Source organism: Terrapene carolina, unplaced genomic scaffold, assembly GCF_002925995.2.
Source record: "Terrapene carolina triunguis isolate 2854851 unplaced genomic scaffold, T_m_triunguis-2.0 Scaffold58, whole genome shotgun sequence".
NCBI classification, from domain to species: domain Eukaryota; kingdom Metazoa; phylum Chordata; order Testudines; family Emydidae; genus Terrapene; species Terrapene triunguis.
In genome coordinates, this window is record NW_020664409.1 from 63,762,318 (window position 1) to 63,885,076 (window position 122,759).

At 41.8% G+C, this 122,759-nt stretch overlaps 1 protein-coding gene and 1 pseudogene across 1 annotated transcript; both read left to right on the plus strand.

Moving 5' to 3' along the window:
• The first annotated feature begins 58,308 nt into the window (after positions 1-58,308).
• Positions 58,309-58,435, plus strand: LOC112112918 (annotated as a pseudogene).
• Positions 58,436-62,137: 3,702 nt separating this feature from the next.
• Positions 62,138-120,020, plus strand: STMN2 (stathmin 2). The gene is made up of 5 exons (XM_026659005.2): positions 62,138-62,315; positions 96,494-96,589; positions 98,121-98,293; positions 114,861-115,052; positions 119,849-120,020. Exons 1-5 carry the CDS (start codon positions 62,297-62,299, stop codon positions 119,906-119,908), a joined length of 540 nt encoding a protein of 179 aa, XP_026514790.1. The 5' UTR covers positions 62,138-62,296; the 3' UTR covers positions 119,909-120,020.
• The last annotated feature ends 2,739 nt before the right edge of the window (positions 120,021-122,759 follow it).

Below are 122,759 nucleotides of genomic sequence, written 5' to 3' on the forward strand. Positions count from 1 at the left end.
CTCAATCTCTACCCTGACCTGGCAATTATGTTGGCTCATAGACAATGAAACCTACAACTAGATAAAAAGCTGAAAGGCTCTATTGGTGTTGGGGGAGTCAGGAGATGGCTGTCTTCACACACGCGCCCTGACAGTGTATAACAGATGTAGCTCACAGTTGGAGACTGAGTCATTCCAAGAAAAAATCCAGACAGTTCCAAGCAAAATGAAAATATGAGTGGCCTACCCTGCGTTGTTTACAAAAGACTCACGGCAGGACGATTTTTAAGTTCAAATACTAAAGAGGACAGTTAGAGAGCTAATAACAGCTACAATAAACAGTATCCATCAGTTTAATGTTATGTTTAACAAATCAAAAAATCATGTTTGGACAACATCAGCCAGTCACTAATTGATCTAGATAGAAATTTACCCTAAAACAAGTATACTCACCATGTGACATCTCATCAGATGCAGAAGGATATTGGGATGCAAAGTAGCGCACCCACCCAGATCAGTAATGACAATCTGCTGGAAATGTGCTCCTGGGTGAATCACCACCAGCTGACATTCACAGGATTATATTATCAATGCAGCTCTAATGAGAAGAATGATTTCGCAAATGGAAACCCAAAGTAAGACATAGAGTCTTGCTGAGGGAATTGTTTAGCTTTGGGATATTTTCCAGTCTAATATTCCACTTACAAGTAGCTATCACTGTTGATTCACAGCTTCATAGATTCCAAGAACAAGAAAGGATCATTTTGATCCCCTAATCTGACCTCTTGTATAACACAGGCCATAGAACTTCCCCCAAATCATTCCTGTTTGAACCAGTGCATATCTTTTTAAAAAATCTGTGAATAGCTCTATTTCTGGGAAAGACTTCATAGCACCATATGTTGAGAATTTCCCGTTTCTGGCACTATAATTTAATTCTCTTAAGTCCTAGCTTTTTCCAGAGACTGCATTTCTGAGAAAGATGATAACAAATATGTTCTTTCCCTCTTAGATTCACAAAGGTACCAATATCCACATACCTTCCATATTCAGTTATCAGTGGGTAACACCTGTTTGTAAGCGGTCAGATACATAGCGCAAAATCTTTAACAACAGTATGATATCACACAGGATCACCAAAAATCACCCATTAGCTTAGCAGGATGCACACTACCTATCTCTAACCAAAGCCAACCATCCTTTCAACATAACAATATTGCTTTTCAGTTTGTCAAAAAAATTCTGACCTAAACAACCATCCGGGAAAGTTCACTAGATCCACTGAAATTGCTGTACTCAGTCAGGCTCCTGGACAGAATTAACCAAATAAATATTTATTCAAATGTTGTGTTAACTAAGTAAGGACAGTGCAGACCACTGAAAAGTAGCAGAGTCTCATAGGCTAGAGGAGCGAGATTGTGTGGGATCTTGTATTTGATATCTGAGTTATGTTATTAATAAATTTATAGGATATTCTTTGTATTATTGTTTGTGTTATCATTGTTCTGGGTTCCCCGGTCATGGACCATGACCTTAATGTGCTACAAACACAGAACAAAAAAATAGATTATACGATTCTTGAGGCAGGAGGAACTAAGTATAAGGTTAAATAACTAAGTAAATTGCTTTCTGGAATCAATGTGACAATTTGTGAAAATGGGGCTGCATTCATTTTTATGCTGTGGCTCCACTTTGGCCTCAGTTCAGCAAAACACTTAAGCATATCCTTAAACATCCTACGTAAAGTTAAGTACATGTTAAGCACTTTGCTGGATCAAGGCCTTTAGGGCTCCAAAGGAACCATACTGCTAGAGGCCATAAGACCTCACTATAGATCCCCATGTGACTCTTACACATTTTGGAAAGTGGAGTAGAGTGTTTGGGAGAACCCCATCCTTCCAATGGAAGAGTTCAGAGAAAGGGAAACTCTTCCCACAAAGGGAAATTCATGGAGTTTTCCTCTTTTTCTTGGTCCATTCCTGTGGGTTTCTCCAGGGCTTAGTAGTGGTAAGTTGTCCTGGGAATTGTGAGATAATATAATCATTTTTTTTAAATTAAAAACTAATTTCACATCATGTCAGTTTTCCTTCCTCACACCATGTTATCATGACTACTCATGAAGTTCAGGCAGGCTACCAACTCAGCAATTCTTAGCTTCCACAAACACTTCTCTGCTACAAGTATTCTGAGGCTTGGTCTACACTAAAAAATTAGGTCATCTTAATTATTTCATTCAGGGGTATGAAAATTCCACATCCCTGAACAGTGTAGTTAAGCTGACCTAAGTCCCCACATAGATAGCACTAGGTCGTCGGAAGAATTCTCTGTCGACCTAGCTACTGCCTCTCAGGGAGGTGGATTACCTATGCTGATGGAAGAACCCTTCCTGCTGGAGTAGGTAGTGTCTACACTGAAGTGCTACAGTGGTGCAAGTGCTGTGCTGCAGATGTGCCACTATAGCATTTCAGGTGCAGACAGGCCCTGTTATTATGTTACACCGTGATTTTTTTTTTTTTTGATAGAATGCAGGAGCACTTGAAATGGACCTTGAAAGATCAGGTTGGTGGTGAATGTTGGTAGAATGGGTCAAGGATCTGCCAGTGCTACAATGGGAGCACTGCATACATTTTCCTAATGTTAAGTGAAGATGACTAATGGAACATGCAAGCCTTATGTCTTCATTGGGGCTTTGTCATCTTTTCTGATTTATTAGTCTTTCTGGTGTTTTTTCTTTTTTGTCCACAGTTGTACTTCCTTCATTATTTAGTCCAGAATTATAAGCCCTTCTCCAGATTTGGGAGTTTATTTTATGTTTTCTTTCTTAATGCAAGATATTAATGTGATTAAAATCACTCATATGTAAAGCAATCACAGGAATTTCTTTGGAGGGCTACTAACAGCATTTCTGATTCTCACCGCTGTCAGGAACTTCAGCTTCTTTTTCATTTTCCTTTCAAGAGTCTTGCATAATAAAAAAAACGCGCAGATCATAAGTGCCTAGAGAAACAGAGGTTATTCGGTCAAAGCTTTGTAAATTTTTGCCTACTTGGAGAATTATGGTAGTTATTATTTTAGTATTTGCCTGTATTTCAGAGAGATTAAACAAATCTCAGTGGGCCCAATCCTGGAAGGTCCTGAGTAGTAGGAACAGCCCTATAGAGCCTGATTCAGCGTAATTGAAGCCAATGTGAGTTTTACCATTTACTCCAGTAGATGCAAGATCAGGATCTTGATTTGGAGGTTAAGTTCATTCCAAATGAACATGCAGGAATTAAGATGCTTATCCAAATTACTGTGACCTATTTTTCCAGATAATTAGGCTATAGATCTCAGAAAACTCCCTTTCTCATGCATTTGCCATGTTGTCTGCTTTTAGATGAGCTAGAAATAATGTTGGAAGTGCCTTTTTTATGCCATTTTGGTCATTTTACTTCTGGTTCTAACTGAAGGCAGAAAATGCATGTGTATGCAATTTTAAAGAGAGAGATTTGGGAACTTATTGGAAATCAGAAAAGGCTGGAGGTCAGTTTGGTTGAAGTTTTGAATGAAGTCTCAGACAATTCTGATTTTATTAGAACCAGTTCATTCCTACCTGTGCTTACGCTCCAGTTTTTATTAGCTTGGTCCCCTTTCTAATGACCAGCACTGAACGTCATCCTGCATGCGGATCACCCAACAGGGTTCTTCTGTTGCCCCATATCACCGCCAGAACTGAAGACGTTGCCAGACACCTTCTGCCCTTCGTTACATGGTGCAACTCCATAGTCTTCAGATTCTCCTGTGATACCTGTGTAACCCAATTAGCCTTCACTCTATGTTAGGTACTTATTGAGCCCCGTGATTTGAGTGCTTCACAGACTTTAATTTGTTTATCCTCCCAATACCATGTGAGCTAGAGAAGTACTCACCAACTTTCTTCTTTGAGGATGGTTACAAAATTAACCAAAGACAGAATTTGGCCTGAGGCATCTGTATTAGCAAAATGATGTGAGAGAAGGAAAGAATACAGTTGACCCCCAGGGTATGTCTATACAGCAATTAAGCACCCATGGCTGGCTCAGGTCAGCTGACTCGGGCTCATGGGGCTCGAACTGCGGGGCTGTAAAACTGCTGTGTAGTCAAGCTAGGGCTGGAGCCTGAGCTCTGGGATCTCACAAGGGGGGAGGGTCCCTGAGCCTGAACCTCTCCACAGCAATTTTTAGCCCTGCAGCTAAGCCCCATGAGCCAAAGTCAGCTGACCTGGGCCAGCCACAGCTATGTAGTGTGTCTTTCATTCCTATGTAGATGTACCCTCAACGCCCAGGGTAATTTTGCAGAATGGACTTATGGGAAAACCATCCCTTTCTTTGTAAAGTGAGCACATCTGCTGAGAGACATAAGAAACAGGGATTTAGCTGAATCACATTTGAATTTCTCCAGTCTACACCTCTATGTCCCCATCTGTGAACTGAGGATAAGAATACTTCCCTGCCGCACAGGTCTAGGGTCAGACTCAATGAATGGATCTTTGTAAAGCTTTGAGATCCTCAGATAAAATCAAATTGATCCTCCTCATGTTTTGTGTTTCACCCTGAACTAGTTAATAGTAAGCTTATTGTGAGGTTCTTCAAAGGTTCTTCAAATACGAATTTAGCTTCTAATTATCTTAAATAATCTTTCTGTCACTTAATATACTCCAAATAAATTAAGGTACTAATTCAGTAAACTGATGAGTAAGCTGTGCATGCTTAATATAGCTTATATTTTTTTACTGAATTTTTAGTCTATTATTCAGACAATATTGGATTAAAGTTTAATCCTTTTCCAGCTGTTAATTAGCTGCTTCAATAGGGAAAAGTCATGTGACTCAGAAACATGTGAATTTGACCCACTCTTTCAGCCCATGTCTCTAAGCCCTTAATTTTTAGTTCCACATCATCTCTTTTGAGAGATTCTATCCCATCAGTAGCTTTCTCAGCAACCTCAGTCTTGCTTTGCAGAGCCCCTTAAGGATGTACACTATCCACCCAACGCCCAAAACTTGAGAGCTCAAGCTGCAATATCCACATGGCTATTTTTAGCATGCAAGCTGGAGCCCCACTACAGCGAGTCTGTCTACTCAGGCTGGGAGGCTTGTTCCCAGCTGCACTCTGGACATGCCCTTAATATACAGCAGAGTAACAGGGGTCCAATTCTCTGTTGCTCTGCACCTGTTGTAGTCATTAACACCAGTATAAAGTGTAAAGGGGGTGCAAAAACACTACTAGATCAGAACAGTGGTGTTTTCTGCTGCTTTGCACTAGCATAAATGACTATACAAGCAGGGCATTTGAGAATGAGACCTTGTCTGCACTACAGAATTTTGCCAAAGCAAGTTAGGCTGACGGTATAATTACATCACTTGTGCATGTTCACACAGTGCTCCTTCTGTAGGCAGAGCGCGTGAACGTTTGGTACTCTAGCATCGACAGGGAAAGCAGTGCACTGTTGGTAGCTATCCCACTGTGTTACTCGCCACCTTCTGCAGCTAGGAGTTTTGGGAAGGCAGAGTAGATCGCAGTGCATCAGGGGTGCATGCTCAACATCCCATGATGCAGTTTTTTCCATCCCATCATTCCAGGGGGTTCCGACTGCATTCTGCTGCATTTTTCAACGGCCCCTGTTTACTGTGTGCCTGCCCTCTCTGTCTGAAAGGACCGGATCCTGCATTGCTCTCCACTGTTGTGGTCACTGTTATGAACACATCATGGCTGGTCATGCAATATATCATGAGCACCCAATCTGAACAGGAATCAGAGGTGTCTGACCTGCTGTGTCATGGCTCATGAAGACTTACACAGGAAACCTGGATAGCGGCAAGGAGCTCTTCAATAATAGGCTAAGCAGGTGCAGAATGATCGTAAAATATGTCTTTGGCAGATTAAAAGCATGCTGGTGCTGTCTTTATGGCAGTGTAGTGGGGCGGACTGCCCCATTCCCTGAGAGTGTGGGCTGTGGCAGGCCAGTGCGCCTGCGCAGACAGGGAGCCAATTAGAGAAGGGCTTATTGGGAGCCAATCAGGGCCCAGGTTGGAGGCAGCCAATCAGGACCAGGCTCAGCCCTATAAAAAGGCTGCTCAGGGAAAGAGCACTCAGTCTGTCCCAGGCCTTCGAGAGGGGAAGGTCTGTCTCCAGAGCTGGGAGACTGGCACCACAGACAGCGCAGTGCTGGCCAGGCTCAGGGAGCAGAAGGGAGCTCTAGACTGGTGTCTGTCAGACTGCAGGCCCTGAGGGGAAGGGCCTAGCGGGTGTGAGGGGCCAAAGGGGAAGCGGCCCAGGGACGTGGACAGACAGAGGGAGAGAAGGAGGGCAGGACGGCTGCCACTAGAGGGTCCCTGGGTTAGGACCCAGAGTAGTGGGCGGGCCTGGGTCCCCCCCTTCCCTCTTGCCTTACACCCAGCTGCACCAACCCCCTGCCAAGAGGGGTGTGACTTTGGAGGTGCAGTTGCCCACATTGGCCGGGGCGTCGAGAGACAGCTGATCAACCCCCCCCCCCCGGAGGGGGGTGCGGATGGACTAAGGGGCACTGCCAGAGGGCAGTGGTCCGGAAGAGGACGCCGCCGAGCAGGGAGCAATGCGGGTCCACACGCCAAGCGAGGGCGACACGATGGATGGGACACCACCGGGAGAGGGTGCTCCACTGGACTGAAGCTGATATCTCACTCCTGAGGGTAAGCAAGGATGCAAGGGTGCATCTTCTGCATGTGTGTGGCTTCAGAAAGGGTCCCTATGCTGCTCGCCTGTGTGCTGCTTTGGTCCCTGCACAAGTAATTGCTGATTGGCACAGGAAATTTCTACAACGAGGGAAGGAACAAAGCAGCTCTGCCAAGGAACCTTCGGCAGAGGATTGGCGAGTACCTCCAGGAAAGCTTCCTAGTCTTGTACATTTCTATCCCTTCATCCACTTCTAGCATATACAAAGCAAAGGACAGCTCTACTTCATATAACCAAGCAGCATCAACTCAAAAAGATCACTTTCCAGAGCTCTCCTCTCCTGCAGCATGCACATCAGAGACAGACAGCTTGGAATGGCTAGACCCCTCTGGAGTGGAAAAGAGGTCCTGGCTTGCCACGCCACTGGACGATCCTGCTGTGTGCTCCACATCATTCTCAACTTGACCTCCTCATTAACAACTTCATCCTCGGGGTTGATTACGCTGTCCGCTGTCTCCAGTCCCGCCAAAGTATTCATGGGGCTCTTGGCAGTGGAGGTAGGGTAGCCGCCAAGGATGGCATCCATCCCTTGCCTTCTGGTATGTCTGTCTCAGCTCCTTTATCTTGACATGGCACTGATGCATGTCCTGTTTGTAGCCCTTATCCAACATGCCACAAGAAATCTGACCAAAGTTCCTACAGCTGCAGTGGAGCTGGGATTGCACAGACTCCTCTCCCAACAGTGTCAGCAAATCCAACAACTGTGCTCTGAGCGGGAGGGTATTTGCTGTGTGGAGCCACCATGGTCAGCTGGGAAGATGTGATGTGAGCTGTCCATGCCGAGCAAACAGGAAGTAGAATTTCAAAAATTCCCAGGCCTTTAAAGAGGGAGGGGCGTATGCCTGTGTACCCGGATGCAGGGCAGTGGAGTTCAAACTGCTGACCAGAGCAGTCCAGATAGGCTTGTGGGACACCTCCTGGAGGCCATTTACAGTGACATAACCAAGCACGGTTTATACACTTTGACAATCTAGCTTTGCGCAAAAAGCTCTATGCCTCTCGTCAAGGGGGTTTTATTTGTGAGCAAAGCAGGAGAGTTTTGTCGGCGGAAGGAGCATTGTAGTATGTACACCTCCACTGTTTTGTCAAAAAAAGCTGACTTTTGTCGACAAAACTCTGTAGTATAGACAAGGCTTTATGCTCCAAAGGTGAAATCTTGGCTCCATTTAAGTCAATTGCAAAACTCTCACTGGCTTCAACAGGATTAGGGTTACCATATTTCAGGTTCCCAAAAAGAGGACAACACCAGGGAGCAGAGGGCTGGAGAGGGGTACAGTTGAGGGTGTTGGAGATGGTACCTGTGTTGGGGATACTCACTGGAGGTGAGGGACAGTGTCGCTCCCTGTCATGGTGCCAGGGCAGCTGGGGCAAGTCCTGGATGCAGCGTCAGCCCATCAGCCAGTACCTTGCTGCGGGACCCCCTCCCCAGGGCTGTGAGCCAGGGCCAGGGCCTGGGGGGGAGGGATCCGGCAGCCATGGGAATGGACCAATCAGCTGCGGATGCAGGGGAGGGACCAATCAGGAAGCGGACCAAATGGGGCTCTTTCTGAGCTGCAATGTCTGCCCTGCAGGCCATTTCCTGTTATTTGAAAAATCCGCCCAGACAGAAGATGGAGACTCAAACAAGAGGCAATGTTTGGGAAAACCTAGACATGTGGTAACCCTAAACAGGATCAGTGTTTCACCCCAAGTGTGTAGTGCTAAGATTTGCACTATATATCCTCTCAGTGCTGCATCCTCCATTACAAGTGATAGATCTGAGTGTGCCAAGAGAAATGGCAATCACAAAGGTTAAAACAGTCTCTTGCAATCAAATTTCAAACCCATTACATTATCTAACGTTGAATTCAATTACTGTGTAAAAAACTGAAATTCCAAAGCATCCTACAGAAATTCTACATGAGCCATTTTAATAGAAATTTGATCCATTAATTTTCAGAGGGGTCTAAAACACAAGCTGTTATTGTAAAATCTGTTATCTGTCAAGAAGCACTGAGGAAGGGAGAGCACAGGTGAGATGGACAATATCGGTAATTAGGAAATGGATCAGATAGCAAATGGATCACAAATTAAAAACCATGAGAAATGTTGGCCAGACTATCCTGCAAAGAGACTGCTCAGAGAGCAGGATTATCTCTAATGAGATTATTCACTTGTGAATTTATGCTATGAAGGTTAGACCTGAAAGACAATTTTAAAAATAATATAATAAAGGTTAAATTACAGAGATGGGTCTCCTCTCTCTACTTGCTTTTCAGATATTGTAGAGATCAAGAGGGGGTTGGTAAGAATGTGTTCGTACAAAACAACTGCATCAGAATTCAAAGCACAGTAAAACCTCAGAGTTATGAACACCAGAGTTACGAACTGACTGTCAACCACACACTTCATTTGGAACTGGAAGTACGCAATCAGGCAGCAGCAGAGACAAATAAAAAAAGCAAATACAGTACAGTACTGAGTTAAATGTAAAATACTAAAAATAAAGAGACAGCTTTAAAAAAAAGATTTGACAAGGTAAGGAAACTGTTTCTGTGCTTGTTTCATTTAAATTAAGATGATTAAAAGCAGCATTTTTCTTCTGCATAGTAAAGTTTGAAAGCTGTATTAAGTCAATGTTCAGTTGTAAACTTTTGAAAGAACAACCATGACATTTTGTTCAGAGTTACAAACATTTCAGTTATGAACAACCTCCACTCCTGAGGTGTTCAAACTCTGAGGCTGTACTGTAAACCTACAATTATTTCAAATTTATTATCTTTCTGTTTTCTGAAGATAATTTTTAAAGGCTTCCTACCCATCTATGGATGATTTTTTGTGGGATTCACAAGATGACATGAGGTTAGGCTGCAGTTGACAATATTACTAGTTGATCAAACAAAGTGACTCTAGTACAATATATTGATCTGATGCATGTAATCTAAATTACTTCCTTTATTCATTTAGGCCCCAGTTTGGCAAGTTTCTTAAGAACATGCCTAAATTTAAGCATCTGAGTAGTTCTGCTGCAGCAATGTGCAGAAGGTGTAGCAATCATTTCAAGGTTTAATATACAGCACTCGTGAGAACTTTGGTTTTATATGGCAGGAGAATGCTAGTTCCTCCGAATCAGAAGTAGGTCTTGGACAATAGGTGTCTCGAAGGACTGGCAGCCAATAGTCTAGGGTTTCTCAACCAGCAGGTCGTGACCACCAAGGAGGGCATGAAAGGCAATCAGGAGAATGAGAGGGAGGTCATAAAGCATTGAAAATGTTATAACCTAAAGCAAAGAAAATTCCACTGCCCACACTCTCTTACTCTTCAAGGTCAATTGTTATAATTGATATAATTTTTACTCTTACTTTATAGTTAATGTAAGCGGGGGAGGTCACAAAACATTTTGACTTTGAATAAAAGGTGGCCAACCTGAAAAGGTTGAGAAATACTGTTCTACCCAGTGTCAGGCGTCAGTGTAAGTTGATGGTCTCACTAAGAACTACCTAGCAAGTCATTATGTAGAATAATTTTTGTATAGCTTGGCATCTGTGTTCTTTCATGAACAGAGAGGCTGAGAGAGGCTGAATAACATCTTACGATCAACCCACAGCAGCAAGTGTCTTTACGGTATTTTTAAATATAAGAACTATTCCAAATTAAATATCGTCACTTCAATAAACACAAATCTTAGTTATAAATCAATTTAGGACCTGATTTTCAAAGTACCCACACCTCTTATTGACTTTTGTGTTCATTTACTTTTACTGTTAAGGTGGACTACCATAAGTAGATTTGTCTATTTAAGTGGTAAATGTCCAGTTTTCAATGATGCTGTATAGATATCGCCTACTTAATCCTCACAACATTTCTAAGAGAGAAAAGTCAAGTGATTTACCCAAGACCACATAGAGATGCGGTGGCAGAACCAGGATTAGAAGACAGGACCTCTCTCTTCCAACCTTGTACTCATTTCTCCAACCACAGAGCAGGCCAGCGCTCTGCTGCCTTCTTCCAGCTAACTGTTAGTGACCCTCATGGGGCAAACTACTCACAGTTTGAGACCTGGCACGCTACTTTATAATGGAAACATTATTCTTAGGTGAAACTGTTCAACACACTTTCACTCTGTGCTTATTCACCGCTACCCATTTTTTTACATTAATCTATAGAAAAAGACGTGCAATTAAGATGTATTATTTGGCTGATTTGTCTCTGTTCTGAGAGCCAAATCTTGCCTCCTTCTACAGGTATGTAAAGCTCTAAACACAACAGAAATGCTATGGTTCTACTGGAGGGGAGGGCAGAGTTCAGAGAAGTAGTGCAGGGGAACTCCACACTCACTGGAGCAGCACGAATGGGAATTTAAGGGGTGAAACAAAGAGGGGCTGGGTGGGGTCAGTGGGTTTGCTGAGATGGGAAGTATCAGTATTCCATCATGAGGGAAGGGATGAGCAGTCATCACATCTGCTACTTCTTATAGGCTGTACTACACATCTGAAGTAACTGCTGGTGGCCCATGCTCCAACGAGGGGTGGTCAGGCATATTCTAGACCCCATGGAGCTACCATGCTCACAGCCTGTTTATTCTAGTTCTAGGACTTATGTGGCTGGGCCATGGACCAGGTGAGACAGGTCTGTATCTCAGTGAGGGCCATGTGGCTCTGATTCTTGGGTTTTTTGATCAGCCCTAGCATTTGAAGTTTCTGAATGGTAAATCACTCCCTATTGGTGAGGGAGTAGAGACGAGCAGTGAGGCTTAGTATGTAAGTCAGTTGTCAGGTGAACTCATGAGCAGCAAACAGGAGCAGCAAACTGGGGGGTTTCAGAGAGAGTTCAGATAGAAAGAGAGCATCACACATACCCTATGTACCATTCTATACTTAATACAATGATGGAACAGGTTTGTGTCCTACAACATATTTCCCATGTTTTCGTTCCTAATGGAAGTCAGAAGGGATTTCCTCTGTATGAAGTGCAAGCTGGTAGCTATGCTGGAAGAAAAGATTCATGGTCTGGAAGGCCAAGTGCAGATACCTCAGAGAATCAGAGAGGCTGAGGGGTTCTTGGACCACCAGATTTGGGAAGCATCACCCTCCCAGATTCAAGAAAGAAAGGAAGGAACTGGCCAGCAAGAGACAAAAGAGAGTGGAAACAGAGAGGAGACCTGGCAAAACATGTTTGGAATTTCTAAAAATGATATATGACAATTTTTCTAACTCAAAAGGTGCCGCAACCAACATGGGGGAACGCTATGTTAGACCTCATCTTGAAAGATGAAGAGAAATTGATCATCTTTATATATGTTAGTGGTTGCTTAAGTGCATGTGTGATGGGAACCCCGAGGTGCAACCTGGACTGTGGGACCACTGATCCCTCTACCTCACCAACTTGGGGTATCCTTCTCACTCTGTGATGCTGTTGCCAAGCTACAAACTCTGATGGGTGCTGCACTTACATAGCTATTCACACCCAACTGAGTTACATGAACGCTTTTCCAGCCACTCATGAACCAATAATAGAGAGGCTCCAGCTCCCCACCCTTGCACCCTAGAACTGTACTGTCTTGCCATGGTCAGAAGCCTGACAAATGTAAGTTCATTACTCACACCGCCCCTCTCTCATTGTGGAGAGGACACACACTAGCCTTTGTAAACTGAGCTGAAATTTCCCAAGCACTTCAACCAAAACACAGTGTTTTAGGTAAAATATAAAACGTATTTATTATCTACAGAAAGATAGATTATAAGTGATTATAAGTAACAAGCATAGAGATCAAATTTGGTTACCTAAGAAACAAAAATAAATTCACAGTCTGAGTTCTATAAACTAAACAGGATTTGAATCAAGCAGTGTCTCACCCTGACAGATGGTTTAGTTCCTCAATACACAGGCTGGGACTCTCCACCCTTCCCAGTTCAAAGTTTTTGTCCTTCAGATGTTTCTTTCGGGTGTTGAGTTGGGGAGCAGGGAAAGAGGCCAAATCATGATGTCACTTCCCATCTTTTATAGTTTCTTCCAGCTTCCTGGAAAAATATTTTGCTATAACATGGGTCAAGCAGTCTCCATTGTATATGTGCTTCCTCTGAAAATTCTCCATTGTATATTGTTCTGGGATAGTGGATCATTTCCTTGATGGGTCTTGATGAGCCATTAATGCTGTCTGGCTACTCCATTGTTGTACCCAAAAGGCTGGTTGTGGGTGTTCCCAACCTCGCAACATATTTCAGTAACACACACATAGCAAAACTTTATAACTTTGAATACAATGATAGCACATATAATCCAACAGGCTATTAATGTTCAACAGATCAAGACTTTTAAAATAATACCTCACAAGGCATACTTTGTACAAAACATATCATCATTATATGATTGTGGTGAATAGACTCATAGACTCATAGACTTTAAGGTCAGAAGGGACCAATATGGTCATCTAGTCTGACCCCCCGCATGATGCAGGCCACAAAAGCTGACCCCCCCACTTTCCCTTAACTCTGCTGTTGAAGTCTCCAGATCGTGATCTAAAGACTTCAAGTCGCAGAGAATCTTCCAGCTTGCGACCCCTGCCCTATGCTGCGGAGGAAGGCGAAAAACCTCCAGGGCCACTGCCAATCTACCCTGGAGGAAAATTCCTTCCCGACCCCAAATATGGCGATCAGCAGAACCCCAAGCATACAGGCAAGATTCTCTAGCCAGACCCTCATTTTACCAGCGATGGCCGTTATTGCCTAATTGATTAGAATCACGTAATCCCATCAAACCATTCCCTCCATAATATGGAGATTCCAGGGTGCCTAGAGGTAGAGAGTGCCACAGCATGTAATCATGACTTGATTACATTTGTTGTGTGCAAATAGAATAAGGTACAAACCAGTAATACTTATAGTTGCTGCTTTAAAAGGGCCAATTTTACAAAGCTGAAAACAACTATGAAAAAAAACATAGCTGATAGCAATGAATATAAATTATAAACTGAGAATCATAGTAAATTGATAAGGGAAACAAAAGGACACAAGGAGAACTCAATGGTCAGTGAAGTTAAAGAAAATTAGAGGAGGTTTGATAAGTATATTAGAAACAAGATTATTTTGTTCCTATTTAAATAAGTGCAGCACCCATCAGAGTTTGTAGTTTGGCAACAGCATCACAAAATTATTTTGTTCCTCTTCAAAGAAGAAACTTGAGAATAATTAAAGGACTGGAAGACATGCCGCATAGTAAAAGACTCAAGGAGCTCAATGTATTTAGCTTATCAAAGATAAGGTTAAATGGTTACTTGATCACAGTCTATAAGTACATACATGGGGAACACAAATTTAATAAGAGAGGGCTCTTCAATCTAGCAAACAAAGGTATAACAAGATTGAATGGCTGGAAGTTGAAAGTAGACAAATTCAAATTCAAAATCAGGTGTAAATTTTAAACATTGGGGGTAATTAGCCATTGGAATAATTTACCAGAGGTTGTGATTGATTCTCCATCACTATACATTTTAAAATCAAGATTAGATGTTTTTCTAAAAGATATGCTCTAGTTCAAACAAGAATGAATTCAGGGATTATCCTGTGGCCTGTGTTACATGGGAGATCAGACTAGATGATGACAGTAGGTCCCTTCTGACCTTATAATCTATGAAAGGGTGGTTAGGGTTTGTCCCTAACACACTGTGCCAAAGTTTGTGCAAGGGCTTGCAGGATATCATTGTAGACAACTACAAAGATGAGTTCAATTGATTTAAATTTCATTTCTATTATATTACACCACAAATGAGGAAATAGATTTCCCTTTCAATAAGCTCTTTAGAATAGTTGTTATACTCAGGAAACCCAAACGCATTATAAAAAGACTTCTTGAATTTCTTGGAAACTGTACAAAAAATGGCACTCAGGCATGTTTTTAAAGAGCACAAGTGCAACCAGCCCACACTCCTGAGCTAAATTGGAGTAATTGACATCTTACAAAACTGTCACACACTTACCTTTTGATTAAAACATAATAGCCGTGATTTTTCCCAAACTAAGAATGAATGAAGACCTGAACCAAGGAGATGGTTGGCATTTCCTGTGGCATTCTGGAGTACCCACAATCCCCAATGATATTAGCAATTGCTGAGGACACACAGCACCTAGCAGCTGGGAGAAAGTCAGCATGCCGCAGGATCAGGTCCTAAATGCAGCACTACGAAAGCAGTAAATGTCAGATACTGACTGAAACTCTCTCTGATTCAGCAGAGCTATATGTATGAATTTATACCACCATCCACATCAAAAAGGAAGAAAAAGAGAATAGGGAAACAAAACTTCTCTGTAGGCCCTTGAAAATCTTTCAAAGCAGGCTTGAAAGTAATCTTCAAAGCCTTTTGTGAGGATTACTTTATAAAGTCAACAAAGTTGAAATAATGGACACTGTGCTGTCAGATTAACAGAAAAGTCTAAGTACACCAGTGGAATAATGAAAAAATAAGACTAGAATCTGACTGAAAGAAGTCCCAATACATGCCTTCTTACACAACCGTTTAACACAGATCCCACTGGCAATGGTAAACTTTGGAGTCCCTCCTTTCCTTTGTTACCTCTCTAACACTTCTTTTGTTTTGTAGCAACAACGTTGTTATTATTCAAGATAATCTGTATGGCACTATAAATTTACTCTGCAGTTTGCAGTCATAGATACAGGCACATTCCTTGCCTCAAAGTAGAGCTGAGAAAATCACTGATTTTTCAGTTCCGTGGCCGAACTGAAAAATCTGAAAAAAAATCAGTTCACTTTGAACTGAAACTGAATTATTTGTTGGTGGTGTTTTTCTTGCCAAAATGAAAACCTGAAAAAAATGTTGTCAGATCAAACCAAATGTTACAAAAAAAGTCATTTCAAATCAACTTTTCAAAAATGTTGTTTTGAAGCAAAATGTTGAAATGTTTCAATTCAATATATGTTCATTTTGATAATACCAGAGGGAAAAAAATCAATGTTTCCAGCCACAACTACTTGCCGACTTTGACCTGAATTAGTGCAGTGTTTCAGTGCCCCCCAATTCCCAAAATGCATATTTTGAGAAATTTACTATTTGTCAAAAAAAAAAAAAAACCCAGCTCTACCTCAAAGATCTTATAGTTTAAGGACCACAAACATGAGCAGTTAGTCTCTAAGGTGCCACAAGTACTCCTGTTCTTTTTGCAGATACAGACTAACACGGCTGCTACTCTGAAACCAAACATGAGCAAGGACATCCCTATGTGCACAGTGGAGACAATGGACCAGCTGCTTTGAAAACATGGCTGTGAATAGGAGGGTGCAGGATGAGGGTAGACACAGTGAGAGAAGACAGTGCTAAAAGACCTTGGAATGCAGGCAAAACTCCGGGGCAAGGTATACTTACCGGAGAAGAAAAGGGGATAATTTACCAAGAGTTTAGTAATTGTCAGGGCTTCAGTGAAAGCCAAAGTTTAACCATAAAAAGCCCTTAAAATTTCTACAAAACACCAGATAAAAGGGGTCTGTTTTAAAGAGACTGTAATTGTTCAAAGAAAAAAAAAATAGGCTAATGGGATTAATTCTAAACCCAGCAGTCCAGAGGTGAGTCCCAGTAGAATTCAAAAGGAAAGCAATCATGTCAGACTAAAGGCAACTTGTAGGGAGAAATTAATCTCCTAGGTCCCATCAAGCCAATTGAGGACTAATGCACATCTCTTATTTCTGTCAATACTTTAACAAATCAATCATTGTTATTATGTTATTTTTTTAGAGGAAGGTTGAGCATTCGGACAGAGGAAGAATTTGCCATTTTTCTACTGTGTGATTACTCCTGTGATGAGTGGAAAAACTGTTGCCTCTAAATTTGGTTTATAATGTTGCAATTTGTGACTATACTGTTCACTAGACAATTTTTAGCTGTTGGATTTTATGTACCTGACCAAAATTTAAAAATCAGTTCAGCGAGCCTCAGTCTATATTTATTTATTAAGGACTCTATTCAGCAAGGTACTGAAGCACGTGTGTAACACTGACTGACATAAATGCAACAACTCACGTGCTTCAAGTTATGTACAGGCTTATGTATCTTGCTATATCAGGACCTTACTCATTGTTAATTAGAATTAACTGTGGCTCCTATGTTACTGTCTCAGGTAAAAATGCAGAAGGGAAAACACTAGTAAAAACCCCTGTTGTGTTCCATTTCTCCCAACCCACACTACACATTATGGACACAGTCTGAAAAAAATCACAGAAGAGAGTAATCTATAAAAAAAACCCAGTCCCAACTCCATGACTCTATAGCAAGGCATGAGGATGGTCTCACCACTCATCCCTCCTGCCTTAAATTCCCCATCTTCTTGCCCCATTTTCAGACATTTTGAGGTGTTAGGAGTTAAGTATCAGGAATCAGGGGCCAAGGAACAGATCTTCTCAGATACCTGTCATTTGATGATGTCCTATAATGGACACTGTAGTGATAGATGTGCCATTGACTACTTAACTATTATTCAGTAATTATTCTGTATTTTTTCAGTCTAAGTCATATTGGACTAGTTTGTTGATCTAAACAGCATCAATTAATCTGTTTTTTTCTGTGTCCCCTTCCCCCCAGCATTTTTCTTTTAAACAGAGAGGACATTGATGGATGGGAAAATAGCCACACAGCTGTCTTTTCCCCGGCAGCATTTTGCACTGTTTTGTTCCTTTGCATGCTATGAAGTAGGAGGGGAAACATGTAGTCCTGTATCAACATCCTTAAAACAATAGGGGATCTGGATAGGCCTAAAAGTGAACATGTCTTAATGAGAGTGGCCTTTCCGAGGAAATGGAGGAAGTAAAATGAGAAAAGGAGCAGGATATGAAAAAGAGGACCAGTAAAAAAAATACATTCATGAAGTGTACATAATATTTTAACCTCTTTTCATATCTAAAACTAAAAATTCCAGAGCATGATATTAAAAAAAATAATGCTGACCGAGCGTGTTGGTTGGATGTACATTTCAAATTATTACAATGTACTAATTCATTTATGGGGAGATATACCTCAGTATGTCAAATAATGTATTCAAGCATAACATAAATAAACGCTCAGACTTTGGCTGAATCCTGCAGTGCAACCTGGAGTATATTACTACGTACGACGACACCAATAGTGTCTGTGTTACACGTTTTGCAACAAAATAGTGTAATGAATTGTAGGACACTTAGGACTCCTGGGCTGTTACTGTGCTGCATTCGACAGTCACTTGTAACTTCCTGGTGACAGGAGGAATAGACTCAATCTCCCCCTGCCATCTGAGCTACAAAAGAATCCGCTTTATCTCTTTACACTAGGGGATATGATATGAAAGATAATGGAGCAAATAATTAATCAATCAATTGGCAAACACCTAGAAGTTAATAAGGCGATGAGTAAGAGTCAGCATGGATTTGTCAAAAACAAATCGTGTCAAACCAACCTAATAGCTTTCTTTGACAGGGTAACTAGCCTTTTGGCTATTGAGGAAGTGGTAGATGTGGCATAGCTTGACTTTAGTAAGGCTTTTGATACTGTCTCACATGACCTTCTCATAAAAAAACTAGGGAAATAAAACCTAGATGGAGCTACTATAAGGTGGGTGCATAACAGTTTGGAAAACCATTCGCAGAGAGTAGTTATCAGTGGTTCACAGTCAAACTGGAAGGGCATATCAAGTGGAGACCCACAGGGATCGGTCCTGGGTCTGGTTCTGTTCAATATCTTCATCAATGATTTGGATAATGGCATAGAGAGTACACTTATAGAGTTTGTGATTGATAACAATCTGGGAAGGGTTGGAGGATAGGATTAAAATTAAAAATGATCTGGACAAACTGGAGAAATGATCTGAAGTAAATAGGATGAAATTCAATAAGGACAAATGCAAAGTACTCCATTTAGGAAGGAACAATCAATTGCACATATACAAAATGGGAAATGACTGCCTAGAAAGGAGTACTGTGGAAAGGGATCTGGGGGTCACAGTGGATCACAATCTAAATATGAGTCAACAGTGTAACACTGTTGCAAAAAAAAAAAAGCAAACATCATTCTGGGATGTATTAGCAGGAGTGCTGCAAGCAAGACACAAGAAGTAATTCTTCCGTTCTACTCCACGTTGATACTACCTCAAGTGGAGTATTGCGTCCAGTACTGGATGCCACATTTCAGGAAAGATCTGGACAAACTGGAGAAAGTCTGGAGGAGAATAACAAAAATGATTAAAGGTCTAGAAAACATGACCTATGAGTATCTGGGTTTGTTTAGTCTGGAGACGAGAAGACTCAGGGCTGGTCTACAGTACCGTGGTAAATTGATCTAACTTATGCAACTTCAGTTACGTTGAATAACGTAACTGAAGTCGATGTAGTTAGATCCACTTACCGCGGTGGCTACACTGTGCTGTGTCAACAGGAGAGCATCTACCGTCGACTTCCCTTATGCTTCTGGGGGAGGTGGAGTACACAAATTGATGGTAGAATGCTCTCCCATCGATTTAGCATGTCTTCACCAGACCCGCTAAATCGACACTCAATCGCAGCAATGCCGATCTACCGGTAAGTGTAGACATGCCCTGACAGGGGGCATGATAACAGTTTTCAAGTACATAATAGGTTGTTACAAGGAGGAGAGTGAAGAATTATTCTCTTTAACCTCTGAGACTAGGACAAGAAGCAATGGGTTTACATTGCAGCAAGAGAGGTTTAGGTTGGACATTAGGAAAAACTTCCTAACTGTCAGGGTGGCTAAGCACTCGAACACATTGCCTAGGGAGGTTGGGGAATCTCCATCACTGGAGATTTTTAAGAGCAGGTTAGACAAACACCTGTCAGGGATGGTCTATATCAGTGGTTCTCAAACCACAGCCCACAGGCTGCTTGCGGCCCAATCAGCAAACAGCTGCAGCCTATGTGACATCCTCAGGGCCATATAGGTAGTGTATATATATATTGTGTGGATGCAGCCCACATAACACATAGAGAGCTACATATGCAACCCACAATGGTAAATGGGTTGAGAACCACTGGTCTAGATAATACATAGTCCTGCTTTGAGTGCAGGAGACTGGACTAGAAGACCTCTCAAGGTCCCTTCCAGTCCTACGATTCTATGATACACACTTTTTAAGTTCTGATTCCATTTAATAGAGGGCAACAGACACTCCATTACAATAGATTAACCATGACTAATTATTAAATATTATTTGCATTGTGGTAGTGCCAAGAAGCAAACACAGAACAAAAAGATGGTCTCTACCACACAAACCTTGCAATATTTAATCATAAAAACACAGTCCCTGATCTAAAGGGCTTATATCAAGATAATAGGGGGATGAGACAAACAGAAAAGGAGAAGAGAGAGGATGATGAGGTAGCAGTGAAACAAGTAAGCTTTGTACAATAAGCATCAGTTATTGCTCACCAACCCAAGGAGGATATAGAACTAATGCCCTACTGTATGATTATTTTGCCCAAGTGAAATATCCCCTCATTGAGTTACAAAAATGAGCAAGGCTACCAATATACAAATCAGTGCACATAATATTATCGTGATTTTGCATTTAAAATAGTCACGTTGGTGTATTTGTTTTAATTAATGGGCCCAGTCCCTGTACCAGTTCATGTTTTCACCATTTGTTGTTACTTCAGGATATTTACATAATGGTTTGCTTGAGTTGTACGTATTACAGTAGCAGCAGTAGTGCTGTATGCCATGGTAACAGAAGCACAATTACTTTTGTGACCCTTGACAGCACTGCAACAATCACAGGAGAAGCATCATGCCAGAATGGAGAAGAATCAACGTCTTTGTGAATGATGTGAGCAGATTTACTGTCAATCTATAGGAGAAAATGTGGAGAATTATGGTATAAATATACAGTGTGCTTTTCTGTCTTAAATTCAGAAGCATCAGAGATTAACCATAAATTGTAGTAGGTATTTAGAACATGTGAAAACACTGAATTCAGGACATTGGCAATATGAAAATAGATATTTTTGGCATTACACAGTATACAGAGCTGCTACCCTAGCAGAACTGTACTATAAAATGTATCACAAAGGCAGCTTGCTGAGTGCCTCTTGAGAAGTGTTAAGTGACCTCAACTATCATTGAGTCAACGAGAGCAGGATTGACTTCTAAACACCCGATCCTGCAAGATGCTGATCACTCTCAACTTCCATTGAAGTTACTCTAACACTCACCTCCCAGACCATTGCAGTCTCCTTGCAGTCCCAGGTTGCTCCTGTTAAATCTAAGACTCATATCAGTGACAAACTCACTGGATTCACTTTGTAGAAGTTCCTATGAGCATTTTCCTTGGCCCAGTCCACCTGGGTTTTCAAATGGACCCAAAATCTCAAAATGAAACTCAGTGGAAATCATTGAATTTCTCCCAGGTCTGCATTAAAACCAAGCAAAGCTGTGACTTTCTTGTGACTCAATGCAAGACCATAAATCAGCCCAGGTGGGCATCACAAAAAGTTCACAAATTCAGGCAATCCTTTCAGTGGATTTGTCCAAATTTCAAGTTAGGCATGTTCCAATATGCTTCTGGAAATTAATGTGAACATTTCACAGCGCTAATATATATCACAGTGGTCTAACTCAAGACTAAAAGTACCATAGTCAAATTAAAATCTTTGGTCTAAAACTATGGTAGGTAGTAATCACAGCTGTTATATGAGGCCTTGCAGCTCACTCTAACAAAGAGGCTGATGAGGGCTTTGAGAAGGAAATGCTAAGTCATTGGTGGAACTTCTGAGCATGGCAATTAATTACTCACAATTCAATAAACTGAGGAGGGAACACTGCAGGCTGTGAGTGCTGGGCCCGGCATACCTCATGAGACATTGAGCAGCCAGCTATGAGGAATGCTGTTGTCTCAGAACCCCCAAACACATTTCCAAGTCAGTGTTGGCCCTCGAGGTTCTTCAAAGTTCATCTCAGAAGCACACTTAAGTCAGCCACTACCTCTGCTTAGCAACAGGAATCAATTAAAATCCTAACTATGGTCACTACTCACATCATTTACAATGAGTGAATTGAATTGTGTCCTGGTCACTCCCTATTTCTGCCCCCCATCAGACCGACTGTCACACGCTCACTAATGTTCATTTCAGTGCGGAGGGAGAGGATTGCTCACATTGCTGATTTCTTTGCAGTGTGCAGACGCCTGGCTCCACATGTGTTCAGCACTAAGACTGTGGCTCTCTGCACTTATTTCAGTGGCACCCTGCAGGATCGACCCCTTGCATGGGGCCCTTTACTGTCATTGTGAATAAGGCTCTACAACCAGCCCCACTAGCCTTGGAGTGAGGTGCTATTTGACATGAGTAAGGCCAGCAGAATCAGGAACCCCATCCTACTCCCTTTGAAGACAATGAATTCAGTGGGAGCAAGACCGGGCTTCCACAGAGTAATATTAAAATCAAATTAGATGAGAAAAAATACTAATATGAGAAAATACATTGACATGTAGCTCTACATTAGCCTCTATATAACTGTAATGTTACAACGGAGACTATTATTCAAATATGGTTTCACCATAAAAACGATTGTTTTAAGTTGTGTCTTGGGTTTTGACATTTGATAACAATGTGATATATTTTATTACATGTGTTTTTTATCAGGTGTTAATCTGCAAAACCCCAGGAATGCAATATAATACAATAAAACTTTTGACTTGAGGTATTAATTAGGTGATTAAACTGTCATGCAAGATAAGTTTATCATTTGTAAACTGTTAGTCCAATCCTAACAATTTGTAATTAGAGCAAATCATAAAATAAAAGACTTGCTTCACAAAAAATACCACTAAGCTTTTGCACGAGGCCCAAGAAGCCATGGAAAACTGATTTATCACAGCTTCTACACCCATGACTAGGCTCTGCATTGCAGCAGACTTTTAGTGAGTCAAGCCAAACCTCATAATAACTAAGATCCTCTGTGAAAGACCTATGTTTGCTCTGTTTATGTGAAGGGACACTGACATTATACTCTCATGTATAAACAGAGGGAGAACACAACGTTCTTTTAAAAATTTACCACCAAGTAGTAAAATGCTGCTGGGCCTAATCCAACACACTCTTAAGTCAAATAGGAAGATTCCCTCTAGTTTCAGTGGTCACTGGATTGGGCCTTAAATTGGAGTGGGTCCATTAATTTTACCCAGTTTTTATAAAAGGGTTGGAAATGCAGAGTTGGAAGTGACCTTGAGAGATCATCTAGTCCAGCCCCCTGCACTGAGGCAGGACCAAGTATATCTAGAACATCCCTGTCAGTTGTGTGTCTAACCTTTTCCTATAAACCTCCAGTAACAGGGATTCCACAGTCTCCATTGGCAACCTATTCCAGTACTTAACTATCCTTATAGTTAGAACGTTTTTCCTAATAGCTAACCTAAATCTCCCTTGCATTGGATTAAGCTGATTACTTCTTGTCCTATCAATCACCATTTTCTTTAGAACATATTTGAAGACTTATCAGGTCCTGCCTCACTCTTCTTTTCTCAAGACTAAACATGCCCAGTTTTTTTAACCTTTCCTCATGGGTTTAGTTTTCTAAACCTTTTATCATTTTTGTTGCTCTCCCCTGGACTCTTCCATTTGTCCACATCTTTCTTAAAGTGTGGCACCTCAAACTGGACACAATACTCCAGCTGAGGCCTCACCAATAACGAGGAGAGCGGAACAATTACCTCCCCTGTTTTATGGTGTACAGAGTCGAACCTTGCACAAAAAAAACCTCTCCCCATCTCTCAGAAAAGATTTATAACAGATGCAGTAGTGAGATCTCATAGATTCATAGAGTCTAAGCACCAGAAGGGACCACTGGCTCATCTGTATATCACAGGCCTTTACAGTTCACTAAGTTACCCCTGTATTGAGCCCTGTAATTTTTGTTTGACTGAAGCATATATTGTGTTTGGCTAAGCATCTTCCAGAAAGGCATCCAGTCTTGATCCAAAGACACCAAGAGATGGAAAAATCCACCACTTCCCTTTGTTACAATAATCAATCATCCTCTCTTTAAAAATTTGTGCCTAATTTCTCATTTTAATTTTTCTGGCTTCAGCGTCCAGCCATTCGTTCTTGTTATGTCTCTCTCTGCTAGAACACTTTAGTACCTGGTATTTGCTCCCCAGGAAGGTATTTATGCACTGTAATCAAGTCACATCTCAATCTTCTTTTTGATAAGCTAAACAGATTAAACTCTTTAAGTTGCTCACTGAGAGCATTTTCTCCAGCCCTCAGATCATTTTTGTGGTTCTTTTCTGCACCTTCTCTAATTGTTCAACATGCTTTTTTTAAATATGGACAACAATTCTGTGAGCATAGTCTGTCCATCCAGCATAAATGATTTTATGGAACATTATAGAAAGTTTGCTGCTTCCAGTCCAATGTGTTTCACGAATACCAAGAATGTCTATGGAAAAGGATGTAGCTCTAGTTTCTAGTTCATCAATTAACATTCTGGAATTCATATAGCGTTCTCATACTCCGTGTTCCAAGGTGCCTTCTTGTTTTGGTGCTAAACAATCTGTTATTTCCTAGCCAACTTTTTTCAGCAGCTGAAGTTCCCAGATGGCTGGCATGGACATTTTTAAGCTGGGTATCATCCAATCCAGAATGGATATTATTTTAATTTTGGGGTTTAACCTGGCAGTAAGATTAGCTAGCAGGAAATACACTCACGCTTTGCAACCCAGAACACCATCAGTGGCTGCTTTGCCCCTCTTTTAGACCTAGAAGATACAACAATAGAACAAGTCTGGGCAGAGTTAATAGACATCATTAATGCCTCAAGCAAGGAGGTTATAGGGATGAGATCATATCCACAAAGGAAAGACTGAGTGACACCAGAGATTGAAGAAAAAAAGGAAGTGAATCAAGAACATCTGAAAGCTGAGAACTGCCCTGAGCAGAAAAAGAAATACAGACAACTCAACAAGGAACTAAAAAGATTGGTTACAAAGACTAAGCAAGACAGGCTGAAGAGAGAAGGCAAAGCACTTGAACAACACTTTCAAAACAAGTAACGTGAGAGGGCTTTTTCAGAAAGTCAGATTACTATCAAAGAATTTAACACCAGTAACAAGACAGCTACGCGATGCTCAAGGGAACCATATAGCAGATAAAGATCAAAAGCATAAAGGATGGGATGAATATTTTTATTGTCTATTGAACAGGAATAGTCAAGTTGACTCAGCTGTCCTTGAAAATATTAACTGAAAAGTCAACCACAAAAAGAAGAAAAACACATAATGGGGGGCAGAAATTGAAGCTGCAATGAGGTCCCTGAAAAACAAGGCACCTGGCCCAGATGTTATGCTGACTGAAGTGTTAAAACAGAGTGCAAGAGGCATGGTCATGCTCCTTTAAAAACTATTTAACCTCATTTGGATGAAGGGTGAAGTCCCTGCAGACTGGCAATGCTCATTCATTGTACCACTCTTTAAGAAAGGTGACTTGACAGATTGTGACAACTACATAGGAATGAGGCTAATAAACATTCCTAGCGAGGTATTCTGCAGAGTGATTCTCACCCGAATGAAAAGAGTAGAGTCACAAGCTGGCTTTAGGCCTGGACATTCCACCATAGATAAAATATTTGCTTTTCATCAGATCTGAGAGAGACAAAGTTCTACAAACTCCTGTTATGCACTTTGTTGACTTTAAGAAAGCATTGGACTCTTATAACAGAGAGGCCTTGTGAAAAGTTCTCAAGTAGTATTGTTTTAGTAACAAGTTGGTTCAAATACTGCAGAGTCTCTATAGGATAGCTTGACGTGGAGTACGAGTCAGTGCTGAGTTGACAGAGTGGTTTGAAGTGAAAACTGGAGTCAAAAAGGGGTGCATACTCAGTCCAATACTTTTTGCTTTATATTTAGAAAACATCTGGTCTGACTCCCTTAGTAACATTGACAGAGGCTGTATGATACTGGGGCAAATTATGAATTACCTTGAGTTGGCAGATGATATCATAATAATAATGTCTATGAAGGAATGCAACCAAGAAGCAGCAACTAACCTGTACACAACAGCCAGAGAATGGGGATTAAAAATAAATGAGCAAACGACCAAACTAATCAAGAGACAGGCTAAACTAGTCATTAACAATGTAGACAGCGAACAAGTAGACAGTTTCTGCTACTTGGCCTCCATCATAACATATATGACAAGCACTACGAAGATGACATCAACATGCAGATAGCTACTGCCAGCAGAATGTTCACATGCCTGAATAAAAACATTTGGAACCTTAAATCAGTGTCTACGACAGCTAAAACCAGATTATATACAACACTCATTGTACCCACATTACTTTATGGGTACTGACAAAGCATCTGGAGCAAAAGCTGCACATTTTAAATGAGGCACCTGTTCTATATCCTAGGCGTCATAAGGCTAGATAGAAGAAGAAACGACAACATCCATAGAAAACTGAAAGTTCAGTGTGTGACCATAGTCAGCAAAAGGCACCTACTATAAGTCATGTAAAAGGCACCTACTACAAGTCATGTTGCTAGAATGGCTCCATACCAATTGCCTAAAAATGTTCTCTATGGAAGAGTGCATGGTGAGAGAGACCATGCACATCCAAGAAGACAGTTGTATAACACAGCATATAATATCCAAGCAACCCCATCAGGATGAAATGGCAGTTCCAAACAGACGTGGATAGAATCTGCTCATAACTTTAGCCCTACCCAACCTTGGCATTGGAAAAAGTAGATGATGATTGAAGGTGTAGTAAACATGACATTCAACAGTAAGTTTTTAATCAATTCATAGATAGATATTAAGTCCAGTAAGGATCATCTAGTCATTATTTATCATGCCATCAATTTTTGTGTCATCTGTGCATTTTACCAACAACGATTTTATATTTTCTTCCATATAATTGGATATTGGATAGCATTGGTCCCAGAACAACTCCCTGTGGGACCCCCCGAGGAACACCCCACCACTGGATGATGATACCTCATTTACAATTACTATCTGAGATCTTTCGGCTAACCAGGTTTTTTATTCATTTAATATGGACTGAACTGATTTAGTATAGTGCTAATTTTGTTTAATCAAAATGTCATTTGGGTCTAAGTCAAATTACAGCCTTACAGAAGTCTAAGTAATAATATTATGTCAGCACAGTTGCTTTTGTCAACCAAATTTGTAATTTCACCAAAAAATGATATCCAGTTGGTCTAATAAGACTTATTCTCCTTAAAACCATGTTGACTGGCACTAATTATGCCATTTGCATCCTTTAATTACTAACTGATTACATCCCATGTCAACCTTTCCATGATTTTGCCCAGGGTCTAATTCTCAAAATTCAACAAATACCACAATTCACAATGGGTCTCCCAGATATTAGTATGGCTCAGTGAAGTACTCTTACATAGAAAAAATGATATTAAACCCAATCTCAGGACCCAATCCTGCAATCCTTACTCTGACTAATATATTTTACAGGTGGAAGAATTTGAATGGTCTGATAAGAATTCTGAGCGGTGACTGAAATGCAGAATAATTCACTGCTCAGAAAGTACATCTCATTACTTAGAAGTAATCATTTCAAAGTAAATACAGCACTTTTGGAGAGCATAGAATATACTACACATTTCAGTTCAGTAATATATTTTAAATAGCATTATTAAATAGTGGTAGTGCATTCTAAAATGATAATTGTGTCAGATCAATGTCTGCAAAGTTTCACTAGGTGTGAATTATTACAACACATGCTCTGTTTTGTCTTTGTCCTTAAATATATTGTCCTTATACCAATGAAATAATACAGTTTATGCGGTCTACAAGGCAATTCTGAGAGCTAAGGATTTTGTTTGTGTCATTTATGTTATACAGAAGGGAGAGATTATCATGTAAAATTAAATTTACAGTAAACTCAAATATTATAATTATCTGAATACTTCAAGTATAATGAAAAGCTCTGTTGCTATAGTAATACTAACCACTTTAATGCATTAATTGCCTTTCTCTCAAGGGTATGGAAGGTTAATTACATTTGTCTCAATATTACAGATAGGGAAACTGAGGCCAGGAGATTAAATGACTATCCTAAGGCCATAGTCTAACAGTCAGCATGTAGCATGCATTAATTCCTGGCTCTCACCTCTCTCAACTAAAACTCTGTATTTCTGGAATTTTCTTGTTCAATAACTAGGGCCCTACCAAATTCATGGCCATGAAAAATACATCACGGACCGTGAAATCTGGTCTCCCCCCGTGAAATCTGGTCTTTTGTGTGCTTTTACCCTATACGATACAGATTTCACGGGGAAGACCAGTGTTTCTCAAATTGGGGGTCCTTACCAGGGGGGGTGTCACAAGGTTATTTTAGGGGGGACACAGTATTGCCACCCTTACTTCTGCGCTGCCTTCAGAGCTGGGTGGCTGGAGAGTGGTGGTTGTTGGCCAGGTGCCCAGCTCTGAAGGCAGCGCCCCGCCAGCAACAGCATAGAAGTAAGGGTGGCAATACCATACCACTCCATCCTTACTTCTGCACTACTGCCTTCAGAGCTGGGCAGCCGGAGAGTGGCAGCGGCTGACTGAGGGCCCAGTTCTGCAGGCAGCAGCACAGAAGTAACATACCATGCCATCCTTACTTCTATCTGCTGCTGTCAGCGGCTCTGCCTTCAGAGCTGGGATCCCAGCAGCGCAGAACTAAGGGTAGCAGTACCACAACCTTCCCCCCCTACAATAACTTTGCAAACCACCCCCAACTCATTTTTGGTCAGAACCCCTATAATTACAACACCATGAAATTTCAGATTTAAATATCTGAAATCATGAAATTTATGATTTTTAAAATCCTATGACCGTGAAATTGACCAAAATGGACCGTGAATTTGGTAGGGCCCTAACAACAGCCTCCAGTCCTCTAATTCAAAAACCCATATACTAAAAAATCCCCAACCAGGAGTGGTCAGTTCAGGCATGTAAGTCAGTTCAGTCATGAACTGTAAGTTCAGTCATGGCCCTGGTCATGGTCAGTGGCCAACATCTGGCACTGGCCACTGCCAGATAGAATACTGCATTAGATAACACACTGGTCTAATCAATTTCTATGTTCCTGAGTGACCTATTTCACATGCAAAATGCAACTGGCATGCAGGGTGGAAGAAAGGTAAAACGCTGGGGGTGAAATCCTTGTTCCATTGAAGTCCCATTGGGTATGTCTACACTACAGGATTAATCCGAATTTAGATAATTCGAATTTGGGAAACAGGTTGTATAAATTCGATTGTGCGCGGCCACACTAAGCACATTAATTTGGTTTTTAACCACATTAATTCGGTGGTGTGCGGCCACACTACCCCATTTATTTTAATCACATTAATTCGGTGGTGTGCGGCCACACTAACCCTAATTCGAATTAACAAAATCGATTTTGACGCTACTCCGTTCGTCGAGGTGGAGTACAGAAATCGATTTAAAGCGCCCTTTAATTCGAATTAACTGGCTCTGTAGTGTGGACGGGTGAAGGGTTAATTCGGATTAACGCAGCTAAATCCGAATTAAAGTCGTAGTGTAGACCAGGCCATTGAGAGGGGAGTAGCGACCTCTGTATATAGTATTAGGGAGACTGACACTGGAATACTGTTTACAGTTCTGGTGTCCACATTTTTAAAAGGATGTTGAAAAACTGAAGAGTGTGCAGAAAAGAGCCACATAAATGATTCAAGGGCTTCAGAACATACCTTACAGTGAGAGATTTAGATGGCTCAATTTGCTTAGTTTATCAAAAAGAAGGTTGAGAGGTGACTTGATTACAGGGTATAAATACCTTTACAGAGAATAGCAGATACTAATCGGCTCTTTAGTCTAGCAGAGAAAGGCATAACAAGAACCAATGGCTGGAAGCTGAAGCCAAACAAAAGTGATGCATTTTCAATGTATTGATGTTTTCCACCTATTGATGTTTTCAAATCAAGATTGGATGCCTTTCTGGAAGATATGCTTTAGCCAAACGCAAGTTATTCGGCTCCATACAGGAGTCAGACTAGATGATCTAATGGTTCCTTCAGGTCTCAAACTCTTCAAATCTATGATCTTCAGTGGGGCCAGGATTTCACCAAGGGAGAATTACAGTTGTCTGAATGAATCTCTTGTGTCAAAAATCGAATGCTGAACAGGCCTATCAGCTCAGCCAGGTACCTAATTAATGATGCATATGATAAGCAAGCCCACAAGAACAACATCATTAAGGGCTGGAACTCAATCCATCCCAGTCTACTGACTCTAGACTGATAGTCTACCAAGGTCATTATGGCACAAATTGACAGAAGCAAGGAATTTTACAGTTGTCTTCCTGAAACTCTTATTGTTATATTTGCAGTGTACTCCCCATATTACATGATCCCATTTAAGCAGCGCCGTATTATTGCCTAGGCCGACAAGGCCTAGGCCTAGGGCGGCAAATTTTCAGGGGCGGAAGCTCCCCTCCGCGCCCCGCCCCCCCGCTCCAGCTCACCTCCGCCTCCTCTGCAAGCTTGCTGTGGCGTCCTGTTTCTCTCCCCTCCCAGCGCGTGCGCCGCGAAACAGCTGTTTCGCGGGGCAGGGACGGAGGGGGGAAGAGGGGGAACGCCAAGCGCTGGGGGAAGAGGCGGGGCCAGGGGCGGGGATTTGGGGAAGGGATCCAATAGGGGAAGGGAGGGGGCGGAGTTGGGGTGGGGACTTTGGGGAGGGGGTTGGAATGGGGGCGCGAAAAGGGTGGAGTCGGGGCGGGGCCAGGGCGGCAATTATTTCCCGGCCTAGGGGCGGCAAAATTATTAATCCGCCACTGCATTTAAGATATGGTGGGCTGCAATATCTTAATGCAACTGCACCAGTTGAGATGAGGTTACAGTCTTAGTTTCCTTGTCTACATTTTGAGACAGCACCAAAACGTTACTTAAATTTTATTTTATGTGTTAAGACCCATGTTGATTGAAAAGGGCCTTGGGAGTATACGATTGTGACAGAATGTACCCCGTGTCCACACCCTGCACACTATTGTAATAGTCTTGGTACAAAGTATGCCTCATGAGATATCATCTGAAAACTCATAATTTGCTGGTCATTATTGTCCTGGTAAAATATGTGTGGCAACACTGTATATGAAATTATAAGATTTCCCTGACTGATGTTATTAACACATGTTCCAAACCACAGCCCTACCCAAGCAGAAGTTGGCAACCAGGTCTGTCCTAAACAAAGGAATGTGTACTCTGCTTAACTTGCATTTAAGCACTAAACAGAGTCATCAAGCCAGACACAAAGGGAGACAAAGGAAGCTCAAACAGGTGAGAAAAAAGCAGCAAGGAACATCCTTCCACATAGACTTTTTGTCTCCTGGTACCCAGCTGGAAATGTTTTTCAAAAGGGGGACTGAAACTGTCAAAAGCAGAGGCAAACACACCAAGACACCCCTTCTCTCTCTCCCTGCCCTTGCATTCACAGCACTTGTAGCAACAAAGGACCCATTGGTTGGATTCTAGGAGAAGGGGTCCTGACCTAAGAAGTTTGGTCAGTAAGACTGCTAACAGCATGTGGTGAGAAACCTTTGTTTTGAATTTATCATAGTTAGGGCTTCATGACTTCCGCAGTGGCCAGTGTGGCTGATCCCAGGGCCGCCCAAGCAGCTGGCCCTGGGGCCAGCTGCTCAAGTGGCCCAGGGGATCAGCCACACTGGCCACTGCTCGGGCAGCCCTGGGCAGCTGGCCCTGGGAACCACCTGAGCAGTGGTCCCAGGGGCGGCCGGAGCAACTGCTGCTCAGCAGCCCCCAGCGGCTGGTGCCACTGGCCCCACCTTCCCCCTCCCGGGGCAGGCCCCCCCCAGCCCGGCTCCCCCCCCCCCCCCCCCAACACCCCCCGCAGCAATCCCAGGGGGTGGCCGGAGCAACTGCTGCTCGGTGGCCCCCGGCAGCTGGTGCTGCTGGCTCTGGGCCCCCGCCCCAGCAGTGCCCCCCTAGATTTAGTCAGGGGTATTTATAGTATAAGTCATGGACAGGTCACAAGCCGTGAATTTTTGTTTATTGCCCGTGACCTGCCCAGGACTTTTACTAAAAATATCCATCACTAAATCGTAGCCTTAAACATACTTTGTTAAGTTAGGCACATAAGAACATAAGAACATAAGAACGCCCGTACTGGTTCAGACCAAAGGTCCATCTAGCCCAGTATCCTGTCTACCGACAGTGGCCAATGCCAGGTGCCCCAGAGGGAGTGGACCAACAGGCAATGATCAAGTGATCTCTCTCCTGCCATCCATCTCCATCCTCTGACAAACAGAGGCTAGGCACACCATTCCTTACCCGTCCTGGCTAATAGCCATTAATGGACTTACCCACCATGAATTTATCCAGTTCTCTTTTAAATGCTGTTATAGTCCTAGCCTTCACAACCTCCTCAGGTAAGGAGTTTCACAAGTTGACTGTGCGCTTTGTGAAGAAGAACTTCCTTGTATTTGTTTTAAACCTGCTGCCTATTAATTTCATTTGATGACCCCTAGTTCTTGTATTATGGGAATAAGTAAATAACTTTTCCTTATCCACTTTCTCCACATCACTCATGATTTTATAGACCTCTATCATATCCTCCCTTAGTCTCCTCTTTTCCAAGCTGAAGAGTCCTAGCCTCTTTAATCTCTCCTCATATGGGACCCGTTCCAAACCCCTAATCATTTTAGTTGCCCTTTTCTGAACCTTTTCTAGTGCCAGTATATCTTTTTTGAGACGAGGAGACTACATCTGTACACAGTATTCAAGATGTGGGCATACCATCGATTTATATAAGGGCAATAATATATTCTCAGTCTTATTCTCTATCCCCTTTTTAATGATCCCTAACATCCTGTTTGCTTTTTTGACCGCCTCTGCACACTGCGCGGACATCTTCAGAGAACTATCCACGATGACTCCAAGACCTTTTTCCTGACTTGTTGTAGCTAAATTAGCCCCCATCATATTGTATGTATAGTTGGGGTTATTTTTTCCAATGTGCATTACTTTACATTTATCCACATTAAATTTCATTTGCCATTTTGTTGCCCAATCACTTAGTTTTGTGAGATCTTTTTAAAGTTCATCACAGTCTGCTTTGGTCTTAACTATCTTGAGCAGTTTCGTATCATCTGCAAACTTTGCCACCTCACTGTTTACCCCTTTCTCCAGATCATTTATAAATAAGTTGAATAGGATTGGTCCGAGCACTGACCCTTGGGGAACACCACTAGTTACCCCTCTCCATTCTGAGAATTTACCATTAATTCCTACCCTTTGTTCCCGGTCTTTTAACCAGTTCTCAATCCATGAAAGGACCTTCTCTTTTATCCCATGACAACTTAATTTACATAAGAGCCTTTGCTGAGGGACCTTGTCAAAGGCTTTCTGGAAATCTAAGTACACTATGTCCACTGGATCCCCCTTGTCCACATGTTTGTTGACCCCTTCAAAGAACTCTAATAGATTAGTAAGACACGATTTCCCTTTACAGAAACCATGTTGACTATTGCTCAACAGTTTATGTTTTTCTATGTGTCTGACAATTTTATTCTTAACTATTGTTTCGACTGATTTGCCCGGTACCGACGTTAGACTTACCGGTCTGTAATTGCCGGGATCACCTCTAGAGCCCTTTTTAAATATTGGTGTTACATTAGCTAACTTCCAGTCATTGGGTACAGAAGCCGATTTAAAGGACAGGTTATTTGCACTCAGAGAAAAAAGTTTCAGAATTCAAAATAAAAATCCATGCCTACCCAACCACGCTCAGTCAATGAATTGCCAAGATCTCCAAGCACATCATCATCTTACAGGTTTGTTACAAGCACCATGGAGTAGGTATTTGAGGAAGGCAGCTTTTGCCCTTTATACTTTCAGACTAAAGTCAGAATGCTTACATGATTAGAATCTAATATTATTTCACTGAATATAAAATCAGAAGTTGAACAGGAATTTTTTAGCATCAGAAAAAGATAAAAGTGAGTTACTGCTTTAATTGGCTTATTGAATTAGCTCTCATGAATAATAGTTCATAGTCTTTTCAAGTTCTGTGGTATAATAAGACTCTCTTTTGCTTCTTTTTCTGATGATTTACTGGAGCAGGTTCATTCCTTCTGGCCATAGTGATTACACTGATATTCCAGACTTTAATTCTAGATTTCAAAAAGGATGCAGCCATGCAGTAGAGAAAAGTGTACATTATAAACTGATGGTAACACTGGTCATTCTGGCCACTTCTCCATGGTGGAAAGATTCCATTATGATTCCATTATGCACAGGGAGATAAAAGCAGAATTTGGGGCGAGCACCCATTGTACGGCATGGAGCACAGCTCCATGAGGGAATCATACAGAGCTGCATGCAGAGAATGTTGAGAAATGGGCACAAGGCAGTCAAATAAAGGGCAACATGTGGCTACTGCAGGGTCAGAGCTTCACTAGCAGACATGGGGTGGCTCCTTCACAGCTCCACCAACTGGGGAGATAGGATGTCTTCCTCCCAGCCCTACACAGATAAAACCAGCACACAGTCCACTCCTTGGCACCTAGTGCAAGCGATAGAGCATTCAAATTAATTTTTTAATTTTTTTTTAAATAATGGCGATATCCTATCTCCTAGAACTGGAAGGGACCTTGAAAGCTCATTGAGTCCAGCCCCCTGCCTTCACTAGCAGGGCCAAGTACTGATTTTGCCCCAGATCCCTAAGTGGCCCCCTCAAGGATTGAACTCACAACCCTGGGTTTAACAGGCCAATGCTCAAACCACTGAGCTAAAAGGCAATTACTTTTTATTTTGAACAATTATTTGTCAAAATGCAATAAGCCAATTGCTTTATTTCAGCAATGCTTTGCATATACCTTTCAGGCCAATGACTCCTTGGCACAAATTGCATTCATTTGATCAAACAAATTAGAACAACTTGCTCATTTGCACAGAGATGGAATGTTCCCCCAGTAGATATAATTCAGAAATAACATAGTGCTCCAGGGTTTAAGAGAAGAGCTCAATCATATTGTTACAGCTTCAACAATAAGAATGTGCCTGTTTCTTCCCACAGCCAGCTTCTGGAGATCTCCAAAGTCTATGACTGAAGGAGCCCAATTTCTGTGTGACCCTCTTATGTGCAAGACAGGCCTGGTTGGAATGTGAGACTGGAGTGTTATATTGCCTTCAATGGGCTTTGAGTCAGGCCTTTAGTGCATTAAATTGAGCTAGCTCTGCCTACTCTTAGTGTTAGAGACCATCATGCTGACATGGTCATCAGCTTCCTGTCCATGTGACCCTCATTTGGGAGTGTATTACTGAAGGAAATGGGAAAGGAGAGAGGAGATTAAGGGACAAGGAGAATAAATAGGGAGTGCCCCAAAATACAAAATCTGGCACTTATGGTCTACATCGCCTCTTCCCAGTTTAAATCTGTGTGAAGAGAAGGAAATCTCTATGAGGTTTCCCTCACAGAGGTTCCCCTCCACATTGTTCCACCAGGGACTGGAGTTACCTGTTATGGAACAGGCCATTGGATCCTGCCCCAATGGCTGCTGGTCCTCATGGATCGGCACGGATAGTGGGGAATCAATGGTAAACCTGTGACCTTCACAGCTGGCATATGCCCTACACCTCACCCCATTAGAGCAGCAATACTAGGCATTCTCCTTGGCCACAGCAACCCCAATACTACCTCCCTTAAAGGAGAATGCCTACCATGCATGAGGCTTAGCGGGAAGGTAATACAGTCCCAGGATAGTTTGTAATATTTTTTCCTTGTAAATTTGGGTGATATAAAGGCCCATCCATCCCGCAACCCAACCACAGGACCCTAAAGCAGCTTCACCACCAGCTTCCATGGCCACTAATCAAGTGTATTAAATGCATTAGAAGAGCATTTGTCAGGAGTAGTGTAAAGACTCTCTCTGGTCACATCCTGTTAAACAGAGAGATCAGATGCTTATATTAGTGTATAATGTTTCTCTAAACAAAAGCTCACTGTTGTGATGATTATTGTTTTGTCTCTCATATTTGCATGACAAGGATTTGTAAACCCATTAAAACATCTCAAATAAATAAATAGTTTTTTAAAAGAGCATTGTTAAGGTTGCAAAGTCAAGCACTCAAAAGTTAGGAATAGCCAGAATTAAGGTTGACCTTAATTCAGCCCCTTTGTGTGTATTCAGCCCCTTTATTCAATATCTGGCCCTATGCTTTATTTACTGCACACTATTCAAACCCTGATCTGAAGACAGAAGTAATAATTTTCTCCTGGATTTATCTGTGGCAGTCATCACTATAGCATTCACGAGATTCACAAACATTAATTTATTTTCACAACACTCCTGTGAAAGAGGGGTATTATCTCCATTTTACACATGGGGAGCTGAAGAACAGCAAAATTAAGGTCAAAAGTCTTCACTAGTTCTGGATGCCCAATTCGAGACACCTGGAACCTGATTTTTCAGATTACTTAGCATTAGATAGCACTTTCTATCTTTAACATATAGCATCCCTTGATTTCACTTGCAGTTGTGAGATCTCAGCATTTCTGCAAATCAGTCTCCAGGGTGTCAAGATGGGATCCAAAAAATGAGGCGCATACAGCTAATGGCCATTTCTGAAAAGTTTGGTGTAACTGATTTGCCTACCATAGCACAGAAACTCTGTGGCAAAGGCAGGGATAGAATCCAGCTTTCTGAGGTGGCATTCAACTGCCTTAACTAGGACATCACACTTTTTTCTTCCTGAAATCCACTGTCTCATTCACTAAACACCTTCTACTTCTTCAACAAATGCTTCAGAGTTCCACAAACAACAACGACATTTACTACACAACCCTAATTCTACCCCAAGATGGTCCATCTGGGGCACTGAATGAAACAGGTGTAGGTTATGCTAGTAGTAACCATACAAAAATAGAGGATTTACTTAGACCTCTATTTTGTCCTTTTCACAAGAATAAAAAGGACAAAAGAGCATTCCTCCTGAGGATTTACTTAAATAAGACTGAATTCCAAAATGTCTGACTAAAGCAAAGAAATTAGCCCTCAGTAAAACATTGCAATCAAATTAGGAGATTAAGGGTCAATCCAAAACCCAGTGAAGTCAGTGAGAGTCTTTCAATGGGCTTTGAATCCTGCTTTACTAGTGGTTTAACAACAAAACGTCAACATTCCAGCCTGTGACGTTAACGCCAAGTGGGACAGCTCATGGTGACACCTTCTGGGGCTGGCTCATCTAATTATCTTCTAGATATAACAGGATGGTTTTTTGATTCCCTATGGCCAGTCAAGTGGGTGATTTAAGAATTGGAGTGATGCTAGTACGAATATAAAAGCACACAACCATTTCATTGCTGTAGTGTTGCATAAGTAAATGAAAGGAGCACATGATGATATTTCAAAAGTCAAACTGTGATCATGGTTCACTTATAACACAGTGTTACGCATGTATTCCTATTCTTTCTCCAACCTTAGATAGAGCTAATAGCATGCAACTGAGATTTTTACCTCACTGTGTTTGTTACTTGGACAGTAAGGGTTGATTTATAAGGAAAGATGAAAAGAAATTATATATGGAGTTAACAATTAGCCCATTTTATTTTATTTATTTATAAAATGGATTCTTCTCTTTTCTTGGTTTTTATGTCTATATTATAGGCAGGGCTGGTAAAACAACCTGTTATTAAGGTTGCCTCATACTTTCTATAATAAGACCCTGTTTCCAGTTGCTTATGACTTTAGCCAACTTAGCTGTTTTGACTGAAATATTTTATAAAAATTCAGACTGAGGAAGACACCTAGCTTGGAAAATTTCAGCCCAAATGTTTGAGCCATTTCTGAGAACAAGTCTGGGGAAAAAACACATTGTTTTGCTCCTCTTAAAAAATTCTGGCATCCTTTACTTACTTTGAAAATCTCTGTCAGCCCCATGCTTTGGAAGAGGAACTTGAAATAGGCACGGGGTGGTCTTTGTGTCATGACTACCCATTGTCATTCCTGTGAAAATCTGCCCAAATGTGGTCAAGTTATAAACCTTTGAGAAATCACAGTTCATACTTGCCCAGTAGTCAATACTTAGATTTTAGTATCTAAATTCCCCCAAGATTTCATTGGCAAGGGGCATGCTCCAGCCTGGGGCTAAAGGGGTGAAGTTGGACTTCGGGCTGCTGTGGGCTGTGTCAGGGCCAGGCACCTGAACTGACAGCAGGAACTTGTCTCTTCTGTGTTCTCAATGACCCCCCACCCCTCCGCTGGGGGCAGGAGGTGAAACAAATCTGTAAGGAGCTTGAGTGTATGGGGAGTGTGACATTTTGCTCAGGACACCCAGAACTGTAAGCCACAGCGTTACCCCTCTGCCTCAGCAAGTGAGAGCTTTGGTGCTCCTACACTGTCGCTTCCTGACACTCCAGCTTATCTGCCTTGCCAGCAAACACCTCAAGACTCTGCCAGTCTAAACCTTGCCTTGCAGGTTAACAATCAGACGTCTCTCTGCAGTGTCCAGTCCCTCTCACTGGACACTCACAGAAATTATTACATTTGCTGCCTCCAAAGAGAGAGGGCACACACCAGACTGCTAGTCTAGCTGAAGACTCACACTTACTTCAATATAACAGCACTGAGATGGTTTATGTAAAACTAAGATTAAGTTCATTAACAAAGAACAGAGATGTAAGTGATACTAAGCAAGAGAAAAAGAGACAGGTATGGTTATAAACAAAACAAAATAAACATGTTTTCTAGTGACTAAAACTTGATGTGAGCAAGTTACAATCTTTGGCTAAGCAGGTCTCTTACCTACATCAAGTTACTGTCATTTCTAGACCTCCAGGCTAGAGGATCCAACTTTCACAGTGTCAGAGGGTGCTGTATCTTATGTTCCCAAGGTGGCAGATAAATCTTTTGGCTACCTTTATATTACCCAAAGTCAATTGTCTCTTCCTCAAGAGCCACGAAGACTTCCTGAGGTGCAGATTCTGATCCCCTTTGAGCTCACTAAGCTCCTTCCTCCATTGCCTGTTAGCTTGATTGTTTTGTTTTCCTTATATATAAAACTGTGTTTCCATTGTCCTCTGCTTGTAATCAAGCCAGTCAGACAGGGGAATCAACATTCCTGTGTCTAGGGCAGGCTCAATGTATGCACTCCCACCCAAACTTATTTTAAGACCATATTTCCAGCACACACACATATAACTCTTTGTACACAACCTGTACTTACATCATGCAATGATTTTCAGGACCAGTATGTCACCAGTTTACATATGATACCTTACAAAATGCTATTTAGATACATATTATGACAACCGTGTGTTGAGAGTAGTGAGTGTGTCAGGCCTGATATGAGCTACAGTATAGTGGGCCCTCTGCCAGTGCACATTGAGAGGGTCACAAAGAGAACTGGGACTGGCTGGGCACAGAAACTGGGAACAAGGACCTGGGCCCAGGGAATAGCTGGACAAGGAGACTAAGACTGGAAGTGGAGGAGAGAGAGGAACTTGCCGGACAAGGATACTGGGATTGGGATTAGAATCCTGAGGAGTGGAGACTGGGACTGGCTAGGTGAAGGGAATATGACTGGGACAAGGAGCCATGGATGGGGAAGAGACAGGACTGGGATAGGTTGTGGGGAACAGGGCAGAAGGCGTCAAGAGTGGAGGCAATGGGCAGAAGAGTCTGTGCCCACTGGAACATACTCCTCTTCAGAGCCTGGAATGGAACTCGAGATTCCTGCATCTCACCATTCTTCTGGTATCAGTAGATATCTGTGAAACCACTAGCAAGGTATCCCATCCCTCTCTATCACTGGTCCATACAGATGATGACAAACTACTATTCTTATCAGTTACTCCATTACCTCAAGTGGCAGAGGTCTGTGCAGTGGATTTAAAGGTTCCAGTCCTGCAGATGCCCCAGGTGTGGGTGTCAGTTTTCTTTTTTTTTAAAGCTAAGAAAATACATATAAAAAACAACAGCTAAAGAACATTATTAAGGTTACAAAATCAAGCACTCAAAAGTCAGGAAATGCCAGAATTCAGATTGCCTGCCTGGCCTTGCTTTTGGAGAGAGCAAATTCATCAGCAGAGTAGCTACCTTACAGGTCTGGCCACTTCACATCATATCTCTTCTAGGTCTAACTGAGCTGAGTTGAGTTTGTTGAGCTAAGTGGCAATGTAGGTTTTTGTAACAGCTTTGTTTTTATTTTTTATTTTTAACAGGAATGGGTCATTAGCCCACTCCCACCCCTACCAGGAGGACTGGTGGACTGCCTTTAGTCTGGCTCCTACACTTTGACATGTCTGGTATGCATGGTCCTAATATTTATACTCCAGTAAGCATAGCTCTCAGGATCAGAACAGCACACAAGCTTTCCCACCACATAAATGCACAGTCCATGGGGAAGGATAAATGAATGAATTTGCTCTCTCCTAAATCCATAACTAAAATTGATATGTGGAACGTGCGGACACTACATGAGTCTGGTAAAATGACCCAAGTAACAAAAGAAATGGACAGATATAAACTAGATACACTAGGCCTACATGCAGTAAGATGAGTAACAACAGGACAACTAATTTTGTCAGCTGGATATATCCTATTATATTCTGGGCTAACAAATGCCAGTGATGTACACAGAAATGGTGTGGGCACAGCTTAAAAGTTTGATAGGATGGGCACCAGTTTTGGAATGGATTATAATGGCATGATTTACATCAAAGTTCCAGAAAGTGTCCATTATTCAGTGCTATGCTCTAACAAATCAATCTCACCAAGAGGAAAAAGAAAACTATGAACAGCTACAGAGAATAGTAGACAGGTTCCAAAAAGGGATGTCCTCCTAGTAGCTGCAGACATGAATTCTAAAGTATGAAGCATTCGCACTGGCAGGGAAATAATAATGGGGAAACAAGGCCTCAGTAAAATGAATGAAAATGGTGAAATGTTTACTGATTTTTGTGGAATCAATGACCTAGTCATTGGAGGAACTATTTTCCCTCACCATACTATTCACCAGATAACTTGGAGGTCACCAGATCACAGAACTGGGAACCAAATTTATCATGTTACAATTTGGCACAACTGGAGAAGAACTTTAGAGGATGTAAGAAGCAGAAATGGGGTAGATGTGGGAATGGCCCATGAATTAGTGGTGTCTTAAGTGAGAATAAAAATAAGAACAAAAAAGAGAACTAAACAACAGAGATGCCCACGTTATATTATCATCAAGCTAAAACAGATGACAACACAACAAGAGTTTAGAATTGCCCAAACGGATACTAGGCACTTGAAGATGTAGAAAACGGACCTGTAGAAGGCAAATGGAAATGTGTAAAGGAAATTTTAATAAAACCTGCAAAGAAATGCTGGGATTCGGGAAAAAACACACAATGAATGGTTGTCTGAGGATACATGGCAGAAAATAGAAGATGTCAAATTAACTCTGTCCAGAACAAGAACAGTGATTTGAGGAGGATTATGCCACAAAGAACAAGAAGATCAAAAAAAGTGAAAGGAAAGGCAAACAAGATTCTATAGACAAAATGGCAAAAGATGCACAGAGCTCTGCAGCACAAAATGGCATGAAGACACTATACAACATCACTAGATAGTTGTCAGGAAAAAGAACAAACACAAGCTAACCAGTCCATGACAATGAGGGTAATTTAACAGCAAAGACAACAGAACAAACAAATATATGAGGTAATATTTAAGTCAGCTTCTGAGCCAGTGGACAACACTCCAGACATAGAGGAAGAAGAATATCTGGATGTTGAATTAGGACCTATCACTAGAGTAGAAGTAGAGAGGGCAGTAAATTGGTTAAAAATGGGAAAGGCACCAAGTCCAGACTAAATCCCAATGGAGGACTTTAAGGCAGACTCATACAATATTATAGGCATTTTGGTAGGCCTCTTACAAAAGTTATGGGAAGAAGAAAGTATTAAAAGAGTGGGGAAATGGTCATATACTGAAGCTGCCAAACAAAGGACACTAAAGAGACAAGGTGGGTGAGGTAATATCTTTTATTGGACCAATTTATGTTGGTGAGAGAGACAAGCAGTCAGTGAAAAAACTGGGAAGTCAATTGCTGTCCATTCCAAGTAAAATACTTATACTCATTATCCTAGACAAACTAAAGAAAGCAGTAGATTTAAGCTAAAACAAGAACAGGCAGAGTTCAGACAGGAGAAATCATGCATAGATCTAATAGTAAACCTAAATGTCATCATAGAACTGTCAATCAAATTTTAATCACCACTGTACATAAATTTCATAGATTTAAAAAAAGCCTTTCACACAGTGACTAGAAAAGTCTTATTAGAGAGGCGGGTGAGATAATATATTTTATTAGACCAACAATAGTGTGTCTCTAATATCCTGGGACCAACACAGCTACAAGAACACTGCAAAGAACAGTCTTCTGGAAGTTGCTATACCACTATGGAATCCCCCAGAAATTTATTAATATTATTCAAAGCTTCTATAAAAATATAACATGCCAAGTAATACATAACAGTGAACTGACTAAGCCATTCAAGGAACCTACTGGCATCAGACAAGGATGTCTTAAGTCATCCATAAATTCTTACTGGTAATGGATTGGGTAATAAGAAAGATCACACAACAGCCATATACAATGGACTTCCACACAAAAGCTAAAAGATCTCAACTTGTCAGACATCAACCAGCTGTCCCATACCCATACAGATATGCAAGCTAAAATAAATGATCTCCAGAACTAGGTACAGTTAGTAGGGATGAAAATCAACACTGAAAAAACTAAAACCACGAGAATCAGCACACAATGAGAAACATCAATAATACTTTCTGGAATTGACATAGAACAGCTCCAACACTTCCTATATCTTGGCAGCATCATGAGCAAAACAAGTGGAACAGTCAAAGACAGTGAGTCAGAACACTGAAAGCCAGACATGCCTTTGCAACCCTAAAGCCAATTTGGAGAAACAGAAACCTTGCTCTCCAAACTAAACTTCGAATATTTAACACCATTGTAAAGTTAGTCTTACTATATGGTACTGAAACTTGGAGATTTATAAAGACCTTATTATCCAAACTCCATTTTATTTTTTAATAAACAGCTGCTTTAAACAAATCCTCAGCATCAGGTGGCCAGAAAAAAATTACCAATGAAAAGCTTGGCGGAGGATGAAACAGAAACACATAGGACAGGAAATTTTGGAATGAAAATGGAGATGGCTAGGACACACATGCAAGAAAGAATTGAATGATATAACAAGCCAGATGTTGGATTGGAATCCCTGAGGCCTGGTCTACACTACGAGTTTAGGTCGACTTTAGCAGCGTTAAACCGAATTAAGCCTGGACACGTCCACACGACGAAGCCCTTTTTTTCGACTTAAAGGGCCCTTTAAACCGGTTTCTTTACTCCACCTCCGACAAGGGGATTAGCGCTAAAATCGGCCTTTGCGGGTCGGATTTGGGGTAGTGTGGACGGAATTCGATGTTATTGGCCTCCGGGAGCTATCCCACAGTGCTTCATTATGACCGTTCTGGACAGTGCTCTCAACTCAGATGCACTGACCAGGTAGACAGGAAAAGCCCCACGAACTTTTGAATTTCATTTCCTGTTTGCCCAGCATGGAGAGCACAGGTGACCACGCAGAGCTCATCAGCACAGGTAACCATGATGGAGTCCCAGGATCGCAAAAGAGCTCCAGCATGGACCGAACGAGAGGTACGGGATCTGCTCGCCATATGGGGAATCAGTGCTAGCTGAACTCCGTAGCAGTAAACGAAATGGCAAAATATTAGAAAAAGTCTCAAAGGCCATGAAGGATAGAGGCCATAACAGGGACGCACAGCAGTGCCGCGTGAAAATTAAGGAGCTAAGGCAAGCCTACCACAAAGCCAGAGAGGCAAACGGAAGGTCTGGGGCAGAGCCGCAAACATGCCGCTTCTACGCAGAGCTGCATGCCATTCTAGGGGGTGCAGCCACCACTACCCCAACCGTGTGCTTTGACTCCATCAATGGAGAATCATGCAACAGGGAAGCGGGTTCGGGGTACGCGGAAGATGATGATGATGAAGACAATGAAGATAGCTCACAGCAAGGAAGCAGAGAAACCGGTTTCCCCAACAGCCAGGATATGTTTATCACCCTGGACCTGGAACCAGTAACCCCCGAACTCACCCAAGGCGTGCTCCCAGACCCTGAGGGCACACAAGGGACCTCTGGTGAGTGTACCTTTGTAAATATTACACATGGTTTAAAAGCAAGCATGTTTAATGATTAATGATTAATTTGCCCGGGCAATCGCGGCCAGTACAGCTACTAGTAAAGTCTGTTAACATGTATGGGGATGGAGCGGAAATCCTCCAGGGATATCTCCAGAAATCTCTCCTTCATGTACTCCCAAAGCCTTTGCAAAATGTTTCTGGGGAGGGCTGCCTTATCCCGTCCGCCATGGTAGGACACTTTACCATGCCAGGCCAGTAGCACGTAGTCTGGAATCATTGCATAACAAAGCACGGCAGCGTATGGTCCCGGTGTTTGCTGGCATGCAGACAACAGCCATTCCTTATCTCTCTTTGTTATCCTCAGGAGAGTGATATCATTCACAGTCACCTGGTTGAAATGGGGTGATTTTATTAAGGGGACAGTCAGAGGTGGCCGTTCCTGCTCGGCTGAACAGAAATGTTCCCCGCTGTTAGCCACGCGGTGGGGGGGAGGGGTGAAGTGATCATCCCAGAGAATTGGGTGTGTGTGGGGGGGTGTAGTTGGGTTTGTGCTGCATGTTAACCCGGAAACCCCAGCCCCTCCTTTTACATTGCAAACCCATTTTAAATGGCCAACCCAACGGGTCCTTGGTATGGGAAATAAGGGCGCTGCTGTTTGAAACCATTCTCACATGTTATGAAGGTTAAAAAAGCCAAAAGACTGTGGCTTACCATGGATGCCTGCAAGCCGGATTCTGTTGCCTGGCACTGCGTGAGTGATCTCTCACACCAAACCGGCAGGCCCTCAATATAAGAAGAAAAATGCGACCTTGTAACGAAAGCACATGTGCTGTGTAATGTGAACAGCAAAATTTAACGTGAAAGAGTGTACCCATTGTTCTCTAAAATGTGTCTTTTTTAACCACCTCTCCCTTCTCCTCCACCAGCTGCAAATGTTTCTCCTTCGCAGAGGCTAGTGAAGATTAGAAGGAGAAAACGGCGGACTCGGGATGATATGTTCTCGGAGCTCCAGATTTCCTCCCACGCTGACAGAGCACAGCAGAATGCGTGGAGGCAGTCAATGTCAGAGTGCAAAAAAGCACAATATGAACGAGAGGAGAGGTGGCGGGCTGAAGAGAGCAAGTGGCGGGCTGAAGAGGATAGGTGGTGTCAGCTTGCTGACAGAAGGCAAGAGTCGATGCTCCGGCTGCTGGAGCATCAAACTGAAATGCTCCAGCGTATGGTTGAGCTGCAGGAAAGGCAGCAGGAGCAGAGACCACCGCTACAGCCCCTGTGTAACCAACAGCCCTCCTCCCCAAGTTCCATAGCCTCCTCACCCAGATGCCCAAGAACTCCACCCCAGATGATTGCCCAAGCATCAGAAGGCTGGCCTTCAATAAGAGTTAAAGTTTTAAAGTTTTAAAGTTTTAAACTGCAGTGTGTCCTTGTCCTTCCCTCCTCCCCCACCCCACCCGGCGCTTCCTTCCTCCCCCACCCCTCCCAGGCTACCTTGGCAGTTATCCCCTTAGTTGTGTGATGAATTAATAAAGAATGCATGAATGTGAAGTAACAATGACTTTATTGCCTCTGCAAGCGGTGCTCGAAGGGGGGTGGGGAGGGTGGTTAGCTTACAGGGAAGTAGAGTGAACCGGGTGGGGGGGTTTCACACCGTAGCCTGGCCAGTCACAAAACTCGTTTTCAAAGCTTCTCTGATGCGCACCGCATCCTGCTGTACTCTTCTAACTGCACTGGTGTCTGGCTGCATGTAATCAGCGGCCAGGCGATTTGCCTCAACCTCCCACTCTGCCATAAATGTCTCCCCCTTACTCTCACAGATATTGTGGAGCGCACAGCAAGCAGCAATAACAATTGGAATATTGGCTTCGCTGAGGTCTATCCGAGTCAGTAAACTGCGCCAGCGCGCTTTTAAACATCCAAATGCACATTCCATCACCATTCGGCACTTGCTCAGCCTATAGTTGAACAGGTCCTGACTCCTGTCCAGGCTGCCTGTGTATGGCTTCATGAGCCATGGCACTAAGGGGTAGGCTGGGTCCCCAAGGATAACCATAGGCATTTCAACATCCCCAACGGTTATTTTCTGGTCTGGGAAGAAAGTCCCTTCCTCCAGCTTTTGAAACAGACCAGAGTTCCTGAAGACGCGAGCATCATTTACCTTTCCCGGCCATCCCACGTTGATGTTAGTGAAACGTCCCTTGTGATCCACCAGGGCTTGCAGCAGCATTGAAAAGTACCCCTTGCGGTTTATGTACTCGGTGGCTTGGTGCTCCGGTGACAAGATAGGGATATGGGTTCCGTCTATCGCCTCACCACAGTTTGGGAATCCCATTGCAGCAAAGCCATCCACTATGACCTGCACGTTTCCCAGAGTCACTACCCTTGATATCAGCAGGTCTTTGATTGCATTGGCTACTTGGATCACAGCAGCCCCCACAGTAGATTTGCCCACTCCAAATTGATTCCCGACTGACCGGTAGCTGTCTGGCGTTGCAAGCTTCCACAGGGCTATCGCCACTCGCTTCTCAACTGTGAGGGCTGCTCTCATCCTGGTATTCTGGCGCTTCAGGGCAGGGGAAAGCAAGTCACAAAGTTCCATGAAAGTGCCCTTACGCATGCGAAAGTTTCGCAGCCACTGGGAATCGTCCCACACCTGCAACACGATGCGGTCCCACCAGTCTGTGCTTGTTTCCCGGGCCCAGAATCGGCGTTCCACGCCATGAACCTCCCCCAGTAACACCATGATTTGAACATTGCTGGGGCCTGTACTTTGTGAGAGGTCTATGTCCATGTCAATTTCCTCATCACTCTCGTCACCGCGATGCAATCGCTGCAATCGCCTCCTCACCTGGTTTTGCTTTGGCATGTTCTGCCTCTGCATATACTCCAGGACAATGCGCGTGGTGTTCATAGTGCTCATAATTGCCGCGGTGATCTAAGCAGGCTCCATGATCCCAGTGCTATGGCGTCTGGGCTGAAAAAAGGCGCGAAACTATTGTCTGACGGAAGGAGGGAGGGAGGTAGGGAGGGGCGAGTGACGACATGGCTTACAGGTACAGGGAATTAAAATCAACAAAGGTGGCTGTGCATCAGGGAGAAACACAAACAACTGTCACACAGAATGCCCCCCCCAAAGATTGAACTCAAAACCCTGGGTTTAGCAGGCCGTTGATTTCACGGAGGGATGGGGAAGCAAATGAATACAGAACAAATCTGGTCCATCTATTTTTTACATCTTAAGCTGGCAGCAGACGGTGCAGCATGACTGATAGCCATCGGCATCTTCTGGGTGCTTGGCAGAAAATGATGTACTACGACTGCTAGCCATCATCGTCAAGACGGTTCAATAGGCCAGGAGACAAAACATGTCTGCCCAGGTGCCTCTGATTGAACTCACTGAGGAATACGACGATGACGGATACCAGTCGTAATACACCATCCACTGCCAAAAGGCAAGGAGCTGCTGCTGTGTAGCAATGCAGTACCACGTCTGCCGGCACCCAGATGACATATGGTAACGGTGAGCTGAGCTGAGCGGGCTCCATGCTTGCCGTGGTATGTTGTCTGCACAGGTAACCCAGGTAAAAAGGCGCAAATCGATTGTCTGCCATTGCTCTGATGGAGCGGGAGGGGCCTGACGACATGTACCCAGAACCCCCCGCGACACTGTTTTTGCATCATCAGGCATTGGGAGCTCAACCCAGAATTCCAATGGGCGGCAGAGACTGCGGGAACTGTGGGATAGCTACCCACAGTGCAACGCTCCGGAAGTCGACACTAGCCTCGGTACTGTGGACGTGGTCCGCCAAGTTAATGCACTTAGAGCATTTTATGTGGGGACACACACAATCGACTGTATAAAACCGATTTCTATAAAACCGGCTTCTATAAATTCAACCTAATTTCGTAGTGTAGACGTACCCTGAGAGTTGGGATGAGACCCCTTTAGAAAGCAGTAATTTATGTGAAAGACTAATCCCATGAGAAAAGAAAGAAATCGTGGCTGTGTTACAAAGTTAATAAAAAGGGTGTTGTTTAGCAAACATGGTCTAACTCAAGAGTGAAAACATTACATTAAGGCACACCCAGTAACTAGTAGAGCTTATAGGACAACAGGGACCATGAGAGAACAGATCACTGGGGAGATGCAAAGCATGCTAGACATGGGAATCATAGCAGTCTCACATGGCCCCGGGCTTCCCCAGTTGTCCTAGTCCCAAAGAAAGACTTTACAATAAGGCATTGTGTGGATTATAGAAAATGTAGTGTGGTTACAGTCCCAGAGACTTACCCTCTGCATTGTGTGGATGATATGTTAGCTCGGCTATGTATATCTAACTACCTTAGATTTAACCAAGGCATACTGGCAAATTCCCTTGGATACTGAATCACAGATAAAGTCTACATTCATTACTGATTTTGGACTCTCTGAATTTAAGTACGACCCCTCTGATTAATTAATGCAGGAGCCATGTTCCAGAGGCTCGTTAATCGGGTATTACATGGATCCCAGGACTTTGCTCTCAGCTACATAGATGATATTGCTGTATTTAGCAATACATGGGAGGAATATGAAGCACATATTGGTAAGGGACTGAAAAGCCTCAGGGAGACAGGCCTCCCAGTCAAGGTGTCAAAGCGTACAGTGGGGGCAGTGAAGATCCCTTACCAGAGTCACTGGGTGGGTGGAGGCCAAGTCCACCCAGATTCCCTGAAAGTGGAAGCTATTTTGAATGGGCCTGTTCCTAAAACTACAAAACATGTCCAACTTCATAGGTTTGGCTAACTACTATAGCAAATTTGTGGGAGGTTTCAGTGACATCTATCACAAGTTTATGCCAGAAAACAAAACCAGAAAAAGAGTTTTGGTCAGATGGCTATCAAAAGGGTGATGACACAATGAAGCAAATTTTAAACTCTCATAAGTCTTTTATGTGCTAACCAAAATCCTTTTTACATTGTGTATTGCTATATTTAATGCCCTGTGCAAACTAAAATGTTAATTGTCCTTCAATTGAACCTAATGGGTGAAGGAAAATTGAAATCAGTAATGGAATGTGTGTAACCTTTTAACCCTGCTTTTTACTCTGACTTTATTAATATAGTCCAAGTGTCCAGGGAAGAGACCCCTCCAACTAATGAAAAATATCTATACATGTATGTTATAAACAAAACTGGGTGATTGACAAGGGATACTTGTTATTACAGATGGGTTCTGTAAAGGATGAAATAATGACTCATTGAAAGATATTTTAACTCATTAAGAACTGTCAGTTGCCACAGTTAGTAATAAAGACTAGATTAGAGATTCCTTTTTGCTTATCAGTCAGGTAAACTGAGGACCACAAAAGAAATTCTATTAATAATTAGGAAAAACTGAACACTTGGTAAAATTACGGGAAAGTATTTTTCTCTCCAAAAAGGAGGTTCTTCAAGAAAAGATATATGGGAATTGGGAAAAGTATAGAAAAGGGCAACAAAAATGATTAGGGGTATGGAACAGTTTCCATATGAGGAGAGATTAATAAGACTGGGACTTTTCAGCATGGAAAAGAGACGACTAAGGGGGGGATATGATAGAGGTCTATGAAATCATGACTGGTGTGGAAAAAGTAAATAAGGAAGTGTTATTTACTCCTTCTCATAACACAAGAACTACAGGATCACCAAATGAAATTAATAGGCAGCAGGTTTAAAACAAACAAAAGAGAGTATTTCTTCACACAATTCACAGTCAACCTGTGGAATTCTTTGCCAGAGGATGTTGTGAAGGCCAAGGCTATAATAGGGTTCAAAAAAGAACTAGATAAGTTCATGGAGGATAGGTCTAGCAATGGCTATTAGCCAGGAAGGGCAGGGATGCAAAAGCATGCTCTGAAGCATCCCTAGTCTCTGTTTCCCTGAAGCTGGGAATGGGCAATGGGATGGATCACTTCATGATTACCTGTTCTTTTCATTCCCTCTGAAGCGGCTGGCATTGGCCACTGTCAGAAGATCGGATACTGGGCAGTTGGACCATTGGTCTGACCCAGTATGGCCGTTCTTATGTTCTTATATTCTTTGTCTCGCATGCTATAAAAGGACAGGAGAGTTTGTAAATTATTTTGGGGAGTGCAGGCTTCCAGCATCCTGCCAGTTACAGAGAAGAGATACAGAGCCCAACTCTTTACCTTACACGAAAGGTGATAATGTATCTATTCTTTCTGTATTCTGTATACTGCTACATTAATCTCTGACTGATAATCTTTGATTAAATAATTCCATTCGAGTTTGTTATTTGACAATCTCAAATCATTATTAAATTTGAACAAGTGACAACACTGAGACAAATTGAAATTGAAAAGTACATCAAGTCAGGAAGGAGCTTCTCTACTCTGATCAACGAGTCACCCTGGACTGAAAGGGGGAAAAAAAGGAAAAAGCCAGCAGGCTTGGAACTGACTCTTTTTTTAATCGAGAAGTTGGGAGGCAGTCTTGAGGCAGGAGGCTGCCATGAATGCTGGATCCCTCCTATCGCTGAGGGGTACGCTGTAATACTGTTTAAGACAATAGGTATCTCTTATTAGAAAAGGGGTTTTATCTAATATGAAAGTGTAATGGTTGTGCCTTATGTTTATTTTTTTTGTGTAACTTGTGTTTGCTTTCCCTTACTATTTCATCTTTGAATCTGTGTTTTTTTCTATTAAATACACTTTTTTGTTTATTTTTATCCCACAGAGATCTCTAGTGTGCAAACTATGTGGAGTGTATATACCAAAATAAGCTGCTTTCACACCTTTGGGGATGATGAACCGGAAGGGTCCGAGTGTCTATTAATTAAGAACTCAAGGAGGCTGTATTTGGGGAGACTCAGGATGGCTGGGTCTGTTGGTGTTACCCTGCAAGGTGTAACTAGGCTGATGAGTGACAAGGTGAGACCCTGTGCTTGGAGGCAGGTTACTGGTGTCGGGGAATTGAACCACAGCTGCACAGCATTAAGGCCTCCAATGTAACAGGGCAAGTGGTGACAGAACCCCCCAAAACATCACACAGACTACGGAGAACATGGAAACACACAACAGAAGCAGAACTGAAAGCCATTACAATGATATGGGAAGAAGCTAAGACTACAGCAAGAGACCACCAAAGATGGAAGGCAGTGATGAAGGCTCTATGTTCTGTAAGGAATAGAGTCATAAGTCAAGTCAAGTGCTATCCTGTGTGTACACATTATGATGCATGATCACACACAGTTTTTTTCCATGGGACCGCTGCCTCATTCAGTGCTCTGGGGAAGAATCAGGGTTGTGTACTGAAGGATACTGTGGTCTATAGGACCCCTGCCTAATTTGCTGCAGAAACTGGAAGAGTGAATGATGCAGGCAGTTGCAGGAAGAGAAAGGACAGTTTCATGATTAAAGCAGTTGAATGCTAACCTGGAGAATTGGATTCTATCCCTCCCTCTGCCACTGAGGTCCTATGTGATGCTGGGCAAGTCACTTAAACCATATTTTTCAGATGTAATCACTACTTATATGTTTTTAATTTTCTAGATGCCTTACCTGAGATGCTGGGGTCTGATTTGTAGAAGTGCTGAGCACTCATAGCTGCACATGAAGTCAATGAGAGTTGTGCTTTGAACATATAAAGTGCTATATAATGTTCAGTATTCTGAAAAATCAGGTCCTAGACATCTCAAATTGTGTGTCCAAAATTAGTGGATACTTTTGACTTTACTCTTTCTGTGACTTAGTTCCCCATCTGTAAATTAGGGATAACACTCCTCCCCCTTACCTCACAGAGGTGTTGTGAACATAAATTCATTATGAGGTAAGTGATGAGTGCCAAAGAAAAGCCCACGAGAAACTTATTAATTCTGTCCTCAGAATAGGTTTGAATGGTCTGCAGCAAATAAAGCATGGGGCCACACATGAGGAGAAAACAAAATATTGAATAGCTGCTCATTAAGTGAGCACTGTCCATCCTATGCACTGAAGGAGGCTGGGGTCCTGTAGGAAAAAATAGCATGTGATCATGTAATGAAAGACTGTATCATAGCGCATATGCACAAGGGAGTTGAATTAAAGCTGCACTATCAAACTTAATTCTGGCATCTCCTATCTTTTTGAGTTCTTGACTTTACAACTTTTACAATGTTCTTTTAGCGTAGTTGTGTGTATAACATATAAACAAGGAGGGAGTTTCCCATTGATTTTGACAGATGAGCTACAGTCACTTATTGGGGGTCCTGAGATGAGACCAAAGACCAATTTTGAATCTGCAATCCTGTTGTGATGCTGTATAATTGAAAATGACCATTTGTATCAGTGTTGCTACCACTGTTATACAATTGCAACAGATTTTATACAAAGCATATCATGTAAAGTGTCAATGGAATAGTTACAATCTATCACGTATGATTATCCTGGTTAAAACCATGTATCATCTTCATATCTGAAGTGATGAATATTGGCTATGTATCTGTATCTCAAACACATGTTTTATGCCTAGGTGATACCCCCCAGATAAATTTACATCCGGGCTAGACAGCTATGTGTTGATGGTCCATTAAGGACTCTCAGCTCACAATAGGCCACAGAAGACATCCCGCCCAGTGAGCCTTTTTTGTGGATGCCTCAGAAAAAATATGGGCAATGGCTGCCCTTGTGAGTCAGCAAAGTATATAAGGACATGTGGTAAGGACATGTGACCCTAGACTCCATCTTGGGTCAGTAACTTTCCATACACAGGGACTAATGGCTTTGTTTGGGACAGTAAATTTCCATGCATATGGCAAAGGATATAAAAGACACCTGAGACATCTCCATTTGGCCTCTTTCCTGCTCCAATTCTCTAGACTATGGATTTACAACCAAAAGGAGTGTTTTGAACTATGGACTGAGGACCTTTCAATCATTTGGAAGTTACCAGAGAAACTTTTGAAAGCCAGCGGTCTATTCCATCACTGCTATGATCCAGATCTATGAACACTGAAAATCACTTATATGTATATGATTCCTTAATCATTCAATAACTCTCTTCTTTTCTTTTATTAATAAATCTTTAGTTAGTTTACTAAGGAATGGCTGACAGCATAATATTTGGGTAAGATATGAGATACGTATTGACCTGGGGGTAAGTGTCTGATTCTTTGGGATTAGTAGAATCTCACATATGGTGAATTGGGTTTTCAGTATATTAGACTGATTATACAGTAACTCCTCACTTTAAGTTGTCCCGGTTAACGTTGTTACGTTGCTGATCAATTAGGGAACATGCTCATTTAAAGTTGTGCAATGCTCCACTCTTACGTTGTTTGGCTGCCTGCTTTCTCTACAGCTGGCAGCCTCCCTACGCCACCCCTCTCCCCACAGTGCCTCCTGTCCGCTGGCAGACCCCGCGGATCAGCGCCTTCCCCCTCCTCACCCTCCCGCCTGTGGCAATCAGCTGGCTTGCGGCGTTTTGGGGGTAGGAGTGAGGGGGGAGGAGCGAGGACTCGGCACACAGGCTCCCCCTGCCTCCCCAACACCACAAGCCTGCTGATTGCCCCGGGCAGGAGGCAGCAGAGGAGGGAAGGGGAGCCTGTGCGCCAAGTCCTTGCTCCTCCCCCCTCCCTCCTGCCCCCTAAACACCGCAAGCCAGCTGATTGCCCCAGGCAGGAGGGAGGGGGAAGGAGCAAGGACTCGGCGTGCAGGCTCCTCCTCCCTCCCCTGCCTCCTGCCAGAGGCAATCAGCTGGCTTGTGGCGTTTATAAGGGAGGGGAGGAGCAAGGACTCAGCGTGGGAAGTAAAGGGGAAGGAGGTGGGGGGGAGAAGAGGCAGGTCAAGGATGGGGGTTTGGGGGAAGGGGGGAAGTGGGCAGGCTGAGGGTTGAGCCCACCCCCACCCCCTGGTGCTTGCAGAGTAGGGGAAGCTGCCGCTGCTGCACAACGTGCTTCTAGCCTACAGCACCTTCAGCCTCATTGCCTGCCTCATTGTCTGCAGTGCCAGTGAGCTGTGCCTGTGTAGGGTAAGGCAGGGGCACCTCCCAACTATAGTACTGTATGTACAGTATGTTTGTAAACACACAGCACGTGCACACCACTCCCCCCCCCCCCCCAGTGCAGTATTAAATTGCTTGTTTAAAATTGTTTAAAATATAATGCCTTTTGTCTGGCAAAAAAAAATTTCCCTGGAACCTAACCCCCCCTATTTACATTAATTCTTATGGGGAAATTGGATTCACTTAACATCGTTTCACTTAAAGTCGCATTTTTCAGGAACATAACTACAACGTTAAGTGAGGAGTTACTGTATATTATTAGACCTGTTTCTCTGGAATGCCTAAAAGGGACTGTGTTAAGCTTCTTGGTGCTACAGAAGCTATTTTATTACTGGTTTCTATCTAATTATAGAATAAACCACCAGTTTTGGGGAATTGTCTGCCCTGTCTCTTGCAGTCTGCCCTGCGATGGCATTCTCAGTGTAGTCCATCCCAGGCAACCAGTCACACCTGTCCACAGAGGCCACAGGTTAACAAAATTGTAGATGAATGTGCACTGCTTTTAGCTGTACATCTAACGTCTCTCCTTGATTACAGCAATCCAAGAGCTCTCAAAGTCTTTCAGTCTGATGGTGACAGAGCTGTTGCCATCAGACTTTGTCATGGGCTAAGAGCTCCAAGGTATTGAGCTTAATATCACAAAAATGGATGTTGGCCTTGAGAGTGTCTTTATGATGTTTTCTTGGTTTAATGACTGCTTCTTGGAGCAGCTAGTCATGGAATCCACAAGGGGGGAGGCAATTCTTGATTTAGTCCTAAGTGGCACACAGGATCTGGTCCAAGAGGTGAATATAGCTGAACTGCTCGGTAATAGCAACCATAATGTACTTAAATGTAACATCTTTGTACAGGGGGAAATACCAAAGTAACCCACCACAGTAGCATTTAACTTCAAAAGGGAGAACTGCACAAAAATGAGGAAGCTAGTTAAACAGAAATTAAGAGGAACAGTCACAATTGTGAAATGTCTGTAAGCTACATGGAAACTTTTTAAAAACACCATAAGACAGGGTATACATTTAGTTTGAGCCTAACTAAAAAAACAGCAACAGGACCAAAAAATGCCACCATTGCTAAACATTGTAAAAGAATTTGAAAAGCAACTAACTTAAGACACAAAAACTAACTGCAATTTTTTAGTACATCAGAAGCAGGGAGCCTGTCAAACAATCAGTGGACAATGAAAGTGCTAAAGGAGCAGTCAAAGAAGACAGGGCCATAGTGAAGAAGCTAAATGAATTCTTTGCATCAGTCTTCACTGTAGAGGATGTGAGGGAGATTCCCCACAACAGCCACTCCTTTTAGGTGACAAATGAGAGTAACTGTCCCAAATTGAGATGTCAATAGAGGTGATTTGGAACAAATTAATAAATTACATGGTAATAAGTCACCAGGACCAGATGTTATTCACCAAAGAGTTGAAGAAACACAAATATGAAATTGCAGAACTGCTAATTGTGCTATGTAACCTATTGCTTAAATCAGCCTCTATACCAGGTGACTGGAGGATAGCTAATGTAATGCCGGTTTTTGTAAAGCCTCCAGAGTTGACCCTGGCAATTACAGGCCAGTAAGTATCTAAATTCAGTACCAGGCAAATTGGTTGAAACTGTAGTAAAGAAAGAATTATTAAACACATAGATTAACACGCTATGTTAGGGAAAAGTCAAAACAGCTTTTGGAAAGAAATCATGCCCCACCAATATATTACAATTATTTTAGGGAGTCAACAAGAATGTGGGCAAGTGTGATCTGGTCGATATAGTGTATTTAGATTTTCAGAAAGCATTTGATAAGGTCCCACACAAAGGCTCTTAAGAAAACTAAGCATCATAGGATAAGGGTGAATGTTATCTTATGGATCAGTAACTGATTAAAAGATAGAAAACAAAAGGTAGGAATAAATCATCAGTTTTCACAATGGGGAGTGGTAAGTATCAGGATCCCCCAAAGATCTGTACTGGGATCTGTGCTGTTCAGCATATTCATAAATGATCTGGAAAAGGAGGTGAATAGTGAGGTGGAAAAGTTTGCAGATGATTCTAAATTACTTCAGATAGTTAAGTTCAAAGCTGACTGCAAAGAGTGATGAAGGTATCTCACTAAACCGGGTGACTGGGTAACAAAATGGCAGATGAAATTCAGTGTTGATAAGTGCAAAGTAATGCACACTGGAAAAAATAATTCCAGCCATACAAATGATGGGGTCTATTAGCTGTTACCACTCAAGAAAGAGATCTTGCAGTCATCGTGGATAGTTCTCTGAAAACATCCGCTCAAAGTGCAGTGGCTGTCAAAATTGCTAACAGAATGTTAGGAGACATTAGGAAATGGATAGATAATAAGACAGGAAAACATCATAATGCCATGATATAAATCCATGGTACACCCAAACCTAGAATATTGCATGCAGTTCTGGTCACCCCATTTCAGAAAAGGTATTTTAGAATTGGAAAAGGCATGTAAAAGGGCATCAAAAATGATTAGGGGTATGGAACAGGTTTTATGTGAGGAGAGATTCAAAAGACTGAGACTGTTCAGCTTAGAAAAGAGACAACTAAAGGGGGCTATGATAGAGGTCTATAAAATCATGAATGGTGTGGAGTAAAAGTGTTATTTACCCCTTCATATAACACAAGAACCAGGGTCACCCAGTGACATTATTTCTTCACACAAGGCCAAAAGTACAACTGAGTTCAAAAAAGGATTAGATAAGTTCATGAAGGATAGGTTCATCAATGGCTATTAGCAACCCCATGCTCTTGGGGTCCCTAAATCTCTGACTGCTCAAAGTTGGGACTAGATGACAAGGGATGGATCACCCAATAATTGCCCTGTCCTGTTCATTCCCTCTGAAGCATTTGGCACTGGCCACTGTCAGAAGACAGGATACTGGGCTAGATGGACCATTGGTCTGACCCATTCTTATGTTCTTATACCCCTGAGTTCTAGTCTGCATTTTTCTGTAAAAGATGGCCTTCAATGTTCTACTGTCAGGCATATGGACCACATGACAACAACATCTCAGCTGCGCTCTCAATATAAAAGTTTCAATGCCTTTGATGTTGCAGCGCTCAAGGACCTCATTTTTGGAACCAAATATTGCCATTTAGTTCCCATTATCTGTCACAGACATCACAGATGAAATTGGTCCACAGTTTTATGTGGCATCAATAAGTTGTCCATTAATTGCAGCCATAGAGCAGTGTCTTGCATCTGAAGAAGTGAGGTTCTTACCCACGAAAGCTTATGCTCCCAATACTTCTGTTAGTCTTAAAGGTGCCACAGGACCCTCTGTTGCTTTTTACAGATTCAGACTAACACGGCTACCCCTCTGATATAGAGCAGTGTGTTGATGACGACAGCATAGTAAACATCAATTTTTGTTTGCAATTTGAAACCCTGCTTGTTCCAGAGACAACACTGAGGTTTTCCAAAGGCATCGCTGGCTGTACCAATGCGCTTCATATTGTCATTGTCAATCATTGCATCTTGAGAAATGACACTGTCTAGGTAGCAAAACTTGTCAACAATCTTGAGTGGTTTATTATCAATGGACATAACCGGAGTAGTTGCAGTACTTCCTGTCTTCTTTAGTCTGATCATTAAGCCAAAATGTTTTGCTGCACACACAAAGCAGTCAGTGAATGTCCCTGAGGTTATGGGCCAATAAAGCACAATCATCAGCAAACAGTAATTTGCTAATAATTGTCTTCATAACTCTCGTCATCACATCCTGACGATGCAGCCTCAAGACACCTTCATCCATACAATACTGCATATAAATGCCACAGTCAATGTCTCTGAATGCATCGATTAGAACAGCTGCAACATGATGCTAAATAATGCCAGAGCAAGAACACAGCCTTGTTGGTGAGAGAAAAGGGAACTGTCAAGGACACAAACCTGTGATAATTAATTAATAATGATTTTCTGAGATCAGGTAGATATAAAAGCCATGAAGAGAGAATTATTGGTTGGGGTTGTCAAAGAGCATGGAAGTGGCCAAAGGTAAATTTAAGATGTTCTAAATGAGGCCTAACTAGTGATGCCTATTAGACTGTATAAAAGTCTTCCAAAAGTAAGTAGTGGGAGTCCCAGATTTGGAGTTATTTAAACTAGGTGAAGCAAAAGTCTGAAGCATATACCATAGGGAATCACCCAGCACTGGCAGGACAATGGACAGGATGCCCTAATATAAATCCCTTCCATTTCTTAGCACTTCTCTAGCACCAATATTCTTCAAAGTGCTGTGTAAATATTTATCCACTCAACACTACCCAGAGGCACAATTATTATCATTGCAGCTGACAGCTGGGGAAACTGAAGAAAGAGGTTCTAAGACTTGGCCAAGGTCACAGAAGAACCAGGACCAGCGCTCCTCCTTCAGCCCATGCCTCGCCAGCCATTTGGAGGTAATTAAGGGGCTAAGATCAAGCGTAGTATCTGTTCTTATCAGTTTAATAGCTGATATGTTCTCTATCTTAGAGCTTTATATTATTAAATAATTACAATGTTCATTCAGAAATCAAGATGCGGGCATAGTTTCTAACAACACACACATATACTGCAACATCAAACATCAGCCTTAGAAATCCACATCCTTTGGCCCACATATGAGAGAAACTTCCCCTGACAGAGAAGGACAAGCTTGGCTTTGCTAGGAAAATCCCATTTTCCTCTAAAATTCATGTTGCACTCACCATAAAAGGGCTTAGGATCCGAAATGATATATGGTGTGTCTGATCACTTACTCCCCAGCAATAATTGTCTTGTCAAGTGCTGGAGGTGACATTGATTGTCAAGTAATTTCTTGAGCCAGTTTCTCGGCAAAGAAATCTAAGGCCCAGTGCCCCTCCCCCTGTCCTCTGGGGAGAGCCAGCTTTTCTTCACATGCCTCACAGCACAATAAGGGGCCCTGCTATTCTGCAACATGTATTGGCTCAGAAATAGAAAGGGGGGAAGCTGCCTGAAAGGCCGCTGAGGTGAGAAAAAGCTTCCCCGATTTGGCTCAGGTCTCATCTATCCCTGCCAGGTGGTGGGGGGGGGGGGAAGCGGGGCGGCAGGGGCTGGCTCTGAGCTCTCTCTCTCTCTCTCTCTCTGTCTCCCCTGATGGTGGCCGGAGAAGAAAAGACACGAGCAGCCCCACCCGCGGACAGACGCAGGAGTGTCAGTGATTCCGCCCGTTCAGACAGCCTGTATAGCTAACCACCAGCTGCACGATTCAGAGCCTCCTTTGCAAATCACACTGGGGGAGGGGGGATGTCGATCTCTTCTGGGAGTGGCGCGGGGGGGAGCTTTGGGGTGGGGTGGACCAGGGGCAGCAGACAGGGTTCCGCCGGGTGTGTCAATTGCAGCCTGGAGCCACTGCGCTGCGGTGGGAGGGGGCTGCCTGGAAGGAAAAGCAGCTTCCAAACTGCACGGTAACAAGCCAGCGGCAATCGGAAGATCGCTGCTGTCCTTGGCAGGAGCCTCCGCCCGAAGCCCAGATACCGGCAGCTCCTCTGAGGAACCATTAACCTTCCGTTCTCCCCTTACAAACGAGAACTCCCCTTGGTGACCCGGCTGCTCTGCTTTAAAAAAAAATAAAATAAAATAAACCTCTTCTGGAGCGGGCAAGGCCATTGCAGAACGGAAGCGGAGCTTGTTTTCCGATGCTGTGCAGAGAGCCCGGGGGTGCTAGGTGTTGCATGCCATGGGCAGTTCATTAGGGTCAGGGTGCAGCAGGGCAATGCAGCCACCGCCCTTCCACCCCAGCTGAGCATTGTAGACAACCCCCCGGGCTCCCTGCTGCAGCCCGAGAGCTGAGAGCGGCTGGATGCCCTGGCTGGGGGGCGGGAGGAGGTTTCGTGTTTATCCCAGCGGGCATGTGACCTAGGGGGTGCCTAGCTATTGCTCATTAATTATTATTATTATTATAAAAATGACAATAGGAAGAAGCAAATCCAGATTTATCCGGGCCCCGTATTCAGCATCGGCTGCGCTGGGACTGTCTACGCTGTGGTGACACCGGCCCTTTTGGGGCAGGAGCAGCTAACCAGTGTGTGGATCTGCAGAACGTCCTGCCTTTCCTCTCCCCCCTCCCCCCGTTTGATGCAGCGGGTCGGAACTGCGCTGGTTCGAGTTGTGTCTGTAATATGGGGTGGGGGGAGGATGTGTGAGGCTATTTATTGCACAATCTTTTCGAGGCCTAGGGAAGTTTCAGCACCCAGGAGAGCTCCAGCCTCCTTCCTGGGAAAGGGGTTTATATAGGAAACATCCCGTTGATGGCCCAGAAGGCGGCCTCGAAGAATACAAAATAAGCCCCTGTAGACTAGAACTAGACACAGCTGCATTAATACGGGGGGTGGGGGAACCTGCCCTGTGGGACGTTAAAATGGGAGTGTCTGGCTTTCTGGCTAGGTCCCTCCATGAGCTCAGGACAGCACCTTTCCCTAACTCCAGCCTCCCAGCCCCTCTGCAGCAGGATGGTTGGCCGTGGGAATCTGGGGACCACTTTCCTACCGTGTGTGGTTGAGTAGTCCTGGGTCGGGCACTCTGGGAACTAAGCTCTTCACCACATTTCAGCAAGCTACCTAATCTTCCCAACGTCAGCAGGCTAATAGACTAAAGCTTTCTTGACAGCTCACCTCAAACAGCCCTGACGCTGCAATATGTCCACACTGAGGAGTTTATATACAACCCACACCCTTCAGCCTGTATTTCTCCGCCTGTACGAGGGTTCTTCTCCCCCAACCTACTTCCAGTCTTCTGCTCTCATGAACAAAAACCAACCACCCTGCAGATCGAAACTGACAAACACAAGGACAAGCGGAAAAGTGGCCACAGCCTCACCTCACCCTCTGGGCCCCGCTTTCAGAGGGGATGCTGCATTTCTTAGCATAATCAACCGCACTGGATAAATGACACTGAACTATTGTCCAGCACAAGGAACACCACTAAGCTGTGGCAAATGTGATAGTGAACGGTACATCTGGAGGAAGGAGAAGAGTACTGTTAGCCCAAGCACGTTCTGGAAGCCTATCATCGCAATGGAGAGAGAGAGAGCGAGATATCTTGGAATGGCCCCATGGTCCTTCCTCCCCCAAATTCGTTACCCCAGTTAGAAATTTTCCAGATGACTACATCTATGTGTGCCAGTGCTGTAATACTTACCATTGTTATTTTCTTATGCTGGGTAGAGCTGAGGATACATAAATGCAGTAAAGGATGATGGGACCACCTATCCGCCACTTAATCCCATACCATGCTTTGTACACTGCCTACACCTGGACAGTGACTTTCCCCCAACTAGAACATATATTCGGGTTACACCATATTCCCATCCATAGCTTCAGATCACTACCCAGATTTCTCTTAAATTGTTTCCAAACACGTCACTTGCTTTCCCCTGGATACAATGAAGGAAAACGTTTTCCCCCTCGATTATTTCCTTTTCTCCCTGTCCCTTGCCCACAAAACAGGTTTTTCTTCATCATGCTCCAAAACTGATAAATACCTTATAATTTCTCAAGTCCCAGGCAATCCTCTTTCAGGTGATGTTTTTGAGTATTCACTCATATTCCACACTCTTTTACCAAGCAGATTTCCATTGTTGTTTTGATGGTACATCAAAGAGGTGGCTAGTGCGATAATGAAATAATAATACTAATTTTCACATGGAGACTGCTTTGCATTTTCTAGAGCACTTTGCAAACATTAATTAGTATCCCTGCCATCCTGTAGGTTTTACCACTGAATGTATAATTGATGGATGAGTCTGGGAAACATAAAATAAATATTGAAAAGCAAGAACTTGCAGTACAAGCATTTGTGTGTGTTGCAACAGCCAATATACAGTAATGCACTGTACAGAGGTAAAACCATGTAAACTACTGTTATTGCTGAAACGGCTCAGAAAACCTTTGAATTATTTCCCCCTTTGTCATATCGGTGTTAAATTGTGTTAAAAATGCATTTGTGCATATTTTCCAGCTAGCAACAGGAGAGCTTTCAACCCCAATAGGCTTTTCATGTAAGACATAAAACATTTGACATGGACTGTACTATTAAAACTAAAAAGAGGGGGGGAGAGACACTCAAGGACTGATTTCCATTTCAAACTCCATTCTAGCACTTTGTACTCTCGCACCATTGAGGGATCAATATTTAATGCTTGGAGATTCTAGCTCCGCAGGAGTCATGTCAGGGGACCTCTAGAGCCAATCTGCTTGGGTAGACGAGTGATAATTATTCATGGGCTCCTGCCTCTTGCTCCTTCTCTTGCACAGCCCCACGCTGCTGACTCAGTGCCTTATTCAGTCTTCTCTCTCCCTCTCCACTGCTGTAGCTGGACCCCTTTGCCTTCACCGCCTCTGAGACTCTGCACATCCATCCCACCATGGCTAAAACAGCAATGGGTAAGAAATCGCATCTCTTTTTCTTCAGCCAATGCAACAACCACTATATCCTAGGACCACCGGCTGTCCTGGGTGCTCCCTTAGGAGGCCTTAATGTTTAGAAAAAGCCAAGACAGTGTTAAATCTTTTTGTTTAATCTTTTTAAAATCAAAAAGCAGGGAGGAGGGTTGGGAGCCCGGGGCTCTTTGGAAGTCTTAGCCTGAGATCTGATGGCAGATTGCTCTTGGGTGATTAAGGCAAATAAGTTGAACACTCATTTCAAGGAGATGTATTTGGTTTTAAAGAGAGTTTTTTGTGAGTGGCACCAAAAAAAAGTGCCCTTACCTATTCTGAAATGTGGTATGTGTGTGTTTTTATAAAGCCCCTTATCGCCAGGTCTCAAGATATTGCTCGCTCTTCATTTCAGCTATTTCTTAGAGATGATGTGTTAAAAGCAAAACACTTGTACAGTGAAACTGATCAGTTTCGTGACTGAAAAGGAGAGACACCTTCATCTCCCCAGCGACAGGATGTAGAGAGAGACTTTTCTCTTTTGCTAATTCGATACATAACCCGATCGCCTTGCAAAGAACAGGTCCGCCCTTTGTTTTAAGGAGGGAGGGGCTGGTGTGGGGTGGGGTTGGGGGTGACATTGGGTTTCTTTGTGTAACGCTGTGCACCGCTGCTCCCGGAGGGCACCTGCAGAGCTTAGCGCCACAGACTCCAGCAGCCCAGCACAATGCAGGCAGACAGACCCCACCCATACGGCTGCTGCAGCTGTCTCCTCCCAGGCACGCCCAGGGAGCCCTCGCCCAGCGTACAGTACCCTCCCCAGTCCCCTTAGACATTAAGAAGTGGGGAGGGAGGGGGGCTAGCGACGCAAAGGCTGTGTGCACATCACCAGGAGAACAAACCCAAACGGCTTTTGAAAGATCCACCTCGTTCCTGCTCTAAAGCCTGGAATCTTGTACCCCTGCAGTCTGACTGCACACAGAAAAGTAGGTCATTGGATAATAAAGGTATCCTCCTACCAGGATATTTTTTTCTAGATAACGCAGCAGCTTCTCTCCCCATCCCCCGCCCTGTTTTGTCGGGAGTGACAGGCTTATCTTTTTTACTTTGTCCCACTAGAGCGAACGCAAACGGTATGTGTGGACTCCGCAGCCCCGCCCCATCCATCCCCACTCACTCATTGTGGGTGTAGTTAACGTGCGTGGCTTTGCCTAATCTCTCATACCCTTTGGTATCTGAGAAGCAAGAAGGCGAGATGTCCACTGATTGCAGAGGCTCGGAGCCATGATTGCGGTTTTATTTAACCTTCTGGGGAATCGCCCCTATTTAGGGCTAAAATTAAGAGGCACAAGCAGGACATCCTCCCCCGACTCCTTTTGTTTCACTGCGGTTAACTGCTTTGTGGTGCAAATAGAGGTTGCAGTGGAGGGTGTGGAAAGCAGCGAAATGGATTAGCCACCAGACCAGTCTTTTAAAAGATCTCCAGATCATCAAATTCCTTTCTGCTTCCTTTGGAAAGGGGAAAAATGTGGTTGATACCTTAGAAATCAAAAAGTTTCAAAATAGTTCCCTATCAAACACCCCCCACCCCCACCCTCCACTCACAACAGCCACCCAGAATAAGGAAAGCAAGGTTTAAACACCTTTATCTAGCCTTCAGGGGAAAAAACAAAAACCAAGCCCACGTACTCACTACTGAATCACTGTGGCAATAATAATCCTGTTTCATTCTTGATCATTTGTCCAAAGTTAACATGACTCCTCCAGACATTAGTTCTACATTTAAAAACAACACTAGGATTCTCTTTCTTTGGTCTGAGAAATAATCCCTGGGGGTGGAAACCATTCTAACCTGGCATTGTCACCTGTAGGGAAAAGGCATGGGTAGATGCAAACAGACTGAGACAGGAGCTGTGGGAGTCTGGCCAGCCCTGCAGTGCTGAGCAAGTCATCCCCTCCCCATTGCAGCAAGCTGGTAATCAGTATTGATAATTTGTAGTCAGTTGGAGACTGATCACTGCAGAAGGCCCCTGTTAGGAATTCTGTCGCCATAGAAGAAAGGGCTCTTCAGTCTTTGATTAATGATCATGGCTTTCTTCAAATATAAAGGTTTCTGCAGCAGGGAGGTGGTTGAAATCATTAGATTTACCCAGAGACTGACTGACTAAATCTTCCCAGCCTGCCTATTAATTAGGTCCTGGTTAGCAAGCCTTTTTGCTCTCCCAAAGATATACAGCTACGTATTTTTTAAAACTTCTTTAAAATATTAATTGCATTGCAATTTTTGAAGAGTTGTTTTTTTTAACTATTTGATTAAGGATTAAATAGCTTCTTTCTATAAACTTCCCAAAGGAGTAATGGCTCTATTGTCTACTTCTCTAGTCTTTACTTTTACAGAGATTTGACTTTAGAAGGTACTTCAAGTCCTAAAATATAAGAGGACCTTTTTGTCTATTCCAAGGGCTTGCTTCTATAGAAAAGTAATGAAAAAGGAATGTGTTTTCTTCAGAAAATAAACTTTAGTTTTACTTGAAAAAAGGGTTATTTACAATCTTGCAAATCTCCAGTTGCTGTTAAATAAGCCATATTGCTTCTGGACCAGCACATGAAGCTTTTACTCACTTGTCCATTGAGGGGAATCACAATGGTTTAATTCATTTCCTACTGTAAACTGTATTATTACGAAGCTCTAAATAAGGGCTAGATCATGTCAGCACCAGAGTCAATAGCAAAACTCTCATCAACTTCAGTTGTGCAGGATCCGGCTCCCCATAATGCTTATGGCCCCAGTCCAGCAAAGTACTTAATCATATGCCTAATTTTAAGCACGTGAATAGTCCTATTGACTTCAATGGAACTAAACATGTTCTTACAGATAGGCATTTGCTTAATATTCTGCAACGCTAACGTAACACAGGGCCTAACTCTGAACTCCTTGCTCAAGCAAAATTTCCTTTAGACTTCAACAGGAATTTTGTCAGAATGAAAAATCAAGGCCTCAATATGCTTTTATTATTGGCCAATTAGGTTTTAGTTGTTGTTTTTGTTCTATATGTGTGTGCGTTATTCACTAGATTTCATATAACCTGACTGCACATAGGATTGCCATTTCTTTTATTTTTATCCTAAATCTTCTGAGCGTCTGTACAGTATGTGCCTCAGGTGGCACGTGACCAGGATTCATCACCAGATTTGGTCCGCTCGTTGGATCACTATCTTCCCTGGCTTGAGCCGGGTACTGATGGGCAGTGCAACGTGAACGCTGATCCATGCCCCCCTTTACTCTAAATGATACATAACTTTTGACATTTTGTTCCAAATAAAATCTGAATATATTTGATGTGTTTATTCGTATACCCACAATGTATTATATACATCTGAATGACCAGGGTGGAGGAGACACCAGAGAAATAATGGGCTATCCATATCCCACAGTTCTTCTGGCATCCTGGTAATGGGAGGTTGAAGCTCAGGTGGTGTGTAATGTCATTAGAACTCAGAAATGAATCTGAAAAGCCTAATCTAGTTTCCCTATGTTATGTCTTGTACATTTAAAGGCTATTTTAACATGTTCAGACAAAAATCTTACACAAAACTAGCCTTCTATCCCGGTCCTCCTATCTGCTTAATTTTAATAAGATTCTGTCTAATAGAAATACACTGACAAATTGTAAATAATACTTGTTCAGTATTGTTCAGTTCGATTTCAAAATTGTAATGAAGGGTGACAGGAAGGGTGGGCAGGATTGTGAAGCTCAACCAAGCATACTTTAGATCATTTGTATATTTCAGTCCTATTGATTAAAATGCTATAAAGTGGTTCAGAGTTTTTCTTCTATTAAAAAAACCCTAATTTCTTAGCTATGGTCTCAGAGTTGGATAGATATCCTGAAGAATATATAATAGCTGTTAAATATGTGTTCCCCAAATACCAGCATATAGCATTATTGTCATATCGAGTAAATAAATATAGATGTGAAGCTATTGATCTGCATATTATTTAATGTAACCATTTACATCATATTGTATAACATTTTCATAACTAAGGGTTTGATCCTACAAAGTGCTGAGCACTGTGGCCCTCAGCCAGAAAAGCACTTAAGTGGGTGCTTAACTCTAAGCAGGAGTCGTCCTATTGATGTCAATGGGACTATGTATGTGTTTAAACTTAGATATGTGATTAAGTACCATGCTGGACTCGAGCCAAAAATATGTTCCTGTCCATTATTATGCATCTTCAGATTGCACAAACCTACTAAACCTTCAGGTTTTTCCTTCTTATAAAAGTGAATCCAACTTTTTAATAACCTTTAATGTCAGAAAATTAAAATTAATATTCAAAGTATCAGACCAAGTTAATGGGAAATTACCTTTAAATGGTAATAAAAATAAGAGTGCCTAGGGTCCAGTGAAGTTAATAAGAGTTTTGCCTGAATTGGGCAGGAACAGATCCTATGATTCTAAACTTTTGTTGAAGTCAGCATTAGAAATACTTTCAGGTTCTATTATTATCAGAATCAAATTAGTGGAGATTTTTTGGTCACCAAAAATCTGCTGCCAAATACTAGTCATTAGAGAAATGAAGACTTCATATTGTTTATATTCACTTCCTGTTTTTAAAAAGTAGGAGAGTCTTACTTCTCATGAAAATTCAGTTGACAATTTTAAAAAAACAGCTCATATAGTCAAGAAATTACTGGGTTTCATACTACCTGACAGCACTTCTTCACCTGCTACCTGATGCTTCCTGGCAGGAGTGTGACCTCATATATTACATCATCTTATGCATGACATCACATAATTTTCTGAGCAAATAAACACAAAATACAAAAGAGTGAAAACTTCTAAGATGTCCATCCATTCCCCAGCTTTTATACCAAAGGCTTTTCATTCATCTATATATAATTCACTTGTATCAATTATGGCAATTACCATCTTTTTCCATCAGCAACTAATTTAGGATTTCATTTTTGCTCATTTCCTTGTGTTTGCAATTTAATGCTACATTTCACTAGATTTTGTTTTACACGGATAGTCTTTATTATTAAATAATGACTGCATCGATAGCTATAGTGCAAAGCTGCTAGAATATAATTATTTTCCTATAGTAATCAGCTTCTAGGTGCCTTAAAATTGACACCCAGAAATGGAGTCATCCAAATTTAGTAAACACACTAGAAAATATTTTTCCTAAGTGACCTGCCAAAGACCAAACAGCACATTCATGGTAGATCCACAGTTAGAACCCAGGAGAACTGAGATCTGCCCACTAGGCAATTACCTTCTGGAATCAAAGAGCCCAGATAGGATTATCTTTTCACACAGAGGTACCCCCCAAAGCCCCTTGAATGATGAGCATTTTGCCTTCTTACCTAAATTATTGGTCTTCAGTATTTTGAATGCTGACATTCCCAGAAGCTCTGCCTCCAAAAGCAATGCTTCCTGGAAGAGCAAACATCACATCATCAGTCAGAGTTACAGGCTGTTTTTGTGATATCTATCTCCCTAAAAACTAAAGCCAACAGCTCATACAAATAATACTATAAAGAAAAATTGTTCTCCTGCTATTATCCGATGTTATATATGTAAAAGGCTGACTGAGGAGCTATCTCAACTCTTAGTGATTATCTTCAAAAACTCATGAAAGGTGGGAGAGATTCCAGAGGACTGGAAGAGGGCAATTATAGTGGCAATCTATAAAAAGGGGAATAAGGACAACTCTGGGAATTATAGGACAGTCAGCTTAACTTCAATACCCAGAAAAATAGTGGAGCAAATAATCAACCAATCAATTTCCAAACACCTAGAAGATACTAAGGTGATAAGTAACAATCAACATGGATTTGTCAAGAATAAATCATGTCAAACCAACTGAATAGCTTTCTTTGAGAGGGTAACAAGCCTTGTGGACACAGGGGAAGCGGTAGATGTTGTATGTCTTGATTTTAGTAAGGCTTTTGATACTGTCTCTCATGATCTTCTCATAAACAAACTAGGGAAATACAACCTAGATGGAGCTACTATAAAGTGGGTGCATAACTGGTTGGAAAACCATTCCTAAAGAGTAATCATCAGTGGTTCACAGTCAAGCATATCAAGCGGAGTGCTGTACGGATTGGTCCTGAGTCTGGTTCTGTTCAATATCTTCATAAATTATTTAGATAATGCATAAAGTTTGCAGATGATACCAAATTGGGAGATGTTGCAAGTGCTTTGGAGGATAGGATTAAAATTCAAAATTACCTGGACAAACTGGAGAAATGGTCTGAAATAAACAGGATGAAATTAAATACCGACAAATGTAAAGTACTCCACTTAGGAAGGAACAATGAATTGCACACATACAATATGGGAAATGATTGCCTAGGAAGGAGTACTACGGAAAGGGATCTGGGGTTTATAATGGATCACAAGTTAAATCTGACTCAACAGTGTAGCACTGTAACAAAAAGAGCAAACATCATTCTGGGTTGGATTAGCGGGAATGTTATAAACAAGACACGAGAAGTAATTCTTCCACTCTACTCTGTGATGATAAGATCTTAGCTGCAGTATTGTGTCCAGTTCTAGGTGCCACATTTCAGGAAGGATATGGACAAATTGGAGAAAATCCAGAGAAGAGCAACAAAAATGATTAAAAGTCTGGAAAACATGACCTATGAGGAAAGATTGAAAATATTGGGTTTATTTAGTCTGTAGAAGAGAAGACTGAGAGGGGACATGATAGCAATTTTCAAGTACATAAAACGTTGTTACGAGGAGGGTGAAAAATTATTCTCGTTAATCTCTGAGGATAGGACAAGAAGCAGTGGTCTTAAATTGCAGCAAGGGAGGTTTAAGTTGGACATTAGGAAAAACTTCCTGTCAGGGTAGTTAAGCCCTGGAACACATTGCCTAGGGAGTTGTGGAATCTCTGTCATTGAAGGTTTTAAAAACAGGTTAGACAAACACCTGTCAGGGATGGTCTAGTTATTACTTAGTCCTGCCTTGAGTGCAGGGGAGAAGACTAGATGACCTCTTGAGGTCCTTTCTAGTCCTACACTTCTATTATTCTAGTATAAAGAACATGTATTCTACTACTGTATCAATGAAATGGATGGCTGAAGATTCAGCTTGGGGGATGTGGACTCTCCAAACTAAGGACCAGACCCTGCACCCATGGGAGTCAGTTGGAGCTCTGCTACTGAACTCAACATGAGCAGGATTGAGTCTTGCCCTCAGGTGCATGGGGCCACTGACACCAGGTAGTTGCTTTCACAGGATCTGCTGCAATCATACACACATATCTGAGGGTAGGACTGAGCCCTAAGGCTCTGTATTCCTTTGATACTGCCTAAGCTGTTGTTCTTTCTTTGATTTATAAACAATGCTAATCCTAGAGCAAGTATCCCTCTCTCGATACACAGGAGCCAACATTTTCACATTTACGTGTCTACTGTCATGTTCCCAAATCCATATTTAAGAACCTACAAAATAGTGGCCTGATTTTAAGAGATACTGAGCACCCACAACTCACCCTGGAGTTAATGGGAGTTATAATTACTCAGCATCTTTGAATCTCAGGACAATTTTATTTAGATGCCTGCATGTGGATCTAGGAGCCTAACTATAGGAACCCATCTTAGAAAATGGGGATCTGTTGAAACAGAATGTACTTCAAAATGTTGTGTGTCCGAGCAGCACACAGCATGCATATCTGCTTTGTGATTATGTCATTCTTTGTTACATCTGGATGCTTTCCCTTTCCTGTCTGCAATCTGGTAATAATATTAATATTAATGAGTGAAAGTAAATTTAAGCTACCCTTACAGGCCTGTGCAATTAAACAGGTACATAGAATTAACATCAAGTATTAGGCTTTATTGAACAATTTTTTTCATTGTTAGAGTATCACTCTAATCTCTGGCATGTGTGTGTATATATATATATATATATATATATATATTATTCGAATGTGAACAATCTGTAATTACAATAAACTTACTTTGTAGAGAAAGGGTGGTGTTGTGGTTAAGCCACATAACTGTGAGTCACAGGACCTGGGTTTTGTTCTCAGTTCTGCCACAGACATCTTGTTTAATTTGGGCAAGTTACTTAATTGCTTTGTGCCTCCATTTCCTCATCAAAAAGATGGGGATAGTGCTATTCATTTACCTCTGAGATGTGATGTGAAATTCAATTTCTTAAGGCATGGAAGTGCTTTGAGATCCTCTGATGTCATACAAGTTTTAAAAACAAAACAAAAAACAACCCCAGTGATCAGATCAAGGAATATGGCAACTTCCTTCCTGAAACTATATTAGTGTTATATTTCCTAAAGGGGTCTTTAAAATCTTTAGGATAGCTTGTAGTTGAAAAATTATACATCTCTCTCTCTCTCTCTATGTATGTATATACTAAAAGACTCGTTCGTGTTAATATATAAATTTAGTACTTCTATATACATTCCCAGTGGTGACCCCATGGCTATCGCTTTTCATCTCAACCCGATTTTCCACCCTTTCTAAATTTCTTTAAAAAATAAAATGTCCTTTTGGCCTAAGATTTCTCAATGTACACTTATTCTATTCCTCTTCCTATGTACACCAGGCCCATTCCTGCAGTTCTTACTCTGACAAAACTCCCATAAGGATCTAATGTTATTATTAGGAGTTATTACTTACATTTAAATTACAGAAACACCTACAGACCCCAGCCAGGTCAGAGCTCCAGTAAATGACACTCTGCCTAATAAGGACCCAGCATTGCAGTACCCAACATGCATGCATGAAAGTGAGAAATATGTGTATCCCCCTAGGAAATATTTACAATTAAAACGTAATGCATGAATCAGATCCTATTACAGGGGTGGCCAAATTGTGGCTCACAAGCCACATGTGGCTCTTTTACCATTAAAGTGCAGCTCACACTCCCCTTTCTCCGCCTACCAGACTGGGAGGGTGGAGCTCAGGACCTCTGCCTTGCAGTGGGGTGGTGGGGTAGGAGCCTCTGTCCAGTGGAGAGGGGGGTCTAGGGGCTTCAGCCCTGCAGGATGCACCTGCTGGGGCTCATGGCTTCAGCCGCAGTGGGGCTGAAGCCCCGAGCTCTGGCTCCTGGCAGGTGTGCCCCGGCTCTCAAACGTCTGAAGATTGAGAGATGCGGCTCGGAGGGCCAGTAAGTTTGGCCACCCCTTCCCTATTAATTCTCAAAGAGATTTTGTGGCAGTGACATTTGCAACCCATTTTTATAGTTCCTCGTTAAAGATCACAAGCAGCTATTTTGTGTGTATTTGTTTTCCTCAAACCTTTCATATGAGCAGAAAGATGAATGGACACCATTCAGCATTTTCATAGTCACTGGAAAAACAGCTTCTCTCTAGGTACTCACATTGGAATAAGACACTACGCAGAAGTCTGCACGTGACACTCCAAAGATTACATTGAAAAGGTGTAACACAAAAGATTGCATTTCTAATTTAATAGATACCTTTAGGGGTTTTTTTGCTGTCAAGATTGCAGTCTGATAGTTTGCAGTATCATAGTCTGGTTTTTATATATATAAAAATAAGTAGGTAATTACAACCCACACTCACTGTGGTTTATAAAGTGATTCTTCAGCATTTATTGAAGACCTAAATGTTTCCAAGGAGAATGACTTTTTGCCAGGAAAGCAAGATGCTACCTTTAAAAAATTAATAAATGCAATATTAATAATTCTTTCTTGGAAAATATTAATAGTAAGATATTCATTTTAAATCTGAATGTAATTAGGGATTCAAGCTACTCCCTAATGAAGTGAAATTCAGTTTATTCACTAGTAAAATTTCAGGAAGGCCAGGAGCTTATTTGGTGAACTTTAATGTGCACTGCAGTGAACTCCTAGCATAAATGTCTTTGCCATCTAGTGGCAGGAGGCCTGAATAGTAAATATACTAGTGAGAGTCACATGCAGTGAAGATACTGTGAGTGCTGTACAAATGTATTACCTATACATCTTGTCAATGGTGCACCAGAATTTTAAACCACAAAGCCCTGGGCCTCTCCTACACAAAGAATATACTGTCAAGATGTGAGTGATGTTTGAACAACAACCTAAAAAAATGCCCAGCCACTGAGCACAAGACAATGCACAAAACAGTTAAAGTAAGTCTGCAAGAAAATGTTTTAATATAATAGTATAGTAAAAAACAACAACAAAAAATCAAACCTACTTTCAATGTTGTTTTCGGATGTCATTACCTAGGGTTTTTTTTAAAAAAAGAACACTGAAAAAACAGCTCCATTCAGGTTCCAGAAAGAAGTGCACTTTCATGGTCACAGATGCTTCGTCCTTGTACCCCCAAGCACGACCCCTTCTTTTCATCCTCTTCAATTTATCCCTGGTCTGGTCCTCTCCTGGTTCCTCATCCCAGTCTCTTTGCCCAACCAGTTCCAGACTTCCCCACAAAGCTCCCCATCTGAGTCCCAGTCTCTCTCTTACCTCAGCGCCCAGTCATAGTCTGTATCTCAGACTTCCCATCCTAGTATCTTTGTCCCAATCTTCTTGTCCAGCCAGTGTGTCTCAGCCACACCCATCATCCCATCTCAGTCTTTCCACACTCCCCAGCTGGTTCCTACTGCCCTCTGCCCTCGTTTTCCCCACCAGTTCCCAGTCGTTCCCCCTATTACTAGCTCCCAGTCCCCATCTCCCCTCTTCGCCCTCCTCCCCAGGATGCTCCTTGTCCAAATCTACTCTGTCTGCTGCCACTTAGGTCCAGCTATTGTTCCATTTTCATTTCAGGAAGGCTGCTTCCACCTCCTTCATGCTGGCTGGGTGCCAGCAAGGGGAGAACTGAGAACACAAGATAGCCTTTCTGCACTCAGTTCCTGAGATTGACACTACAGTGTCCCCCAGCAGCTGGGAGGAGCTGTGCAGGAAAAGTCTTGCTTGGCCCCTGCAGCCCTGGGATGGAGAATGCTCAGTACACATGGACTTGTTCGAGAATTTAGCCAAATGCTAACACATTTCTACCCAGCATGGGTGGAGATTGAAATGAGATTTTTCAAAGGTTTATAACTTCGCCAAATTTGCATGGATTTTCACAGGAGAAGCAAAAGGCACATTTTTGACACAACAACCACCGCCCTGCCAACTGTCAAGCCCTGGTTCCAAAGCATGGAGGTGCTATACCTTCTCAGCTAAATGGTTGTAAGAATTTTAAAATGGGCAAAACAACACATGTTTCCCTAGAAAAACAACATATGTTTCCCAGTCTCAGAAATGGCTGAACTATTTTTGCTGAAACTTTCCCAAAAAGTTCAGCCCGAGGCAGACACCTGGCATAGAAAATTACAGCCCAAATGGTTGAAGTTTGGCAATGTTATAAGCAATGAAAAACAGGCTTATAAATGAAAAATGTTGGGCAACCTGCAAGACTCCATATTTTCTGATGTGGTGGCAGAGAAAAAAAATAGTGTTAGTCTTTGAAAAATGTAAATCGTTTTAGTACTGTTAATTTGTACTGGGTACACGTTTTAATATCTGAAATGTATTAAGAAATAAATACTTTGGCCAGATCTTCAGATGGTGTAAATTGACTTAAATGATTTATACCAGCTGAGGTTTGGCCACATTAATCATTAGATACTAAAATAATCATTGGGCCAGAGAAAGGGAAAGAGGGCAAGGGAATGACCCTGTAGTCTAGTGGTTAGGGCACCCACCTAGCAAGTGAGTGATCCAGACTCCAGTCCCCCTGTTCCAATCACTTTCTTTATTTATCCACATGGGAACTGCTTCACAAGGAGAGACAGAGGGACCCCAACATGAGAATACACTATAGCTCAAACTGTCTGTACTGGGCTATCTTGATTATCACTTCAAAAGTTTTTTTTCTCTTACGTAATTGGCCTCTCAGAGTTGGTAAGACAACTCCCACATGTTCATGCTCTCTGTATGTGTGTATATATATCTCCTCAATATATGTTCCATTCTATATGCATCCGAAGAAGTGGGCTGTAGCCCACGAAAGCTTATGCTCTAATAAATTTTTTAGTCTCTGAGGTGCCAGAAGTACTCCTGTTCTTTTTGCGGATACAGACTAACACGGCTGCTACTCTGAAACCTGTCACTATAGCTCAGTAGTTGGAGCACTCACCTGAGAGTATTGAAATCCTTTCTTCCTCTCTGGCAGAGATGGGGAATTTGAATCTGGGTCTCCCATGTCTTAGGTGAGTGCTATAAAAGCTATACAGAGGGAACCATTACTACCACCTCCTCCACAGCTTTGTGGATCACAGCATTCCTGTGATTTCTTCGGTTCCTAAAATGTAGGCAGTCTGATGTTCAGCCTTTCAGTGCCTATGTCCCTTTGTGGATCCCACCCTCAGCAACTCCACACAGGCAGACCCCTGTGCCAGTGTGGAGCCCCATTCAAGTCAACTGAGCCCAAGGGCCTGGGTGCAGGGATCCATCCATGCAGAGTCATTTTCATATGGGTACCTTTACATACATGGATAGTCTCACTGAACTTGACAGAAGAACTCATATGCATAAGTGTTTCCAGGATTAGAGCCTTAGGGATGATCACTAATTTTAAATAATCAGAAATCTATTTCTCAATGCAGTCTTAAAGATCAGGAAATTATCTATAGATATGACATATAGTCTGTGAGGGAAGGCAGAAAGATACCATGAAAGCCATGGTTAAGAATTGCCACCAAGTTTAAAAAGTACAGTATGCATGAATTGTTACAGCTCATACATTTATGCATTGATTTTAGATCTGCAGAAAATCATTGCAGTTCTATTACGCAAATCTGACCAAAGCTACTTGTAATGCAGGAAGCTTCTTCCAGTTTCATTACAGTAATGTTACAATTGAAGGTATCTCTCCAGCAGTCACTTGTCTTCTAGTCAATTAAAGAAATTTGTTTGCTCCACCAGCTAGGGTGACCAGATAGCAACTATGAAAAAACGGGACGGGGAGTAATAGCCACCTACATAAGAAAAAGTCCTAAAAAACAGGACTGTCCCTTTAAAAATGGGACATCTGGTCACCCTACTACCAGCTAATCAAGATTCAAACAAAATCTTGTCATAGGGGAAAATCAATCTTGTTACCCTCAAATTTTTCATATTTTCTGGTTAAATAATCAATAATGTTTTTAATCCTGATTCTTATTACTGATACATTCTAGCAATATACTATTGAATTAGTTTCTTAACAGTAGCAATCAAAATACTTTCATGTATTTATAGAGAACTGGGGGAATGCACTAGTTGAAACATAAATCAAGTAATTATTATTAATAAAGCATTATTTTGGTTTTAAATCCTACAGAAAGAAGTGGAAGCCATAGAATGACATTAACATTAGAAATAGGTCACAAATGTTACATTATTAATATTGCCTCCTACTATGCTTTCCAGTCCATTGATTAAATATTGGGTGAAATCCAGAACTCAAAGTCAATGGGAGTTTTGCAATTGACATCAGTGGGGCCAGGATTTCATCCCTTAATAACTTGATTGACAATTAAATATAACAACTCAGTTTTAGGAGTTATCAAAATTCAGACCTGCTTTAATAGGAATGAGGATCAATGTGTGATAGCAGAATACTGCAGGACATGGGCCACATCAGGTAGGTGGACTTGTTATTTGTGGCCCACATCCTCATGGAAGCTGCTTTCCTGACACTCTCATCATATGCTTTAGCTGAATTGCATTACTACACCTTACATACACTGTAATCCTCCCCAGTGTAGCAGATGCATAGGATTTAACCCTTTTCATTAGTATCACTCACTTCCAGGAAAATACTTAAAACTACCACCATTTCTATGCCAGATTCCGTTTGATACTGAAGGATTCCAGTGGCTCCATTTGCTCCAGATCTAGTTTCCTTCTCAAACAGCATAATAAAGGTGTGACACACAGGAGTGGTAGTAGGAGACAAGCCTTTATTTTCTGGTCCAGTCACCTGACATGGGTCACAATTACTCAAAGTTAGACCAATCACACGGCAGGGGTAAGCACCTATCCATGACAGTGACTATCGTTACTCACAGTATTCTGAAATTGCCAGCTTTACTAAACAAAGAAAAATAAGTTCAACGTGCAAATAAAATCACATAGATTTTTGTTTGGATTTGTTTTCAAGTTTGGTCCATGTAGACATTTCCAAATATACTAAGCTCTGCTTCACACATTTGCTTTAAAATCTGCACGCCCTGCTTCCAGTACTATCTCATGTTTTTGTTCAATAGCAGGATCCATTGAGCTACCTCAGCTGAGGAATAGGCCCTGTGTTTTATTTGTGACTATTAACAAGCAGATTCTCCCAGCTGACCTGAAGGCATCTAATCCACTAGAATGTTCACACACTTCTGGTTTACTTCCACTAAGTATGTTTCTGGGCCAATACTTACAAAGACTGTTACAAGTATTCTCTTTACTACCCTATCTCCTCTATCTCCTCCTCCTCTCCGCTCTTCAAGCAGTATAGCTGGCTTCATTAGCAAGGGCACTCAGATGTTTGGACATCTCTAGTCATTCTTGAAAGTGTGCCCGTCTTACTATATTCCAAAGACGCCTTACAGTGAATAGAGAAGATGCATGTTCTTAAATGCTCAGAAAATGCCTCCTCACTGTGAACACGACTAACATTGAAGTTCCAGGTGGATGCTCAGTTTTCAATCTGACAAAAGAACCAAAAGTTAAGATTTTGATGGTTTTGCTGTCTGGTTATTCTCATGTTTTGCTTAGAAGGACCTGTGTTTCCCTGAGTACAGAATCTGATCTGTACATATGTGGTGGGACTTGACTACATGTACATCTTTGCATACTTTGTGCTGTGCTTTCAAAGTTATTCAAAACAGCAAGAGTTTTGCACCAAAACTAGTTTCCCCTATTGTTAAATATAAGCATGTGCTTAAGTGTTTTCCTTAGTTAAGATGCTTTCCTGAATCAGGGCCTCAACTTGTCTACCCCCAAAAGTTGTACTGCTTTAACTATACCTTACTGTTAAGCAGTGTAACCCCATCCCACCCAGTGGGGATGCAGAAACATCAGTATAAAAGTATTTATACCAGTATAGCTATTCCTGTACAGGAAGGAGAATAAACTATGCTTGTAATAATGCCCCTTTATACCAATATAACTGCATCCATACCAGAGGTTGTAATAATAATAAAAATCACACCCCTAACCAACATAGTTCTATCAGTACAAAAACTGTGGGTAGACCAAGTCTAAGTAAAGACTCAACTGGGGCCTTCACTAGCTGCCATAGTCTGCTATAATGTGTCATTTAGTGTTTTGTTGTGGCGTACACATTTAAAATACAATTATTAATTAACACACTATAATGCATATATTTTATCACTTAAATACACCACTTACATATGACAGTTGGAAGTGTACACTAGCATCCAAACTAACCTCTTTTTTTTTTTTCCAAACTGATGGGAAATCTTTTGTTTAAAATATCCCACAGAGTATCCTGAATCCAAGTTTCCATACAAAATGGGATTTTTAAAATCTCAGCCTGTGTTATCTATTGCATTCTGATATTTAGTCAGCAGTGGGGGCAAAACACAATAGTAATTGTGGAGTACAAAAGAGGAAACGGTTACACATATTTGGCTTTTGGATTAAATATGTTTCATGCAGAATGCTGAAAATTATGCTAATCAAAATTATGTCAGATAACAGAAATCATTTTCTGAAGATAATAATATCCTGGTGGTAACTGTGCTTTTTTTAGACAGTCTAAAATAGGAGTTTCTTTAGCTGACATATCTAGGTTAACCTGAGGCATTGCTTTCATAGCTCTTACAGCAATATATTATCTCTAAAATGGATTCTCAAGGTAATTATAATGTGAGAGTAATAGCAATAGGTTTGGCCCTCATTGTAATGGTTCAGCAAGCACTGAACATCTCTAATTATGCAAAAATAAAAATCAAGAGCCTGCCTGTATTGCAATTTATAATGTCATTAATTTTACATATTAATAGAAATTTCTATTTAGCTGATTGCACTCAGAGCTAAATTTGTCTAAAACAAACAGAGAAATACACCATGTAATTTAATTTAGGAGCTCATTTTCAGTGCCTGGTGTTATGATGAAGTTGCACTCTTGCAATGGTGCCTTCAAAGCACAATTTTAAAAGTACTAAAAAGCAGTCTAAGATATTTTAAAATATATTCTTAAAAGTGGAATATGATGTGTATTAATAAGAAATTTGGATACAACTATTCATCATACGACATCCATTCTCGTTATAAGAAACTCATTTTCTATACCTGTGTTCCAGTTACAGATCAACTAAAAGCAACTATTTGGATCTGGTGTCTGACCCAGATCCTCAGCTGCTGTAAAATGGCCTGGCTTCATCAATGGAGTTATGACAGTTTGTTTGAACTATGCCAGTTTACACCAGTAAGGATGAGGCCCTACAGTTTGAGAAAAGCAATTATTTAGTGGTATTATTTATTTGTATTGCAATAGCACCCAGGAGCCATCCTCATGGACCAGGAGCTCATTGCGCTAGGCACTGTCCAAACACAGAACAAAAAGCTGGTCATATTTCACAATATTTTGGTAATACAACTAATTTCATGCCCTCTTGAGAAAGGCCACAGAGTGATTTCAGTGATTTGATAGTAATGTCAATGCAAGTTTTGGTGAGAATGTAAACAGATATCAATTGAAATAAAAAATGATGCTATGATGCCAAGATGAAATCAAACAACAGTGAGAGTCTTTGGAATCCAGATTATAATGGCAAGACAACCAGTATGTCAGGATTACATCACTACAGTCTAGTCAAGGTATTGCTCTGTCAACATGAAATAAAATGACATCAGTTTGTCAATGGTCCACATAAGATCAAGTTATGAATCATCAGACAAAGTCTGTCCAGACCACATTAAGATATCAGTGTGATCTCAAATGGAAGACAATGTCATTATCAAAAATAAAATTACCATAATACTACCCTTCCAAAATACATGATGCTGAGGTTGAGATATAAGTCTAGAAAAGCAAAGAAATTCTGAGTTAAGTCTTACACAATGTCCTATGCCATCAACATAGTCCTGTTGTGCTAAGACATTGCATACAATCATCCAGGCCTCAGAACAATGATTTATCCCACAAGCGAAGGTATTGTTTTAATAAAAAATGGGTTCATTATATAGGCAATAACAATTATACTTTAGTTAACTTTAATCTGTAGGAGCATCATGTTGAATGGAATTTGTCAACCAGAATGCATAACATCCTACTATCTTATAAGAGAGGGAGTGTAGTAATTGAACTGGGAGTCAGGAGACCTGTGTTCTACATCCAGTTTTGCCATTCATGTGCTTTGTGATCCAGGCAAGTCACTTCACCTCTCTGTTTCCCCTCCCACCCTTTGTCTGCCCCTTCTGCTTAGAGTATAAACATTTTGGTACAGGGAGTCCATGGGCCTGACTCTTTACTGCCTTGCACTTTGCTTTGTCATTAACACTGGAGCAAAGTGATTGCAAAATGCTAGCCCATCAGAATTCTTCACTCAGTTCACCAGTGGCAGCATTTTACACCCCTTTTGACCTCATTTTGCACAGATGTAAATCACTGCACAAAAGGCAACACAATGAAGAAGCAGGTGAAGCTTAAGTGGTTTATAGACACTATGCAGCCACTGCTAGGGACAAGATAGAAACCTCAGGATGAGAGTTTGCTGTGCAGCTATGGCGGTCCTGACGATTCCACACTATGTAGGCACCTTGGGCCAGAATTCGATATCTTTGACACAGGGTAACACATAGTACAGTGCCTAGGTACAACAGGGTTGAGGTAAGTGTGCTGTGACAACTTGTTGAGAATCCATTTGCTTTCACATCTGAACCTTAAAATTACTTTTAAGATACTTTACATGCTGCGTAGAGATTAAGATTCTGGTTGCATGCTAATTATCTTCAAAGCCACAATAGTCAATACATTCTGACACTGGAAATGCTGGAGTGAACTGTTTGGCTTTATGTAAATTCCTAGTAAGCCGTTTGTACATATTGCATTAGATTACCGATAGTTTCAACAAGCTTTTAAAGCCTGAGCTAATTATTTCTTGCTTTGACTTTTATTTACCAAGTCACATTTAGGATACATCACACATGGGGAACTAGTATACCAAATACTGCAGTGTCAGTGTTATTCTGTAGTTCACATATTACCTTATGCTTTTGGGAGACCAATATTTTGGCTGCTGTGTGCGATTTGTATAAGATGCGGAGTCTCATTTTTGTTGGGACTTCAACCAGCTCCTATTTATATACCCACAACTTTGCATGCACACTATTGCAGCAGTAACACCTGTCACGGAGGTGGCAGATTCTAACCCATGTGTGCAGGTGAAAGAATTTGAATGTACAAAAACCATTTGAACAAACAATATGAAGGATACACCTTAAAAACAATAATATTCTGGGAAGGCTGCAAATCCATCTATTCAAAAATCCAACCCATCTATTAAGACCTAATCCTGCAGTCCTTATTTATGTGAAACATCCATTAGCTTCCATGAGGGTTTTGCCTGAGCAACAGAGTAATCAAGTCCATGTTGATATATGTTTCCAAGTCAAGCGCTTGCAGGTTTGCACAACAATATAAAAATAAAATCGTGGCAGAACGGATGCAAAGACTGCCACAGTAACAGGGCTCTGTTTCTTCTCAGAGTGCCATAATATAATAAAAGTCCCATTTAGCTAAAACCTCAGGCAGCTAAAACAATCTAGGAATGAGTGTCATTGCATTAGAACTACACTGAGTAGAGCTTTTAAATTGTGGGCTCCATTTTTATTTTCTAAAGCATAAAAGAAAAGTATCTGGCTTTCTCATATAAAAACAGGGGCTGGCCTGAAGGAGACTGTAGCAGTTGAGAATGTGAACGGAAGCTACTCTGCTAATTTCCAAGCTACACTGCAATTCAGATTGAACAGGGTGTGACCCAAGAGTGGGTTGCAATGGGGTACTCAGTGCTTTGCGCCCCTCAGCTGAGAGCTGTAAAATCTCTGGGTCTCGAACACCTGGAGCGGAGGTTGGCAGTAGAGGAAGGAAGCTCACTCTTTCTTCCTGCTGCAGCCTCTGCCCACGCGCCACCTCTTCCTGCCCAGCACCCTTCTCAAAAGTAGCTCCTCCGTCCCCTCCCCCACGCACAGTATTCAGCACCAACCCTCAGGGCAGTGTGTTTTACAGGTGGCCAGAAACCCCAAGAGCACCAGCCTACCTCACCCCAGCAGCACACGCCCCCAAATCCCTTTTGGATCTGTCACTCACCAAATAGCTGAAAAAAAATCATCCCATGACCCAAATCCCACAATCCTTTGCCACATAAGGGAGTGAGTGGTATGGTGGGTTGCAGGACAATGTTTTTTGGCTATTTTCTGGGCTGTGAACCACTGATACAGAACTAAAACACACAACCACCTTGCACCATGTTTGTCCATTAAAGATGGTGGGGGTGACCTCCTGTGAAGTGAGATGAGTATCCTAAAAATGAACATCCCCCTCAGTCTTCTACAGGATGGCATTAGTAACATTCACTTTCCTAGAGGCACCAGTGACAGGCAACTATAAACCATCATTAAAGGGGAATGTTGGGAGCACAGGTAGTTGGAAAGGAAATACAACCACCATAGGAACACTGAATCTTTGAATTCACTCCCCATTTTAAATAGCACCTCTGGTTCTTTCTTTACATAGTCCATTGTAATGGCTCAGATCAGACTTTCCTGTTTGAGGGGAATTTTGGGGAGGAAAGCTCCAAGAGGATCCTCTTGCAGAGATAACCACCTATAGTCCTGCTGGGAAGCGGGGCAGGGTTTGATCCCTCCAAAGAAAAAGCTTTGGAGCCTATCCCAAATATCTGGCAGATTCCCTGGGATCTGAATGGATGCTAGGGATCCACAAGAAACCTCGACTCCTGCGCATCAGCTTTGGCACCCATTAGAGTCCCCTCAGTCCTACTGGAGTTGAGCTACAAGAGGGTCCTCTGGCCAGGGTGGCCCATAGGATACCTGAAAGGGCTAAGCAGAAGAGAGAATACAGGTTGTGGCTTGTATTATCTTAATTGCTGAGGTTTTGCAGAGCTGAAGAGGGAGAAGATGCATCTCCCCCAACCCCATCCTGCCCACTCCTGTTCTGTCATATCCATATCTCCCCCAGCTTGGCCCTGAACCACTGAGGCCCCCATGGGGTTCAGGGTGAGGACAGTGTTGTGGAGACAATAGAGTCCCTCTTCCACACAGGCAAGAGATTTGTACATGGAGTGTCCCGTTTCCATGCACAGAGCTAGGGGCCCACAGTTAGCAACATCCCAGCTCCCAGTGGCTTTTTATAACTGCTTTGATCTAAAGCCTGGGCAGCATATGCACTTCTGTTCTCAAATACACCGTGAACCACTATAAGATTTTTTTTTCTTCTGGGACAAGAAAACACCATTAAAATATCATCTTAACAATATGGTGCATTAGCTCAACAAAATAACCCCATTAACTCATGTCACAAGTGACCATAACAATCAGGATTCTATAAATTGGTTTTTCATAGCTTCACCAAGCAGAATTATGTAAACAAAAATAATGTAAAATGGTAAGTTAACGACTTCCAGAGCATTAACCTCATGACATCAGAAAATAAAATGAACAGGAATATTTGAATCCTACTATGCACCTTAAATACAAATCATACCATTGCCATATAAAGTAATTAATTTGGTGAGAATACCCACTGAAGTGATCACTGATTAATTTGAACATTACGGGTAAATTTTCAGTCAAGTCTCTAGCCACCCTTTATATCTACATGCTCAAAATTAATTATGCACATATTTGTGCCTACATATTGCAGATGCAAAAAAAAAAAAAGATATTTGTGTGCACCCTTTAAATAGTCTAACATCTCTTTGTACAGGGCTTCAAATGGGTTTTTTGGGTCCATATGCTATGCTGGCTTTAGAACTGCTGTACACTGGGGGCATACTGCAAAGCTACCTAATTCATGGGAGAAACTGGGCTTACACTTAAAGGGCATAGTTATGTGCAGATGCCATTTTGCACATGCACAGGTGGAGGCTGAGGGCTAAAACCTGGTCCTGAACATGAAATGTAATAGTTTCCAGTGATTTGGGGAAGTATTCCATGATACTCATTGATTGCACTACCATTCTAGGTTAACTTATGAAGAACATTTGACATTAATGCTTGATTCCATTAAAATGAGTTTTAAACAGAACTTGCTTTGGAGATAGAAAACATCACAAATACTTCTGCTCATGCCTACATAACTTTATTGATTTCGGCACAGCCTCCAAAAGGAGCTACAAAATTGCAAACAAATATTAAATCAAAAACTGTAATTGCCATGAGAATAGATTAGATTTGTACCATTTACTTTTTTCTCACTGGTATGGACCTCTGCTATGCATTTCCGCATTCTTATTAGAATTATTATCCAAAATAGACAATCAGAATTGTAATGATTCATATATTTTCTAAACACAATGAGCAGTTTTTCTGGATTGCCTTTTCTTATTTTTCCCTCTTTTGGTTTATTCTACAGTAAAGCCAAAGGTGGTTGTCGTCATCATTTTGTCATGCAATAATCAGGCCCTGAAGTTCACAAATAAATTCGGCAATTCATACAGGGTCCTTTGTAAGGGCTTGATCCATGGTGTTCAATCCAAAAACCTTCCCTTTCTTTATTTAACAATAGCTTCCCTGGGTAGGCAAGTCCTTAATTACACTTGGTTCATATTTCTGAGGTTTTCTTTCCAACTATAACAGATAGAAGCTTACTCTTTTTTTTAAATTAAAGCTGAGATTCTGGAGAACAAAGTAGTGGTTTCAGAGAGGTGCTTGTATAGCATCTGGTGCATACCAGTTGCTTCCAAGCCCTGGTCGTTAGATATTGGAATTCTGGTGTCTAATGTCCAAGTCAAACAAAGCTGATATAATATGAATGAATTCATTTTCTGACTGATTTTCCCACACACAGGACTCACAGAGAGTCCAATATAAAAATCAGTGAGCCACATCTTGAAGTGAGAGAGAGTTGAATCTGTACGGTCTGTGTGAAAACTGAGCAGGGATTTCAGGAGTCAGTCAAATAGTTTTTTTTTTTCTTAATTGTTACAAGACTACAGGAGCACAATATTGCACTCAAAAGCATGGATGAGTGGTAAAACCTGCTCCCAACACATCTTTCAGAGTGGATCCCACCTCTACTGATTTTCATTCCTGCAGTGTGCCCCATATGCTATGTCACAATAACGGATGTTATTTTCTGAGATGCTCGTGATATGAATCAGAAGATTCATCTTTTTACCATTTATTTCAGCTAATATTTCCCTTGATAGGGCATCAATATCCTCAACTGTTGTCATTCCAACCTGAGTTTCTGATCTTCCAATTTTGGCAAGTCATCAGTTACCTTGCGCACCTATACACCAACATGTGATGGATTCTTTAAAAAAATCATTTTATTGCCTTGCTTTCTGAGTCTCTGAGCCTGCTTATAAATTGCACCACTGATAGCATTCTGGTTTCTTCAAAAGCAACTGAGGATCACTGCCTGAGAGTCAACAAAATTATGCAATTAAAGATGCTTCTCCCGCGTTCTAAAAAAATTCATTCAGAAAACAAGGAGAGATTCTCCCCTGCACTAAGCTACTTTGCACAATGCCACACTGGACTGTAAAGCCAACAGAGTTGGCCACAGTGTGGCTCCTATGCCATCTCTCCCACCAGCCAGAAGAGGGGACATTCCTAGAGGTAAAAGGGGGCATAGCCAGTGCTTTCCTGCATACTGCTAATCTCTGTGTACCATACCAGAACCTTCAGGCCACTGGCAGTGAGCATAATTTAGAGCAGCCTTTAGGTTGATCTAATTTACAATGGAGAAACCAGTCCAGTACACAGATAGCCCAGGAGTGTGGTAGTGCAAAAGTGGCTTAAAGTGACCCTTGTGCGCACAACACCCCATCCTGAGTTGTGCTACGCATTCAGTCACAACCAAGGGTAAGATTGCAGAGAGGGAAAGGTGATGGCATTCTTCCAAGCTCCACCCACAAAATAAGCTCTGCGATGTGAGTCACCAAAACTGGATGCTGGTAACTATAGATGTCTCAGACATAATAGTGTGTGCTCCCCTCACTGGGACTTCAATAAGCCTGTGACCTTTCCTAAGCTCTCTAGCTTGGCTTCTTCTTGATTGGGGGAAAAATTAGTAGTATTTCCCAAATGCCATCCACTTGTGGCATCGAAGTGAGCTGTCACTCACAGTACACCATGCAGCTCTGTGAGCCTCCCTCTAATTTCTTGCACAAGGAATGAAATAGTTAACTGTTGACATTTCAATTACATGGCTGGGCAGCTGAGTTAATGAATGGGGCAAGTCACACTTCTCAGTCAGAGCTATTGTTCCAGGCTCACTGCAGACTCAAGCACACTTCTCTGCATCAGGGCTTATCTACACCAGGAAATAACCTGTAACTGCTAAGAGTGGAATTATTATTAATTATTTTTATTAATAAGTATGATTTATAATACTTGTGTGTAATTATTATTAATTTTAATTCTTGTGGAATAGCTATTCTACACTAGCTCCTCATGTGAACACTATGAGTGCCTTTGTGTGGTTTAGTTTAATCCCTTTTGGATTAAGTGCAGAATAAGTGTCCTCATGGAGAACTAGTGCAGAATCGCCATTGCACTTTAAATCCACAGCCTAGCTTATTTCACAATCGCTTCCCTGCATAGACAAGTCCTTAGCTACACTTGGTTCATATTTATGAGGTTTTTCTTTTCAAACTATAACAGGTAGCAGTTCACTCTTTTTTTAAATGAAAAAAAGCTTTAAAAGTTTTTTTAAAAGCTGAGATTCTGGAGAACAAAGTAGTGGTTTCAGAGAGGTGTTGTATGGCATATGGTGAGTACTGGTTGTTTCCAAGCCCTGGGCATTGGATATTAGATTTTGGTGTCTAATACCCAAGTTAAACAAAGCTGGTAGAAAATGAATTCATTTTCATTCTGACTGATTTCCCCACACATAGAACTCACAGAGAGTCAAGTATAAAAGTCAACGAGCCAAACCCTGAAGCAAGAGTGAGCGTAGTCTGAGTAAAAACTGAGTAGGGATTTCAGGAGTTGGCCAAATTGATTTTGTTTTGTTTTGCTTTAATAGTTACAAGACTACAGAGAGTACATTTTACTTCAGTCTTGTGTCAATACTTGTCACCAGAGTGAACACACTACAAACTGCACCCATTCTCAATACAGTTAGAGGAGGATACATTGGATGCAATCTATGGGCTTCAATTCACTGTCCAGCCCTATCTCCGCTGCTGCGTCCCGACAAGTATTTGTTCATCTAGGCCCCAATCCTGCAAATGTTTATGCATATGCTTAACTTTATTTCCATGAGTTGAAATCAACGGGGCTACTGATGACAGCAATCAAGTGTTTGCATGATCAGGGCCCTCAATTTAATTCATCCCTAAAAACCTCACTTCTGCAGCATCATCTACAAAAAAAAAAAAAAGTACATTTACACATAAAAAACCAAAGCCAAAATCTTTCAGCCACCAAGGCAGATGCAGAGAGCTCACATAGCCATATTTCTGTTACCCGTTGTGACTCAAGAACCTCTTAATGCCAACTGGCAAGGGGGTGCAGGTGATGTCTCAAATAAAATCTGGTGTGTCACTGGTCATCAATATCATTGCCCAGTGCATGTACAGGTGTTGTGTAAGGAATCATGCATATATACTGAAAATATTTTTTCTCAAAGTCTGTATCTGGGGGGCTGGTCACCAGCAAAGGTGAAAAACAGGTTTTCTGTCTGACAAGAGATGTCTAGTTGTTTACATGTAAATTGAGCATTGTCTCATTCACAATGGGTCTTCTATCACCAATCTGAACTGAATGCAAATAAAGACTTGTAAGACCTTCACGAAAGAAACTAACCGGAAAAGAAAATAGTGGGAGAGGAGAACCTGATCTTGAGGTGCCCTTCAAAGGATTTTTTGGCTATGTTTGGAGGGCAGACCAGGCACCCAGGCATCCCTCACCTAGGAAGTAAAAGGACAGCAGGTTTGCTTCATGAACATGAGATCTCAGCTAGGCTTGACTGAAAATGCTGGAGAGAACTTTGGATGAGATAGGCTTCTTTCGACAGCAGGTTAACCTGTTAGCATGCTTTCTAGAGACTAAACTTAGCTATGATTTAGTTTGATATATAACCATTTGTTTCCAATATTCTTACTCATTATCACCTGCATCTCTATTCTTTGATAAAATCCCCCCCCCACACACACACACACACAATAAGTGTATCTAAGTGTTGTGGTGCTAAGCAAAGTGCTGGTCCTGAGTTGACGCTTACAAGCTGGTGTGTACTGTGGGCAAAGGGCTGAACACTACAGGGATAGCTCAAAGTATTCAGGGGCTGGTGTGGGCCTGTTGCTACCTGTACAGACAGAGCAAGGCCTGCAGGGCCAGGAAGATAGTGCTTATGTTGCCAGAGGGTGGTGGTTCAGGGAGCTGACCCACAGCAGGCACAGACAAGACCGCTTCACGCTAAGGGGAAGGTGGTGGTGAGATGCCACACCACCCTGGGTACCATCACACCCATATCCTTCTTCCTCCCTCTTCATTCCTGGTGGATGTTATGATTTCATTTCTCTGTCAAGTCCATTATTGACATAGGGAGATCTACAGGACAGAAGCCAGTCTCTTGTGCTCGCTTTCCAGCACCAAGCACACTTTCAGATGCTATAAAAAGATGAATAATGCTGCTAAGGAAATAGTCCCTTAAAATCACTGGTGATTTATATAAACAATATTGTGAGTTGCCTATAATATTGTCCTAAAAGAATGAGAAAGTACAAAATGTGAGCTAAATACAGATATTAACCTTTCCATGTGCTTCTGTTATGTTTAAATCCATCAGAAATCAATTACAATTATGATCATATAATCCCTGTTTCATTTCACAATAAGGCTGCAGCACATTTTTGTGGATTACAACAAGAATTACCGGCTAAAAGATGACTCTGAGTTTGGCATTCAAAGGAATAACACAGCCCTCACACTGACAGTATTTCTATTACAAAGCAAAAGGGCCCAGCACATCAGAGTCAGTATAAACAAAGTTAACCTTCAGAATGTAACAGTGTTTTTGTCAATGAAATCCCTGAGAAATCAATATAAATGTGGCTATAGTATACCACAGTGATATGAACCTTGTGTATCTTGCATTTCATGCTTCATCTAATCTTATCTCTTACCTTTCGGCCTACCAGTCTTTTCCAAAGCAGACAATAAAATTGGATTCAGGTTCAATAACTAGAATTCATCCCGGAAGGCTGACGATTTGACAACAAGCCGGAGAGCAGAGATGTGGGGAAGGAAGTGGACTGTGTTGTGAGTTGTGCTTTGTGACCACTAAGAAATAGCACAGTGGTAGTGCACTAGTGTTTGGCCCTTTGAGATGTCAATACCACAGAGCACTGATTGTCTAGGGTGTGATGGAAGAACTCCACGAAGGGCCCTGATGGGTTATTATTTATGGACCAGATTCAGCAAAGGGACAAGGAATAGATATTTGACAAATGAAAATATGTCAATGAATAAATAGCATTTATATTCCTTATTAGTCTGCTTTCAAATGTAAACAAATAGCCCAAATGATTAATAGGAAACTTTCTGTGGGCTATGTTGTGACATAATAGTCTTCCCTGACTATAGGGCAATGAGCATGCAATGAATTGTGACTTTGTCCCAATTTGTTCCGTGGTTTCTCTGCTTTCTCCAGACAGGCAGTAATTAGTTGCTGGTTTATATCAGTAGCCAATTATTTATTCCTCCACATCAGTTCATGGCACTGGCTGGTGTGCTATGGGGAGAGGGGTGGCAGAGCCGTTCCTCCCCTCTTCACAAATCCCACCATCACCACTTGCACAGAACAGAAGGCCCCCATGGAGCCCCACACTGTGATCTGCAATGCAAGAGACTTTTCAACCTTCTTCACACAACCATGCAGGTCAAGAGTTCTGTATTAATAGAAAGTCAGCATACATGCACGTAACAGCCCACTTTGAGAAAACAGACAGTGGGCACTAGATTATATTCAGAACATTTCAAATGCTGATAAACGGGTGTCATTTAATCACTGAGTCTAGGATTTTTGAAGGAGTCTATGGGAGTTAGGCACACCATTTCCACTGAGTTTCCATGGGATTTAGGCAACTAAGTCCCTTAGGTTCCTTTGAAATTCCCAGCATATTTTTTATCTTCATATTTATCCCTTTGATTAACCTAAACCAATGGTCCAAAGAAACTGCACTCCATTAGATACATGTCTGTAGTGACCAGGACAGTCATGCCTAAGAGTTAGAATCAGGAACCAGAGACAGAGTCAGGTGCCAAACCAAAGTCAGCATCAGGGGTAAGAGCAGGGACCTGAAGAGAAAGCAGGAAAATGGGAACAGACAGGGATCTGAGATAAGGAGGACCAGAACAGGCTGGAAGGCAGGGCTCTGCAGTCAGGCAGGTAGGCAGGGTCCATAGTAGCCCTCCAGTGATTCGTCTAGTTGTTCAATTTCCTGAGCCTCTTTCTGGCTTAAGTAGAGCGTTCCAGCCAATTGATGGGAGGGGGAGAGAGCTGGACATCTCCACTAATCAGGAACTTCATGGGCAAGGCTAGTGCTTCATTAGCCCCCTTCTTGAAGAATTTGACTATGCTGCTGGGTAGCAACAGTCTATGCATAGCAACAGTCTATGCATAGCCGGGAAACCCACAGGCCTAGGTTCAAGGCTTATGAGCCCTCATGCTATCTTAGTAAAGTACACCAAAATTTGCTATTTTATAAATTTATTTTGCATCGTATCATTATCCAAGTGATTTTCCAGCCCTTCAATATTGCTTTTAACAGCAAAATTGACTATCCTATTCATGTTAACCTATTTTCAGCGTTGCCAATGACAAACATTCAAAAACCATGAGTCAGGCCCCCAGAAATCATGAAATTAGCTTAAAAAATAGATTTTTTAAAAAAATATAATAATTGTCTGGTTTCTCTGCCTTGAGTGTACACTTGGGTTCATGTTTACAAGCTTTTCTCCACAACCCTGAGGGCTAGAAATTACTTTTGTTAAAATGAAAGCTGAGTGAGAGTCTCATGTAATTTCATGACTCCCGGTCCTGGGGACTGAAGAAAAAGCAGCAAATATCATGAAACTCCCAAGTAAATCAGAAGAGCTGGAAACACTGCTTTCCCCCTCCCCCCCCCAATACATTGACTGATATCTGGAGCACCTGTTTCTGGGCAGAGTGTCCAGAAAGCTCAAAAATATTAAAAGTAAAATTAAATTGTAACTCAGCCTAGAGATACTAGACATTTCCCTAAACAAACTAGACAAAAGGGAATAATCCAAAGAGGAAGAGCTGGTGGGAAAGGAGAGGCCAGAATGGGCAGAGATACAGCATCCTAAATAGAAGCAGCTTGAGGGCAGAAACAGAGGGATTCTTCACTGAGGGAATTCCATAGATAGGATCCCTGATCCAAGGTAATTTTGCTGATGGTCCAGTTGAGCTACAGCCTTGGAATTCAAGAACAATCTGTTTCATGTCAGTTGCCTGACATGCCTGAGAGGGAAACAGAGTGAGATGAGTACACAGGTAACTCAGACTCTAAGAGTGGTTAAAGCAAACTGAAACAGGATGGGAAGTTCTCACTGCACCAGTTCAGGAGAAGGGGGATCAGTCCAGGAAACTGTTTACCTGAGCCAGGGAAAGGAGGGGACGCTTCCAGTATTGCCAACCCCAACCCCAAATGCTCAAAATTATGAGTCAAGCCCCCAAAATCGTGAAATTGACTTTAAATTATTTTTTAAAATAATAAATTTGATAATACATTTTAGTTGCATTCTGAGCCTTCAGGTTGCACACAGGTCATGTTTTCTCTACAACCATGAGAACAAGAAACTTACTTTAAAAAAAAAATTGAAAGCTGGGATTCTGATATATTCACATGATTCCAGGAGCCAAGGTATTAAGAAATACACAAGACTCCCAGTCAAATTGCAAGAGTTGGCAAGGCTGAGCTCCCCTCTGCTTTTAGCCAATGGGTGGCAGCAGTGCGCCCCTGCTTCCCCCAACTTTAATACTAGATCTAGACAATTAAAGGCTTTATATGTAATTGAAACTATAAGTCTGAAAAGGTTCTATTGCCCTCGTTGGTCAATATCATTTTTTACTAGTCATTTCCTTATCAAAGCTTATTGTAATCCCAAGATTAACATCATTTACTACAGAAGTAGTTAACAGTTATGTGCACAATATGTGACTGAATGAGGATCCGCATAATTAGCAAAGCCAGTTGTAAAACTGACCCTGGAAAATACGCCTTGTTATAATCATCATTTTCTTTACAAGTTTTAAAGAATCAACAAAAAGAGCCATCACTTTTGTGTATATTTATTTCAGTTAACACATGATTTTTTATGATAAAATGATAAATGATGAAATGATATAGTTGAAAATCTTAACCAAATGTTGATAGCTAATCATGGTCATTATGACAAATGGAGGAAGATAATTGGCATTCATATATGGATACAGCATGTGAATGAGTGGATGTCACTTGCAGTATCATATTCTTCTGTGATCTGAATTTAGAATGTGGTTGTGGGAAGGGAGGATTCATTCATAGGCTTTGAATGCAAACAGGAAACTCATCTTACTGGGAGAGCGATTATATGAAATTAGCTGTCACCACCCAAACATTGCTCAGGCAGCAATTTCTTAGCTGTAGTTAAAGAAGAGGCTGACCATAATGGTCCCTCTCAATTATGATAGCTCATAAAAAAAAAAAATCACATAAAAGCTGAAAGTACAATATTATTAAGATAGTACTAACACTTTTTCAGCACTCCTCCCCTCACCCCGCCTCTTTTCCACAAAGGGCATTTTGCATTGTGACACATTACATCAATTTATGTTCTTCTCTATTCTATGAAATATAAAACTGATGAGACATTAGGCACAGAAAAGCTTAGTTATCCAATTGTCTGAACCTTATCCAAAGTCAATGAAAAAAGTCCTGTGGACTTTAACTCATGCCCATCTTTCTTCCCATCTCCTTCAATTTCAAAATTCAGAACAAATAAAATTAAATTTAAAAAAACCCTCCCCCAACTTTTGAGTTCGCACCTACCCCATTGCTAAAATATGTTCATTATCTTTACTCTAATTCTCATAAATTGTAATGTTCGGTATCATCTACCACTTAAAGCATTTTGCAGGGTTTTCCACCAAACTGAATCACTACTGTTATTGAATCTCTTCCTTCCCCTTCACTAAATTAAAGGATGGTTCTTAAATTCTAGATCTGGTGTGGACTGGTAAAGTAGTTTAAAAAAAAACAAACAAAAAAACCACAGGGTTTTGGCAAATACATGTTAAATAGGTACCTGATTTGAATGTAATGGTGAAGGATCAAAAAGGGTTTGCTATATGGCATTTCACCTGAAAAATAAAGTGAGTTATTGTTCCTTACACAGTCATAAGCATTGTGTCTCCAAATATATGGTTTTACCAAAATGCTCTTCGAATAAAAAACATGCTTTTCCACAAAGGATGGTTCAGTGGTGAGGCAGCTAACCTAAGACTTAGGAGACTCAGGTACAATTCTCTGTTCTGCCACAAACAGCCCATGTGACTTGAGCAAGTCACGTAGGTTACATCTATACTATGAGCTAGGGGTGTGATTCCCCTGCTCGCATACACGTACGCGCACTAGCTCTCATCAAGCTAGCGCGAGTGGTGGCAATGGAGGCATGGCTGAGCTGTGCCGAATACATATCCACTGGTTTCTGGTGGGCATGTATTCAGTCCAGCTTAGCTGTGCTTTCGTTGCCTCTACCCATGCTACTATGCATACAGCTATTTATACTTCCTCTAGCCCAATGAAAGCTTGCGCAAGTACATATAAACAAGCGGGGGAATTACATCCTTCGCTCATAGTGTAGACATAGCCTGAGGGCCTATACACACTCGCACCTACTTCGGTATAACTTAACTCACTCAGAGGGGTTAAAAAAGCCACCCACTGAGCACTGTAAGTTACACCAACCTAAGCACCAGTGTGGACAGCGCTATGTTGCGGGAGAAGCTCTCCCTCTGACATAGCTAGTGGAGTAATGATGCCGATGGGAGAGCTCTCTCCCACTGGCATAGAGTGTCTGCACTAGCAGTGCTATAGTGACACAGCTACATCGGTACAGCTGCGCTGCTGTAGCGATTCTAGTGTAGACTAGCCCTGAGCCTCAGTTCCCTATCTGTATAATAGTCTAATAGCACTTCCCTACCTCACAGGGTTGTTGTGAGGGTAGATACATTTAAGAGGTTGTGAGGAGCTCAGATACTACAGTAATGCTGACCATCGAAGTACCTAAAACAGAAAGACCTTTCCTGTAATATGCTATATTATCTGTATGTTTGGCTGATGGTGCTGTAGTGGCCTCTAGGATCTGGCAGGATTATTCAAACCAATTTACAACTCTGGCTGAAAGTCTTTCTAGGGCAAAGAGTGACTAAATCAATACAAGTCAGAGCATGGTACTTGTATAGCCTGGTAAATCATCTGAATTCTGTCACTGCCCAGGATGAAAAAGGAGAACCACCCACAAGGTGCTTTTAGTGCAGCTATAGTACTAAGAGGAATGAGAGCAGAGCACGACATTCTTATCTCTTAAACCATGTTTTGTAGATGACAAGCTGGCAGGACAAAGACTTTTTCTGATTGTTTTAAATGCTTTTAGAAATTGCAAATATCAAATACCTGGCAAAGTTAAAAACAAGAGTCAGGATTGCTAGGATACCTAATTCATACACACATATACAATATTTTGTAGCCTTGATCCAGCAAACCACTTCAGAGTGCTTAACTTTAAGCATGTGAATCGTCAATGAGACTCTTCATTTTCTTAAAGTTAAGCATGTGCTTAGGTGCTTTGCTGGATTGGGGCCTAACCAAATAGGTGTTATCCTGCAATGTTAAAACATATCACCATTTTAAATGCAGGGAATCATTTGCAGGATTCCATATGCTAACAAGTGATTCTAGTGTAAATGTCATTTGGACATAAAAAATTCTTTTTCAGATGTGAATGTCATAATGATGGAGTGTTCACGACTGCCTTAATTCCAAAGATTGCTCCCAGTGCAAGATAGTTACTTTAACACAGCAGCAGTGCAAAAAATGTTTCTCAAGTCCTTTTTTGTGCATTTGATAATCTTTTCCATAATACTGTTTGATCTAAATATTGATTGGGATTCTTGTCTTTACAGTTTTTTTGTATGTAACTGAATTCTTTCACCATCTGTAAACAGAACCATAAAGGACTTGCCAACCTCAGTACGCAGACAGTTAGATCTCTTGGTGCAACTTTGTGCTGGGGTATTTGGCGATGAGTATGGGTTAATATGAAGCATACAGTAGGTCATGTGTGCTCTGGGTGGATTGATTGGTGTCCCATGATCAAGATCTATAAGTTGCCCCAAGCAGTAGTCTACTGAATGCTGATTTGAGACCTGGCCCTGAAAACTGCTGAACTTGTGCATCCCTCATTGCCATTGCCTTTCATGAGAGCTGAGGGCCCTCAGCCCCTCGGAGCAAATGCTCAAACTCCTTAAGTACAAAATGTCAGAAAGAGCAAGCAATATGCATATGAAGGCCTGAGTGGAAGTTTTATATCTCTATTGATTTCTATTAATTATTTTAAACTTAATCTGTCAAATCCATCACTGGTATAGCTTCATTGATTTGATGCAGTGACATCCAGATTGAATTTGTGCTTATGTCAATTATAATAACATCAGTAATAGTTATATTTTAGGGCATGTTTTCATATTCCAGAGGCTAACTTGTACCTGCCTCTGTGTGTGCAATTAAATCATTTCTCATTCTAAGAGGCACTTCTCTATGCAAATGTGGGTTTTGAAGAGACACATGCATGCATGCATGCACTTTTTGAAGGCACATGGGTGCATGCACTTTTTGTATCCTGTAAGAGTGGATGGGAGGCAAATTTTCAAACCCTGGATGCTCAGCATTTGCCTCCCATCCACTCTTACTGGATACATTTGTACAGTATGGACCAGTGGCTATGGCACTGGACTACTATTCAGAAGATGTGGGTTCTAGTCCTGGCTTTGCTACTGGCCTGCTGGGTAACCTTGAGCAAGCCACTTAACCCTCTCTGTGTCTCTATTTCCTCAATCAGAAATTGTGGATAATGATACTTACCTCCTTCCTAAAGTATTTTAAGATGTATGGATGAAAAACACAATAATAATATATAGCGGTTATATCATTAGCCCAAGTGGGCTCCAATCCTTGACTGGGGCCTGTGAGCCCTACAGTAATACAAATTATAAATAATGGTAATTAATGTGCATTTCGTATATAGATTGGTTTACACTGGAACCGGACGTGGGAGCTAACAAATCAATTCAATAGGACAGGAGGTTAAAACCTTTTTGGTTTGGCGTATTAAGGGTATTATTTCTAAAGAGTTTTGCTGAGACTCTTGTTATGAATTATCCATATTTCTGCGGTTTTTTTACAATTATTTGGATGACATTTGCATTTGTATCGGACAACGCCTTTAGTATCTGCCAGTGGCAATCCATGAACCAGAACTTCAGAGATCTTGATGAGATTTTGGAGGATTTGGAGGAACTGTAAAGTTTGTGAGAGTGTCACTTGCCTCTGGCTGCAGAGAGAGAGAGAGAGAGAGAGAGAGAGAGAGAGAGAGAGACTGGATTATGGCACTATTCCAATATTAAAATACATTGCTGGTCAGCAATCCTCAACTCATGTAAGTCAGAGAGACCCAGAGGGCATTGGATCTGAAGTTAAGACCATGTTGTAGGAGACATGGGGGTCAGAAGCAGTCTGGGCAGTACAGGGTGTCTGACATTCACATACTATTAAAGATGCCCATATTCAGAAGGAATGGTCAAAGGCAAACATTTTGGAAAATCTTTCAGGCTGGGATTCAGATGTTCTATCACGCATATAGCTAACTATTGTAATTATGATCTAAATTAAAAACTCACAGTAAGAAATTTGGGAAACTGATGTAAACTAACAAACAATCTCTTATTTCAGCCTATAAGGAAAAGATGAAGGAGCTGTCCATGCTGTCTCTGATCTGCTCTTGTTTTTACCCTGAACCTCGCAACCTGAATATCTATACATATGATGGTGAGTAACCTTCACTGGAAATCATCCTGCTTGTTAAATAATTTGGCAGTGCTGGGATATGACTCATTTCACTTTCACAGTTTCTAATATTTAGTCAATGCTTTGCTGATTTAACAATTCACTTGCTATTTCTGGCTGTTAGTTCTTACCAATTGCCTATTGCTCATTGTGGTGATTGTTTGGCCCCAATAACAACATATTAAAATCTCATTTTAAAAAGCCCATGGCTGGCTATTTTATAATTAGCTGTACTGTACTTAGTACCTCAAGAAATACTACCCATTCAGGAATTGCAGATATTCACAGCTGAGGTAATTCTCAGGAAAATCAAGAAAATATGCTTTCCCTAGCAGGCACCAATGAGGTAATTCTCAATTAGTAAACTTGGATTTTTCTCACCTAGGCTTGAGATAACATGTTTTTAAATTCATTACATCTGGGGACTTTTCCTTGTGAGCAAGTAGATGGGTGTTATGAATTGAACAAACTATTTGAGGAGTTGCATCTCTGGCCTGTGTAGGGGGCTAAGAGACAGCAGGGTCTCAGCAGCTGCTTCAGCAAACAAAAGCAGTACAGCATATCTGTAATTCCCAAAGGGGTCAGGAGCTATTCCTGCCCCTCACCAGCATAAAAGGAGACAATTTTGGAGAAACATTTTAAAATCTAATTTAAGGACTGGTCAAGCTGCTGGATTGATAGCCTTGGAAACAGAAATTCTTTATTTATCCATAGGACAGGTACAGCAGGAATCAGTCTATGCAAGCTTCCCCAGGTGATCTGATAATGACATCTCAGCCTCAGACGCATGAAAAACTCTAGTTCAGTCTCCATTCCAATTCAATACTTGGCTTGGTTGCTGAGATGAGCAATATGGTGCCAAGTGATATCACGTGTGATGGTGAATAGTCTCAAGTATGGACACTTGTTCACCACTGGACTGCAATCACCAATTAATTTCGCATGACCATCAATCACATGCAGATTATTTTTGGTCAAACAACTGCTTTTTAATTTAACTTTGGAAAACCAGATTGGGCTTACAAAAGTAGGTTTGTTACTATTAAAAGTGTCAATAGTTTTGAACATTTTTACCATTACTCCTCCATGACTTCCTATATATGTATTTCCCTCTAAAGTCATTGATAAACTTCTTCTAACCCTGAGAATTACCAAAGAGTAAATTTACAGTAGTTCATTTTCATGAAGCAACTACCAAACATGGCAAGGGCTAGTGAAAGACAATTTTTCACACCAGCTTTATTTGCCCATATTTATTTGTCCATATTAAGCTTTCTTTACTACCATATAAATCCCCACATACACACATATACATGCTTTTATAGCCTTCCAAAATGACATACATATTTATCTTTATAGGATTAATTTATACTTACACTGTTACTAACAAATGGGAATGTACCTCTCATGAGACCTGTTTTCTACACATACTCGGCCGTTTCCCTTTCATTGCCAAAGTATGCTATTTCTCTCCTCCAATGTTGGGTTTAGCCTTTTTAATTTTATTTCCTAGATATGGAAGTGAAACAAATCAACAAACGTGCCTCTGGCCAGGCCTTTGAACTGATCTTAAAGCCACCATCTCCTGTCTCAGAAGCACCACGGACTTTAGCCTCTCCAAAGAAGAAAGAACTGTCCCGTGAGGAGATCCAGAAAAAGCTGGAAGCTGCTGAGGAAAGGAGAAAGGTATCTTTGCTTTTTAGCTGTGCCTTGCCATATGCAATTGCAACAAAGTTTCCTATCATTTCTGATGAAAAATCATCTTGCAGTGAGGATACATCGTGAGCATTATAATAATAATACTGACATTATTTCCACTGACATTTATGGCTGATGGTACACTCATTGCAAGATGATTTTTCATCAGAAATGTTAAAAAAAATGAAAAATGTTGAATGAAACAAACTGTTTTATTCTTTCTACTTTTTAGCCAACCCCTCCTCCCCCCAAATTCAACCAGCTCTAATGGCCAGGAAGTATGGGTTATATAATGAAGGTATCTGTGGAGAGAAAGCCTTAAATTCACAATCTTTGCTCCATGTATATAGTGCTAGAACTGGGTAGGCCCCTATATGGAATAAAGATGTTCCCCTTTATGACCTTAATCAGCATTTCAGACTTCCGTGTGTGTTCATCATGTACATTCTACAAAGATGTCAGACCTTCTAGCAATAAAAAAAAAGAAAAATGCAGGGTACTTAGAGCAAGCAGACAGAACTATACCTCAGCTCTCTGGCTTCCACCCAGATTGATGGGCCAAAGAAGTCTTCCCTTGTCAAACATTTTCAGGGATAGATTTAGCTATTCTATGAATTTAAGCTTAGGTCAGACTATTTGTTATGTATATTTTAGGCCATTTTAAAACAGGATAAACGGCCAGATTCTCAGCACTGGTCAATGTGCAGAAGTCAGGGGATGGGGTACAAAGTGATTTAAAGCTCATCTTTGCATGTCTGTGGCACTTAGGGCTGCTCTGTGGAGGACTAACAAGACTTCTACTATGTTAGAGCATTCTCAGGGCTGCTCTAAATTATGCCAAGCTGCAATCACCACAGGAGGCTGAAAATGCAGTGGAAGACTGGAGACAGTACTGGCCACTCCCCCTTTCCTCCTGCCAGGCCGTCTTTTCCCTGCCTCACAGAAGGAGAGTGCAGTAAGAGCTTCTAACCTCTTTGCCACCAAATGATCTATGTTATCTTGGTGTGATCTTGCTGGCATTAGACTCACATTTCACTGGTGAGTTGATGTAAAGTGGCTACACCTCATAGAGAATCTGACCTAAGGTGCCTGAAAGTAAAACAAGCTCAGCTGTCTCTGAGCCTTTACTCTGTCTCTTGAATCTTATCATTTGTTATAAATTAAGAGCAGAGTTTGTAGAATTTTGTCAAAAGGTGGAAGAAAATAAGCAAAGAAATTAAGGGGCTCATGCTGCAACCTGGAACCACGTGCAGCAGCTTCTAGACTGTTTCCTTTCAAAAGAATGAAATAAAAGCCCCCATCCCCACCCCTTCTCCACTCAGTTACTGACTAGTCTAAATCAGGAGTAACTCCCATCCAAGTCAATGGAGTGTGAGGAGAATCAGACCCTCAATGGGACCAGGCTGATTTACACTAGCTGAGGATCTGACCGTTATTTCAATCCATTTAGAACACTGCTGACATAAAGAGACAGAAATGGGAATGAAATGGCAGCAGTTAAGAAACTTGATAATTTGTGCATATTTTACTGTGAAATCTAAACCTTCGTGGCCAACTTATTGTACTGATCAGAGTGTGTATTTCTTCCAATATAAAACCGAATCATGTAATTAGACTGGAAATTGGCTTAAGAGTTGCCAGCACTGATGCCTTCTTTTCCCCTACCAATATGTTCATTTTGAATGATGATCTCCACATTTCCTTCTCTAGCTGGGTCATTGTAACCTACGAGATCCGCATCATCCTTTTCTACCCACGTGCTACAGTTGTCAGGCATAACCGTTCTAGATCATGTCTTTTGGGCACAGTTTTAAATAAAATCAATACAACTAATTGATTGCCTTTAACAAAAGTTATTAATTGATTTCACACCATTTTGGAGTTCAAGTGGACTGTGTTAATTTGATTAGTGTTCATTAATAAATTGTCAAATTCATGTGAAAAAGCCTACAGCGATGCATATATTTCAATGGCTCCTTATATGTGCTCTAGGTTCCCTAGCTTTTTGATTATCACTCTTTTTATCACTGTATACTCATCCCTTTTTCATTTTCCTCCTTTCATCTCCCCCTTTTCCTCCTCTCCTGTGGGCCCTACCAGAATACAATTTATAATTAATGTGTATTGCTGTTTGAGGAATTTCTTAAAAATACTGCATCTCAAAGTGAGATGCACTTTGGATAGCAATAGAGTTCTCCATTCCATGTACAGGCTCCTCCTTACTGCATTCCATTATTATCCCATTATTTTAATGGGGAGGGGGTGCGCTGTGTTTTCTTCCCCAAGTAATCAGAAAGATCTCATCATCCTTTCCAATTAAGAAATGAGAGCTCATTATCACTGTAAGAAGCAGAAGTGTATTTCTTAACAGTACAGAAATCTCAACCAGATCTCTAACATGATGCAACAATTTATACCCATTGGCCTTGGAATATTTAGCTACCACACCAGATTTCTACGCTTGAAAAGCCCTAGGTTGAATTATACATTGTGATCACCATTAATCAGCATGAAAATTAGACTCTAAAGGGATTTCTACTAGTTTTAGGATTAGAGTAGAGAACTCATATGTAATTACATCCTCTTAATGGCTTTGTATTTGGATGGAAATTAATTGCACTAGTCCCTAATGCAGAACACCAGAGTGGATGCAGAATAATGGCCATATTTTCTAACATTCATGCTGTCAATTATACAGTAAAGCCAATGCGTCATTTTTAATACCATTATTATTAATGTTGAAGGATAAGCTCCCACCCAGGCATCACAGTATGGGCAGCGTCTATCCCTGTTGTGTGGAGTGGCCAGTTTTCCTAGATTTGCCTCTCTATCTGCTAACACCATTGCAGTACTCACCATCTGGCTGTGGGAGTGGAACACATTGCCTCCTTTGAGGCCATCTTTCATGCTGCTTCATTCATTGGCAAAAGGCATTTGATCCTCCTCTTCTCTGGCAGTATCACTAGAGACAAAGGCATCTGTTTTCCACTCCACTGTATGCCACAAAGACGAGCCGAGCCTCATCAGACATGCTGCCAAGGACACAAACCTCAAGGGAGGAGGCAAATAGAACCTGGAGAATATTGCTCTCCTTCTGTGTTAGGCCAATGGAAGCCCCTCCACCTCTCACATGAGTAGTTTGGGGAATTCAGGGTGATTGGCCAGTTGAAGTAGGAAGTGAAGCCAAGTAGCAGCCCACTCTGTGCAACATGTTTCCTTGCCAAAGCCTGAGATTTTATTGTGAATTTCCCCTTGGGAATTATTTTGTTCTCCTTGTAGCAGCCTTAACTTTCAAACCATGGCTTTTATTGTCTTAGGAGGAGCTGCAGAGGTTAGTTTCACCCAACTGAGTAAGGCTTATTAGCACCAGGGCCACACAGTCAGCAACGCTGTCATGGGGGAATGAGACTGGGAAGCACTGTGGAGGAAACGCCAGAGGTGGGGAATATGACAGAGACCAGGATTCTGCATGGATTCTTGCATTATTCCTCGTGTCTAAGAGGTCATGCCCCTGCCCTTCCACACAGCTACTCACCCCACACCCTGAGGGGCTAATGAATCTCTTTAATTTTTTGCAGCTCTAAAGCTACATACATGTTGCATTGGTTTGGCCCCTTCCAAATGCTTTTGCATGCAATGGCATGGGAGATCAATGCCAGAAGCTACCTTTCACAAACAGTAACTCAAAGATAAACAGCGATACTAAACAAAATCCAATGGCTGGAAGCTGACTCTAGACAAACTGAGACTAGAAATAAAGGGCAATTTTTTAACAATAAGGGTAATGAATAGTTGGAATAACTTACCTAGGGGGTTGGTGGATTCTCTGTTACTTCAAGTCTTCAAAGGTAGGATGTGGTTGGAATTATTAATTTATTAATACAGGATATTGCCAGACACTAATTCAACCACAAATTCCTTATTCAATCCAAAGGCCAAATGATATTTATACAATTGCTTTAAACATGCCTAAAAAGTTTAAATAATAAGCACTTATTACACCCACGCAGTAACAAACATTCATAAGCATTTGATCAGAGTACTCACAAAAGGGCTAGACAGAGGGGGCTTAAACTCATGTTGGCTGGCTCCAACTGGCCAGGCAGGTATTAGTGTTGAACCTTTAAAAGTTCATCTTGTTATACTCTAACAAACAAATGATGTCACTTCCAATCGCTAACTGTAGCTTAGAACCAGTTTTGGGCAGTGTGGGACTGGGCCCCTTTCTCCAGTATAAACATTGGTATGTCAGAGTTTACTACCAGTTCACCACAGAACTTTTAACCAAATTGTGATAATCTTCTATAATTTAGAGGCTTTTTTCAAGGACTTTTCCTCCTATCTTATCAGCATTCTTTTAGGTCCAGTTGTTCCAGTCAAGCCACATTCCAAGCTTTGCATTCTCCCCAAAACTTGTCTTGTTAGATGCCACATTCCTTCCAACTTTTGAAGCTTTTATTTTCAAGGCCATGTTGCATATTTTTCCTATATTTTCAAAGCCTTTTCATGGTTGATAAACCCCCTTTATTTTACTTACACTATAAAACACATATTTTCCTTCACTCCAACAGATGTCTTTCTAAAATATATACTATAGAATCATAGAATATCAGGGTTGGAAGGGACCTCAGGAGGTCATCTAGTCCAACCCCCTGCTCAAAGCAGGACCAATCCCCAACTAAATCATCCCAGACAGGGCTTTGTCAAGCCTGACCTTAAAAACCTCTAAGGAAGGAGACTCCACCACCTCCCTAGATAACCCATTCCAATGCTTCACCACCCTCCTAGAGAAAAAGTTTTTCCTAATATCCAACCTAAACCTCTCCCACTGCAACTTGAGACCATTACTCCTTGTTCTGTCCGGTACCATCCTAGATGACAGTCTAGATCCATCCTCTTTGGAACCCCCTTTCAGGTAGTTGAAAGCAGCTATCAAATCCCCCCTCATTCTTCTCTTCTCCAGACTAAATAATCCCAGTTCCCTCAGCCTCTCCTCATAAATCATGTGTTCCAGGCCTCTAATCATTTTTGTTGCCCTCCACTGGACTCTTTCCAATTTTTGCGCATCCTTCTTGAAGTGTGGGGCCCAAAACTGGACATAGTACTCCAGATGAGGCCTCACGAATGCCGAAGAGAGGAGAATGATCATGTCCCTCGATCTGCTGGCAATGCTCCTACTTATACAGCCCAAAATGCCGTCAGCCTTCTTGGCAACAAGGGCACACTGTTGACTCATATCCAGCTTCTTGTCCACTGTAACCCCTAGGTCCTTTTTCTGCAGAACTGCTGCCTAGCCATTCGGTCCCTAGTCTGTAGCAGTGCATGGGATTCTTCCACCCTAAGTGCAGGACTCTGCACTTGTCCTTGTTGAACCTCATCAGATTTGTTTTGGCCCAATCCTCAAATTTGTCAGGTCCCTCGGTATCCTATCCCTACCCTCCAGCGTATCTACCACTCCTCCCAATTTAGTGTCATCTGCAAACTGGCTGAGGGTGCAATCCACACCATCCTCCAGATCATTAATGAAGATATTTAACAAAACTGGCCCCAGGACAGACCCTTGCGGCACTCCACTTCATACCGGCTGCCAGCTAGACATGGAACCATTGATCACTACCCGTTGAGCCCGAAGATCTAGCCAGCTTTCTATCCACCTTATAGTCCATTCATCCAGCCCATATTTCTTTAACTTGCTGGCAAGAATACTGTGGGAGACCATATCAAAAGCTTTGCTAAAGTCAAGGAATAATATGTCCACTGCTTTCCCCTCATCCACATAGCCAGTTATCTCGTCATAGAAGGCAATTAGATTAGTAAGGCATAACTTGCCCTTGGTGAATCCATGCTGACTGTTCCTGATCACTTTCCTCTCCTCTAAATGCTTCAGAATTGATTCCTTGAGGACCTGCTCCATGATTTTTCCAGCTCAACCACAAGTTATAGCAGCAGCTCCCAAACTGTAGGTTGCGATCCCAAATGGGATTGCACCATCAGCAGATGGAGTTGCAGTGATCTCTACTATAGGAGGACTCCAGCTTGCTCCACACAATGTTACCTCACATATACAATGTGTGCAAGGTCACAATGCATGGAGGATGTGATTTTGCTTTACAAAATGGCATCCTCTTCACAGTGCGACCTTGCACGCATCATACGTATGAGGTCACACTGTGTAAAGGATGCCATTTTGTAGAGCAAAATGGCGTCCTCCATGCGGCGTGACCTTATGTGTACGGTGCGTGCGAGGTCACACTGTCATGGAGGATGCCATTTTGCTCTTCCAAATGGCACCTTCCATGCTGTTTGGGGCCCGGACAGGAAATACTTCATTAAAATGGGGTTGTGCCAGCAAAAAAGTTTGGGAACCCCTGAGTTATGGTCTTGACAAAGCAATCACTGGTGAAATTCAGTAGCCTGTGTTATATAGGAGGTCAAACTAGATGATCATAATGGTCCCTTTTTAAAATCTAGGAATGTATGAATGAAGAAGCAGGAGTCCCAAGGTTATTCCTGAGCTCAGATCTCCAGCGATCAGTTTATTGTGACTGGCACAATATGAAGTCTGACAGCATGACAATTAATTATTAAAATTATTCCTATGGGGAAAAAATAATTTGTGAATAAACAAATGCAGAAGGTGGCCTCTCTATTGAATGTGTGTGAAATAGGGTTTTGCTTTTTTTCAGATAAACAATTCTGATGCCAAGAGCTTGGAAAATAATGAAAAATTAAAGATTTGCACTACATCCACAAAGAGAATGATAAAATACCAAGACAGCTTAGCTAATTGATTGGGTGTGCAACATTGGGGCCTGAAAAACTCCCTTTCCCAGAGAACTCCAAGGAGTAAGAGGCTACATTTGTTTTCCACTTACAAATTTTTAGAAAGGTCAGTAGGGAGAGAAATGGGAAAGTGAACTGCGAGCACATAGATGATTTCAGCATTTGCCCCATTTAGCTAGTTTTCCTTTCTGTTTTGCTTTCTTTTGTTTAAAAATCTTTACTGTCCTTTGGCTGCTCTGCATGGCAGCTGTGTTTGTTTGGAGACAGAATACAAAATGAAGGGCAGTTCTTTTATAGAATGAGCCCTGCAGTGTATTGGAAGAGTAACATAGCTCCCACTTATGGTGCGTCTATGTAAGTTACAGCATATTCTGGTGTACTGTTGTCCCATCTGCTGTTAATAAAGTCCATTGACAATAATTCTGTGTGTGCCTCACACAGCAGTTTCTCCCCAAGAAAGCATTATTGGAAGAGGTATGTTATTTACAAGGTGGAGGTTGTGCACTAGATATCAAGTTCTGACTGACAGTCGGACATCTGAGTTAGCTCTGGAAGAGAGGAGAGCTGGTTAAAGCCATTTTTCTTTTTGTTATATTTCATGTATCATTATTTCATTGTATAGTCTTACTCACACTCTGATCCCAAGCCCACTAGAAATATCAGGCCCTACAACCATATTTTGCATGAAAATTCTCCCAAACACAGTGTGGGATACTCAGAAATAGGATGTTGTTCTTTAATACCCTCCCCATCACCACCAAACACTGACACCTTGGCTTGTAAAAGGAGTCGAACAACAAGAAGGAAAACAGGAGTCTTAAAATGGAACTTCTGTTGAAATAGTTGTGGAAAGGGGGTTTATTTTTTCAAAATAACAATACATTTAACGTGGGTCCTTTATTTGGAATAGGGCTACATGGCCACGTGAAATCAGAAGCAGCCTATAAGTCCATTGTATCTATGCTATTTTGATGACAATGCTGACAGTGTTGTCCTATATACTCCTAAACATTGCGTGCCATGGGAAGACAAGCACATTGTTCTGCACACACATAAAAATCCAAACTGAGGAGAAGGAGGCCCTTAACTGAGAAATCCTGTCCTCACATCTCAAAGGGAAATCAGCTAATACAAAGCACAATTGTGTCTTATAGCATTGAATGTATCAAACTCCATGGCTCCCTATGACATTTCTTTTCATGTTATAATTGCCCCACCCAAAGGGCTTAGGCCAGGGGTCAGCAACCTTCGGCACACGGCCCATCAGGGTAATCCACTGGCGGGCCATGAGATATTTTGTTTACGTTGACCATCCGCAGGCATGGTCCCCCGCAGTTCCCAGTGGCCGCAGTTCACCATTCCCGGCCAATGGGAGCTGCGGGAAGCAGTGGCCAGCACGCCCCTGCGGCCCGCATTGCTTCCTGTAGCTCTCATTGGCCAGGAACGGCGAACCGCGGCCACTGGGAGCTGCGGGGGGGGGCATGCCTGTGGACAGTCAATGTCTCTCAGTTCGCCAGCGGATTACCCTGTTGGGCCGCGTGCCAAAGGTTGCCAACCCCTGCCTTAGGCAATGCCATTCTGCTAAGAAAAGAGTCCTCACTGACTGCAGTAACTATTCTAGGCCTTCACCCTGCAATTGGATGCATGTGGATGACCCCTTATGCACTACGAAGTCCCATTGACTGCTATAAAGGTTATATTGCTATTTAAGCTTTAAAAAATAATATTTAATTACAGATGAAAATCTGTGTACAGTAAGGGCGGGAACTATACACCCAATTCCTATACATTTCTAGTGAAAACTGGACATCTAAATCCCTTAGCTTTGAAAATCTCAGCCTCAAAATATATTGAATTATCTTCTCCAAATGTGACATTTCTCTTTTGACTTAAAATTAATGCTAAGAACTATTTACCATTTACTTAGGTACCAGGGAATATCCTTAATTTTCTTCAGTAATGTGGTATTAGAGGAAGAAGTAGGTTAAATCAACATATCATGGCAAAATATTTTTCCCTTAAAGCATATTTAATAAAAAAGTAGATATCTGGAACCAGTTAAGTCCAAAATTATTCCCTACAGCATTCTAAAATAGGGCCAATCAAAAATGAAATGTAAGGGACTCAGATGTAGTAAAGCTCATGGTTAGTTGTATATTATCTGTGCCAGTCTAGAAAGCAATTAAATCAAATACCACATAGTCAAATAGTCAGTTACACAGAAGCCAGTAGAAAACTCACAAAAAATGTAATTGCACTTTCAAAACTCATGTATACTAGCAAGTCTATTCTCATCCCCATACAGGTACATTATACTCATTAATGTTAATGCAAGGTCTTTGCATTTTGTCTTGTCCCTGAGATGCTTCATGGAAGGGACACAGTTGTCAAACTGCTAACCCACATTTTACATTAATTTACCACTGACATCAAGTTTGCTTTAAAAAGAAACATTTCGGACCAGATTCAGACATTTTATTATACCAATTGTAATCGGAGCCAGCCAATCAGTGGGCTAGATGAATAGCATTTAATTATCAGTATAAATCAAAATTGGAGTAATTAGAAACAGACATTCAGAAAGATGCATTATATACTGAAAATAGAATACTATGGCTCAAGGACTTAGTAAATGAGCTTTGGAACTTTTGATATCTATGTGGTTGGTTCAATCAATGATTAAATGTTGTTAACATCAGACAACTGGTTCATGGCCTCCATGAAATGTGTTGGTGGCCTCAAAACAGTTCCCAAAAAACAGCTCTCTCCATTGTAAAAACAACCTGCTGTCAGCGCTAATTGTTCTGCCCCCACCACTGTCTTTTGCTAGAGAGGAAAGGATTGAATGGGTCTGGAGACTGACCCATGCTCTCAGTGCTAGAAATAATCACTCCAGGATTAGGCTGAGGTGTGTTGGTGGGGTTGGAGAACTTTGCATTGCCATTACCAATGGTGTGTGACTGGTTTTGAACAGAGAACTCCTGGCTTCTGGGTGGTAAATCCAGCTCTTTTCACAAATACTCATTCACTAGTAAAAATCTAGAGGGAAAAATAGCAGGACTTTTATTATTGTTGTTGTTGTTTAAAATAGCTAAAGAAGAAACAAGCCTCATTCGGAGTCTGTCAGATACCGATGTTCACAATTTACAGAGCCAGGTTTTCAACACATGGCCTCTCTTTGTGACTGTGCAGCCTTGCGCATGCAAAAAGCCCAGGAGCATGCATAAGCTCCTTGCAAATGTCTTTCACACACAAATTTTATGCAAAAACTGTTCATAAAGCTGCATGAGAGCAAATGATAGTCTCAACAAGACACCTCTGAAAATTTCTCCACATTGCAAAACCAAGACACAGTTTAGCACTTCTGGCTCAACAGGGGATACAGACTGGAAAACAGAGATGCCAGAAAGGGCGTGCACTAGCGAGATGGGCACTGGACAAGGCCTCAGGAAACCAAAGATAAAAAGTCATTGGGAATTTTGCCTTTGACTTCAACAGAGGAAGGATTTCATCCACAGATTCCACTCCTAGCTCTTCCACTGATCTCTTGTGTGACCAAATCACTTCACTACACTGCATTTGTTTTGTCCATTTTGTCTACATAGAATATAATTTCTTCAGGACAGGGGCTGTCTCTCACTGTGTGTTTGTACAGTGCCTAGCACAGTGGGGTGTCTATCGCAGCTGGGGCATCTAGACACTATTGCAATACACATAATAATTCATACTGTATCCCATGTGAGGAATGAGATGTAATGGCAACGATCTATGAAGAAGCCAGTGCTGTGCAAGCCAGCATGGTGTTTAGTTCTACCCCATTCCCTTGCTTTGATGCGTAACAGCAAGAAAACAACTAAATTCATTTCCCCTGAAAATGTCATTCCTTGATCTCAATGTTGTTTTTCTATAAATGCTTGGTCTTTACTTTGGCATTTACACTGCAGGAGGAGACCTTTATCCTGTCTTAACATTCTATTCCATTAACATTAGCTCTTCAATATACAATACTCGGAGATACACCAAAGTTAATGCAATTCCCACTGAATGTGTTAATTAAAAAAAATCCAGCAAGTGGATTAATTTTGCAGCATCAAAGTGAACCTTTCATAATTGGAACTTGCCCCCTATATATCCTTAAAACTAATACAGTCAGGGTATGCATTCAAGTGCAAATTTCAACTTGAAAAGGAATTGTTCTGCTAGTTCACTTCCTGCTATTTGAGTAATCCTTTTTTTTTTCTCTCTCTCTCTCTCTGTACAGAACTGATTTAATATATTTTTGGATATACTTGTCACCAGAAAGTAGATAAATCTGGGAAAATAGAAAATCCTTGTATATACATACAGCTGAACCCAATTTTCAACTTGAATGTCTTAAAAAAAAAAACATCTCCATAATCTGCATTTGCAAGCTCTACAGGCACTTTGACATTTCAAATGGGGATCTAGTTGACTATATGTCTATGTAAGCATCCAAATGTGGGATTTGGAGCTCCTATAAAAGCACCCCTTAAAAACTGGGATCGCAGTTGCTTTTTAAAGCATCCACTAAAAAAAAAAAAGAAGAAGAAGGTCATAAACAACTTTAAAAAAAAAAAAAAAAAAACCTGGTGCCTGGAGCCGGCCCTGCAGCTTGAGTTGAAGGATTTGTATCTAGAGTGCTTTACAACATTTGTAAGCAGATGTTGTAAGGCAAAAAAGCTAACAATGTTAGCAACCATTAGGAAAGGGATAGATAATAAAACAGAAAATATCCTAATGCCACTATATAATCTATGGTATGCCCACACCTTGAATACTGTGTGCAGTTCTGGTCACCCCATCTCAAAAAAGATATGTCAGGACTGGAAAAAGAACAGAGAAGGGCAACACAAATGATGAGGGGCTTGGAACAGCTTCCAGATCAAGGTCTATAAAATCAGGAATGGTGTGGAGACAATAAATAAGGATGTGTTATTTATCCCTTCACATAGCGCAAGAATTAGGGGTCACCCAATGAAGTGAATAGGCACCAGAGATTAAACACATTGCCTGGGGATGTTGCAAAGGCCAAAAGTATAACTGGATTCAGAAGAGAATTACACAAATTCATGATGATAAGTCCATTAATGGCTAGTAGCCAAGATGATCAGGGATGCATCCCCGTGCTCTGGGTGTCTCTAAACCTCTGACTGCCAGAAACTGGGACTGGATGACCGGAGGGCTAACTTGATTATTGCCCTGTTCACTCTCTCTGAAACATCTGGCACCAGGCACTGTCGGAAGACAGGATACTGGGCTAGATGGACCATTAGTCTGACCCAGCATGGTCATCTTATGACATTTATAAGTGTGCGAGAAACTTGTTTGTGCTCTAGTGTGGAATGTTATGTCTGGGAATTAATAATAATCCCAGGCATAAATTAATAAATAATCATAATAATAATAGCCAAAAATGTGTACAGTAATATACATAGGAAGAGACAAATTATGTAAACTACAGACTTTCTATTGGAATTATGTGTATGTTACTTTTGGAACCCCAGCACAGCATCTGAATTCCAAGAGAAGTAACTAAGGAGCTGGTTTGCTAATCACAGTCATGTTAGTAATCATTCTTTAGCTCAGTGGTGGGCAACCTGTGGCACGCGGCCCATCAGGGTAATCCGCTGGCGGGCCATGAGACAGTTTGTTTACATTGACCGTCCACTGGCATGGCTGCCCGCAGCTCTCAGTGGCTGCGGTTCACTGTTCCAGCCAATGAGAGCTGTGGGAAGTGGCGGCCAGCACGTCCCTGCCCACCACTGCCTTAGTGCCTTCAACATGTGCGGCAGACTTTGTTCAGACATGGAGAAAATGTTCTTTTGCCAAATGTTTTTGAGGCAGATACCATTCCACCATTACAGTGCGAAAAACAATTTGGCTTCACTCCAAGTCTTGCTTTATTAGGCTGTGATGGTGATCGGACCATTGAAGGCCAGATTCACAGCTGCTGTAAAACAGAAGTCAATGGAAAAATTTACATTAGCTGAGGCTCTACCCCTGTTCTTTTCCATTTATTTAGCACCAGCCACTTCTTGTAGCTAGACTAGTGTTCATCTCACAATGGAAATCGTCCATTCAAATTCCTGTCCCACTCCAGGTTGCTAAATCCTGGGGTATTTATGGAAGAGTTTATAAACATACCTAGGCCATTTATATTGAGAGATCAGAACTCTTCATAATGTACAATATATGACAAATACCCAGACTAACAAGGCCCTGTTCAATTGTAACAATACAAGGCCCTGTTCAATTTTTAATCAGGTAAACTCCTATTGGTGCCAATGTGGTATCTCACCTCCTAGAACTCTGTATACTTTACTATGGAATTCAAAATCTTTACTATAAAATTCAACCTATGCCAATAAAAATTATGTTTTTAAACTGTAAGGGATTTGCATGCATGACAACACAGCTTGAGAAATGGGCAACATTTTCAAAAGTAACTAAAGTGGCTAAGACGCCTAAATACCATTGAAAGCCAATGGGATTTATTTTGAAAACTTTACCCAGAACCACAGTGCAAAAGCTGGTTTTCAAATATATCTTCTAAATAGCCCTGGATATCTCAGAATATCTGCTGTTTTATTTCAGGGGAATTGTTTGATTGAATTAATAGATAATGGGGTACATTTGGTTATGAGCACTTGCATGTTTTTAATCCTCATGAAACTTTTATCTCTCAAATTATTAAATCTTCAACTACAACACCATCCGTAGTGTAGGGGAAATTATTGTTTAATACTATAGTATTTTTTCTACGGAAATAGTCATCAGAAATCACTTCTTATACAAAAAGGAGGTACTGGTCCTTTAAGGTAAGGGGTGCTCAAAATTCTTCAGAGAGTGGGCCACATTTTAAGGGAGACACGGTCACACAAATTACCTTTACTCCTGGTCATGGCCATGTGGATCACTTCCCCTTCTGTTTGTGATTGCCCACACCACTTTGTTTCATCTGAAATTCTGGCCTCTACAGTGGTTTCTTACATGGAAGTTAATATTTGGAAAAGATTTAATACGATGTTAGCTCTCAGCACCTGATTTAGCAGGGGGAAAACAAGGAGGAGTATTAGCTATGTACCCAGCCAACTCACCATGCACCACCAGTGAGTGCTCTGAGGACCATGGTTTGAGCGCCTCTGCTTTAGGCACGTCCATGAAACCATGCCAGAGATGAAAGCATACAGACCACACATGGCAGAAGTTCATCAGTGTAGGTGTCATAACTATAAAGGGAAGGGTAACAGCTCTCCTGTGTACAGTACTATAAAATCCCTCCTGGCCAGAGACTCCAAAATCCTTTTACCTGTAAAGGGTTAAGAAGCTCGGGTAACCTGGCTGACACTTGACCCAAAGGACCAATAAGGGGACAAGATACTTTCAAATCTTGGGGGGGGGAGGGGAAGGCTTTTGTTTGTGCTCTTTGTTTGGTGGTTGTTCGCTCTTGGGACTGAGAGGGACCAGATATCAATCCAGGTTCTCCACATCTGTCTAAACAAGTCTCTCATATTTCAAACTTGTAAGTAAACAGCCAGGCAAGGCGTGTTAGTTTTTATCTTTGTTTTCTCAACTTGTAAATGTACCTTTTACTAGAGTGTTTATCTTTGTTTGCTGTACTTTGAACCTGAGACTAGAGGGGGGTCCTCTGAGCGCTTTAAGTTTGATTACCCTGTAAAGTTATTTTCCATACTGATTTTACAGAGATAATTTTTACCTTTTTCTTTAATTAAAAGCCTTCTTTTTAAGAACCTGATTGATTTTTCCTTGTTTTAGATCCAAGGTGGTTGGATCTGTATTCACCAGGAGTTGGTGAAAGGAAGGCGAGGGGATGGTTAATGTCTCCTTGTTTTAAGATCCAAGGGGGTTGGATCTGTATTCACCAGGAGTTGGTGAAAGGAAGGAGGGGGGGTGGTTAATTTCTCGTTGTTTTAAGATCCAAGGGGTTTGGATCTGTATTCACCAGGGAATTGGTGAAAGGTTTCTCAAGGCTTCCCAGGGAAGGGAATTAGCTTTGGGAATGGTGGCAGTGGACCAGATCTAAGCTGGTAGTTAAGCTTAGAAGTTTTCATGCAGGCCCCCACATTTGTAGCCTAAAATTCAAAGTGGGGAAGCAGCCTTGACAGTAGGTTTCCTCTTTAATCTGAAACAGGCCATTTGTTCCTTTCCAAAGCTGAACATTTCTTACCTCAGTGCCTTGCTGCAGTTTGTGAAGAGCCACCAGTATGAGTTCTGCTGCATTTTTTGGAATCTGCTCTATTTCTCTGGTCAGCAATCTTTGTTTTCTGTGTAGCTCATCGCTGTTATCAGAATTTTCTTTTTAATCTTATTACAGCACCCTTTATCTTGTGTGAGAGAATTTCAGTGCTTTCACTTCACTTCAGTGACTACAAGGAGGTTTACAGGAAATAGCATTCATTACTGCAATTTGTAATTATTGGTGAAAACTCTCAATTTAGCCCCTAAAATGTGGGCTATATATGTTGGTCTAATTTTATTGTTGGGTTTAGTGTGCAGGTGCTGGGTGGTGTTTGTGGCCTGTGATATACTGGAGGCCAGACTAGATGATCTGGTGGTCTCTTCTGGCCTTAAATTTTATGATTCTAATGTGTTTACACACAAAATGGTGGTAACCTTCACTGAAATCTGCACATATCAGGCTGCTACCGCATTTCATTCCTTTCCTCCATTCTTCCATCTTCCTCCCTCTGGTTCATTTTATAGAATAGTCCACAGTGTCGCTCATAATTTCCAAATATTCCCCTTAAATATATTTTCTTTGGACTTGAGTTGATCCTGGAACGGTCTTAACATTGCAACCTCGTTGGCTTACGTCAGAAGATCAATGGTTTCATTTTGTTTTAAGTGAACTTCAGTGTCCTAAACATAATTCTAAACTAACAGCAAAGCTCATGTTTCTGGCAATTGTGCTCATAAATAAGGGTACTAGGATACAGGGTGCAGATTGCATGCATTTAAGATCCTCTGTAGATTTCATGGTCTTTGCATAATTTAAGCTTTCAATTTAAAAAAAAAAATTTTTTAGGCCTTTTGTTTGGAAAAATAACCTTCTTCCTGTTTACAGAAACAAAGTGGAGCCAGATCAGATCTGAACTTCCTACATTCATCTCAAGGGAATGTTAACTTGAAAGTCTATCTGTGACCATTTCAACAAAAATAGCTTGAGGAAAACAAAAAATTCATAGCTCTTGTTTCTGAAGCCCAATTATAAAAGAGTACATATTTTTAGACTGAAATCCCATATAATTTTGAAATAAAATGTTCATGCATAAATGACTGCATCTCTTACCACTGAAATATTTAAGGCAGGTACAGACAGTGTCACATGGTAGCCATACTAATCCAGAATTCATACTCTCTTTCAGATGTTTCCTTATTTGAATTCCTCACATATATTCAGTGTCTTCATATCTCAGTTATTGAAATGGGCCTTGCTTATAACAGATGTGGGGGAAAACAGAGTTTTTCCAGAATGTCCCTTAGATCTATTGCCACTATAAATAAATTTATTTATTTCTTACTCTACTATATATTTTATTAACTTAGTTTTAGCAAGCATTTCAAGAAAAAACAAAACAGCAGATCTCACAAAAATCCAGACTCAGTGCACTTGGCCCTTTCTAATCAAAGACTTGCTTATTAGTGTTTTTTATTTACTCAGACTGCCTTATGCATTGTCTTCTGACATTCTCTAGACTATTGCCTCAGCAGGATGTGTCTTTTTTCCCAGTCCCAGGAGGCCCAGGTGCTGAAACATCTGGCAGAAAAGAGAGAGCATGAGCGAGAAGTCCTTCAGAAGGCTTTGGAGGAGAACAATAACTTCAGCAAAATGGCAGAGGAAAAGCTGATACTGAAAATGGAACAGATCAAAGAAAACCGTGAAGCTAATTTAGCTGCTCTTATTGAACGTCTTCAAGAAAAGGTAATCAGGTCATGACTCCACACCACAGCCTGCAGCAAGAATTTTGGTCAAAATTTTCAAAAGTAACTGGTGATTTTGGGTGACTCCATTTTTAGATCCCTTAACTTGAGGCACCTTCAGAGGATGATTGCTCAGGGCTTTCTGAAAACCATGTCTCATTAAGGTGACAAGCTGAGAACTCAAAATCACTAATATTTTGAAAAATCTTGGCCTCCTTCTCAGACTGTACCAGCTAGTTCTCTACTATATCCAATTCTGATATGCTCTCAGGCCTGTTTATCTGTTCCCTTTTCTGGCTGAAAACTGCACCTTTACCCTTATGGGCAAAGAGTCGGTGTTTTTGAAATCAAAGGCCCCAAGTTCAAAGACAGAAAAAATGCCAAAGAAAGGTTGCTTAGGTTTAATTTCTGGCTTCTAAGCGGGATTTATGAACAATGTGGAATAAATCATTTCGTCTCATATTTAACCACGTACATCCATAACGGACTGTGTTGCAATCACTCTCCTAATTGAGGGAGATAGATCTATCTTTTGGACCCCTTCAATATACATCCCCAGGGGCTGAGTGTACCTACCATTCCTAATGCAACCCTTCCAGCCTGGAGAGCAAAAGCGCAGGAAAAGGAACCAGATGTGATAAAGTCCTTTTAACTTATTCTGCAGAGAATGATAACTTTTCTCTGTTGGGATGCAATACAAGCTGCTATTCTGAAGCATCTAATATGTCAGCAGACAAGTGTATATACCTCTCAGTTGTCCCTGAGGCGGAGGGATGTCCATTTTAGATCTACGTTTTTCTCCATCTTACATTCATCTTACACCATCTCACCTTGTTAACAGTAGATAATTAGCATCAGAGATGTCAAATGAGGAAGCAGAGCTGGACAAGAAAGAGAGGGCAGCATTCTGTGTTATACCCTAAAGAAGGATGTAACAGGCTGTTTCAACCTAATCTCTGGGAGCCCCAGGATTGTGCCTAACCTCCTTGACAGTGTTTTAAATAAGCTTGCATGCACATATCCCAAAGTCCAGCAACTCAAAGGAAAAAGACTGTTAGTTGTCCTTGGGGTAATGAAAGGAAACGGAGGGCAAAAGGAGCAGTTGCATGCTCTAGACTGATGTCAGAAGGAAGTCCCTTTATGTCACAGTCCATCCAGATGAGCAAGTAGATGACATATACATGAAGTCAAGGGAATGCTTCTGAGAAGAGGCTGCCTTCTCCCCACTGGAGGTGAAGTCCAGGCAGGAAATGTGGATAGACCAAAAATTAAGAACTTTGGGATTTAAAAAACAAACCCACAAGCACCCAAAATGCCGACCATGTCTATGTAAGAGGGAAAAAAAATAAAACAGTGAGGCCAAAATCTTCAAAACTGGCCTCTAATTGTAAGTGCCCCGATTTTTGGGTGCTCAAAGGCTCCCGCAATCAGATGCCACTTGTGGATGCCGAAGTCAGTGGAAGCGGCAAGAGATCAGCCTCTGGAAATCAGCCCTGCCCTAGCCATTTAACATTTGCCACACAAAATTAGAAGCCACATATGAAAATTTGACCTTCAAATTACAAATGAGATCAACACAAGTTTGCCATGGGCCTGTTCCAACGCCCAGTGAAGCCAGTGGACACACTCACATTGACTGCAGTGGGCTTTGGATCAGTCCCCATAAAGGAACATGACGACGTATAAATCTCACATAGGACACTCACTGGAGGCACCCTCACTTGCAGTCAGTTGGCCATGGGTCTTTGTTGCTGTTGTCATTTTGTGTTTGTCATTGAGTTTTCAGATTATATTCTCAGAGCTAAATACATGAATGAGATCAAAATCTGATCATTAGTTTATATGAAAGGACAGCAAGAAAAAAAAATCCCCAGATACGTGCTAAACAGCCAGAAAAAATACAGCTTTGTAAACACTCTGGATGGAAGCTTCCCAAATTCATTCCACAGCTGTTGTTTCTGAGTACAGGCCCATGGTAACGAGTATCCAAATTTACAGTGGCGCCAATGAATCTAAAATTAACTAGGACAGAGCTTTGTATTACAGCCATTAATGGTTATTATTCTAATCAGAAATGACCAAGAGAAGACAAATTGGCCAGTGATGAACAGAAAGGCCTAAAGGTGAACCTTGAAGACAGCTGCCATTTTACCTAGAAGTTCTAGGAGAATCTGCAGGGCTGGCCATCCGCTCAACCCAGAGGCAGATTTACAGTGAAACACAGGGTGCCCTGGCACTGGGCTCCCCCAACAACAGGGGGCCCCAGGGCTGGGCAGCTGTGGGGGCAGAAGCTTGGTCCTGCCGGCTCCTGGGGTTCCTGCTGCAGGCTCCGCCCCCACCAGCAGCCAAGCTCCCCCCTCCCCTGCCTCTTCCCCGAGGCGTGCCGCGTTCCCACCCCTCCGCCTCCCTCTCCCTCCCAGTGCTTCCGCTACCACCAAACAGCTGTTTGCCGGCGCTCCGGGAGGGAGGGGAGAAGCAGGGCCACAGCGTGCTCAGGGGAGGAGGCAGAGAAGAGACGGGGCGGGCCCTTGGGGAAGGGGGTGGAATCGGGGCAGGGCGGAGCAAAGGCGTGGCCCCCGCACTCCCCCTACACATGCCCCCTGCCGTGAGCTGCTCAGGCAGGGGGCTGGGAGCACCCCCACGACCCCAGCCCACACCCCCTCACACATATCCAGCCCTGACTCCTGCACCCCCTCTCACACTCCTAGCCACCTGCCCTCCCTAACTCCTGCACCCCCCTCACATACCCCCAACCCTGACTCCTTCACTTCTCTCACACACACCCAGCCCCCTGTCCTCCCTGACTCCTGCACCCCCCCCCACACCCCCACCTGCACCCCTCGCACCAGACAGGAGCGCCACACCCCAATCCCCTGCCCCAGCCCTGAGCCCCCTCCTGCACCTTAAATCCTGGCTAGATCCTGCACCCCAAACCCCAGCCTGCTACTGCACCCTAACTTCCTCCCAGATTCTGCACTCCCAGCCCTGAGCTCCCTCCCGCACTAAGTCCTGGCCAGATCCCGCACCCCAATGTTTTTTTACATTTTTTTTTATAAAGCGCTTTCATCCAAACCGCTTTTATCCAATAGTTAGCGAACGGTACAAACAATATTTGGAAAGATCATTAAGTGGTCCGCCGAGATCCTCAGTGATTTTCAAGTGGTCTGTGGAAAAATAAGTTTGACTACAAAAACAATCCAGGTACCTCAGTTTATTTTCATTTACTTCCTATTACTTATAGGAGGAGGATGAAGGGGAAAAAAGAATGAAAAACGGGGGCGGGGAGGAGATACGAGAGAATGTTCTTTTTCTTGGCTGGGCCCCAAGGAGGGGCCCCAAAAATGAAGCTGAGCACAGGGCCCCACTAACTCTAAATCTGCCACTGGCTGAACCTCGTCTTTGGAATACTCAGATTGCCCTTCTGGGTGATCTCACTGATTTCAATATAAGAGCTATCCCATGCCTATGTCCGCTGCAAAGCCTCTTGTCCTTGAGATAGTGTTCTTTGTGGTCTCCTTCACAGTGATGAGGCATATCTGAATCCCCAGCTCTTCCAAACAGGGTGGACATTAACTCACTAACGGTTAGTATCAGTTGTGAGTGGGGGCTCTCAACTCCCATGTCCCTGCTGAACCCTGAGGAGTTTCATACCTGGATATTGCCCAGGCATAATGGTGGTCTCTGAAAGTTATAGAAAAACACAGGCTGCAAAGGAGGTGGCTGGGTGTCTGTCCCCTGCAGCAGCATCTAGATTGGCACAAAGACTTATTCTAGGCGTATAGAAGGTATGTTATTGTCCCCAGCCATAGGACAGAGAACCATTCTCTGCCGGAAACTCTCCTGTTGAAACGTTTTGGCTAATGTGCAGTCTGATTCATCCAGATGACTGGTTCAGTCTGTCAGCAGCTCCTTCGGATGAGACCACAATGAGTTGTGACCTTTGAGAATATAGTTAGGTCTCTCCTTGCCTTTTTACTGTGAAAGTTGCAAGCTAGCCATGGAGTGCATTTATGACTGGTGTCTTGTTTCTGACAAAGATGTCCAGGGTTCTCAGAAGCTCACTACTGCGGGTCTGATTCATGTCCACAACTTATCCTTAAAAGCTACCTCTGAAATGATGCCTATAAATTTCTCCTGCTGGCACTGGTTAGGGTAAATGATGATCTGCAATTTCTGCTTTTCTCCTCAACTCTGCTCATTTTGTTACTCATTCCCGCACCCTTCCCCATCATAGATGTCTAGTTTTCCTCCTGTTGTGTCCTGTCATCTAGATTGTGAGCTCTCCGGCTACCTTGATGGAGCCATAATCCTTAACTGCAGCTCCTACATACTACTGTAATATGAACAGTAATAATAGCCACCTCTCACACACGAAGATATGGTAACCTGCTAGCAAGAAGGTAATTACCTAGAGCCAGTTCACCATGGCTGAGATTAAATTTTTCAGTGACATTTTGGGAAGCAATGGGAGTTGTGCGCATTCAGCACCTAGAAGAATTGGACCCTTAGGGTGAAATTCCCTCCTGTGCAGAGGGCATGCCACAGGGGCTACGTCACTCTTAAATCCTACTTAAGACCTCAAAACAGGACTTAAGTCAAATTTAAAGTAGTGAATAGGCCTTGTGCTGGACTAGTGAATTTCACCCTTCATAAGCAGCACCCCCAAAAGATTGTTCTACTTATTCTATCTATGCACAGGGGAACTGTACACAGAGAGCAAGGGGTTTCCATTAAGAATCTTCCTGGGCAGGTGCAGCAAAGACAAGGTTTGACCTTTCCCTTCTTGATGTTTTCCAGGAGAGGCATGCTGCAGAGGTCCGTAGAAACAAGGAGCTCCAGGTTGAACTGTCTGGCTGAAAAAAGCAACGGTGGATGAGACACCTCCCCACCATTAGTAAACTCCCCTGCCTATATTATTACGGATCATGCGATATCAGTATGGGAAATGTATGACATGGTTTAAAAAAAATAAAAAAAAAAATAATCAAGAACTCAATAAAAAACAAAACAAAAACAAAAATAAAAACAATATGGTCTCTCTGCAGAATGATTTGCTTGATGTTTAAAAAAAAACTTGGATCTTATTTTGTAAATACTTACATTTTTGTTAAAAAATACAAGTATTGCATTATGCAAGTTATTTCATAATCTTACATGTCCTGTAACAGGCTTTTGATGTTGTCTATTTCCACTCAGTTGAATTTGCTAGGTCTGTTCATTTGAAGCAGCCCATGTCTAATTCCATTCCCTGCCATTTTAATTCTAACCATACAATGAGGTTAATAGTAGGTCTATGGTGCTAGAGACCAGTCATCGCCTAATAACCCAGAAGGCTTTGTAATCAATAAGCTCTGTTAAAACAATAACTAGATCACAGGTATTGTGACGACACATGAAGCTGTCCAGATAAAAAGCTCTGGAAACATTGTGTGTTCATAATTTATTTACATCTACCCTTTGTAGCATTAAAATGAACCGGAGATTAAACTGTTATTTGCAATGTTTATTTTGTCTGCCTTCATCAGATCAGAGGCAACAAATATGGCTTTTTTAATAAGAGCTACTGATAAGAAGGCAAGGGACATCAATCTGAGCCAAAGTTAAGAAGCTGAGTATTATAAACAGCTAGCTATGAAAAATCCTAAGTGGTACACAACAGCCATAAAAATGCTAATTGTCTCACAAGCTTAATTCACAAGTTGAAGATTTATTGATGGCGCAATTAATCAACATCAAGTGGCTTTGTCTGTAGATGCCATGATCTATGATATTCATTTGAAGCTACTGTGTTACACGTGTAAAAGTACAAAGGCTACTGAGTATTTCCACCTGGAACCCGTGAGCTGGTTGTTGCATTTTTTTTTTTTTTTTTTAAACACTGCTGATTTCCACTCAACATGATCTGCCCTCTTCAGTGTTAGTCAACCTGACCTACTTTAAAGACATCTAGAAAAAAAGAGGGCTGATGCAGCAGGAATAATTAGACAGGGTGCTTGTGCCAAGTACGGTATCACCAAACCTAACATAATCCCTAAAATAGCTGCTGTTTTGAAGTTGTCCCTACCCCCTGGAGGTTGCTGCCTGCATATTCTACTCTTCATTAGTGCTATTTTCCTGTATGTCATTGTGAGCAAGCTGTGATTAATAAAGAATTGGGGTTCTGTGAACTGAAAAAGGGCTTGTCTGTTCTCTCGCTCCATCACTTCTCTGACACATGCCACTGTGAAGTTAAAGTCCACTGACTTCATAGCATCATGGACGTTAGAAACGGAAAGGCCTATGAGTAGGTCAGGGAGCCCATTCCCCTGCCAATATAGGATGAATCCCTACAATATATATTTTTATTGTTGAGACATAGTGCTTATCATTATGTGTCTCCGAGGCTGAGATACAATGCAATCCTGAAGGGTGACTTTACAGAGCACAGAATGTAATAAAAAAAGAAACCACCAGTAAAAAGGCATGTGGGGATGCAGGCTTACCACTGTCATGTCCCACAACAAGCATATATCATGACCCCAACACTTGCTATCTGTTAACACATTGATATTAGAGCCTAAGGAAACTCACTTCCAGGCTTAAATGAACAAGGCAAAATAGCTAGAGATAGTGCTGAGCAGCAGCAGGGTTTGGCTGTAGAACCCGATCAGGACTCACACCATGTAAAGACACAGGTTTGGTCCAGAACCAAAATCAAGAATAATTATTTTCAAATAGTTTCTGATTTAAATCCAGAAAAGCAAAGCTACTGAGAGATGGTTCCTGAAGAAAGATGGGCCAAGACAAGAAATATTTATGATGAATTTGGGGGCTTCCAAGCCCCCAAGTCTGAACCAGCCTAAGGTTTGGTTTGCAAAACCAGAATCCACCCAAGTTTTTCCAAAATCAAACTTAGTCCGTGCAGGGCTTTTGGCTCATTTCTCAGACAGACAATCAGCAAATGCCCACACAGGCACCAGGGCATGAGCAAAGTAACAGATTTGACAACACATGCACCACATAACAATAGAAGGGATAAAGCCCTTCACAAAAACTTGGTTTTGTTGTTTAAATTCCTGTTTTTATGGCAGCAAGAACAAAAGAGGAAATGGAAAACACTAGGAATTGGTTCAAATAGCAAACTTTGGATCTGGATTTCATACTCCCAAAGTTGGCAGGTGTTTATAATGGGTGCAACCAAAATGCCAAATCCAAAGGTATATTCATAGATTCCAAGGCCATAAGGGACCATTGCGATCATCTAGTCCGACCTCCTGCACAGTACAGGCCGTAGAACTTCCCCCATATAATTCCTAGAACAGATCTTTTAGAAAACCATCCAGGAGCTCACCTAAGTTCAGAGGGGTTCAGATCGACAGGTTTGGTGTGAGCGTTTCTCAGGCAAAGATAATATACTGGCACCTGAGGATCCTTCAGAACCAAATTACTGCCATGTCAATTGGCTAATAAGATTTGGCACTATTTTAGCACGATTCCTATTACTCCATCACTGTATACTTTCTAGCTGATCCCCATTTATACATTTGGTGTAATGGATCTATAAAATGGGGTTGCAGATTAAAGATCTTCCTGAAAGGTAAGAATACTCAGAACACCCATTTTTAAAGCCTTTCTATCCCAGCCATTTTAAATATTTGAGCTTTTTGAAATTCTGTGGGTGTTGTGACAGACCCAGACCAGTGGGGTACAGGAGTCTGGTAGAGGGCAA

Bases quoted from the DNA above. Each gene is read 5' to 3' on its own strand.
- STMN2 (XM_026659005.2), top strand. The intron at 98,294-114,860 runs GTATCTTTGCTT...CTTTTTTCCCAG, and splicing joins CTGCTGAGGAAAGGAGAAAG to TCCCAGGAGGCCCAGGTGCT. The intron at 115,053-119,848 runs GTAATCAGGTCA...GATGTTTTCCAG, and splicing joins TTGAACGTCTTCAAGAAAAG to GAGAGGCATGCTGCAGAGGT.